This window comes from Rhinoderma darwinii, chromosome 3 (genome assembly GCF_050947455.1).
Source record: "Rhinoderma darwinii isolate aRhiDar2 chromosome 3, aRhiDar2.hap1, whole genome shotgun sequence".
NCBI lineage: Eukaryota > Metazoa > Chordata > Amphibia > Anura > Rhinodermatidae > Rhinoderma > Rhinoderma darwinii.
In genome coordinates, this window is record NC_134689.1 from 131168182 (window position 1) to 131286414 (window position 118233).

A 118233-nucleotide genomic window follows, 5' to 3' on the forward strand; every position below is an offset into this window, starting at 1 on the left:
TGTAAAATGATGTGCGGTTCGGGCTGCCATGGGCCCCCTGGGAGCCTCGGGCCCCGGGCGGCCGCCCGAATCGCCCATATGATAATCCGCCACTGCCTCTCTTAGACCATTTTTGGTAGATTCTAACCACCCCACAAGACCTGCCGTTTTGGAGATGCTCTGACCCAGTCATCTAACCATTACAATTTGTCCCTTTCAATGTCGCTCAGATACTTATTCCTGCTTCCAACACATCAACTTCAAGTACTGGCTTATAATTTACTGCCTAATATATTCCACCTCTTGACAGGCGCCATTGTAACAAGATAATCAATGTTATTCTCTTTACCTGTCAGTGGTTTTAATGTTATGGCTGATCGGTGTCCATTCATATACAGTACCAAGGAAAAGTCATAGAAATCTAGGAGCTTTCCAGCATTTAACTTTTAGCAGGTGGGCAGGACCCATTTTACGTTTGATGTTGCCGTGTGCTATCTCCTGTTTGCGCCCCCATCCCCATGGTGTTTTGTCATATAGTGATCATTCCAAACAGTGCATAATTCTAACTACCATGCAGTGGCATATGTTGGGTATTAACACTTCCATATAGTTGCCTGAATAACAATACTATATCGGGCAGCTACCACCAATAAACAATGCAAAAATATACTGTTTAGGCAGCAGTGCCACACAATGTCTAAGTAAATTCTAGCAGTGGACCAACAAGAAAAATGACAGGTTGGCACATGGGTGGAGAGTACAGAGCCCGGCAACATGCCATCCGCAGTTAGGCTACTAGAGGCCCCTGGGTTCTGCTGTAATTGCTGTATAAATCGGGGGTCGCTGTAAGAGAAATGTAGGATCACACAGCACTAATTGTAGTCAATGGGATCCCATATTTCCTGCAGGTCTCCCATCTGGCTAATAGAGTATCCAAGTGAAGAGGCATTCTGTCTTCTAGCAGGAATATGGATGAAGTTGTCATGATGGGACAGGTCATTGACCGGCAACCCACCCATGTATATACAGGGTCAGGAAACTATATCCATAGATAACAATATCACAGTGGAAACAGAAATAAAAGTAGAATAAGAAAGGAATGGGAAATATAAAGAGAGAGTCAAGTAAAGTAAAAAAGAGGAAAGGATGGAGGGAAAGGCAGAAGGAAAGTTGAAGAAAAGAACAATTATCATTGGAATTTGCACTTTAATATCAGTCTAAACAAAGCAATGAAAAGATGAGAGATTTATCAGAGCTAGAGGAAGGGAAAAGTGGAGACGTTGTCCATAGTAACCAATCAGGTTACAGCTTTTTTTTTTCTTTTTACAAAATAGGAGTTCGAGTCCTTCTGTTTTCAATAGTCCTGTACATTAACTCCTACACTTCTCCTTGCTCTTGCTTTCATAAATCATCCGCAAAATGATTTATTGGTCGTCCTTCGCTCAAACTGGTATTTGCCAGCAGATAAGATGGTAGCAAGGGCGCTACCGCATGTATCTGCGCATCCTCCACCTTCGCTGGTAGGGGGTGTGCCCTAGCAGGAAGTCACGTGCCACCGAGTGTCACGGGGAAGCAGGCGGGCGGGGTCAGTGGTCATCCCTCGGTTGTAGAACGGTGATGGCGGCTACTACTGAAACGATGTCCCCGGACTGGGAGTTTGATCGCTTTGATGACGGTTCTCAGAGTAAGCATGTGATCAGGGGGCGGGCAGCCGGGTGTATGACAGGAGAGGGGTCACTGTCACCTCATATTTCTGTGATGTACACATAGCCATGCAGGGATGAATGTTACTGTTATTACTGACCACGCTTGTAGTGTCTGCTACCTGGCATGTCACTGGCTGTTTTACATGGAGTTCCTGAGCTCTCACCTCTTCTTGAGTCCTTGGCTTGTATTAGTTCCTGCTGCACGTGACTACACATAGGTAGCTGGTGTCCCCCTGTGGTGGTCCTCCATGCGAGCTGGTGTCCCCCTGTGGTGGTCCTTCATGCGAGCTGGTGTCCCCCTGTGGTGGTCCTTCATGCGAGCTGGTGTCCCCCTGTGGTGGTCCTTCATGCGAGCTGGTGTCCCCCTGTGGTGGTCCTTCATGCGAGCTGGTGTCCCCCTGTGGTGGTCCTTCATGCGAGCTGGTGTCCCCCTGTGGTGGTCCTTCATGCGAGCTGGTGTCCCCCTGTGGTGGTCCTTCATGCGAGCTGGTGTCCCCCTGTGGTGGTCCTTCATGCGAGCTGGTGTCCCCCTGTGGTGGTCCTTCATGCGTGCTGGTGTCCCCCTGTGGTGGTCCTTCATGCGAGCTGGTGTCCCCCTGTGGTGGTCCTTCATGCGAGCTGGTGTCCCCCTGTGGTGGTCCTTCATGTGAGCTGGGGGTCCCCCTGTGGTGGTCCTTCATGTGAGCTGGGGTCCCCCTGTGGTGGTCCTTCATGTGAGCTGTTGTCCTGTGTTCCACCTTGTGGAGTGTAATATCATTGAACTGTGAAATATTATAAGGCTAGAAGATGGCTCCTCTTGTGTAGCGTTGTGGTGTTCAATGTGAATGCATTGAGAGTCGGTGTGTGTGATCGTGATCAGCCTAAAAGGGAGATTTCCCATCTCGGACATTTATAACATCCACAGGATATCCCAGAAACGTCCAATAGATGTGGGTCGCACCTCTGTTCCCGGGCCACTGTCTGGCATTTGGCCGGGCTCTCTGGAAACAGCCAAACATGTTTTTCGACGCTGTTTTTAGAACTCCCGTAGAAGTGATAGTGAGTTACGGAAACGTGGTGGCGCGGCGAGCTACGCTTTCTGAAATTTATGGAGCTACAGAAACCGTGTGGTCAGACAGTGGGTGGGGACCAGCGGCAGAAGATAGAATTGGCGTCAGGGGGCCCCGTTCTAGAGATAGGTGCGGGTCAAAGAGCTGGGACCCGCATTCATCGGACACCCTGTGGGTATGCATCAATGTCGATGATGGAAGTAGCGCATTAAGGGTATGTTCACACAGGGTTCTGTCGGCAGGTCTTTTGAGGCAGATTTTTCCGCCTGCAAAAAACTGCGTGTGAAGTAGGCTTAAAAGCTGCAGTTTATGGCAGTTATTCCATCCTCCAGCATTATCGCTCTCTATAAGAGGGAATGGACATAGTGTGTGTGTGTGTGTATATATATATACATATACACTACCGTTCAAAAGTTTGTGGTCACCCAGACAATTTTGTGTTTTCCATGAAAACTCACACTTATATTTATCAAATGAGTTGCAAAATGACTAGAAAATATAGTCAAGACATTGACAAGGTTAGAAATAATGATTTTTATTTCAAATAATAATTTTCTCCTTTAAACTTTGCTTTCGTCAAAGAATGCTCCATTTGCAGCAATTACAGCATTGCAGACCTTTGGCATTCTAGCTGTGAATTTGCTGAGGTAATCGGGAGAAATTTCACCCCATGCTTCCAGAAGCCCCTCCCACAAGTTGGATTGGCTTGATGGGCACTTCTTGCGTACCATACGGTCAAGCTGCTCCCACAACAGCTCTATGGGGTTGAGATCTGGTGACTGCGCTGGCCACTCCATTACAGATAGAATACCAGCTGCCTGCTTCTTCCCTAAATAGTTCTTGCATAATTTGGAGGTGTGCTTTGGGTCATTGTCCTGTTGTAGGATGAAATTGGCTCCAATCAAGCGCTGTCCACAGGGTATGGCATGGCGTTGCAAAATGGAGTGATAGCCTTCCTTATTCAAAATCCCTTTTACCTTGTAAAAATCTCCCACTTTACCAGCACCAAAGCAACCCCAGACCATCACATTACCTCCACCATGCTTGACAGATGGCGTCAGGCACTCTTCCAGCATCTTTTCAGTTGTTCTGCGTCTCACAAATGTTCTTCTGTGTGATCCAAACATCTCAAACTTCGATTCGTCTGTCCATAACACTTTTCCAATCTTCCTCTGTCCAATGTCTGTGTGCTTTTGCCCATATTAATCTTTTCCTTTTATTAGCCAGTCTCAGATATGGCTTTTTCTTTGCCACTCTGCCCTGAAGGCCAGCGTCCCGGAGTCGCCTCTTCACTGTAGACGTTGACATTGGCGTTTTGCGGGTACTATTTAATGAAGCTGCAGAGGACCTGTGAGGCATCTATTTCTCAAACTAGAGACTCAAATGTACTTGTCTTGTTGCTCAGTTGTGCAGCGGGGCCTCCCACTTCTCTTTCTACTCTGGTTAGAGCCTGTTTGTGCTGTCCTCTGAAGGGAGTAGTACACACCGTTGTAGGAAATCTTCAGTTTCTTGGCAATTTCTCGCATGGAATAGCCTTCATTTCTAAGAACAAGAATAGACTGTCGAGTTTCACATGAAAGCTCTCTTTTTCTAGCCATTTTGAGAGTTTAATCGAACCCACAAATGTAATGCTCCAGATTCTCAACTAGCTCAAAGGAAGGTCAGTTTTATAGCTCCTCTAAACTGCAAAACTGTTTACAGCGGTGCTAACATAATTGCACAAGGGTTTTCAAGTGTTTTCTAATCATCCATTAGCCTTCTAACACCGTTAGCAAACACAATGTACCATTAGAACACGAGTGATGGTTGCTGGAAATGGGCCTCTATACACCTATGTAGATATTGCATTAAAAACGAGACGTTTGCAGCTAGAATAGTCATTTAGCACATTAACAATGTATAGAGTGTATTTCTGATAAATGTAATGTTATCTTTATTGGAAAAAACTGATTTTCTTTCAAAAATAAGGAAATTTCTAAGTGACCCTAAACTTTTGAACGGTAGTGTGTGTGTGTGTGTGTGTGTGTGTGTATATATATATATATATAAGCACAACCTTTCCATTAAATTCTAGACAGAAAACAAGAAAGTTGTGTGTCTGAGGTTTGACTAAGTTCACATGACCCGCTCGCTAGTGGCAGTCTGATACGTCTAGTCCTATCCTTGGGGCATGAATGTGAGCTTTCCCATACTCTGTGCTTCCTGTATGGCTGCTGCTCTTTCCTATGAATAGGAGTCACACTGAATGGATTTAGATTGTAGAATTGAATTAATGAATGAATGGATGTGCATGGCAGCAATCAGTGAGCCCTTCTAAGGAACGTCTTTATACAGAGCGTGTCCGTGCAACCATTTATGTCTGACAATAAACTGAATAATGCGCCTTGCCTTTCTTGGTTTTTACTATCCGTGGTGAAGCACAGAGCTGTGTTTCTTCATATAATGCAAATTATCAGGAGGTAGGTACCCAGAAACATTGTAAATACGTAAATCCGCATTTAAAGAGGATCTGTCACCTCTCGACATGTCTGTTATAGTCAAGGTTTGTATTCCCCATAATATAACAATTCTGGAGCATCTGTTTTTTACAAGTCTGTGCTGTCAATTCCTCTGTTGTTCATCCTGGAAACATGAATAAAATGACACTTGTTGGGTGCTACCATTCACTTTGTCAGTGTGGTCCTACACCTTCTCACACCAAGGGTAACACCAAGTTGTCAATTTATTCATACGTTTTCAGGAGGATAACAGGAACTACACCATGCAGATTTCAAAGAAAAGATGCTTTGTAATATTAAATGCATGGTAAATGCGATATTTACGATACCAGATGTGTCAGGAGAGCTGACAGGTCCTCTTTAACCCCTTAAGGAAGCAGCCTAGTTTGGGCCTTAAGGCTCAGAGCCCATTTTTGAAATCTGACATATTTCACTTTATGTGGTAATAACTTCGGAATGCTTAAACCTATCCAAGCAATTCTGAGATTGTTTTCTCGTGACACATTGGGCTTCATGTTCGTGGTAAAATTTGTTCTATATATTCAGGTGTTTATTTGTGAAAAATTGCAAAATTTAGAAAAAAAATAGCATTGGTTTTTAATTTAAATGCATCTGCTTGTAAAACAGACGGTTATACCACCCAAAATAGTTACTAGTTCACATTTCCCATATGTCTACTTAGATTGGCATCATTTTTTGAACATTCCTTTATTTTTCTTGGACGTTACAAGGCTTAGAACATAAACAGCAATTTCTCATATTTTTAAGAAAATTTCACAAGCCTTTTTTTAAGGTACCTGTTCAGTTCCGAAGTGGCTTTGAGGGGCCTATGTATTAGAAACCCTGATTAAAACACCCCATTTTAAAAACTAGACCCCTCAAAGTATTCAAAACAGCATTTAGAATGTTTTTTTTAACCCTTTAGGCAATTCACAGGAATTAAAGCAAAGTGGAGGTGAAATTTGCAAATTTCATTTTTCTTGCTGAATTTCAATTTTATTAAACTTTTTTTTTCCTGTAACACAGAAGGTTTTACCAGAGAAACACCACTAAATATGTATTGTCCAGATTCTGCAGTTTTTAGAAATGTCCCACATGTGGCTCTAGTGCGCTCGTGGACTAAAACACAAGCCCTAGAAGCAAAGAAGCACCTAGTGCATTTTGAGGCCTCTTTTTTTTTTTTTTTTTTTTTTTTATTAGAATATATTTTAGGCAGCATGTCAGATTTGAAGAGCTGTTGAGGTGCCAAAACAGTAGCAATCCCCCAAAAGTGACCCCATTTTGGTTTCAACTGTGTTTTTATTGAAAATTTTCAAAATATACATATGGCTTAGAGATGTATGGGAGGCCATGCAGTTCACATGACAAAACAGTAAATTTCAATAGACAAACAGGACATCAGGGAAAAGACACAGGGGATAAAGGGGGGGAGGGATAGTCAGAGCTCAACCAACAACCTAATCTTGGGATACCCGCAGCCAATACTTGTCCCACGGGTCCCACACCACTTTGAACCTATCCAGTTCATTGTCAATAGAGGCCGTCATATGTTCCAATGTGCGTATGTCCCTGATTCTAGTTACTAAGTCGATATGAGTGGGAGGGGTTGTCTGTCTCCATTTCCAGGCTATCAACGTCTTAGCGGCAGTGAGAAAGTGTCGAAAGAGTCGGGGATAGCAGTATTGCATAAATGGCGGAAATAAGCCCCCTAGTGGTGGTAGCATACCGACATAACCTTTCGAAGCTTGTAGGTGTAGTGACCCGTGTGGATCTGAAAGTTTGCTCCATGTAATGTCTGATCTGAAGATAGTGGAAAAAATGCAGAGGAGGGGACATTATGATGTCTTTGAAAGTATGAGAACGGGTGAAGCTCTAGCGTGTGGGGATCAACCATGTCAGCCAAGTGAAATACCTAAATTCCCGCCCACGTTCGGACCATTCGGGGGGTAGTGCCGCCTGGAAATAGTGGGAGTGTAGAGTACTGAAGTCAAGGGCGGGCAGCCCGACGCCAAATTAAAGCGTTTTTTACAAGTTTCCCACACCTCTTTTTGAAATCTCATGGGACCCAATAGAGATGCAGACGGCATTACCAGTGGGTCGCCCCATAACAAGGAGTTTGGGTGAACCGGGGCCATCCATAGAGTCTCTATTTCGGTCCACTTGTTGTAAGCCCTTAAAGACACCCAACTGGGTATGCGACGGAGGTGTGCCGCCCAGTAGTATTTCACCACATCAGGAACTGATAGCCCACCCGCAGATCGACCAGATAATAAGACTGATTTCGGAATTCGATGTCTGCCGGAGTGCCATATGAACCTGAGGATGGAAGACTGCATGGCCCGCAATTCCCTCATAGGTACTGCTACTGGCAGAGTCTCAAAGTAGTACAGTAATTTAGGGAGCAAGGTCATTTTGACCGCTGCTATGCGCCTAAAAAAAGACATGGGAAGAGGATCCCACCTGGCCATTAGCTGATGTAATTCCCCAAACAGAGAGGGGAAATTAGCCTTGTAGGCCGACGTATAGGAGGGAGTGAGTTGAACTCCTAACTAGGTCAGGGAGGTTTCCTTCCAGTTGTAGGTGTAATTATGTTTGAGGAGCAGGAGCTCCCGGTGTGGGACATTAAGAGGGAGCGCTTCTGTTTTAGATGTATTAGTTTTATACCCTGATAGCCTCCCATACCTACGGAGAACAGTAGTAAGGTTAGGAAGGGAGGTATGAGGTTTAGTGATAGTCAAGAGGACGTCATCTGCAAACAGGGAGACCTTGAACTCTTTATCTTGTATCTGGACCCCCGCTATATCGATGGATTTCCGAATTTGAGCTGCTAAGGGTTCAATGCAGAGCACAAAGAAAAGAGGGGACACCCCTGACATGTACCATTCCAGATTTGAAACGGAGGGGAGGTGGAGTGTGGGAGTTTAATTGCCGCTGTCGGGTTGGAGTAGAGACCACGCAGCGCCGTCAAGAAAGGGCCCGAAATCCCAAATGAATTTAGAGTTTCAAACATAAATGGCCATCCCAAGCGATCAAACGCCTTCTCTGCATCTAGGCTAAGAAGGATCGAGTGACCCCATTTTGGAAACTACACCCCTCAAGGAATTCATGTATGGTGGTTGTTACCATTTTGACCGCACAGTTTTTTCACAGCACGTATTTGAATTTGGCTGTGAAATTTAAAAAATTGCATTTTTTCCCAATAAGATGTCATTTTTGATCAAAATTTCTTATTTTCACAAGAAATAAAATACCTCATTTTGTTGCCCAATTTGTCCTTAGTGCGGCAATACCCCATTTGTGGCGATAAACTGCCATTTGGGCCCATAGGAGGGCTCAGAAGGAAAGGAGCGCTATTTGTTCTTTGGAGTCCAAATTTTGCTGGATTGGTTTTCGGGTGCCATGTCGCATTTTCAGAGCCCCAGAGGTATCAAAGCAATGGAAACCCACAAGAAGCGACCCCATTTTAAAATCTACACCCCTTAAAGAGACTCTGTCACCACATTATAAGTGCCCTGTCTCCTACATAAGGAGATCGGCGCTGTAATGTAGGTGACAGTAATGCTTTTTATTTAACCCCTTAAGGACGCAGCCTAGTTTGGGCCTTAAGGCTCAGAGCCCATTTTTCAAATCTGACATATTTCACTTTATGTGGTAATAACGTCGGAATGCTTAAACCTATCCAAGCGATTCTGAGATTGTTTTCTCGTGACACTTTGGGCTTCAAGTTCGTGGTAAAATTTGGTCGATATATTCAGTCTTTATTTGTGAAAAATTGCAAAATTTAGAGAAAATTTACAAAAAATAGCATTTTTCAGAATTTAAATGCATCTGCTTGAAAAACAGACGGTTATACCACCCAAAATAGTTACTAGTTCACATTTCCCATATGTCTACTTAAGATTGGCATCGTTTTTTGAACATTATTTTATTATTCTTGGACGTTGCAAGGCTTAGAACATAAACAGCAATTTCTCATATTCTTAAGAAAATTTCAAAAGCCTTTTTTTTGAAGGTACCGGTTCAGTTCTGAAGTGGATTTGAGGGGCCTATGTATTAGAAACCCCCATAAAACTCCCCATTTTAAAAACTAGACCCCTCAAAGTATTCAAAACAGCATATAGAAAGTTTTTTAACCCTTCAGGCATTTCACAGGAATTAAAGCAAAGTGGAAATGAAATTTGCAAATTTCATTTTTTCTGCTGAATTTCAAATTTATTAATTTTTTTTCTGTAACACAGAAGGTTTTACCAGAGAAATACTACTAAATATGTATTGTCCAAATTCTGCAGTTTTTATAAATGTCCCACATGTGGCCCTAGTGCGCTCGTGGACTAAAACACAAGCCCTAGAAGCAAAGAAGCACCTAGTGCATTTTAAGGCCTCTTTTTTATTAGAATATATTTTAGGCAGCATGCCAGGTTTGAAGAGGCGTTGAGGTATCAAAACAATGGAAACCCACCAGAAGTGACCCCATTTTGGAAATTACACCCCTCAAGGAATTCATTTATGGTTTTTGTTATCATTTTGACCGCACAGTTTTTTCACAGCACCTATTTGAATTGGGCTGTGAAATGAAAAAAAAGATATTTTTTCCAATAAGATGTAATTTTTGATCAAAATTTCTTATTTTCACAGGGAACAACATACCCCATTTTGTTGCCCAATTTGTCCTTAGTGCGGCAATACCCCATTTGTGGTGATAAACTGCCGTTTGGGCCCATGGGAGGGCTCAGAAGGAAAGGACCACCATTTGGCCTACTGGAGCTTTTCTGGTGCTAAGTCATGTATGCAGAAGCCCCTGAGGTATCAGTAGAGTTGAAACCCCCGAGAAGTGACCCCATTTTAAAAACTACACCTCTTAAGACATTCATCTAGAGGTGTAGTGAGCATTTTGACCCCACAGGTACTGTGTAAAAGATAATGCGCAGCAGATGGTGCAGTGTGAGATTTGCAATTTTATATATATATATGGCATGTCAGTGTCCGATATAGTGTGCCCAGCATGCGCCACCGGAGATATACACCCCTTAAATTGTAATGTGGGTTCTCCTGGGTACGGCAATACCCTACATGTGGCTGTTATCAGCTGCCTGGGCACACAGCAGGGCTCAGAAGGGAAAGATGAGGGGGGTAAGCTGTGCGGAGTGCATCAGGGTAAATTAAAAATCAAGGGATGTATGATACATTTTAAAACAATCTTTTATACAGAGCCCTGGTTTTTCGGGACACGTGTCACATTGGTATATTGTGTTCTCCCTTATCCCCCTCTTATAGCAGACTCTGCACCTCTTTTGACTCTTTCCCTTTCCACCGGTTTGGGGAACTTCTCTTGGAAAGTGTTGCCCTGGTACGATGCGTGTGGCCTCGCTTCCAGAAGTACTGGGTGCCCCCCCTTCCTGGTCCCTAAAGATTAGATCTTGAAATTCCAGGAAAGTTCCCCTCTGGCCTGCACATCGACGTAGCACGTACGCATTGTACAAAGCCATCTGTATGATGTGCCCGGCCAGCTTCTTATACCACACCGCATGGCGCTGTAGGCCTTCAGGACTTGATTTGACAAGTCCTTCCCTCCCATGTACCTATTGTAGTCCAGGATGCAGTCTGGTTTGGGGGTGGCCTTTCCTTCATATATCCTAAACCTGTAGGTATACCCTGATGCACTCTCACAGCTTATACATCTTCACGCCATACCTTGCCCTCTTACCCGGCAGGTACTGGTGGAATTGAACCCTCACTTTAAAATGTACCAGGGACTCATCAATAGAAATACACTTCTCGGGGGTGTATGCTTGGGAAAACCGGACACTGGAACGGTCTAATAGGGGTCTCCGTTTATACAAACGGTCAAAATGGGGTCATCTCGGGGTGGGCACGACTCATTATCAGTATAATGTGAGAAGCGAAGTATTGCCTCATTTATTTATTTTTTTAGGTTCCAGTTCAGTTCTGAAGTTGCTTTGAGGGGCCCATATATTAGAAACCCCTATCAAACACCCCATTTTAGAAACTAGACCCCTCAAAGTATTCACAACAGCATGTAGAAAGTTTATGAACCCTTTAGGTGTTTCACAGAAATTTAGAGCAAAGTAGAGGTGACATTTACTTTTTTTTTTTTTGTCAGAAAATCCTCTTTATACCATTTTTTTTATAACACAAAAGGATTTATCAGAGAAACGCAACTTAATACGTATTGCCCAGATTCTGCAGTTTAGAGAAATATCCCACACGTGGCCCTCGGGCCGGTAATGGACTGAAGCACCGGCCTCCGAAGCAAAAGAACACCTAGTGGATTTTGAGCCCTCTTTTTTATTAGGCACCATGTCCGGTTTGAAGAGGTCTTGTGGTGCCAAAACAGTGGAAAACCCCCAAAAGTGACCCCAATTTGGAAACTAGAGACCTTGAGGAATCCATTGCAGTTTTCATGTCATGCATGCGACTTTTTGATCAGTCTTTATTCTATTTTTATGTGGCGCGGTGACTAAAAAACCGCAATTCTACTATTGTTTTTTTGTTCTATTTTTTTCACAGCGTTCACCGTGCGCTATAAATAACACATTCACTTCATTCTGCGGGGCGATACGATTACGGCGATACCAGATGTTTATAGTTTTTTTATGTCTTATGGCGTTTGCACAATAAAATACGTTTTGTAAACAATCATTCACTTTTTGTGTTACCTTATTCTAAGAGCCAGAACGTTTTTATTTTTCCTTCAAAAAAGCCGTGCGAGGACTTATTTTTTGCGTAACGAACTGTAGTTTCGATCAGTACCATTTTTCGGTACATGCGACTTTTTGATCTCTTTTTATTCCATTTTTTGGGAGGTGAAGTGACCAAACAATTGTGATTGTGGTGCGGTTTATTATTTATTTTTTTTACGGCGTTCACCGCGCGGGATAAATAACGAAATAATTTTGTAGTTCAGGCCGTTACGGACGCGGCGATACCAATTATGTATAGTTTATTTGTTTGTTTATTTATTTTAATAATAAAGACTGACAAGGGAAAAAGGGGGATTTTTACTTTTATTACTTTGTCCCACTAGGGGACTTGAGGGCAGGAGGTCCTGATCGCTATTCTAATACACTGCACTACATGCGTAGTGCAGTGTATTAGAACTGTCAGCTACTCACTGACAGCAAGCATAGTGGGTCCCGACTCTGTCAGGACCCACTAGGCTTCCGTCTATGACATAGCCGGACGCCATTTTTTGGTGTCCGGTTGCCATAGTCACCATCGCCGGCCGCTATCGTGTAGCAGGCCGGCGATGGCGGATTAACCCCTAAGAAGCCGCGATTGCTATTGAACGCGGCTTCTGAGGGGTTAAATCTGCGGGGACCACCGCGATCGGTCCCGGCACATTGAGCAGTGATAGTCTGCTGTCGGAAACAGCAGCTATCACAGCTCATGCACGCGCCCCGCGCGAACGGCGCCGTGTTTACTCCATGACATACTATTATGTCATGGAGCGCGAACGATGCACTTACCATGACATAATAGTATGTCCTGGAGCGTTAAGGGGTTAAAAAACCCGATCTATTTTCACAACGTTAGGAGCGATTTTGGTTTATGCTAATTACTTTCTTAATGCCCAAGTGGGCGTTATTTTACTTTCGACCAAGTGGGCGTTGTACAGAGGAGTGCATGACGCTGACCAATCGGCATCATGCACTCCTCTCCATTCATTTACACTGCACTAGCGATATAGTTATATCGCTATGTGCAGCTACATACACAAACCCTAACATTACTACAGTGTCCTGATAATGAATACACATGACCATCCAGCCTGGACGTCATGTGTACTCAGAATCCTGACACTTCTGACTTTTTTGGTGAGATTCCCTGCAAGTGAAACGAAATCTCGTTTAGCTCCGTGATCTCGCGAGATTTGGTTTCACTTGCCGGAATCTCACAAAAAGAGTCAGAAGTGTCAGGATTCTGAATACACATGACGTCCAGGCTGGATGGTCATGTGTATTCATTATCAGGACACTAGTAATGTTAGGGCTTGTGTATGAGGCTGCACATAGCGATATAACTATATCGCTAGTGCAGTGTAAATTAATGGAGAGGAGTGCATGATGCCGATTGGTCAGCGTCATGCACTCCTCTGTACAACGCCCACTTGGTCGAAAGTAAAATTACGCCCACTTGGGCATTAAGAAAGCTCATTAGCATAAACCAAAATCCCTAATAAAGTGGTGAAAATAGATAGTTTTTTAAATAAAAAGCATTACTGTCACCTACATTACAGCGCCCATCTCCTTATGTAGGAGACAGGGCACTTAAAATGTGGTGACAGAGTCTCTTTAAGGCATTCATCTACAGGTGTAGTGAGCATTTTGACCCCACAGGTATTGTCTAAAAGGTAATGCGCAACAGATGGTGCAGTGTGAGATTTGCAATTTTCTATATATGTATGCCATTTCAGTGTCCAATATATTGTGCCCAGCATGCGCCACCGGAGATATACACCCCATAAACTGTAATGTGGGTTCTCCTGTGTACGGCAATACCCTACATGTGGCTGTTATCAGCTGCCTGGGCACACAGCAGATCTTAGGCTATGTTCACACAGAGTTTTTTGACAAGTTTTTTGACGCGGAAACCGCGCCGCAATAACTCCTCAGAAACTGCCCTAAAATGCCTCTCATTGATTTCAATGGGAGGTGGGGACGGTTTTCTCCCGCGAGGCGCCCTATCTTCGGGCGTTTACGCCTCTGACCTCCCATTGACTTCAATGGGAGGCAGAGAAAGCATATTTCGCGGCGCTCAATGGCCGCGGGCAAAAAACGCAGCGACTATTTCTGTGCAGGGAGAGGAAAATCTGCCTCAAACTTCCAAACGGAATTTTGAGGCAGAAATTCCGCCTGCAAAAAACTCTGTGTGAACATAGCCTTAGGCTATGTTCACACGGAGTATTTTGGGGGAGGAATATCTGCCTCAAAGCTCCAAACGGAATTTTGAGGCAGATATTCCTCCCCCAAAATACTCCGTGTGAATAGCAATGATCGCGCCGTTTTTCGCCCGCGGCCATTGAGCGCCGCGGGCAGAAAACACGCTTTCTCCTGCCTCCCATTGAAGTCAATGGGAGGTCGGAGGCGGAAGCGCCCGAAGATAGGGCATGTCGCTTCTTTTCCCCGCGAGGCAGTTTTACTGCTCGCGGGAAAAAGACGCAGACGCCTCCCATTGAAATCAATGGGAGGCGTTCTCGGGCCGTTTATGCCGAGTTTTGCGACGCGGTTTCCGCGTCAAAAAACTCGGCAAAAGACCCCGTGTGAACATAGCCTTAGAAGGGAAAGATGAGGATAATCTGTGCGGAGTGCATCAGTGTAGATTAAAAATCTAAGGGATGTATGATAAATTCTAAAACTCTCTTTCATACAGAGCTCTGGTTTTTCGGGACACGTGTCACATGGATATATTGTGTCCTCCCTTATCGCCCTCTTATAGCAGACTTTGCACCTCTTTTGACTTTTTTCTTTCTTGCCAGTTTGGGGAACTTCTTCTGGAAAGTGTTGCCCTGGTACGATGCGTGTGGCCTCGCTTCCAGAAGGACTGGGTACCCCCTTCTTGGTCCCTGAAGATTAGGTTCTTGATAATCACCTCTTGAAATTCCAGGAAAGTTCCCGTCTGGCCTGCACATCGAGGTAGCACGTACGCATTGTACAATGTCATCGGTATGATGTGCACGGCCAGCTTCTTATACCACACAGCATGGCGCTGTAGGGCTTCAGGACTTGATCTGACAAGTCCACCCCTCCCATGTACCGATTGTAGTCCAGGATGCAGTCTGGTTTGGGGGTCTCTGTACTGGTACCTCGCACAGGTACATGGGTACTGGTGTGACATCTCTCTTGTCCTTGTACTTGACACACAATATGTTGCTGCTGGATTGTGCCCTGCTCTCACCCAGTCTGAGTGTTTGTCCAAGCAGTGTCTTAGGGAGGCCTCTCAGATTTCTTCTAGCAGTGCCGCATGCTGCAGGACTTCTGGAAGCGAGGCACTTGAAGAGTGGGACGCTGGTATAAAAATTATCCAGGTAGAGGTGGTAACCCTGGTCCAGCAGTGGGTCCACCAAATCCCACACAATTTTTGCATTAACTCCCAGTAAGGGGGGGGGGGCGGCATTCTGGGGGCTGAGTACTGGTGTCCTTTCCTTCATATATCCTAAATCTGTAGGTATACCCTGATGCACTCTCGCACTGCTTATACATCTTCACGCCATACCTTGCCCTCTTACTCGGCAGGTACTGGCGGAATTGAACCCTCCCTTTAAAATGTACCAGGGACTCATCAATAGAAATACAATTCTTGGTGGTGAATGCTTGGGAAAACCGGACACTGGAACGGTCTAATAGGGGTCTCCGTTTATACAAACAGTCAAAACTGGGGTCATCTCGGGGTGGGCACGGCTCATTATCAGTATAATGTAAGAAGCAAAGTATTGCCTCATTTATTTATTTTTTTAGGTTACAGTTCTGAAGTTGCTTTGAGGGGCCCATATATTAGAAACCCCAATCAAACACCCCATTTCAGAAACTAGACCCCTCAAAGTATTCACAACAGCATTTAGAAAGTTTATGAACCCTTTAGGTGTTTCCCAGGAATTTAGAGCAAAGTAGAGGTGAAATTTACATATTTCTGTTTTTTTGTCAGAAAATCCTTTTTATTCCATTTTTTTCTGTATAACAGAAGGTTTTACCAGAGAAACTCAACTTAATATTTATTGCCCAGATTGTGCAGTTTAGAGAAATATCCCACATGTGGCCCTAGTGCGGTAATGGACCGAAGCACCGGCCTCCGAAGCAAAGGAGCACCTAGTGGATTATGAGGCCTCCTTTTTATTAGGCACCGTGTCCGGGTTGAAGAGGTCTTGTGGTGCCAAAACAGTGGAAACCCCCCCCAAAAGTGACCCCATTTTGGAAACTAGACCCCTTGAGGAATTCATTGTAGTTTTCTTGGGGTGCATGCGGGTTTTTGATCAGTTTTTATTCTATTTTTAAGTGGCGTGGTGATTAAAAAACAGCAATTCTACTATTGTTTTTTATTCAATTTTTTTTTTTTTACAGCGTTCACCGTGCGCTATAAATGACATATTCACTTTATTCTGCGGGGCGATACGATTACGGCGATACCAGATGTTTATAGTTTTTTTTTTATGTCTTATGGCGTTTGCACAATAAAATACTTTTCGTAAAAAATCGTTTTCTTTTTGTGTTACCATTTTTTAGGAGCCAGAACTTTTTTATTTTTCCATCAAGAAAGCCGTGTGAGGAATTGTTTTTTGCGTAACGAACTGTAGTTTCGATCAGGACCATAATTGTGTACATGCGACTTTTTGATCTCTTTTTATTCAATTTTTTTGGGAGGGGAAGTTACCAAAAAATTGTGATTCTGGTATGGTTTATTATTTTCTTTTATGGCGTTCACCTTGCGGGATAAATAACTAGATAGATTTGTAGTTCAGGCTGTTACGGACGCGGCGATACCAATTATGTATAGTTTATTTGTTCATTTTTTTTTTTTTTTTTAATAATAAAGACTGATAAGGGAAAAAGGGGGATTTTTACTTTTATTACTTTTAAAACTTTTACTTTCTTATTTTTACACAACTTTTGTTCTACTTTTTTTTTTACTTTTTTACTTTGTCCCACTAGGGAACTTGAGGGCAGGAGGCCCTGATCGCTATTCTAATACACTGCACTACATGATCTGTCAGCTACTTACTGACAGCAAGCATAGTAGGTCCTGACTCTGTCAGGACCCACTAGGCTTCCGTAGATGGCGCAGCTGGAGTCCATTGTTAGGGCTGCGATGGCTATTGAACGCGGCTTCTAAGTGGTTAATCGGCGGGGACCACCGTGATCGGTCCCTGCACACTGAGATGTGATAGACTGCTGTCAGAAACGGCAGCTATCACAACTCATGCACGCACCCCGCGCTTCATCCATGATATACTATTCTGTCATGGAGCGCGAACGATGCAGTTACCATGACATAATAGTATGTCCTGGAGTGTTAAGGGGGTTTTTCAGCCAAATATAACTTTTCAAAATCATATTTGCCGCATTAATTGTGCCTTTCAAAACCATTTCCGTCTCCTTCTTGCAGCCATTTGTTTATACGCCGCTCTTCTGGTCCATGTATATTTCCGGTCTGCTACTAGCGTGCTACATACTCGGCTCACCGGCAGCAGACGAACCACCCCATACTAAACATCTGGTCTGTCATTCATTATGATAAAAGATCACATCCCATTCTTACATTTTTTCATCTGATGGTTGGGCAGCGGCGTTACATCTGATTTTAAATTTATTTTTTTACGGCCGGCCCACTGACGTTGGAGCTGACCTACCCATACACAGAGCCACACAGAATTATGGGTGATGTGCCTGACGTCCGCGAAAGAAAAGGTATTTTGACAAGCGGGAAAATGTACCCGGCGGACGAAACAGAGTAATGGTAGGTTTCTGGAATTGGAAGCTATTTACGATATTTTCTGTGATTTCTGTCATCGGACACCCTCTTTAACCCCTTCCCGACATCCGCCGTATATATACGCGCTGTCGGGAGGTGCTTCCTGCAAAGCGCCTTATAGGTACGCCGCAGTGATGGTGCGGGCTCAGAAGCAGAGCCGGCACCATCACCGCGGGGTGACAGCTGTATTATACAGCTGGCACCCTCCTGTAACTGCCAGGACCGGAGCTATTCTCCGATTCGGCTGATTAACCCCTCAGATGCTGCGCTCAATAGAGCGCAGCATCTGATAGGTTTTAACCCGACCAGCAACCCAGTGACTCAATCGCTGGGTTGCTGTGGCAATCGGACGCCAGAAAATGGCGTCCGAGTCTGTCTTGTACGGGAGCCGATGAGGACCCGCCTGCGGCGTGTCCTCATAGGCTTGCTGTCAGTGAATAACTGACAGCGCTACTGCACTACGTATGTAGTGCAGTGCATTAGAGTAGCGATCGGGGCATCAGGCCCTCAAGTCCCCTAGTGGGACAAGTAAAAAAAGTAAAAAAAACGTAATAAAAATGTGGTAAAACAATAAAAACACACAAGTTTCAAATAAAAATAAAGCTAAACTGACTTTTTTCCCATAGTAAGTCTTTTATTATGGGAAAAACCGTAAAAAATACAAAAAAACTATACATAATTGGTATCGCCGTGTCCGTAACGACCCAAACTACAAAACTATTATGTAATTTATCCCGCACGGTGAACGCCATAAAAAAAAAAAACATGAAAAAACGCCAGAATCTTTGTTTTTAGGTCACATCTCCTTCCAAAAAATGCTATAAAAAGTGATCAAAAAGTCACATTTACTCCAAAATAGTACAAATAAAAACGGCAATCCGTCCCGCAAACAATAATCCCTGACACCGCTTTGTGCACGCAAAAATAAAAGTTATGGGTCTTAGAATATGGCGACACAGAAAACAAATGATTTTATAAAAAAAGTGATTTTTATTGTGCAAAAGCTGCAATACATAAAAAAAACGATATAAATTTGGTATCGCCGTAATCGTATCGACCCGCAGAATAAAGCTAACATGTAATTTAGGGCGCACTGTGGATGCCGGAAAAAAAACCAATAAAAAACTTGCAGAATTGCTTGTTTTTGGTAATTTCCTTTACCAAAAAATGAAATAAAAAGTGATCAAAAAGTCGTATGTGTTCTAAAATGGTACCAATAAAATCTACATCCCGTCTTGCAAAAGATAAGCCCGCACACCGCTCAATCAACTGAAAAATAAAAAAGTTACGGCACTAGTAATGCGGTGATGAAAAAACCTCTCAATGCGCAGGCCGGAGGGGAACATTCCTTCAGTTTCAGGGCCATAGTATTTAGGAACTAGGAAAGGGAAGGGACATAGCACATCCGCTGGAAGCGAGGGCGCCCGTATTATACCAGCGCAAAACTTTCCCAGTAATATTTCCCAAACTACGAAGGAGAAAAAGTCCCCAAAAGGTGCAGAGCGTTACAAAAGGGGGATAAGGCTGGGTTCACACGACCTATTTTCAGGCGTAAACGAGGCGTATTATGCCTCGTTTTATGCCTGAAAATAGGGCTACAATACGTCGGCAAACATCTGCCCATTCATTTGAATGGGTTTGCCGACGTACTGTGCAGACGACCTGTAATTTACGCGTCGTCGTTTGACAGCTGTCAGACGACGCGTAAATTGACTGCCTCGGCAAAGAAGTGCAGGACACTTCTTTGCAACGTAATTTGAGCCGTTCTTCATGGAACTCAATGAAGAGCAGCTCAAGATTACAGGCGTCACAGACGCCTCGCATAATACGAGGAGGAGCATTTACGGCTGAAACGACGCAGCTGTTTTCTCCTGAAAACAGTCTGTCATTTCAGCCGTAAAAGCCACTGCTCGTGTGCACATACCCTAAGAAAGAAAACCGTTTATCAGTGTGACGCCGGCCTGCGCATAACGGATCCCTTCACAGCGTAACACACATCTATGGATAATTGTATTATTTACCCCATTATTATACCCTCTTATTATGCCCTGATGTACTCCGCACAGATTACATATGCCCCCACATTATAAACTGAAATACCAGCAAAACCCCAAACAGAACTATTACCAAAGCAAAATCCATGCTCAAAATGGCGGTCTTTCCCTTCTTAGCCCTACAGTGTGCCCAAACAGCAATTTATCTCCACAATTAAGGCATTACCATACCCGGGAGAACCCGCTTAACAATTTATGGGGTAAGATTCTCTAGGGGCACAACATCTTGAGCGGTGAATGGGCAGATCAGTGGAGAAATTGCAATTTTCACTTTGCACCATCCACGGCGTATTCATTTCTGAAAAACACCTGTGGAGTCTAAATTCTCACTACACCCCTTGATAAATGCCTTTAGGGGTGTAGTTTCTAAAACTTTGTTTGGTACATCAGTGGTTTTGCAAATGCAACATGGCGTCCGCAAACCATTCCAGCAAAATCTACGATAAAGATAAATACCGCTCCTTTTCTTCTGAATGCTCCCATATACGTAAACAGCTGATTATAACCACATATGTAGTGTTACCGTACTCGGGAGAAATTTCTTTACAAATGTTGGGGTGCTTTTTCTTCTCTAATCCTTGTAAAAATGAAAAATGTTGATCTAAAACTACATTTTGTTGGGAAAAAAAATTATTTTTCATATTCATGGCTTAATTCTAATTCAGCAAAAAACCTTTGTGATCAAAATTTTCACTATACCCCTAGATGATTCCTCAGGGGGTGTAGTTTTCCAAATGGAGTCACTTTTGGGGTGTTTCCACTGTACTAGTACTACAGGGGCTCAGCAAATGTGACATGGCGCCCAGAAACCATTCCAAAATCCAAATGGTGCTAGTTCCATTCTGAGCCCGACCGTGTGTCCAAACAGATGTTTGTGACCACATGTGGGGTATTGTTTTACTCGGGAGAAATTGCTTTACAAATGTTACGGTGCTTTTTCTCCTTCAGTCCTTGTGGAAATGAAAAGAAAATACCTAAACCTACATTTTCTTTGAAAAAATTTAGATTTTCATTTTTACGGCCTACTTCCAATAAGTTCTGTAAAACACCTGTGGGGTCAAACTGCTCACTACCCCTAGATAATTTCCTCATGGGGTGTAGTTTCCAAAATGGGGTCACTTGTTGGGGGTTTCCACTGTTTTGTCCCCTCAGGGGCTTTGCAAATGTGACATGGCCACCGCAAACCATTCCTGCTAAATTTGAGTTCCAAAAGCCAAATGGCGCTCTTTCCCTTCTCAGCCTCGCCGTGTGTCCAAACAGCTGATTATTACCACATCTAGGGTATTGTTTTACTCGGGAGAAATTGCTTTACAAATGTTGTGGTGCTTTTTCTACTTTAGTTCTTTTGTAAATGAAAAAAAAATAGCTAAACCTACATTTTATTTGAAAAAATGTAGATTTTCATTTTCATGGCCTAGTTCCAAAACTTTTTGCCAAAAAACTGGCGGATCAAAATGCTTGCTACACCCCTAAATAAATTCCTCGAGGGGTGTAGTTTCCCAAATGGGGTCACTATTGGGGGGTTTCCACTGTTTTAGTTCCACAAGACCTCTTCAAAGCTGACATGGTGCCTAAAATATATTCTAATAAAAAGGAGGTCCAAAATCCACTAGGTGCTCCTTTGCTTCAGAGGCCGGTGCTTCAGTCCAGTAGCGCACTAGGAACACATGTGGGATATTTCCTAAAACTGCAGATCCTGGGCAATAAATATTGAGTTGCATTTCTTGGGTAAAACCTTCTGTGGTACAAAAAAAATGGATTAAAAATGAATTTCTGGAAAAAAATAATGAACTTTGTAAATTTCACCTCTACTTTGCCTTACTTTAAATAAGAAACTTTCTAAATGCTGTTTTGAATACTTTGAGGGGTTCAGTTTTTAAAATGTGGTGACTTATTGGCGGTTTCTAATATCTAAGGACCTCAAAGCCACTTCACAACTGAACTGGCCCCTGTAAAAATAGCATTTTGAAATTTTCTCGAAAATTTGAGAAATTGCTGCTAAAGTTCTAAGCCTTGTAACATCCTAGAAAAATAAAATGATGTTCAAAAAACGATGCCAATCTAAAGTAGACATGTGGGAAATGTTAGTTAGCAACATTTTTGTGTGTTATAACTGCCTGTCTTACAAGCAGATACATTTAAATTGAGAAAAATGCTAATTTTTGCAATTTTTCGCAAAATTTTGTTTTTCACAATTAAATACTGAATGTATCGGGCAAATTTTGCCAGTAACATAAAGTCCAATGTGTCACGAGAAAATAGTCTCAGAATCGCTTGGATAGGTAAAAGCATTGAGGAGTTATTACCACATAAAGTGAAACATGTCAGATTTGAAAAATGAGGCTCTGTCAGGAAGATCAAAAGTGCCCAAAGAGGGAAGGGGTTAAAAGGCGTTTTCCCACAATTATATATGACCACCTATCCGTAGGATAGGTAGTAACTTTTCTGATCGCTGGGTGGGCCCCACCGGTCGTGAGAACAGTGGTCCCAAACCCAGTGAGAACATTAAATGTAGTGCCGATCGAGCAATAGACTATGAAGATAAAAAAAAAATCTTTTATATATTAAAAAAACAACTTTATTTTTAGATTCTTTTTGAACAAGCGATTTGCTTGATTGCTGGTTGGTACAATATGCTGCAATATCTATGTATTGCAGTGTATTGTAATTTTTACTGCTAACTTTTTCCTATTAATTACTGGTACTAGCACAAAGATGGCAGAACTTAGGCCTCCAGGCTGCCATGACAAGCATCGGCACACACCCTACTATCAGGTCGCGGTAAGGGGGGGGGGGGTTGCGTAGATGCCGCGGTCGCTATTGACCATGGCAACTAAGTGTTTAAATGTTAGGATCGGCGTTATCTCAGTTCCTGGCCATTACAACGAAGTGTTGGCTGTAACATACAGCTGACACCAGCTGAGTATGGAGCGGGCTTAGCGCATAAGCCCACTTCATACTCGCCCTTCGCGGCTGTGACAAACAGTTACGTCACATGTCGCCAAGGGGTAATGCAAAATTCTGACAAATTAAATACGGCTGTGGGAAAGTGGCCTTAGTGTATGTCCCATCTTCTCTTCTGAAGGGGCACGGTGCTTTGTTTACAGATAGAGACTGAAAACATATGGGCTGATTTTGGCTCAAGTCCGCTGCGAAAATCTGTGGCTATTCCGCCAGATAATAGGCATGCTGTGGGTTTGAAAATATGTAGCATGCCCTGTAATCTGCACAGGTTTTTTTCTGCTGCATCTGAATGAGGTTTTGAAAATCTGACAGAAAACAGAAATCTTGAAAATGTTGAGGATTTGGAACCCATTGTAATGGAAAGTTGAAAAACTGAATTAAACAATTATTAAAATTGATCTATATAAAAACCGGCAAGTCTTTTTGAAGGGTGCATATGGACTTTTTGTCACGCTGCAGTTCATAGGAACACGGATGTGACTCTTGTGTGCCAAAACATCAAGAAGAAAGAAGGGGGAATTTATCGACTAGTGTAAAAAAAAAAAAAACCCTCTTAATTGGGCAGGCTTAGCCAGAGGGTTTGGTGCCGCTAACAGACCGGCACATTACGTGGTTCTGTTCTGTTCTAGGAGCAGAAAAATTTAATTCAAATGACTTACATGGGGTCTGTCAGGTTTCTGTCATTATGTCCGTCATTTTAAAGTAAAAATAGCACAGCATGCAGCATTTTTGACGGAATCTACAACTATATATATCGTTTTTAGTTTTTAACACAGCCTTACCTATCATGTTTGTTTTTGTTTTTCCAGGTTTGCTATGAGTTTCACGAATTTCCATGCTATGGGTAAAATCCACAGCAAAATCCGTTTAGAAATTAGTGACCATATCCCCATGTAGCACATGCAGTTTTTGCTGTGGATTTCAGGCCACTCCATAGCATATAAGATCATCAGGAACAGTGAGCGAGATCTTGATCAGATCTTAGTCATAGCAAAGTGCTTCATGCAGAACTTCACAACAGGAAATATTTCTAAATCCAGTTTAACTGTCCATCCTCTGCCGACACAATGAAATGTTTTCCCTGCTCATATCCTCATTTACTATTGAGATCAGCATTTTTAGTGCAATAGAATTGTTCAGCGTTTTTGGTGGGTTCCCAAGATTATGAAATCACGTGATCTTGTGACTTTTGCAAACATTAGTCATGAATATGACACTTTTAAGGTATGAGAACTGTACTTTCCGTCCTTCAAGTAGTATATTTTGTTTCTTTTATAAGAGGAATCGGTTAAAGTCCTTCTGGCCTAGTAAATACGGTAAATTCATCACAGCCCTGGCTAAATTCATCCTTAAAGGGGTTGTTTCAAGATGGATATTTATCATCTAAACACAGGATAGGGGATAAATGTTGATCTTGGGACAACCCCTGCTGGGTGGCTGTGTCTGGTACTGCAGCTTGTGCTATTCAGTCCTATTCAAGTGACTAGAACAAGCTGTAGTGTCAGGCACAGCCACCTGTATGGATAAGACAATGGAAATAACGAAGTAGTCCAGCACTCTGGCCCCATTATTGTGTCGGCATCCTGGAGGTCCATCAGTGTTCCCGGAGAATCCCTTTAACTTCTGTGAAGTGACCTATATGGAGACAGGAAGTTGATCCTTTTATTCTCAATATTGACTTTAACGAAAACTAGATATGATCGAAATGTTGAAACTTCGCTTTAAAGGGGTTGTCAAGGCAGGGGACGGTTTTTCATACTGGTGACCTATCCCGCGGATAGGTCATCAGTATATTATAGTTTGGGTCTGACAGCCGGACCGGTCATCTGTTGCTGCTGCCTCCGCGCGCCAAAAGCTTTGCAGTGGTCGATACCGGAAGCAGATGGCTCCGGTCACAGTATAGCGGCCATGCTGCACTACTGTAGCTCTGCTCCTATTCAAGTGAATAGGAGCAGAGCTACAGTAACCCAGCACAGCCGCTATACTGTGACCAGAGCCATCTGTTTCCGGCAGCCGGAACATCTGATCGGTGCGGGGACTGGGTGTCTGAACCCCACCGATCATATATTGTTGAACTTTCCTTTTGGATAGGTCAATCGTACGAAAAACCGCACCCTTTAACAGTGGAGGAGACAATCCCTTTAACAGCGTTTTGGAGATAGGTGAGTTTCCTATTACAGAACGATTTATGCCGCATAAGCATACAACAGAGGCTGTAATAGGAAATACGCCTGTTGGCAAATCAATTTGCAGTTTCGTGCATCTCTAATGGTTACTGTAGTATAATTTCACAATTTACCAGCCTTGTGTACCTAGTGAGTCGAAAAACTATCAATGCTTGCGTAGAAGTCTATTCAAAGTTTTATGTATGAACAATCGGATTTGACTGAGGCACAATGTTTTTATTACTGGTTTTGCATTTTTGAATGGAAGAAGCTCATGCACCCTCTACGTAAACAACCCCATTAAGATGAATGTAACTGGTTTTCTGTCCAAAAAATTTCTACAACAAAATCTGCCACATGTGACTGCCCTTAAGGCCTCATGCACACGAACGTATTTTTTTCCTGCCGTAAATACGGGTCCTTGGTCACATGTATTGCACCAGTATTTACGGGGCACGTTTTCGCTGCAAAATTTCACTGCACTAATCGGCAGCCCCTTCTCTCGATCAGTGCAGGATAGACAGAAGGGGCAGCCCTTTCCACAGTAAAAGAAATTCATACTTACCCGGCCGTTGTCTTGGTGACGCGTCCCTTTTTCGACATCCAGCCTGACCTCCCTGGATGACGCGGCAGTCCATGAGACCGCTGTAGCCTGTGATTGGCTACAGCGGCCACATGTGCTGAAACGTCATCACAGGAGGCCGGACTGGAGGAAGAAGCAGGGAGTTCTGGGTAAGTATGAACGTCTTTTTTAATTTTATTTTTTAATTTTTTTTTTACAGGTTGATCTATATTGTGTTTCGGTAGTTTCTGTCCAGGGTGCTGAAAGAGTTACTGCTGATCGTTTAATTCTTTCAGCACCCTGTACAGTGACTATCCCCTGACGTCGCCTAGCAGCGCTCCCGTAATTACGGGTGCGCACACGTAGTCACCTGTAATTGCGGGAGCCCCATAGACTTCTATGGTCCTGCCCGTTCCATAATTACGGCTTGAAATAGGACATGTTCTATATTTTTCAACAGCATGGGCACCTTCCCGTAAGCAAACGTTTTTACGTTCGTGTGCATGGGGCCATAGGATAAGTTCACACGTAGCTTAGATACTGCAGATTTTCCACAACAGATTTCTTTGCGGAAAATCCGCAGCATAATACAGTAGCAGCAAAGTGTATGAGATTTGAAAAAATCTCATCCAGACGCTGTACAAACGATAAGCGGAAAGAATTCTCAGAAATTGGCCTGTGTTTTTTTGTTTTTTTTAAATCCGCAACATGTCAATTGTATTTGCGGAATCACTGCTTTTTTGTTGCAAAAAAATAATCTTATACTTACCCAGAATTATGTGCTGCTTCGTCCAGGCCCGCCTCCTGGGATGACATTTCATCCCATGTGACCACTACAGCCAATCACAGGCTGCAGCGGTCACATGGGATGAAATGTCCTCTCAAGAGGCCAGGCTGAGGGATGGAAGAGGGACGTGTCACCATAGCTATGTAAGTATGAAACTTTTATGTGCAGTTTTCCGCAGCAAATATTCCAGCCAAAAAAACACCACAACCTGGTGCGTTTTTTTTGGGCCGGAATTCCCTGCGGTGCCCAGGGCGGATACGCTGTGTGCTTTTACGCAGTGTATCCTCCCTGTGTGAAAATAGCCTAAGGCTAAATTCAGACGAGCGTGTCCAATTTGCACGGCATGTGTTCTTCACGTCCGTACATGCAGCTAATTTAAAAAATGTATTTCTCTGCTTTTTAATGTATTTGATGCGTGAAACACGGACCGCACACTGATGTCGCCCCTGTGCGGTTTTCACGCACCCATAGACTTCAGTTGGCGACTAGGTGCGTGACAAAACACCAATATAGGACATGCAGTAAGTTTCTCGCAATGGACACGCTGCGTGAAAAACAACGCATGTGTGACTGGCCCTGTTGAATTACATGGGTCCGTGTGCTGTGAGTGATTTCAACGCACAGCACGCGGACGAGTATTACGCTTGTCTGAATGAGCCTTTAGAATAACTGTCAGGACCCGAAGCATTTTCAACTTTCAGTTTTAGAATTTCTGCTGTATGTCATTCAGAAGATGAGATTGTGTCTACGTTGTTGAGACCTCTTTTTCTTCTTCTGTAATATTTTAATTTATTGCATATCAAAATTGCAATACAAAACTTCAAACAGAATATGTTATCAAATTTTTTTTACATTACTTGACACCTCTTGCATTCAAGTCCTCCCCTCCCCTATGCCACCCATAACTGCCTACTCGGACCTGCAGGTGAAAAGGACAAAAAAAACCCATATTCTTCCCATCATTAGTTGGGGCTTTTTCTTGCTTGCTTTGTTACCCAGAATTAACTAGATTACAGTCTTCCATGGGTTTCTCCATATTGTGACACTTTTAGGCCTTATTCACACGAACGTGTTATACGGACCTATGTTAGTGAATGGGGCCGTTCAGACTGTCAGTGATTTTCACGCAGCGTATGTGTGCTGCATAAAACTCATGAAATGTCCTATACTTGCCCCTGTTTCGCGCAGCACGCCCCCGTTGAAGTCAATGGGTGCGTGCAAATCGCGCACGGCACACGGAAGCACTTCTGGGTGACGCGCGTGATTCGCACTACAGCTGGTAAAGAGGAGAAGGGAAACATAAAATCCCCTCCCTTTTTATGTGACGACACCGTAAAGAAGGCGTGTCATAATGATGCCGGCTGCGTGACAATCGCGCAGCCACGTACCATATACACGTCACACTGAACTTTTGCGCGTGCAAAACTGACACGTTCGTATGAATAAGGCCTTAGGCTGGGTTCCCACACAGCGTACACACTGCAGAATGTCTGCACTGGCAGTGATACTCCCCCTTGCCAGTTCGGGTGAAAAGACTGATCTTCAAAGCTGAAGAGAGAGAGCGTGCACTTTCTCTGCTGGCTCTTGCTGTGGCATTGTCCATATCTGATTGGACAGTGTCACAGCCATAGTAACACGCCCCTTGCCAGTACACGCCCCGTTGACTGTTCAGGGTGTTATTTACATATCGGGCACCAAATATAACGGCACCGATATCTAAATAACGGAGGGAGGTACAAAAAAAAAATGTAACGTCCCCCAGGGTTTGTGCAGCCCTTCCCATTACATGCTGCACTCAGCTCCACATGCATGGGGAGGTGACAGGTTCTCTTTAAAACATAAAAAACCTATACATATGTGGTATCGTCGTAATCGTACCGACCTATAGAATAAAGTTAATGTGTTATTTACGCCGCACAGTGAACAGCGTCCATTTAAAACGCATAGAACAATGGCGGAATTTCAGGTTTTGTTTTTTTTTCTATTCCCCACCAAAAAAAAGTTAATAAAAAAATAATATGTACTCCAAAATGGTGCCATTAAAAAGTACAACTAATCCCACAAAAAATAAGTCCTCGTACAGCTAAAAAGTTCTAGCTCTTTGAATGCGACTATAGGAAAACTAAAACAATAGCTTGGTCGTTAGGGCCTAAAATAATCTGGTCACTAAGAGGTTAATCATCTAGAGTTCTCGGGACTCAGATGACTTGTAACTGGGGCAGATGAAACCTTTTATTTTTTTTTTTGTTTTTTTAAAACAAAGTTTTTATTAAGAAAAACAGAGGCATTGCATACATTGAAATGTACATATGAATAGCGGGACATCCCCCACTGACCGCTATAAAGACATACATTACAAAATTCAAGTTAGTCGTAGAGTACAAAATAGTCGTTTCCAAGCATACAAAATAATGTACAGTAGGCAGTCATGGAGTCACAAGAAACTCAGAATATATGCAATCCCTGAGTAGGAAGATTATATATCAAAATTTGAGATAAAATCCAGTTAAGGAAACAGAACAAAAATTAAACAAAACTAAGCAGAACAAAGCTAAGTCTAGCTCACAGGGTCATAGACTGGCAAGGATAAATGACTTATGTGTAAAGAGAATCCACATAGTAGCGGGAAGCAGTCCATTTGTCCCAAGGAAGACATTGTAATGCATGGGTTCTTTGCAGAAAAATTGTACGTTCCATAATACAATTTAAATTGACATATTGAATCACCTCAGCCAGCGTAGGCGTGGAGGTTTTCTTCCAATACTTAACGATAAGAATTCTTGCCGAGCACAACACATGGAAAATAACCGTCTTCTCATGAGAATGAAAATCGCCTAATCCCACGTTAAGCAAGGCCAGCTCTGGGGTACATTCTAGTGGGAATTGTAGGACATTTGATAATAATTTATCTATTTTCTCCCAAAAGGGTCTAATAGTTGAACAATACCAAAAAATATGTTTGAGTACCCACCTCCGAGCAACATCGCCAACATATATTGGAAGAATTAGGATATATATAATAGAGAGGCGATGAGGCGTCAGGTACCACCTATATAATACTTTTCTAGAAGCTTCCAAGTGATGAGTGGAGTTAGACAAAATGAAAAAAAAATTAACATTAAATCTAGTACATTTCAGAGATTGATCATCGGATTTCCTATTGAATGTAACTCATGTAAGACCATTTTTATTTTTGTTTACAGAAATTCATGCAGAGGTGCAACTTAAAAACTATGGGAAATTTCTGGAGGAGTACACATCTCAGCTTCGGAGAATAGAAAATGCTCTGGATGATTCTATCGGGGATGTCTGGGACTTCAGTCTGGATCCAGTAGCACTGAAGGTTTGATTACTATGCTGTTTACACATATATATATATATATATATATATATATATATATAGTTCTGTTTACGTAAAGTTTTTTTCCCCCCTTTGTCTGATGTATGGGTTTGTATACCTACGAAAGTATATAAATGTGTGTTACTAGCACTGCAGCTCCATCTCTACCCCAGCAATGTATTATAACGTACTGTAGTGGGATATCCCCGTTAAACTGTAAACATGAACTTTTGTGATGGGGAAAGTATCTGCATTTCTGTAAAGCAGGAGCTGTCACCTCTCCTGACATTCCCCATAAAACAACAATTCTGGGACATCTTTTCTTAGGATTATGTTGTGCCATTTCTCTGTTATTACTTCTCGAAATATACACACACTGACCATGTCCAATCGGCGCTCGGAGTGAGACAAGGGGACTGGTAACACCCAGTTGTCCATATATTCATAAAATTCAAGGAGGAATAACAGAATAATGTAGAATGTACCCAATGTAGAGTTCTAAAAAAAATTCTGATAACTCTAATTACAAGTATTTACTAAAATAGACATGTCAGGAGAGGTGACCGGAGATTGGAGATTTATTTTTTCATTTTATCTAAGGAAGATTTATTTCTACAGAAAGACAAAACTTTTTAGCAGATCTTTTAGGATTTTTTTTTTATTTGTTTGCCCTTACTTTCTATTTTGTTTTATTTGTATATATTTTTTTTTAGTTTTTTCCTATTTAATTTGTGTTTAATAATCTACTAGAAACTGATATAATTTATTCCTTACTTTAGCTTGTGCCCTATGAACAGTCTTCACTTCTAGAACTCATCAGAACAGAAAATAAGGTAAAAAAATATACTGCACAAGGTGAATTTCCGTAGATACCATGGATATAAAAAGTCTACACACCCCTTTTAAAATGCCAGATTTTTGTCATGTCAAAAAATCAGTATAAGATGAGTCATTTCGGAACTTTTTCCACCTTTATTGGAACCCATAATCTGTACGATGCCATTGAAAATCAAACGGAAATCATTTAGAGGGGGAAATATAACAAAACTACAATAATATATATTGCATAAGTGTGAACACCCTCTTATAATTGGGGATGTGGTTGTGTTCAGAATAAGCCAATCACATTTAAACTCGTGTTAGATAGTAGTCAGTACACAGCTGCCATTATTTAAAGTGATTCTGAGTAACCCCGTATAAAGTTGAGCTGTTCTATTATGATTTTCCTGACATTTTCTTTGCATGTGACAGCAAAAGCCATGGTCTGTAAAGAGCTTACAACACATCAAAGGGATCTGATTGTTGAAAGGCATCAGTCAGGAGAAGGGTACCAAAGAATTTCCAAGGCATTAGATATTCCATGGAACACCGTGAAGACGGTCATTAAGAAGTGGATTACATTTGGCAGAACAGTGACATTACCAAGAACTGGACGTCCCTCAAAACTTGATGAAAAGAGAAGACAAAAATTGGTCCGGGAGGCTACCAAGAGGCCTACAGCAACATTAAAGAAGAGGCCTACAGCAACATTAAAGAAGAGGCCTACAGCAACATTAAAGAAGAGGCCTACAGCAACATTAAAGAAGAGGCCTACAGCAACATTAAAGAAGAGGCCTACAGCAACATTAAAGGAGCTGAAGGACTTTCTGGCAGGTACTGGTTGTGTATGCATGTGACAACAATCTCCATATGTCTGGACTGTTTGGTAAGGTGGCAAGACTGAAGCCTTTTCTATCAAAGAAAAACATCCAAGCCCGGCTATGTTTTGCAAAGACCTACATCAAGTCTGCCAAAAGCATGTGGGAAAACGTGTTATGGTCTGATAAGACCAAGGTTGAACTTTGTGGCCATAATCCCAAAAGGTATGTTTGGCGCAAAGCCAACACTGAACATTACCAAAAGTACACAATACCCACAATGAAGCATGGTGGAGGCAGCATTATTCTTTGGTGCTGTTTTTCTGCAGCTGGAGCTGGGGCTTTAGTCAAGGTAAGGGAATTATCAACGGTTCCAAATATCAGTGAATATTGGCACAAAACCTGCGGGCCTCTGCTAAAAAGCTGAAGATGAAGAGGAATTTCACCTTTCAGCACGACAACGACCCAAAGCAAACCTCCAAATCAACAAAAGATTGGCTTCACCAGAAGAAGATCAAAGTTTTAGAATGGCCCAGCCAAAGCCCAGACCTGGATCCCATTGAAAATTTGTGGGGTTACCTGAAGAGGGCTGTACACAGGAGATGCCCTCGTAATCTGACAGATTTGGAGCGCTTTTGCAAGGAAAAGTGGGCAACAATTGCCAAGTCAAGATGTGCCATGCTGATAGACTTCTACCCAAAAAGACTGAATGCTGTCAAAGGGTAATTCAGCAAAGTATTGGTTTAAGGGTGTGCTTATTTTTGTGAGATTCCAGCAAGTGAAACGAAATCTCGTTTACCTCGTAATCTCACGAGATTTCGTATCCGTTGCTGGAATCTCACAGAAAAGATTCAGAAGTGTCAGGATTCTGAGTACACATGACGTCCAGGCTGGAGGTCATGTGTATTCATTATCAGGACACTGTAGTAATGTTAGGGTTTGTGTATGAGGCTGCACATAGTGATATAACTATATCGCTAGTGCAGTGTAAATGAATGGAGAGGAGTGCATGATGCTGATTGGTCAGCATCATGCACTCCTCTGTACAACGCCCACTTGGTCGAAAGTAAAAGTACGCCCACTTGGGCATTAAGAAAGCTCATTAGCATAAACCAAAATCGCTCCTAACGTGAAAAAAGATCGTTTTTTTTAATAAAAAGCATTACTGTCACCTACATTACAGCGCCGATCTCCTTATGTAGGAGACAGGGCACTTATAATGTGGTGACAGAGTCTCTTTAAAGGTGGAAAAAGTTCTGAAATTATTCATCTTGGACTGAGTTTGTAACTTGACAAAAACCTGGCATTTTAACGGGTGTGTAGACCTTTTTATACCCACTTTATATGGTTAATATTCTGCTGGATGAAGAAAAATTATCTGTTCATATTAATTGCATTTTATTTTAGTCCTATTACATAATTTTATAAATTTTTCATTTGTAAAAAACATTATCGGTATTGCTGATAAATCATCTAAAACGGTCTTGGGGGGGCTATTTTTTTTGTGCCGTAGTGCACAAAGCAAGGTCCGTAAGGGCATGGTTGAGTGAGTTCGGTGTGAAAGAACTTGACTGGCCTGCACAGAGCCCTGACCTCAACCCCATCAAATACCTTTAGGAGGAACTAGAATGAAGATTGCCAGTCGGACTCTCTCGTCCAACATCAAAAATTCCCACAGACACACTCCAAAATCTTGTAGAAAGCCTTCCCAGAAGAGTGGAAGCTGTTTAAGCTGCAAAGAGGGGACCAATTCCATATTAATGCCTATAGAATCCCTAGAATGAGATGTCATAAAAGCTCCTGTAGGTGTCCCAATACTTTTGTTTATATAGTGTGTATGTATGTCTTCTGCTTTTGGATATTTTTTTCCTTATTTGTTTGTGTTTTTTGTCGTTAAGGTTTTAAATAAAGTTATAACTGTGTACGCCGCCTTGTGCTGTGAGATTAAGAAACTAAAGTATGAGGTAAGTAATTTTCCTACTATGACATATTCTAGTTTTCACTGGTCAGACGTAGTTTTTTTTTTTTCTGCCAAAAAACGTTCTGCGTACTTACATTCAGGCTAGAGTAACTTGATCTTCCGGAGATTGTAACTAAAAGCAGCAGAATCTTATAATCTCCAAGTTTTTTTTCAAGGCGAAGCATCCAAAAAGTAATAAATTGATACTGGCCATACAGACCACTCCATCTGGACTGTCAACACCAAAGCTGCAAATATTAGGTTATTGCTGTACATTGATAGATCATAACAGTGGACTATGAAATGCATTTGTTTCTGGTTTGTGTCATTTGGGGAGGGGGGGGGGGGCGGCTGCAACGCAAAACAGGTGTATTTCAGGTAATTATGGCCAAAGTTTGTATAGGAGTATCAACTTACGTGCTAATATAGAAGAAATTGGCCAATGACCGGCTATTGTTAATGTTATTTTAGTGGGATAATTCAGGAGATTATGATCATCATGTTGTAGTTTATGGCATATATCTGTGTAATTCTACTTTTTAATTCCTTGTGTAACAGGCAGAATCAATATTCTATAATGGACTTTTATTCTATGGGGAAGGAGGTAAGTCATCCTTATATAGTCTGTAATGTTAATTAGAAAAATCTGTAGGTGTACTTAAAGGGTAACTAAACTTTTAGAACACTTTGACATGTCAGAAGTTTTGATCAGTGGGAGTTCGAGCACTGAGACCCCCACCGATCGCTAAAACAAAGCGGCAGAAGTGCTTGAGTGAGTGCTGTACTCCTCTATTTCTGATTGGCTTTCCTCGGAAAGCCGAGCGATGTACGGACTCGTAGACATTCTAGAAATAAAGTGCACAGCGCTCACCCAAGCGCTTCTGCCGCTTTGTTTTAGCCATTGGTGGGGGGGTCTCAGTGCTTGGATCCCCACCGATCAAAACTTCGGACATGTCACGATGACGTGTCAAAAGTTTAGTTACACTTTAAGAATCATTAATGTTGTTGTACAACCTTTAACATCATTGGGCTATCACTGGGATATGCATCCATGTGTGTTCGCTGGGGAGTCTGAAATCTTGGACCCTCAACCAATCATGAGAATGAAGGGGCTATTCCGCAATACAGTTTCTTCGAAGAATCCTGAAGATGCTGCTGCCGTTGGTTTTCAAAATCCTAGGTATGTGCCATAAGGAATTAAAGGGGATGTCCGGTCATGGGGAGGTTTTTGTTACTGATCACCTATCCACTGGATAGATAATCAGAATATGTTTAGTGGGGGTCCGACACCTGGACCCTGCACCGATCAGCTGTTCTGGCAAACCCGCCCCATACCTGGACAATCCCTTTAACCCCTCTGTATTTTCACTTTCGTTTTTCCTCCCCAACTTCCAAATCCAAATATATATTTTTTCCTGTCCATATAGCCATATGAGGTCTTGTTTTTTTGCGGGCCGAATTTTAGATTTTCACGGCACCGTTTATTGTACCATATGTGTGGAGTGGAATAGGAAAAAAACAGCGATTCCTCAATCTTTTGGGGGGTTTTGTTTTTACGGAGTTCACTGTGCAGTAAAAACGTCACGTAAACTTTATTCTGCGGGTCAAGTCTATTGCAGCGATACCAAATTCGTACTGTTTTTTTTTTTTTTTTTGTCTTAGTCATCCACAATGAGTGGGAAACCTAAGATCTTAGCAAAGCATTTATGCCCAGGTCCCTCATAAATAGAATATGCTTAGCCATCATTGTTCTTTATGCATCAGAGTAATGATCTTTTATCCTTAAAATAGGTTTGACCTTAACCCCTTCCCGACATCCGTCGTGTGTGTATATACAGCGCAGGTCGGGTGGGGGAGTGTTTATATGTATGTATGTGTATATAATATATATTATATATATATATATATATATATACACACACACACACTTAAATGAAAGGGGGTGCAAGCCTTCGGGAACTGACCACTGTCCTTCTAGACAAAAAGCAGTAAATAGGCAGCACTCACAAAGGCTTATAGTGAAAATAGAGGGTGCTTTATTGACCCCAAAAGTGCAACGTTTCGGCTCATACTTTTTGACTAGTTCCCCTAGGGGACTTGAACCAGAGATTGTTGGATCGCTTGCGTAATATGCTCCAATACTAATGTATCACAACATATCGTTATATTTACAGTCTCCTATAAAGCCCAGGTGGGCCGTTGCAACATTACAGGGTGTTACCCCCCCCCCCTGTTTCTAGCCACTTAGATGCCGTGGTTGCTATTGACTGTGGCATCTAAGGGGTTAAACAAACGGGATCCCGCTCGTCACACTGAAGTGTCGGCTGTAAAATACAGCCGACACGCTCGTTCTATGGAGCAAGCTCAGCCCGTGAGCCCACTCCATACTCCCCCCACTCGACCTGCGCTGTATAGATACGCCAGATGTCGGGAAGGTGTTAAGGACATAAACCTATTTTAAGGCTAAGAGATCATTACTCTGTGATGAATAAAGAACAATGATGGCTAAGCATATTCTATTTATGAGTGACCTGGGCATAAATGCTTTGCTAAGATCTTAGGTTTCCCACTTATTGTGTATGACTTTAAGACAACTTCCCAGCAGGGCAAACTTTTTAAATTTAACTTATTTTTGTATTCGGAACGTTTGTTGGAAAGGGGCATAACCAAAAGAGATTTCCCCTACCATGAGTGCAATTTTCAAATTTTTTTTTTTTTATCAGAATGGGTGGCAAAAGAGAACATTGAACAATTCCCTCAGCACTATTAATTGGTATGTCATATTTCTGATTCCTTTCATAGCTCCAGAATCAAGTATTGTGGAGGGAGATTCTCAAGTACAAATGGGAAGATTTGTCTCATTCCTGCAGGTAACCTTTCCTCCAGAGAGATAGGTCTGCATTTTTTCTATCAATGGTTGGATAATATTTCCGCACACTGGCATTTTATGGATTGTATACACACTTATAATATATTTCTTCATGTGAGCATTTGGCTACATGGCTATGGGTCATCACAACTCACTGCAGTGTTCAACAAAGGGAGAGTCCCCTGTAACATGACTGAGAAAACTGGTGATCTAATAATTGAGTCAGCATATGCAACCACCCCTCCACTGTTCATGGCAATTAGGACCTCCTGGTTTTTAGGATTGCTGTGGTCTCAGCGGTTGGATCCCCACAATTATTCCTAATGACTTGTCAAAAAGTGCTGCCCATAGAAGTCTATGGAGAGGGGAGGGGGAGCAGAAGAGTGAGTGTTAGTATTTAACTTAAAGCGTACCTAACTTTTAAAGGGAATGTGTCGCTAGAATTATAATTTTTTTTTTTAGTTAAACAGTTAGTGTATAAGTGATTAACCCCTTAGTGACCACCAATACGCCTTTTTACGTCGGTCACTAATGGGCTTTAGGCTAGGCTGACGCCTTTTCACGTCAGCCTAGTCTAAGTCCTGCACGGGTCTCCCGTGCAGGCAGGAGCCGGGGCTCTGCTGTCTGATGACAGCTGAGCTCCTGCTCCAACGCCCGCGATCGAAGTTTACTTCGATCGCAGCCGTTTAACCCGTTAAATGCCGCCGTCAATAGCGACCGCGGCATTTAACTTTGTTTACAGAGGGAGTGAGGTCTCCGATGGGGTGTCATGGCAGCCGGGGGCTTGATAAAAGCCCCCAGGTCTGCCCTGGACATATTCCTGTTAGGACGTGCCGGAGGCACGTCCTAACAGATTGCCTGTCAGATTTACACTGACAGGCAATAATGCTCTGGTATACGAAGTATACTAGAGCATTATAGCAGCGATCTGAATATCGCATAGTAAAGTCCCCTAGTGGGACTAATGAAATAAGTCATCAAAGTGAAATAAAGATTATTAATAAAAAGTACAGTAAAAAAATAAATAAAATCATTTTTTTCCATAAAAAGTGGTTTTATTTAGTAAAAGTGTAAAAAAAAAAAAAAAGTACACATATGTGGTATCGCCGCGACCGTAATGACTCCATTAATAAAGTTAATATGTAATTTAAACCGCAAAGTGAACACCGTAAAAAAAAAAAACGCAAAAAACCATGGCGAAATTGCAATTTTTTTCCATTGCCCCCCAAAAAAGTCATAATAAAAATTAATCAATAAGTCCCATGTACCCCAAAACAGTACCATTCAAAACTACGTCTCGTCCCGCAGAAAACAAGCCCAAAAAATCACTACATTGATGGAAAAATAAAAAAATTACGGCTCTTGGAAAGCGACGATGCAAAAACAATTAATTTTAGTTCAAAAGTGTTTTTATTGTGCAAAAGTCGTAAAACATAAAAAAACCTCCACATATGTGGTATCGCCGTAATCGTACCGACCCATAGAATAAAGGTAACATGTTAATTACATCGCATAGTGAACGGCGTCAATTTAAAAACGCATAGAACAATGGCGGAATTTCAGGTTTTTTTTATAATCCCCCCCCCAAAAAGGTTAATAAAAGTTAATATAAAAATTATATGTACCCAAAAATGGTGCTATTAAAAGGCACAACTAATCCCGCAAAAAACAAGTCCTCATACAGCTATGTAGACGAAAAAATAAAAACGTTATAGCTCTTTGAATGCGACTATAGAAAAACGAATAAAATAGCTTGGTCATTAGGGCCTAAAATGGGCTGGTTACTAAGGGGTTAAACATTGTTCTCATTTTTTTAATTTTTTCACGAGTCAGGAAACATTATAAATTAGATTCTAATTTATAACCTTTCCCAGTGCTGGTCACTAGATGGAGCAATTCCCAAAATTGCAGCATTGGCATGTGGTAAAGCAACCACATTGCTTTATGCTGCAAAATTTGAGAATACACACTCGCTCTAGTGAGCTCACAGAATCCCCCCTCCTTTATCCTGGCTAGTGCCGGGAGAAACGAGGGGATTGAACGGTCAAACCTCCTACACTGTGTCGCCATTTTTTGAGCTAACACACAGTGTAGTAGGTTTACATACAGTAGTAATCACACACTAAAACATGTACATACACAGACCTAACTTACCTGCTCCAAGTGCACAAGTCCGGAAGCCGCGACCGGAAGTAGTAATCTTACTGTCCGGCCGCGGCTTCCGGTCCACAAGAAAATGGCACCGGACGTCGCTCGGCCGAATACCTTCAATTTGGACTGTGTGGGAGCGGCGCATGCGCCGTTCACACACAGACGGCGTACAGCATAGTGGATGGAACGGGCCCGTTCGCATTCACTATGGGGCTGTATGTGCCATATTCCATGTCTGTATGTGACGTTAATTGACACATACAGAGATGGAAAAAAAAAATGGCAGCCCCCATAGACAAGAAAAAGTGAAAAAATAAAAAAAAGTAAAACACAAACACACAAATAAATAAATTTTTTTAAAAATAAAACACTAAAAGCAAATTGATATAAAAAAAATTTTTTCGCGACACTCGTCCTTTAAGGTGACTTCAGAAAAAGCTGTAGTGTGTACATGAGGAACAACACTATTTCTGGCCATTATATGACTTTTATCCCTCAGGTTTTAGCAGTATTTAATTCTGCAAGTGCTATCTCTATTTCTCAGTTTCTGTGAACTAGTGGGCAGAGCCTAAAGGCTATCATGTTGTCTTTACACTGCACACATAAAAGAGAAAATCCTGCTCCCCTATCTCTATCACATGTATAAAAGCTGCAACAGCATGAAGACCATACAGCAGTGTAATGAGTGTAGCTGAGAACCCAGCACTGTGGTGAGACCGTAAGGATTACCATAAAGCAGCAGAACATTTGTCTGTCTTTCTCACTCTGCTCCTGCACCCCTCTCCATAGACTTGTATTAGGCAGTGAAGAGACACACCTCCACCTTCTGCAGTCTGTAACTAGGGACAGATTTTGCTTGACAACAGGGGGTGGACAGCAGTTTACAGAAAGGGATAACAACAAAATTATAGCAGTAAGTAAATTACAAAGTTGATCTATATCCGATATATTATTAGATTAGCATAAATTGTTTGGAAAGTTAGCATTCATTTAAAAAAAAAAAAAAATCTATTTGGGAGTCTTCAGTTTTGTTCACGGTATTGGATTGGCACGGTTTACTTCATTATATTCAAAATGTTGGCAAAATGGCTTTCTCCTTGTGACATAAATTCCTGTGTGTGCAAGTACACTCTGTTGATCTATTTGCACAGGTCTTGTGGTTCTGTGGGCATAGATCATGGAATGTGATAAACCACATATTGAATGTGATCTGTCAGGAAAAACAACCATCTAAAATGGACGTATTGTCTTTAAGCTGGTAAACAAGAATGATATACTCTTTGACTAGTTTGCTATTTTAATGTTCTCCCGGTGGCAGATACATCTGGAAATGACAATATTATGAATGAGAATGCTAGGGACATTCCGTTATACATTGCATATACATTGAAATACTATAAGCTTATGGCCTTGTGCACACAGTTCAGAATTACTGCAGATTTTTTAATGTATTTTTTATTTTTTTAAATCTAAAGCCGGAACTGAAACAGAAGAAATATATAAAGGAAGGCTTAAGGCTTTGTTCCCGCATAGCGTAAACGCTGTGGAATTTTCGCAGCCGAATTCTGTGTGGAAATTCCATAGCACTTAACCCTTTGAGTACCCAGCTCATTTTGGCCTTGAGGACCAGACCCATTTTTTAAAATCTGACATGTATCACTTTATGTGGTAATAACTCTGGAATGCTTTTACCTATCCAATTGATTCTGAGATTGTTTTCTCGTGACATATTGTACTTTGGGTTAGTGCAAAAATTTGGTCGATAAATTCATTGCTTATTTGTGAAAAACACCAAAATTTTGAGAAAATATGAAGAAATTATGATTTTTCCAAATTTAAATGTATCTGCTTGTAAAACAGATGGTAATACCACACAAAATAGTTACTAATTAACATCTCCCATATGTCTACTTTATGTTTGCATCGTTTTTTGAACATCCTTTTATTTTTCTAGGACGTTAAAAAGGCTTAGAACTTTAGCAGCAATTTCTCATATTTTTTAGAATTTCAAAAAGCTATTTTTTCAGGGACGAGTTCAGTTCTGAAGTGGTTTTGAGTGCCCTATATATTAGAAACCCCCATAAAACACCCCATTTTGAAAACTGCACCCCTCAAAGTATCCAAAACAGCATTCAGAAAGTGTTTCAACCCTTTAGGCGTTTTACAGGAATTGAAGGAAAGTAGAGCTGAAATGTTCAAATTTCATTTTTTTTTACAAAATTCATTTGTAATACATTTTTTTCTATACCACAGACGGTTTTACCTGAGAAACGCAACTCAATATTTATTGCCCCGATTCTGCAGTTTTTAGAAATATCCCACATGTGGCCCTAGTGCGCTAATGGACTGAAACACAGGCCTCAGAAGCAAAGGAGCACCTCTTGGATTTTGGGGCCTCCTTTTTTTCAGAATATATTTTAGGCACCATGTCAGGTTTGAAGAGGCCTTGTGGTGCCAAAACAGCGGAAACCCCCAAAAGTGACCCCCATTTTTTTAAACTACACCCCTCAGGGAATTTATCTAGGGGTATAGTTAGCATTTTGACCCCACAGGTATTTTGCTATATTTTCTGGAGTTAGTCTGTGAAAATGAAAATCTACTTTTTTTCTGGAAAAACGTAAAAATTTCTAATTTTTGCAAGAAATAAAGGAGAGAAAGCACCCCAACATTTGTAAAGCAATTTCTCGCGATTACGGAAATACCCCATATGTGGTAATAAACTGCTGTTTGGACCCACGGCAGGGCTCAGAAGGGACGGAGCACCATTTGGATTTTGCAGCTCAGATTTTGCTGAATTGGTTTCTGGGGGCCATGTCGCATTTGCAGAGTCCCTGAAGTACCAGTACAGTAGAAATTCCCCAGATGTGATCCCAATTTGGAGACTATACCCCTCAAATAATTAAATTAGAGGTGTAGTGAGCATTTTGAGCCCTCAGGTGTTTTATAGATTTTATTAGAATTGGTCCGTGAAAATGAAAATTATTTTTTTTTCCAATGACCTGTAGATTTAGCTCAGAATTTTTCATTTCCACAAGGAATACAGGAGAAAAGACACCCCAAAATGTGTTACACAATTTCTCCTGATTACGGAAATACCCCATATGTGGTTGTAAACGGCTATTTGGACATACGGCAAGGGTCTAAACGGAAAAAGTGCAATTTCGTTTTTGGAGTGGAGATTTTACAAAATTTGTTTTTGACACCATGTTGCATTGCGCTGAGGTACCAGTACAGTGAAAACTCCCGAGAAGTGACCCCATTTAGGAAACTACACCCCTCAAGGAATTCATCTAGAAGTGTAGTGAGCATTTTGACCCCCAAAGGTTTTGCAGAAATTAGTGCACAGTGGATGTTGCAGATTGAAAATTGACATTTTCCACATATATGCTATTTCAGTGCCCAATGTGTTGGGCCCAGCTTGTACCACTGGAGACATACGCCCCATAAATTGTTAAGCAGTTCTCCAGAGTACGGTAATACCCCATATGTGGTCATAAACTGCTGTTTGGGCACACTGCTAGGCCCAGAAGGAGCGCCATTTGGCTTTTGGAGCGCAGATTTTGCTTGGTAGTAGTTTTGTTTAGTGTTTTACTGGTGTTTCAGTTTATAATGTGGGGGCATATGTAAGCTGGGCGTAGTGTATCAGGGTATATGTAAGCTGTGCGGAGTACATCAGGGCATATGTAAGCTGTGCGGAGTACATCAGGGCATATGTAAGCTGGGCGGAGTACATCAGGGCATATGTAAGCTGTGCGGAGTACATCAGGGTATATGTAAGCTGGGCGGAGTACATCAGGGTATATGTAAGCTGGGCGGAGTACATCAGGGTATATGTAAGCTGGGCGGAGTTCATCAGGGTATATGTTAGCTGGGCGGAGTACATCAGGGTATATGTAAACTGTGCGGAGTACATCAGGGTATATGTAAGCTGTGCGGAGTACATCGGTACATGTAAGCTGGGCGGAGTACATCAGGGCATATGTAAGCTGGGCGGAGTACATCAGGGTATATGTAAGCTGGGCGGAGTACATCAGGGTATATGTAAGCTGGGCGGAGTTCATCAGGGTATATGTAAGCTGGGCGGAGTACATCAGGGTATATGTAAGCTGGGCGGAGTTCATCAGGGTATATGTTTGCTAGGCGGAGTGTATCAGGGTATATGTAAACTGCGGAGTACATCAGGGTATATGTAAGCTGGGCGGAGTTCATCAGGGTATATGTTTGCTGGGCAGGGTGTATCAGGGTATATGTAAACTGCGGAGTACATCAGGGTATATGTAAGCTATGTGGAGTACATCAGGGTATATATAAGCTGGGCGGAGTGCAACAGGTCATAATAGGATAATGTAATAATGGGGAGAATGAATAATAAAATTAATGATCCATGGATAGTGACGTACGCTTTGAACCAATCCTTCATGCACAGGCTGGATTTTTGGGTGCAGGAGTCGCACTTCTAAAGGGTGTCCGTGGTATTGTACAAAATATCCGCACTCCAGCATTGCCTAATCTTTGACTTCTTCACTAGCCCCATATGTAGCATAGACCCCAAAATGTAATCGTTTTCGCTGCATTTACAGGGTCTACCAGTGGGGGCTGCAAATGATGACGTGGGGTTTTAGGTGAAGAACTGCTGCACACATAAATTAGTCTGGGCCGTCGTTTTGCATTATTGCGTTCCAAGAGTCAGAACTTTTTATTTTTCCGTGGACGAGCTGTGTGAGTGCTTGATTTTCATGGGACGAGCTGTCGTTTTTATTCGCATAATTTTGGGGTACATGCGATAATTTGATCAGTTTTTATTCCATTTTTTGTGAGGTGAGACCAAAAAACAGAAATTCTTTCACTATTTTTTTTATAATTTTTTACCGCCATTCTCTGTGCAGTATAAACAACATGTTTACTTTATTCTGCGGTTTGATACGATTATGGCAATACCAAATTTATATAGTTTTTATATGTTGTACTACTTTTACAAAATAAAAACACTTTTTTCTAAATAAAATGTTTGTGTCACCATGTCCTGAGAGCCATAACTTATTTATTTTTTTGTCGACGGAGCTGTGTTAGGGCTTGTTTTTTGCGTGACACACTGTCGTTTTTATTAGTATCATTTTGGGGTACATGCGACTTTTTGATCACTTTTTATTCCATTTTTTTGGAAACGTGACCAAAAAAGGAAATTCTGCCATTGTTTTTTATGGTATTTTTTTTACGGTGTTCACCGTGCGGGATAAATAATATGATATTTTTTTAGGTCAGGCCAATACGAACGCGGCGATACCTATTATGTCTAGTTTTTGTCTTTTTTTTTCATTTTTTTCTAATTATAATGGGCTTGATCAGGGAAACAAGGCGATTATTGTTTTTATTACGTAAAACTTTTATTTATTTATTTATCTAAAACTTTTTACTTTTTTTCACTTTTTATTTTACACATACTAGGGGACTGGAAGATCTGATCTTCTGATCCCCTGTACAATACACTGCACTACTTCTGTATGTAATGATGTAGTGCAGTGCATTGTAACTGTCACTTTACAACTGACAGTTGAGCCTATTACGTCCTGCCTTGGGCAGGACCTAATAGGCTCCCGTACCTGGCAACCAGGAAGCCGTTGCTAGGCTTCCTGGTTGCCACTGCAACCATCAGAACCCTCGGGGGGGGCAATGGGGTGCACCCTCCCTCTGTATCAATCACTTAAATGTCGCTATTTAAGGGGTTAAACTACAGCGATCGGAGAGGACAGTGATCGCTGTAGTTGCAGTGAGATGTCGGCTGTATATTACAGCCGACATCCGATGAAGATGGAGCGAGCACAGCTTCTGTGCCCGCTTCATCCTCAGGGCGTTACTATACGCCCATTTTCGGGAAGGGGTTAATAAAAATAGTGTTTTTTTTTTTTTTTACACCGCTTTCTCTGATCTCCTCACGTATCTCACAGAAGTGAGGAGATCAGAGAAAGTGACAGGAGCTTTCTCCTGCAGACGACGTCACAGACGGCTGTGATTGGTCAGTCTTCAGAGACTGACCAATCACAGCAATCGCCGGCATTGGGGACTGCTAATTGGTCCCCAGGCCGGTAGCAGAGACGGTTAGCTGTCAATGACAGCTGCCGCCGCTGTTATGTCACTATGTGATTTCACATAGTGACAGTTTATTCCTGCTCCGTAATAGTACGGCGAAGGTACGCTGCAATGAGCGGCCAGCGACGTACTATTACGGCGAAGGTACGCAAGGGGTTAAAGTAGCAGCAAAGTGATTGAGATTTACATAATCTCATTCCCACGCTGCGGAAAAAAAACCACCGCAAAAACATTCATAAATTGACCTGTGGTGCAGACTTTTTAATTCGCAGCATGTCCATTTTCTCTGCGTTTTCGTTGCTTTTCTGTTGTGGGTTTTCCATATTGAATTTAATGGGAATGTAAAACCCGCAACAAATAGGCAAGTAATGGTACTTTTGCGTTGATAACGGTGCGATTCCGCCGCAAAAATCACATCTTTTGGTTCCTCCTCTGGGACCTGCATCTATCTCCAGAACGGGCCACCTAAACCCCATTCAGCCGCTGTGCTCAGCGAGTTACGCTGTTTACGTAACTCATAACCATATAAAGTTTTTCATGGTCGGAAAACACCTCATTCAGCCGCAACACACAGCGGCTGAATGGGGTTTAGGGGGCCCGTTCTGGAGTTAGATGCAGGTACCAGAGGTGGGACCCGCATCTATCTAATATTTGACATATCCTGTGGGTGTGTCATAAATGTCTCTCGTGAGAAAACCCCTTTAAATCCACCCAATTCTAGTATATGTTACTTATCTAAGTAACTACTACTACTCCTGCTGCTAGGAAAAACTCCTGTGTAAAACCCACATCCTGTCAGTTGCCCAGTTTCAGTAAATAATTTTTATATAATTATTAGTAATACATTTTTCAATACTTTCTATATTAATTCCTCATGGTTTTCAAGATCTCTGCTTGTTATTCGTTAGGAACATTCATTGTTTACATCCAGTGGATACAATTCTGTCCATGGTCATGTGATGGACACACAGGTGCTGGGATCGTTAGAAGACACAGCTCAAATACACAAACTGTGTGTAACGAGCCGTGCACCTGTGTGTCCATCACATGACCATGGACCGAATTTTATCCACTGGATGTAAACAATGAATGTTCCTACTGAATAACAACAAGCAGAGATCTTGAAAACCATGAGGAATTAATATAGAAAGTATATTGAATAATTGTGTCGATTTTAATTATACAAAAATATTAATTTGCTGTAACCACACAACCCCTTTAAACTAACAAAAAAGTAACAAAATAATCTCTTCAAAGCAATACTGGTGGCTGAAAACAGTGAGCGTTAGCTTATTTTTGTGTTTGCCATAAGCAGTTTGCCGTTTCTGCTACATACATAATAAGGCTATGTTCACACGGAGTATTTTGGGGGAGGAATATCTGCCTCAAAATTCCGTTTGGAACTTTGAGGCAGATATTCCTCTCCCTGCACGCCGATTTTTGCGGCGATTATCGCGACGTTTTTCGCCTGCGGCCATTGAGAGCCGCTGGCATAAAACAGCGAGAAATACGCTTTCTCTGCCTCCCATTGAAGTCAATGGGAGGTCGGAGGCGGAAGCGCCCGAAGATAGGGCATGTCGCTTCTTTTTCCCGCGAGGCAGTTTTACTGCTCGCGGGAAAAAGACACCGACGCCTCCCATTGAAATCAATGGGAGGCGTTCTCGGGCCGTTTTTGCCGAGTTTTGCGACGCGGTTTCCGCGTAAAAAAACTCGGCAAAATACCCCATGTGAACATAGCCTAATAGCGTACAAAATGGAAGTAACACCTTTAATAGACTCCACTATACTATACACAGCTATATGGATAAAAAAATAAGTTTGCCTGCCAAAATTCAGAGGGGTGATCTATTTTAATGTGACTGTTAACGGGAGGGGGGAGGGGGTTTGGCGAGGGTTAAATAAAATTTGCATAAGTGTGAACAATTGTCCATATGGCTAATCCAACATATCAAATCTCTTACGCTGTATTCTGCCCCTTTACTGATAAGTGTCCACAATTGGGGCAAATAGTTTCACGAATTCTGCAGCAATATATAATCAAATATAAGAGAACTGCACTTCCATCACTACATACCTGACTGAATATTATAAAGTCATTGGGTCATTTACTTCCATATACAGTAAAATTTATTTAATCTGGGGGCGTGGCTTGGCACGCAACAAGTACAGCCGCATGAGACAGTAGCTCCGTACTGATCCCATTTTGTATTAATCCTGCCGACATCCTACCTATTTCAAAGTACCTCCGGATGGTTTGGAGACATCCTAGAGCACGAGGAGAGGGTAATGGGTCCCACTCGTGGTCAGTCGGCGGCTGAGAACCTGCAGGAGCTTGTTTGCGGTGATGGACAAGATGGCGGGCGCTCGCCAATGCCTCAGCGCGCACGTGGGATGGAAAGAACGGCTGCCGCTGGGACTTCTTCCTCAGTAGAGCCTGAACTTACCCTGAAAGACGTCACAGATAAACTGCAACTGGCGATCTCATCTTGTAAAACCTCACTTACAGGTAAGCTGGACGAGGTTAAAATAGACATAGGCCTGATTAGACAGTATATGGAGGCTATGGGAGAACGCATATCCCATGCTGAAGAACGTATTTCTGGTCTGGAGGATCGGATCGACCCTGTGCCCAGGGCCCTGTCAGCCTTAGAAGAGGCTGCTGAGTTATGGAAGCAAAAGTCTGATGACCTAGAGAATCGGCTGCGCCTAAAAAAAACATGAGGATTATGGGGTTGCCTGAAAAGGCTGAAGGTCAGGATTCTATAGACTTTATGGTCAAATGGCTGCATGAGCTGTTTCTGGATGCAGTTTTCTCTGCTACCTTTGTGGTAGAGAGGGGTCAGAGTACCATCTCGACCCTTACCACCGGGGGCACCTCCCAGGCCAATGCTGGCACGCTTACTGAATAGCAATGACTGGGATTTGATCTTACGCTTGGCCCGCAAACAACAGGATATCCGATTCAATGCAGCAGCGGTATCCATATTCCCTGATTTCAGCGCTGAGCTGCAGAAAAGGCGAGCTACTTTCATGTCGGTGAAAAGTCAGCTTAGAGATCTACATATCCCGTATTCTATGGCATATCATGTAAGGCTTCGTGTTGTGGATGGAGACTGCTCATTATTTTTTGTGACCCCGAAAGATGCTGATGACTGGGTGAGCCGCCAACGACCGACGCCGAGACGGAGCTGAGACTTTGTAGGACATCCTGTATTACTACTACGTTGGCCGATACGTTCCTGAACGAGAGATGGCTACAAGACTCCATTTGCTTTTTTTTCTTTTCTACTAGTATCCTTGAACTTGTACATATTCGCAAAGTGGAAGCTATGCTGCATCCCTGTCATATTTTTTTTTTCTTATATATACTTTAATTGTCGGCCTTGGTATATTGATGTCTAGATAACTGTCATACATTTCTTTTACTGTCTCATTTTGCTAGATAATAGGTATTCATTTCATATACTGACACATGGGCTCTTCCCCCGTATATGTTTGGCCACCATGACAAAGGGACTCTGTTGTCATTGTTAATGTTTTCTTTCTTTACCGGACAATGTACTGTTACGTTATATGGTATATGTGTTCTACTTTTGCCTCAGAGACCTTTGAGGTTTGATGCCTTGCACAACTGTGCTGGTTTTGTTTACAGTACAGATGTATGCATACTTGGTACTACTCCTTCTATGGAGCGTATATGTTATATGTCAAATGGCTATGATCACGGTTCTGTCATGGAACGTTAGGGGTTTGGGTTCCGCTAGGAAAAGAGCTATGGTTTTCGCACAGGTTTGAAAGTATTCCCCACACATCCTGTGTATACAGGAAACACATTTGACTTCTGCTAAACCACGTGTGTTGAATAGACCCTGGGTTCAATGGTCTAGCCACTCCTGTTATTCATCCTATTCCTGCGGGTTTTCTATGCTTATACACAAATCCCTTAGGTGGGAGGTAAGGCCTCATTCACACGACAGGGTTTCCCAGCCGGGTGCCGGCCGTTCATAAATCGGCCGGCACCTGGCTGCATTAGGAATAATAGACCCCTAATGGGGCTATTCACACGACCGATTTTTTTGACGCCCGGGAAAACTGGCCGTCAAAAAATAGGACATGCTCTATTTTCGGCCGGGTACCCGGCGGCCGCCCGGCTCCCATAGAAGTCTATGGGGCCGGGTAATACACGCACCGGAATGTGTCCCGAGTGATGGCCGGGTTTTCCGTCGCTTGCGCTCTATCTCCTCCTCCTCACAGCGCAGAGTGCATGTGAGGAGGAGGAGTTGATGCCATTCGGACGAATGGCTGTACACTGTACACTGTGTGGCAGGGCCGGGGTCTACAGCAGGTGGAAGGGAGCACTGCGCTGGCTCCCTTCCCCTGCTTGTTTTAAAAGCGCCCTGGCCCGGCGACACCTTCCATGGCACCGCTAGCAGCTGCTGCGGCTGCTACTACTGTAGCGACGCCACTATAGCAGAGCAGGGAGGTATCTCCCCGCTCTGCTATGTGCTAGCCCCACTTTAGCTCCTTGAAGGAGCGGAATCCCCGTGTTTTTGTGGATTTCGCTCCTGGACAGAGCGCTTGATGTCTCTGTCCATATCTGGGCAGTGACATCAGGGGAAACTCCTGAAGCGGAATCCCCGAACACATGGGGATTCCCCTTCAGGAGTTGCCGCTGATGTCACTGTCCAGATCTGCCCGGAACGGATGCAAAACGTTATGCAAACCGGCCGGGCAAAATGGCCGATTTTACCAGCCGACACTCGGGCTCGGGCGGGACCCTGTCGTGTGAATCCCGCCTAAACGCTGTGCAGATAGATGCTGACGGGCGATTTATATTCATTCATGCATTCATAAATAACGTCCCATATGTTCTTCTGGGGGTTTATATTCCTCCACCGGCATCATTCTCGTTAATACGTCAGGCAGTTAATTTCTCGGCGGCGTATCCTGGTGCTAGATTGCTATGTATGGGCGATTTTTAATATGTCTATGGATAATGCCGTGGATAGGCTTAGGCATACCCAGTGATGGTCTCTCCGCATACACCAGACACACCTCTAAATCTTTTGATGGCGGAGTTAGCGTGGACAGACATATATCGGTTTACCTTTCCCACTGCTAGAACGTATTTGTGTTCCTCAATGGGACATAATTCGCTTTCCCGTATAGATTACATGTTTGGTAATGATCAATTAATGGCTATGTCGCCTCAAATTTCGTATAAACCTAGAGGAGTGTCTGATCATTCCCCTGTTTTGGCTAGTTTCCGTCATCCGGATCCTCCTAGACCGAGGGGATGGAAAATCCATCCATTTTGATTGACAGTAATTGGTGCGAATTATAGGATCCCTGATCAGTTGCAAGTATTTTTGCAAGTTCATCAGGATTTTGATAATGTGGGTGTTATTTGGGACACTACTAAAGCATATCTACGGGGTTGCCTTAAATCCTCTAAAAAATACAATGGAGCGGACCTCAATAGTTGGTGGGCGTGCAACAGTTAAATTAAAAAAAGGCTGCCTGCCGGCAGAAATAAGCCCTGTTTTCCAACCATTATTAAAGAGTAAAAATAAAAAAGTCTTTATTCAATTTGCAACAAGGACAGACTACATGAAATTTAAAAGTTAATGTCCATTTCTGACAGCAATTAGCACAGTGCCAGACGTAAGAGCTCTGTCTAGAAAGGGTTAAGTACCACAACCACAGAGCGCTACATGCAGTTAGTTATTAGTTAGATTCAAAGGTGTCAATAGGACAATTATTAAAATAAAGGTAGAAGCCCCCCCCCCCCGACATGTTTCGCTACGATGTAGCGTCCTCAGGGGTATCGGGGCCAATGACAGCAAGCGGCGGTGTCAGTCTCATTAAGTATTCACTGCAACTAGCTGAACATGTGTCCACAATCAGTCGATAGCCTATCCAAGGAGGAATAGAGGACCGAGCCTCCTCCTCCGTTGATTGACCGATTCTGCCACCAATCACTTACTAGTTAGATGCCACCAATGAACAGCACTCAAGTGCACAAGCACACCAGGCTGCTTGATGGTAATCGCTGTACATATAATTATAACATTACTATAATACAAGAAATAGGTCACCGATGAGTGTATAGATAAGTGCACAGAGGCACAAAGTGAGAAAAGTGATGGGATAGTAAAGAATGTGATTAGTAATAGTACCATTCTAGGTACAAACGCTGTGCCCTGATTAAAGACGATATTATAGTTGCTGTGAGCGGCACAACAATATTACTATGATCTAAATAAGTTATTAGTGGGCTTATAGATCAATACGTTTATAGGGTAGAAAGACATAATAGGCATAGTTATCATGGACACTGTAGATAAGTGTACGAGTCTACACACGGAGACAGACACACTGGTGTACTGGCATGACTGAATCAGAATGCCGTATATGCCGGACAGCAAGGTAATCGCTATACACAGTATCGGGACACTGCTATTATGCAAAAAATAAATTTAAAAAAAAAAAAAAAAGGTTTACTGGAGAGTTTGTAAAACGGTGCACAAACGCACAATGTGAACAGAGTGATACAATAATAATACAATTTTACACGCTGGCGCTGTGAGGTGATTAAAGGTGATGTTACAATTACTGTAAGCAGCACAAAAGATGTTACTGTGATCTGGGAAGGTTATCACTGGACTAATAGATCAATGCGCTAATAAACTAGGGTAAATCAAAATGAGCAGATTCATGATAGGCATTGCAAATTAGTATACAAGTATACACGCTGAAATACCAGAGATATACGCGCAAAGGTGTACCAGAACGGCATAGTAAGAATGCCATTTATGTCAGACAGCGATATAAGTAGTATACAGAATAATACAAAAATATCTATGGATAGATAAAAGGTATGAGATATTACACTCATCGGGCTTAGTAGAGACCAAGCATTCAGAGTCAGTTGCTATCAAAGTGACTCATAAAGAAACGCAGTGAGTTATAATTGATCAAAATATTCAAACCGCCGCTATGTCGCTTACCAAGCTGTAGCCTGGGGGGTACCTGAAGCAAATACTAAGTATGATTGATAGTAGTATATTCATATAAGAAATGTGGATAGTAAGGCAGATTATAAAGAGTTTAATGACTACATTGTCAGTACAGTACCAGAATAATCACACAAACTGAAGTATAGTTCCAGTGTTTGGGTAACGTGTAGGATTCACAGAAAAGCAGCAAACGTAAATCCCTCATTGAGGCCTCCTGGGCTGAGAGATCCAAGGCGATGGATCCAACGTGCCTCCTCCTGTAACAACTTGCGGTCAAGGTTACCTGCTCTAGGGCCAAGTTTGACTTGCGTAATGCCCCAGAATTTCAAGGAGCGAATGTCCCCATCATGTACAAGACGGATGTGCCTAGACAGTGGTGTATCCTCTTTTTGGTTTATAGTGCTTAGATGTTTAGAAATTCTCCTCCGTAATTCTTGTATTGTCTTCCCTACATATAACTTAGGACAAGAGCAGCTGGCTATGTAAATAACTCCCTTGCTACGGCAATTAATAAATTGTTTAATCCGATAGGATCTGTTATCAAGTGGATTGGTAAATTCTTTTGTAGTAGCCATTAAGTGGCAAAAAGAACATCGGCCACATGGATGAGAACCAGTGACCGATCACTCCAGAATGATGACTATGCACCAGATAGTCACGTAGATTTCTACCTCTTCGATATGTGATGTTTGGTGTGGAAGGAACAACACCCTGTAAGTCAGGGTCTGCCAGGAGAACCGGCCAGTGACGTTCAAGAATATCACGAACCTGTTGGGAGCCAGTATCAAAGGTCCCAATGCATCTTACACTGGTCATTACAGCAGATTTGCCAGTGACTGTTAATTGTTGATCAGTAACGGATTTACGTTCAGATAATAGATCTCTTCTATCAGTGGCTCTCGCTCTGGCATACGCTTTGTGTAGCCATTTTTTGGGATATCCACGTGCCAAAAACTTTGTGAAAAGCCCACTACACTCCAATTCAAAAGACTGCTCGTCCGAGCAGTTACGTTTGGCACGGAGATATTGCCCTATTGGGATTCCCTTCTTTAAGGCAGGGGGGTGATAACTGTCCCAGTGCAGCAGGCTATTAGTGGACGTTGGTTTACGTGAGATATCCGTGTGGATACCACCAGCAGGATCCAGAGAGATTTTTAGGTCCAAAAAGATGATCTCCTTTTTATGAATGACGTGGGTAAATTTCATGCCTATATGATTAGAATTGAGTGTGTGCATGAAGTCGTGAAATGTGTTTAGGTCCCCATCCCATAGGAGGAGAATATCATCAATATATCTCACCCAGAACAGGATGTGACAAGTGTATGAAGCTAAAGTGTCAGTGAAGACCAAGGTATCCTCCCACCACCCCAAAAATAGGTTTGCATAGGTAGGTGCACAAACAGTGCCCATAGCTGTTCCTTTGGTCTGCAAATAAAATTTGTGATCAAATAAAAAATAATTGTGAGTGAGAAGAAACCGGAGTAGTGATAGTAGGAATTTGTTATGAGCATGAAATTGAACTCCCTTGGTACCCAAAAAATGTGCAACTGCTGTGAGGCCAAATTGGTGTTGGATATTAGTATAAAGTGATTCTACATCTATACTGGCAATAAATGTAGAAGAGGTCACATGAATCTCCTGGATCCTGTTGATGGTATCCTTCGTGTCCCTTAGAAATGAAGGCAGGGAGGTGACAAATGGCAAAAGGATTTCATCCAAGTACATACTAATGCCTTGGGTAAGACTATCATTGCCAGACACGATTGGTCGACCCGGTATTGGGCGAGACATCTTGTGGATTTTCGGCAGTGCGTAGAATGTCGCTAGTGTAGGAGTAGGGTTATAGATGCGTTTGAATTCTTCATTACTAATCATATTCTGTGTCTTGGCTACATCAAGTAACGTGTATAATGCACTGAGGAACAGATCAGTCGGATTTTTCTCAAGGATCATATATGTAGTGGTGTCATCTAACAGTCTATGGACCATGGCAACATAGTCATCCTGGTCCATGACCACAATGTTGCCCCCTTTATCGGAGGGTTTTATGGTTATTCTATCATTGTGACACAATTCATCCAATGCTATTCTTTCCATTTCACTGAGATTAGCTAATGCTCTTTTTTTTATCTGGTCTGATTTTCTTCAAGTCAGCACATACTAGCTTGACAAAAACGTCTATATGGGCATATTGTGAAAATGGTGGGGTAAGCCTGGACTTAGGACGTAATGAGGAGAAGGGACCAACTGCTGTAATGGGTCCAAATTCATTTTCATATAGGAGAGTTTCGAGATCTCTCAGTGTATTCTGTTCTGTACTGTCAGTTCCTCCCATATTCAGGGTATTATTTTTAAAGTATTTATATAAGGCCACTTTTCTGGCAAATAGGTTCACGTCCTTGGTCCAGGTAAACTCATCATACAATGGAGTGGGGGTAAAGGATAGACCCCTGCGTAGAAGTGTCAATTGAGAATTATTTAACTGAACAGAGGAAATATTAAACACTTGCATTTGATCACTCTCAATATGGGTTAGAGACATAGATGGTACTGCTGTTAGGTCAGATTCCACCGTGGATTCGTGATTCCTAAAAAAGGAAAGGTGTTGAGTGGGCCACTTGTGTGGGTCGTATTGCCCGTAGGGCATTTGCTTACTAGAGATGTTTGACTTGAACCAGTGCCAGTTGCACGGGGGGTTAGAGGTACACTTGAAGTAGCTGATACAACAGGTACCGAGAAAGATGATAGTGAGGCAGAGTGTGAGGAAGTAGTGGCATTCTGATGAGAATGGCATTTTGTGTTGGATCTGGTTTGCACCGTACTTCGTTTAGAGGAGTTAAATCTATTATTAGTATTCTTACGTTTAGTACCCGGTTTAGAATTAGGAGATTGTGCCGTCTCGTCAATCCCAGATGCCTCTGAATCAGAAAAATCAGTAAAGATTTGTACACGTCTGGGGTTGTATTGTGAGTGTGTCTTATATGTATACGCTTGACCAGTGTCAAAATCCCTGCGGTCTCTGACGTATTTGCGATGCTTTCGCTCTTTTATCTCTGTCTGCAATTTCTCAATATTTTTTTGTAATCGGGTTTCACAATTGTTAAATTCAATCAGGGTATTAAATCCCTGAATATCACCAATTTCTTTCTCAAGTTGCAGAGCGGTTTTGTTATAATCACGCTTCTCAAAGTCCAAAATGTATTGTAGTAATTTCAATGAACTCTCAGTTAGGAGTTCCTCCCACCCCTTAATGAATTCTGGATCACTGCGGTAGGAATTTGGGGTAATATTAATGCGAAGACCCCTGTATACGATTTTTTGTTGTATATATGTCTCTAGACTGACAATCTCCCAGCAAGATCTAATATATTTCTGGTAGTTTCTCTGCAAATCCCTGAAGGCAGTATGTATGTCAAATTGATGCAGTGGTACGTTATCTCTAGAGAACACGTATGCTGCTTCTGCGGAGAGTGTTTCTGAATTGATTTTCTTATTCAAAAAACCTGCCATAATCAGAGTATAGTGTGTATATATATATATATATATATATATATATATATATATATAATTAAATATATAGAGTGGGTCCTGGAGATTGGGTGATTAACCCTGCAATTTAGCAACAAATACAATGGAGCGGACCTCAATAGTTGGTGGGCGTGCAACAGTTAAATTAAAAAAAGGCTGCCTGCCGGCAGAAATAAGCCCTGTTTTCCAACCATTATTAAAGAGTAAAAATAAAAAAGTCTTTATTCAATTTGCAACAAGGACAGACTACATGAAATTTAAAAGTTAATGTCCATTTCTGACAGCAATTAGCACAGTGCCAGACGTAAGAGCTCTGTCTAGAAAGGGTTAAGTACCACAACCACAGAGTTTGTACCTAGAATGGTACTATTACTAATCACATTCTTTACTATCCCATCACTTTTCTCACTTTGTGCCTCTGTGCACTTATCTATACACTCATCGGTGACCTATTTCTTGTATTATAGTAATGTTATAATTATATGTACAGCGATTACCATCAAGCAGCCTGGTGTGCTTGTGCACTTGAGTGCTGTTCATTGGTGGCATCTAACTAGTAAGTGATTGGTGGCAGAATCGGTCAATCAACGGAGGAGGAGGCTCGGTCCTCTATTCCTCCTTGGATAGGCTATCGACTGATTGTGGACACATGTTCAGCTAGTTGCAGTGAATACTTAATGAGACTGACACCGCCGCTTGCTGTCATTGGCCCCGATACCCCTGAGGACGCTACATCGTAGCGAAACATGTCGGGGGGGGGGGGCTTCTACCTTTATTTTAATAATTGTCCTATTGACACCTTTGAATCTAACTAATAACTAACTGCATGTAGCGCTCTGTGGTTGTGGTACTTAACCCTTTCTAGACAGAGCTCTTACGTCTGGCACTGTGCTAATTGCTGTCAGAAATGGACATTAACTTTTAAATTTCATGTAGTCTGTCCTTGTTGCAAATTGAATAAAGACTTTTTTATTTTTACTCTTTAATAATGGTTGGAAAACAGGGCTTATTTCTGCCGGCAGGCAGCCTTGCCTTAAATCCTCTATCTCGTATTTAAAACGTTCTGCTTCTAAAGTGGAGGATGAATTGGCTGGAAAATGCTCTGATTTGGAAGCGGTTTATGTTGCAGATCCCTCAGATGTTAATAGGCAAAACTTGCTGGATTCTGGGAGACTATATCTGCTGCTCTTACAGGAACGGGGCTAATCGCAAACAATTTTTTGTTAAACATACTCAGTTCGAATTTGGCAGCCAGTCCAGTAAACTTTTGGCTTATGTACAGTGAAGGAAATAAGTATTTGATCCCTTGCTGATTTTGTAAGTTTGCCCACTGTCAAAGACATGAACAGTCTAGAATTTTTAGGCTAGGTTAATTTTACCAGTGAGAGATAGATTATATTAAAAAAAAATATCACATTGTCAAAATTATATATATTTATTTGCATCGTGCACAGAGAAATAAGTATTTGATCCCTTTGGCAAACAAGACTTAATACTTGGTGGCAAAACCCTTGTTGGCAAGCACAGCAGTCAGACTTTTTTTTGTAGTTGATGATGAGGTTTGCACACATGTTAGATGGAATTTTGTCCCACTCCTCTTTGCAGATCATCTGTAAATCATTAAGATTTCGAGGCTGTCGCTTGGCAACTCGGATCTTCAGCTCCCTCCATAAGTTTTCGATGGGATTAAGGTCTGGAGACTGGCTAGGCCACTCCATGACCTTAATGTGCTTCTTTTTGAGCCACTCCTTTGTTGCCTTGGCTGTATGTTTCGGGTCATTGTCGTGCTGGAAGACCCAGCCACGAGCCATTTTTAATGTCCTGGTGGAGGGAAGGAGGTTGTCACTCAGGATTTGACGGTACATGGCTCCATCCATTCTCCCATTGATGCGGTGAAGTAGTCCTGTGCCCTTAGCAGAGAAACACCCCCAAAACATAATGTTTCCACCTCCATGCTTGACAGTGGGGACAGTGTTCTTTGGGTCATAGGCAGCATTTCTCTTCCTCCAAACACGGCGAGTTGAGTTAATGCCAAAGAGCTCAATTTTAGTCTCATCTGACCACAGCACCTTCTCCCAATCACTCTCAGAATCATCCAGATGTTCATTTGCAAACTTCAGATGGGCCTGTACATGTGCCTTGAGCAGGGGGACCTTGCGGGCACTGCAGGATTTTAATCCATTACGGCGTAATGTTACCAATGGTTTTCTTGGTGACTGTGTTCCCAGCTGCCTTGAGATCATTAACCAGTTCTCCCCGTGTAGTTTTCGGCTGAGCTCTCACCTTCCTCAGGATCAAGGATACCCCACGAGGTGAGATTTTGCATGGAGCCCAAGATCGATGTCGATTGACAGTCATTTTGTATGTCTTCCATTTTCTTACTATTGCACCAACAGTTGTCTCCTTCTCACCCAGCGTCTTACTCATGGTTTTGTAGCCCATTCCAGCCTTGTGCAGGTCTATGATCTTGTCCCTGACATCCTTAGAAATCTCTTTGGTCTTGCCCATGTTGTAGAGGTTAGAGTCAGACTGATTAATTGAGTCTGTGGACAGGAGTCTTTTATACAGGTGACCATGTAAGACAGCTGTCTTTAATGCAGGCACCAAGTTGATTTGGAGCGTGTAACTGGTCTGGAGGAGGCTGAACTCTTAATGGTTGGCAGGGGATCAAATACTTATTTCTCTGTGCACAATGCAAATAAATATATATAATTTTGACTGTGATTTTCTTTTTTTTTTTTTTTATATATAATCTATCTCTCACTGGTAAAATTAACCTAGCCTAAAAATTCTAGACTGTTCATGACTTTGACAGTGGGCAAACTTACAAAATCAGCAAGGGATCAAATACTTATTTCCTCCACTGTAGTTCGTCAAAACTCCCAGTCTCCTTCCATCCTGAAAATGAAGGGGCACGATGGGGGTATTCTTAGGGATAATGTGGGAATTGCAGAACGGTTTGCGCAATATTATAGAGACCTATACACCTCTAGGGTGCAATTTGATATGACGGAACTTTCTAACTACTTGGATGGTGTCACCTTTCCTACTCTGTCAGAGTCTGATAGACCGGTCACTTGAGACCGATATTGCACCATGGGAGGTTGCGCGTGCACTTCAGGACTTGGCAAAGGGCAAATTGCTAGGCTCGGATGGGATACCTGCCGAGGTTTATTGTAAATACTCTGAAATATTGACACCTGTTTTACTTTCCATGTTTTTATATTCACACACAGGGATCACTACCTGAATCACTAAATGATGCCACTATTGTGATTTTGCTAAAACCAGATAAGGATCCTTTAGATTGCGGATCATATAGGCCAATCTCACTCTTAAAGGGAATGTGTTGCCAGCAAAACATGTTTTGTTTTTTTAAATTAAACATTTAGTGTGTAGGTGATTAAACATTGTTCACATTTTTTTTATTTTTTTCACGAGTCAGGAAATATTATAAATTAGATTCTAATTTATTATAATTCCCATTGCTGGTCACTAGATGGAGCTATTCCCAAAATTGCAGCATTGCATGTGGTAAAGCAACCACATTGCTTTTTGCTGCAAAATTGGGAAAAAAGCACTCGCTCTAGTGAGCTCTGAGAATCCCCCCTCCTTTATCCTGGCTAGTGCCGGGATAAACGAGGGGTTTGAACGGTCTAACCTCCTACACTGTGTGTCGCCATTTTTTGAGCTAACACACAGTGTAGAAGGTTTACATACAGTAGTAAACACACACAAACCCGAACATACATAGAAATCTCTTACCTGCTCCTGCCGCCGCGGCTCCCTCCGGCCCGCCCGCTCCGTCTGCTGCCGCTGGTCCAAGTGCACAAGTCCGGAAGCCGCGACCGGAAGTAGTAATCTTACTGTCCGGCCGCGACTTCCGGTCCACAGGAAAATGGCGCCGGACGGCGCGCATTTCAAATTGGACTGTGTGGGAGCGGCGCATGCGCAGTTCCCATACAGACGGCGTACACAGAAGTGGATGGGACGGGACCCGTTCGCAGTCCCTATGGGACTGTGGCTGCCGTATTCCATGTCTGTATGTGTCGTTAATCGACACATACAGAAATGGACAAAAAAATCGCAGCCCCCATAGGGAAGAAAAAGTGTAAAAATAAGAAAAAGTAAAACACAAACACACAAATAAATATAAACGTTTTTAATAAAGCACTAACATCTTTAACATATTAAAAAAAAAATTGTGATGACACTGTTCCTTTAAACAGGGACTATGAAGTCCTCACTAAGGTATTGGCAAATAGATTAAATACTGTAATATTGAACATTATCCACCCTGATCAGTCAGGATTTACGCCTGGGAAATCAACATCCGATAATATCCGCAGGGCTCACATAGTAATGTAAATTGGCTTAGCCCTACGGATAGTCTGGGCCATGGCCTCATTAGACGCAGCTAAAGCGTTTGACTCTGTCGAATGGCCTTACTTATTATCAATATTGCACCGATTTGGTTTTGGTCCCATGTTCATATGCTGGATATCTACGATATATTAATCCCCCAGGGCCCAAATTTTGGTAAATGGACTATTATCCCCATATTTTCAATTGGCACGGGGTACAAGACAGGGTTGCCCTTTGTCACCCCTATTGTTTGCGATGGCCATTGAACCGTTTGCTCTGTTTATACGTCAACATCAATCATATCATGGGATACAATTTGGTGGTAGTGAAGACAGAATTTGCTTGTATGACGATGACCTGATTCTTTTCATGTAGACCTAAGGATACCTTGCCAGCTGCAATAGACCTTATAGATAGGCTTGGGTGATTTTCTGGATTATACATAAACTGTAATAAAAATTATTATTTTTTTTTTACCGTTGCAAGACTTGAGTTAGGCTCCAGTAGAAAGTGGACTTAAAGTAGTGTCGAGTTTTAAATATTTGGGTATTGTGAGGAGTAGGGTCCCTGGCTCAGAAATGCGTAATAATAATTATCCTTTCTTGTACTATGTGAAAAATAAGTTAAAAATTTGGAGTACGCAACCTTTGGTGGTTACCGGACGCATTAACTTGATAAAAATGATGATCTTCCCCAAATGTCTTTATATGCTGGAACACATAGTAGTGCCTATACCGTTGTGGCTCTTTAAAAACGTACATGCTCTCTTGCTTTCTTTTGTTTGGGGCTCAAATAGGTCGAAACTTAAATTGACTTCACTGCAGAGGCCTAAATTATTAGGTGGTACATCACTCCCAGATTTCTACCTATACTATTTGTCGGGCCAATTACTCTCTGAACACGTGGGTTAGTTTAGATATTCTACCTAATAGAGAACATTCTCTTGCTTTTTATTTGGATATGCTCACCTTGTGGCCTGTTCTGGAAGGTATGCCTCGTTCTCGGAGGACGTTGCTACCATTACATAGAATTGTTGCGCAGGTATGACATGCTACAAAGTTTTTGATCTCACTCCATGGTATTGTTGCTGAGCAGTCTTTGTGGCATAACCCTTCTCTGGTGCATATGACGGCCTTCTTAGATCCAGTTTTGGATAGGACATGGGGTGAAATGTGTCAGGGATTTATATACAGATGGTGTTGTGTAGACATTTGAGCAGGTCCTGGCGGATTTTGATATCCCCAGGGATGCCTTCTATAAATTTTTACAGATTCGACACGCCCTACAGTCTCAATTTCCTCAAACAGGAAGGGTTATGTCTAATTTTCCCCTCATTGGGGTTTTCAAATCGCAGGGCCCTAGAGGTTTAATTTCGGCTATCTACTCCTTCCTCAACAAACCAAATTGGCGGCTGCTCCGTTGGTAGTAGAGGCTAAGTGGAAAAATCTTATTCCTGACATAGATCCTGAGATATGGAATGATATCTTACACTCTCACATTTATTGGTGTCCCCAGCTGCTAATAACAGAATGACACAACTTTTCATTATACATCAAAGTTACTTGACACCAGTCAAGCTCCATAAAATCGGTAGGTTTCCTACCACTGAGTGTCACAGATGTGGTGCTCCTGGATTGGATTTCTGGCATATGATATGGATGTGTCCATGGATACAATCGTTCTGGAAATATGTTATAGCGTTGCTTAATGGGGTTCTTCAATTTCAGTTTCTCCTCGATTATGTTTATTTGGGACTGTATCTGAGGATCTATTGTCTAGTTATACTAGAATATTTTTGAGGGAGGTATTGTTTATTGCTCGCAAATCCGTAGCCCTCTGATGGATGGGCCCTAGACCACCTACTCTTAGTGGAAATCATTGGTCAATTCCATGCTCTCATATGCTTGATTGTTTTATAGGCATAGGGCATGTGTGGAGAAATTTGCCAAAGTCTGGGGTCAGTGGTGTGATTCGCCGCTTACACAGTTCGCCCCACATAGATATGTTAATCTTAGAGATGCTCTGTTAACATAAGGTACCACCTACTGAGAGATATGGTTAAAGAGGCTCTGTCACCTGGTTATAAGTGCCCTATCGCCTATATAATCTGAACGGCGCTGTAATGTAGATAACAGCAGTGGTTTTTATTTTGAAAAAACGATCGTTTTTGAGCAAGTTATGAGCAATTTTAGATTTATCCCAATTCGTTTCTTAAAGGGAATGTGTCGCGAATTAAACTTTTTTTTTTTTTTAAGTGTAGTTACTTATTTCTATTATATTTTTTCAAGTTTTTTGCTGTACTTTTTTTTTTCTTCCATATGGTGGAAAGTATTAAAAATCAAATAATAATTTGACATGTTTTCCTATGTTGGCCACCAGGGGGAGCACTTCCCAGAATTACAGCAAGGTGAATAAGGCAAAGCAACCTGACTCACAGCTGCTGTAAATGTGGGAGAGAATCTCACCCCCCTTCCCACAAGCCCGGAAAAGGTGTCTTCAAATTGCTAAGCAGTGTCCGGCAGCCATTTTGGGTGTGATTCTGCAGCTGGCAGAAGCTATAGGACACACCAAAAGGCTAAGTGTATGTTCACACACTTCCTAAACAAAGGGAAAACAGCTCCTGATTTTCAGCCGTTTTTGGAGCTGGTTTTCTATAAAGTCAATGAAAAACTGCTCTAAAAACGTCCCAAGAAGTGATCTGCACTTCATTTTGGTGGGCGGCTTTTTACGTGCCGGTTTTGGAAAACGACCACGTAAAAAAACGCCCTGTTGGAACAGAAAGCCGTATTTCCCATTGAAACAATGGGCAGATGTTTATAGGCGTTCTGCTTCTGATTTTTCAGCTGTAAACATTGTGTGTGGCCTACACTTAGGGCTTATTCAGACGAACGGGATATACGTCCGTGCAACGCACGGACCTTAATTAGTCTATGGGGCTGTGCAGACAATTGCGTGATTTTTACGCAGCGTTAGTCCGCTGCGTAAAAGTCACGACATGTCCGTTCTTTGAGCACCACGCACCCATTGAAGTCAATGGGTGCGTGAAAACCACGCATGTCGCACGGAAGCACTTCCGTGGGATGCGCGTGATTCGCACAACAGCAGTGAAAAGGATGAATGAAAACAGAAAAGCTCCACGTGCTTTTCTGTTTACAAACATCCAAACGGAGTGTCATAATGATGGCGGCTGCGCGAAAATCACGCAGCCGCGCATCATACAGGGCTGACACACGGAGCTGTTAAGTGCCTTTTGCGCAGGCAAAACGCAGCGTTTTTTGCATGCGCAAAAAGCACACGCTCGTGTGAATCCAGCCTTAGGCCAGGTTTACACGAACGTGTGCATTTTGTGCACGCAAAAAACGCGGCGTTTTGCGTGCGCAAAAGGCACTTAACAGCTCCGTGTGTCAACAGCATATGATGCACGGATATGTGGTTTTCGCGCAGCCGCCATCATTATGACACTCCGTTTGGATGTTTGTAAACAGAAAAGCACGTGGTGCTTTTCTGTTTTCATTCATCCTTTTCACTGCTGTTGCGCGAATCACGCGCGTCCCACTGAAGTGCTTCCGTGCGACATGCGTGGTTTTCATTCACACATTGTGTGTGTGTGTTTTCTCGCCGCTGATTCTTCAAAACAGCTGATAAGCGGCTATGAAGTATCAGCGGCGCCCGTGCACACTCAGCTCTGTCACACACACGGGAAAAGCCTTAAAGGGGTCGTCCAGGAAAACATGGCGCCGCACCTGTCCTCAGGTCGTGTGGTATTACAGCTCTGTCCTATTCACTTCAATGGAGGTGAACTGCAATACCAGACACAACCTGAGGACAGGTGCGGCGCTGTGTCTCCAATCCGGACACCCCTTCTGTCCTGAGATGACCCGACGGGGGAGGCGGGTGTCAGAGCCACCCACCGCCATCACTGCAGACAGAACCACACAACTACGGCATGAGGGCAGGGCTTGTCCTGAGTGCACTGTCTCACGAGAGCGGCGGTCTGTGAGAGAGAGAGAGAGAGAGAGAGAGAGAGACAGACACACACACACGCCTTACCTGCAGTGCAGCTGGTCTTCATGATGGCGCCTGCTATCTCCCTGCAAACAGCTGCTGTGCTGTGTGACTGACCTGCGTCTGCGCAGGACAGAGCAAGAGAGCAGAAACAATGGAACGGCTCCCGTTCATTGACTCTCATGCACTGTAGCTGCCGTATTCCACCTCTGTATGTGTCGTTAATCGAAACATACAGAGATGAAAAAAAAATGGCAGCCCCCATAGTGAAGTAAAAGTTAGAAAAAAGTAAAACACAAACACACAAATAAAATGTATTTTAATAACATACTAAAAGCAATATTATATTAAAAAAAAATTTCCCCGACACCCGTCCTTTAATGACCAACTGGGCGTGTCTTTTACTCTTTACCAACTGGGCATGGTGCAGTGAAAGAAGCTGGGCTGGAACAATGAGAAGTGTATGACACCATATGGACGCCATTTATTTATTTCAGTTACTTATATAGCGCCAACATATTACGCAGCGCTGTACAGAGGTCCTCTTTTTTACTGTCCATTGGGGCTCACAATCTAAATTCCCTACTGGTATGTTTTTTAGAGTGTGGGAGGAAACCGGAGTACCCGGAGGAAATCCACGCAAACACAGGGAGAATATACAAACTCCATGCAGATGTTTGATTTGAACCCAGGACCCCAGCGCTACAAGGCAACAGTGCTAACCACTGAGCCACCGTGCACCATGACATCAGGCAATTCTGAAAGCGGAATCCCTGACCCTGTTGCCGGTGTTTCCGCTCCAGGAGAAGTCGGTGACTTCACTGTGTCCATATATGGACACAGTGACGTCAGGCACTTCTGAAGCGGAATCCCCAATCCCCGGCCACAGCGTTGCCGAAGGTGTGGCCGGGGATTGGGGATTCCGCTCCTACAGGGAGCAAAAAAAATACCCTCCTCCTCACATGCACTTCGCACTGTGAGGAGGAGAAGGAGAGAGAGCGAGCGACGGAAGACACGGCCGTCACTTGGGACACATTCCAGTGATGGCCGTGTATTACCTGGCCCCATAGACTTTCCCGGGCCGTCAAAAAATCGGTTGTGTAAATAGCCCCATTTGGTGTCTATTGTTCCTACCGTCGGCCGGGAATCCCTGTCATGTGAATAGGGCATTAGTAGATTTTATGCTAGTTTATTTTAAACTGTCCTGAGTTACCCGAGATAATGTGGCACCTATGAGGTCCTGTTGAATATAACATATTAACATAAAATACCAAATCAACATTGTGTTAAACGCATGTCAGACATTTATGCTGCCCTACCTGAGGGCTGCTTAAACAAGTGACATACATGCTGATTTCAGTGTGCAATCGCTTAGTAATGTTATGTAGTTTCGTAGTATTTAAATCTTATACTTACAGCGCACGGCCAGCGATGCAGGGCTCCGATATATTCATGCGACCCCCTCCAGGCGCTGATTCACACTTTTTTCTCTGTATTACTGTGCATAGGGAGAAAAGTGTCAAACAGCGGCAGGAGGGGTGTGAATATAGAAATATACTTGGACTCAAGCCCTACTTCGCTGGCCATGTACTGTAAGTATAAGATCTAAATATTCAGAAACGACAGAACATTACTAAGTGATCGCACGGTAAAATCAGGGTTAATGTCACCTGTTTATGCTGCCCTCAGACAGATATAATGACCAGATATAGACACACACACACACACACACACACACACACTTATTCTCAAAAAAAGTCACCTGAAATGTTATGTACACTTTAAATGTGTGTATTCTGTACTAGTCATTCATGTAAAATGTTTGTTTTGTTTTCTTTCCAGGAGCTGTCCTGTTTTGTTACAAGGTGCTATGAGGTGGTGATGAATGTTGTACATCAGTTGGCTGCCTTGTATACTAGCAACAGGTAACGCTTGTATCTTTGTTTTTAAATGCGGATTTTCTGCAGATTTCACCCTTTGCATTGCAAAGGATAAAATTAGTTTTTTATGGCCATTTTTCAGGTTATAAATACAATGTGTTTTTTATTCCCACCACTTGAGAATGGTTCTGTAAACCCCATTGACATGTATTATTGTTTGTTGAGGCCTTTCAGTGTGAAAATTTACTATGTCTGAATGCCTAATATATGTAGATTAATTTGTACATTGTAAACAGTCTTTGAAATGTCTTCCCTATGCTCATCATTATGTTATTTTACAGGAATGAATCCAAGATCATCGAGACATCTGGAGTTCATTTCCTGGTGAGAGGCTCATCTGTATTTTTTTTTTGTTTTTATTTTGGATTTTTAAGTGTTTATGCCTTTAGCTGTAATTTGAAAGCCCTTTGCCAATTGAATGCATGTATTATTTTTCCCTAGACTATGTTTGAGCACCTGGGTGAGCTGCTCACTGTTCTGTTAACCTTGGATGAAATCATTGAAAACCATTCCACTCTGAAGGATCACTGGACTATGTATAAAAGGTAAGTAAGGATTTATTCATAGAGGAAATTGCTTGATATCTGTTAGCTTTCATTTTCTGACTTAATAGACCTATAACAGACGTTCTGTATCACATCTCTTTGCATGCCTGACTATATGATTTTTGCAGTATGTCGAGCCTGGGCAAATCCCAAAAGCCATGTAGTCCATACTTCTAGAAAGTATTGCCTAACTTTTAGATGTCTAACCAGAATCTTTTTTTTTGCTTAGTTAGGGGCCACAACAAACACGTGTATAGTTCCAGTCACTAGAGGGCTGACACGAAGATTAAAGGGGGTTGTACAAGATAAGAAACAATGGGTCTTTCTGGTTCGTATCATTGGGGGATTTCTGCATGTAGTCTGTCCATTCGGTCATTGCTTCCATGGACCAGGGAAAGTTTCTTTGTGCTGGGGATGTAAGGGATGCGTAGCTACACGTCCCTGTTTGCCAATCCCACAGGCGCTTCGAGGTCCCCCCTTATCGTTATTAATTGGTAATGGTTCGACCTGGAAACAGCCTCCTGTTTCTTCACCAGAATTCTCTCTGTAGAGCTAGCACTTCTTCGAGCTAGGGGAGTTTGTCACCCCCTACATTCTGATAGTCTTTGCTCAGAGAGGACAACGTAGCTGCTATCCGGCTCACCCTGGATAACCTTGACCCAATTCGGTTGGACCAGCAGCCGTTACAAGTCCTGTCTATTCCCTTTGTGGCACATTTAGCTCCCTGGGCTTAACCTTTTAACACTGGACCAGCAAGACTGGGATCGGACCTTGTGAAAGGGCTCCCTCTCCTCATCAATCTCTGCATAAGAGTCCTCTGCATCATGGTGGTCTGGATTGAGGCTATACGCTTTTCGCAGTTCCACTTACCCTTCATACGGCGATTCTCTCCTGGTGGAACCGCACTCCAGACTCCTTGGACCAAAAAATCTTTCTGCACGGGTTGCTCACACTGCCTGCCCTTATTGACTCCTGCTTGGGACCTCATCTTGGTTCTAGATATTTTGCAGTCTGCTCTATTTGAGTCTCAATGAGAGTTTTCCCCGCCTTTTCTGCAAGGTGGTTTTCCTTGTAGCTGTAACCTCCATCCAGTGGGTTTCTGAACTGGTGGCTCTGTCTTGCCGCTCTCCGTTCTTGACTCTTCTTTAGCATATGGCTCTCTGTACTGTAACCTTTTTCTTGTTCAAGGAGGTCTCATTTTACCTGGGAAGCATTCTCTTCACAACTGGGATGTTGTCCGCGCCTAGCGAGTTCACACTTCACTCACTACTTCTGAACATTGGATTCCTTGTTTGTCATCCCAGAGGGTACAGGGAAGGGTCCCGCAGCCTCTAAGGCTATTATCGTCCATTGGAATTGGTAGGCTATTCCTGAGGCCTACCTCGTCAAGGGTAGTGAACCCCCATTCCGGATTACAACTCACCCTACTAGGGCAGTTGAAGCTTGCTGGGCTGTGTGCCGTCAGGCTTCTGCTCTTCAGGTGTCCAAGGTGGCTACCTGATCTTTTTTTGCATAGTTTTGCTTCTGCCTATTCGCTTGGTCGCATGATCTTGCAGCATCTGTGGAGTAGGTGACCATGTGCTTTCTTCTTTTCTCGCCCCTGGGGATTGCTTTAGACCGTCTTACGGTCTGTATCCCCCGATAGTACAAACAAGAACTTTTATTTTTTTGAGTACCCGCTGTAAAATTCTTTTATTGTCAAGTTCCACCCAATTGTTTTTTTTCAAGGTGTCATGGTTGTAAATTGGAGGGATTCTCCTCCCTGGTTCTGATTACGGTTCCTTACCTTGTTTTTTTTTTTGTTTTTTTTTTTTGCTTCTCCTACTGCTTATAGACAAACTGAATTAGCTTATCCTGTAGGAGGGGCTAGCACTTTTTTTTAATTCTTAGTATCTAGCCCATAGTCACAACAGCATATACCCACGGTCTGTATATCCCAATGAACTGAACGAGAAAAGCATTTTACGGTGAGTACTCAAAAATGTGGTTTGCTTTTTTTCCATATACGGGACCCCTTGTCCATGGACTGTCTGCTTTTGCAGCTCAGCCCTATTCATTTGAATGGGACTGGCTGAAATACTAGGCACAGCCAATGGACAATTGTGTTTTTTCTTGATATAAGCAGGCCATATTTTCTAATCTCATAGTACATTTTAAGTGTTGTCTCATTCTACACAAGGTCAAATTGGCTTCTGGAGTGTACAGAGCATATATGTGTCACTAGCCTGCCCTTTTTTTTTTTTTTTTCTTTTTCCTTTTTATTTCTTTTTTTTTTTAACTTTTTTTTCATAGTGAAGTTCCGTTTCTTTTTCATTATCCACTTTACAATGTATCATAATGACTGTTAAGGGTATGTTCACACGCAGTGGTTTTCAGATGTTTTTTGCTAAGCGTGTGAACGTAGCTTTAACTGTTTAAGTAATCTTAGTGTTTCGAGCAATTCTTTAGTATTTTTCTTCTACTTTGCTATTCTGTAAAATGTTGATTTGATTCGGCTTGTTCAACTCTTTTTACCAAAATGCATTAATTTACCTCAAAGGTTATTAAAGTCAGTACATCATAACCCAGGGAAGTTTGGGATCCAAGAAGACAAACTGAAGCCCTTTGAGAAGCTGCTTTTAAAACTAGAAAGCCAGTTACTTGACGGCATGCTGTTCCAGGTACTGTGACCTAACCGGGAAACCTGTAGGTTTTGTAGGGGTTTTCTTTAGTGTCTATATTACAATAAGCACTATCTTATAATGGTATTGTGATTAAATATACTGAACATTTTTTCCCATGAATTATTTTCATAATGTACTGTGGATTGCTTGAGTTTTTTATGGCTGTGCAGTTGCAATATTTCCTTCTCCTGCTTTACAGGGCTGCGTTGAACAGCAGTTTGACTCTACCAATGGTGGTGTATCGGTCTCAAAGAATGGGATTTTTGCAGAAGAGTTTGCACATAATATTCGCACAATATTTTCCAACGTAGAAGTAAAACTTGGTACGTCCGTGTGATAGAGTTAATATCGTTTTTCATCTTCTTGGTCTGAACGTTGACTGATGTGTTTTCTCTGATCTCTAGGGGAAGCCTCTGAAATTGATCAGCGGGAAAGATATGTGGGACTGTGTGGACTGTTTGTTCTTTACTTCCACATCTTTCGTACAGTGGACAAGAAATTTTATAAATCCCTCCTAGATGTGTGTAAGAAGGTATATACTATATTACTGCGTGATAATTTGTTTGGTTGGGCCTTGAGACAGTGGCCCCATCAGCCGGGACTTATTCCACCGCATTAGACCACTATTGTTTCATTCTCAGATGGCATTGGGAAGATATTTGTGTACAAGTGAGCCAGGCTGTACCATTTATTCATTTGAGCTGTGGGCATGCTCAGTTACTGCATAGTAAAAGTGCAGAGAAGTGTAATTTATTCTGTTATTACCTTGCACATAAAGATCCTAATAAATGTAATTGGGTTAAAGAGGCTCTGTCACCACATTATAAGTGGCCTATATTGTACATGATGTGATCGGCGCTGTAATGTAGATGTTTTTTGTTTTTTTTAAGAGAAACGATCATTTCTGATGGAGTTATGACCTATTTTAGCTTTATGCTAATGAGTGTCTTAATGGACAACTGGGCGTGTTTTACTTTTTGACCAAGTGGTTGTTGTACAGAGGAGTGTATGAGGCTGACCAATCAGCATCATACACTTCTCCCCGTTCATTTACACAGCACATAGTGTTCTTATTACATCACTATGTGCAGCCACATAAACACACTATAACGTTACTGAAGTGTCCTGACCGTGAATATACATTACCTCCAGCCAGGACGTGATGTCTATTCAGAATCCTGACACTTCTGTAGCGTTTGTGTGATATTTACAGCAAGGCAAGCGTAATCTCGTGAGATTATGATGTAACCTGTCATTTAAAACGAGATTACGCTTGCCTTGCTGTAAATATCACACAGACGCTACAGATATGTCAGGATTGTGAATAGACCTCTCGCCCTGGCTGGAGGTAATGTATATTCACTGTCCGAACGCTTGAGTAACGTTATAGTGTGTGTATGTGGCTGCACTTAGCGATCTAGCTATATCGCTATCTGCAGTGTAAATGAATGGAGAGAAGTGTATGATGCTGATTGGTCACTGATTGGTCAGCGTCATACACACCTCTGTATAACGCCCACTTGGTCATATAGTAAAACACGCCCAGTTTTCCATTGAGAAACTCATTAGCATAAAGCTAATATAGGTCATAACTCGGTCAAAAATTATCGTTTTTCTAAATAAAAAAACTGCTGTAATCTACATTACAGCGCCGATCACATTATGTAGAAGATAGGGCACTTATAATGTGGTGACAGAGCCTCTTTAAGTAAAAAAGAAAATGAACATATGTCTAATATACTTTCATCAGCTTTTGAACATTGTTTGACCGAGAGAAATGCCTGCAAGGGAGCTAAAACTAATTAAAAAAAAAAAAAAAAAAAAAAATCATCAGGTTCTGCTTACCAGTCTGGTTGTGTGGTGCCTTGGTGTTTCTCCTATTATAATCACCTGCCCAATCTGACATTGGGTGTGTAGAGATACTAATGCGCAGGGTGGTAAAGTTGCTTTGGCAAGCGTATGATGTTGGGGAGTATCCTGCACGTGTCCTATTTTTAATTAATAAGACCCATACACTATATGGGCGTTGTACAGTTGCCTTGTGTACCACGAAGGCAACCGTACACTTGCCTTGATGTACCACCAAGCATTCACTTGTGTGTCTACATGCCCGATGTCAAATTGGGCGGGAGATTGGAACTGGAGGTGCTTTTTAACAGTTGTCAAGGCAGGCCCTGGTCACACACCGCTCAAAAAGTTTATTAGCTGCATATTTTTTGTACCGCATAGTGTCATTTAAAGTGAACCTACGCTTAAAGGAACTAGTGCAGTGATCTAGCAGCTGCGGGATTTTGAAAGTTGATGGTGTATCGGACTACCGACCATGATTTTATGGCAGTCTAGTTAAAGCTGACTGCATACCCCTTTAGTCCGCATTGGATGGGAAGCTGCAGACATTCTGCTAATGCAAATGTTAGGTAATTGTTATAATAGCGATTCTTGGGACTTTTGCAATAATAGCTAATAAATTTATGTTTATATTAGCAATGTATGACAATAATACACATTGCAGGGCTTCAGAGGCTTTCAAATCCCTCACCTTCACTCTATGTATCTGTTTCATTATGGTTTTTCTTTTATCTGTGTTCTAGGTACCAGCAATCACATTAACAGCCAATGTAATTTGGTATGCTGACAATTTTCTAATACAAAAGGTTCCGGCTGCTGCCAAATTAATTGACCGAAAGAGTATACATTCCATTAAGAGTCAGAGAGAAAGCTACCTTCAAACCAAGGCTCAGTCTCTAACCAAGTAGGTCTGCCAAAGAAAGTTAAAGCGGTGGTTGTTTTCGGGTACGTTTAAAGTGTGTGATAAATCAATAAAATAAGTATTAGGCCTCATGCACACGACCGTGTTTTTGCGTCCGCAAATCCACGGGTTAATTGCGGACCCATTCATTTCTATGTGGCCATACCCACTATCAGTGTTTTCACGGCTCTCCGCATGTCCGCACATCCGTGCCGCAGAAACTCCGGACATGTCTTATTACGGGCCGCAAATGCGCTGCGGACATGCCAATAGAAGTCAATGGGCCCGTGGAAATTGTGGATGCACCTCCGTGTGTCATCCGCAGTTTGCGGATTTGCGGAAATGTTGCTAGGCGACGACCGGGAATGAGTTCTGTCGTCATCCTGTTTTACCTAGGCTTTTTTTTTTTCATCCGCATTTTGCGGATTACATACGGATGAACTGCGGATTACATACGGATGAACTGCGGAGGACATTCCACGGAACACGGTCCTGGAATTTGCAGACCAGAAAAACACCACGGTCGTGTGCATGAGGCCTAAGTCAACTGGTTCCCCATCATTCCGGTTCCCCCTGCTGTTTTCTGTTGCTGTTCTGCAGTGATGGCGCTCCAAATACATACATGTGACTGATGCAGCCAATCATTGCGCTTGGCTGTGATGGTAGCACGGTGGGCACGTGACTGCTAAGAACAGTGATTGGCTGCAGCGGTTGTGTGTGGGTAGTTGGAGCTCACTTACTGCTAGACTGCAACAGAGACTGTCAGGAAGCACTGGAGTGGTGGGATTTTTACCATGTGAGTAATATTTTTTTTTGTTTCATCACATGAAGTGCGTATAGCCAGTCTTAAATGTGCCTGACAACCCTTTTAATGTCTCATACATTCAAGAAATAAAACCTTGTTTTATGTTACTAAACTATCAGAGTTTCTATTTATTCAGTTCTTGTATTGTCTTAGCTATATTTTATGTGCCATTAAAGGGTTATTCCCATTTTATACATTTATGGTATATCCAGAGGATATGCCATAAATGCTTGATAGATGTTGGTCCCATCTCTGGGACTCACACCTATTCTGAGAACAGCGGGTCATGCGACCCCCGTTTCTCTTGGTAAGATGACCCCAGATTCCAGGCGGGGTCTGGGGGGAGCCTGCTGCTCATGCGTGCGACTCTCTCGCCATTCTGTTCAGCGGCCGTCATTCCAGGAGAAACTCCTGTGGATATGCCATAAATGTCTAAGATGGGAATAACCCTTCAAGTTAAAATTACTTATAGATAAGTTGTTGTTTTTAAGAGTTTAAAGGGTTTATCCAGAATTAGAAAAAAGGGTCTACTTTTATCACAGCAGCAGTTCCACACTTGTCCATGGGCTGTGTCTGGTATGGCAGCTCAGCATACCAGACACAGCCCAAAAGTGTGGTGCTGTTCCTGGGAAAATAGCCGTCCATTATTTCTAATCCTGGACAAACGCTTTAAGTATCATAAGGTTGTGATGCTGTTCATAAACTTGGTCCTGGTCTTAGTTTGAGTAGACTTGAATCACACATCTTTTACTAGTAGTATGCAACATATAAAGTGACATTTTACACATCTATACAACCTGCATTAAAAATAAATAGCTGTAACCCGTCTACTTTATCAGGGGTCCTAGATGCAAAAGCCACAGGGATGACTTTCTTTGTTTAGGAAGAGAGAATAGATAGACGGCGCACATCCAACATTAAACACTTGCTTTTTGTTTTTTTATTGTATCTTTACAACTTGAACAATTAAGTCAACATTTTTTCCATACAAAGTTTTGGAGACCTCACTTTCGTTACCAATGGCTGCTTCTCGTTGTACAAACATTCACAGAGCCTTCCATGTACAGAGAATTTTGGGTTAAGAGGTGGTATAACTTCAACTTTTTGTGTTTACTTGTTAATACTTATTTGGGAATGTCTGTTTCGCTTTAGAGACGTCCAGTCATACTATGTTTTTGTAAGTTCCTGGATGATGAAAATGGAATCCATATTGTCAAAGGAGCAAAAAGCTGAAAAGTTTGCTGAAGATCTGACCAACAGATGTAACATATTTGTACAGGTATTTAACCTGTTACTTCTAAGGTTTTCCTAATTCTATTTATGGATTGTTGTAGAAGTCTTGATATTAGTCCAGAATCACACACACAATTTGATGTAGTTTTTAGCTTGGTTTTTTTAGTTTTTTTTTTTATAGCAAAACACAGAAGTGGACACAAGAAAGAGATGCATCAGTCATGTTTTTATACATTTCCTTCCATTTTCACCCACTTTTGGTTCAAGAAACAGTGTCAAAAACTGGCGCAACAACTGCATCAAAACCGTGTGTGTGATCCTGGCCTTAATATTGCACAAGCCAAGTCTAAATTTATCATCCACATCTGTAACCTGGAAGGTCTTTAACACTTTAGAGATGAGTTTCATCTTATAGTTGTCTTTTTATGCTACATGAAATGGATGTTAATATTAAATGTTTGGAACCAGCAGTTATGTTTTATAATCTTTCCCTGCAATTGTTATCTAGGAAATTAAATTGGATGTAGCTCTTAAAATCCATCATTCCTTTATGTGCTTGTGGTTTATCTTTTAGGGGTTTCTTTATGCCTGTGGCCTTAGCAACATCATAAAAACAACAATGAACTTGTACATGTCTATGCAGAAACCTATGACGAAAACCTCAGTAAAAGCTTTGTGCAGACTGGTAGAGCTTCTCAAGGTAAGCCTGTTTAAAGCTCAGTATGCAGCTCAGTTTAACTAAGGCAACATTTTGGTAGTGGTTTTGTCCATTGGGATGTTCCTATCACATATATTTTCACCGCAAATAACACCACTGTCTTTCATCTAGGCTATAGAGCACACTTTCCATAGAAGAAGTACGGTGGTTGCCGATTCTGTATCTCACATTGCTCAACACCTTCATTATCAAGCACTCGCTGCTATCGCTGTTGCAAAGGTAAAAAGTGTTGGATTTTCAAGCTCTCCATTATTGAGGCTCATTTGTGTGTTCGCTTTCCTCATTGGGGGTTTAGTTGCTTGTAGTTTTTAGTTCTAGTCTATACTTGCTGTAAAAAAAAAAAAAGTGCTCTCTATTTCATTGCACAGATTTACCAGTGAGTTTCTGGTTGGCTACTGCTTATACACAGCAGCCGATCTGAAGAAGCATCGCTCCAGTGAGTAATATAGGGGGGAGGACCGAAGCCTTGGCCTTTAATAAACCAGATGGTGGGTTTCAGACTAACCCTGGCTCCTTGTAGACCATGGATCTAAGCCGCAGTCATAGGTCATAGTTATACCTTTATCTAGCAGAGCAAAACAAAAAAATGCTAAATCTAAAAAAAAAAAATAGAAGGTAATGACGTGGAATTTTGATGACCAAATTGCACTTTAAATAAAAATATAGAGAGCGATTTGTGAAATGATTACACCTTCCAGCCAATGGCTTTTTCTTTGGTTTCCTTTCCTGAATCTGGGAAGGATTTTTTTTGATATGTCTTCATTATTCTACATTTGATATATTTTTTTTTTCTGTTTTATTCATGAAGAAGAGAGTCGTTTCTGACAAGAAATACAGCGAACAACGTCTGGATGTTCTCTCTGCCCTGGTCTTGGCTGAGAACACCTTGAATGGTCCTAGTACAAGGCAGAGGAGGCTTGTTGTTACCCTAGCGTTGAGTGTGGGCACACAAATGGTAAGAATCCTGTGCGGTACATTCACCCCTGAAAGTGGGTGACCCCATATAATAAACCTGCTATTACTCATTGTGTTCTAGAAAACCTTTAAGGATGAGGAACTTCTACCCCTGCAGCTTGTTATGAAGAAGCTGGACCTGATCAGTGAACTGAGAGAAAAGTATGTCCCATTGCTCCTGTTTATTCTGTAAATGTTTTGTCACCATAAAGGCTTGACATTAGCAGTACTGCATTTCCTATAGGTTGATCTATTAACCGTTTATTCTTGTCTTGTCTGAGTGACCAAGGCAAATCTGTGACTTACAGCAATCTTATGGTGGTAATGTTACCTTCTTTTAGAGTCCGGGCACAATGTGACTGCTGTTTCTTGTATTGGCATCGAGCAGTGTTTCCAATTTATCTAGATGATGTGTATGACAATGCAGTGGATGCGTCCAGGTTACATGTGAGTAACTACTTCTAATACTGTTATAATGACTGTTCTGTCCATGGAGCCGGGAATAGAGATGTATTATCACTTATATTTTGGTTTCTCATGGTCGGTTTTCATCACAATGAGCTCACACGCTATAATGGGTTAATTTACCCATTTTCCTTCACTTTACAATGAATCAGTCAGGGTCATCTCTTAATATCTACATACATGTTACAATAGTGTGAAAAGAAGTGCGGCTTTCTGGCTTCTGTGTAATGTTTATTGGCCGCCCCAATATTGCACAGATTACCATTAATGGAAAAATCTAATTGCAATATGCCTGGTCGTCTTAGGGCTCGTCCACACGTAGCGGAATTGCTGCGTATTTTCCATCCGGAATTACACAGCAGAGTACAGCAGCAGCATAGTGGATGAGATTTAACAAATCTCATCCACACGCTGCGTAAAATTTCCGAGCAGAAATTCACCTGCGGTGCGTATTTTTCAATGGGGCCATTCAGACATTAAGTGTTTTTCACTCATCGTGTGTCGGCTGCGTGAAACTCACTGCATGTCCTATACTTATGCGTTTTTTTGCGCATCACACACACCTATAGAAGTCAATGGGTGCGTGAAAATCATCCGTGTGCTGTCTGTGTTTTTCACGCACCAGTTGATAAAGAAATGAGGAAAATATAAAACACCTCCCAGTTTTTTTTGCTGACGTAAAAAACGCAGACACTCTTTACACGGAACTGCAACGCAGGAAAAATGCTGCGTTTTTTTTTAACTCGGTTTATAAATAATAAATAATAAAGTGATACATAGATATGATAATCAAAGCATACTGGGTGACATACAAGAAACCCATTCTTCAAGTAACAAACAAAAGAACAGCATTGATCTCCTTGTACATATAATCATGAGATAAGGATCAAAGATACATGTCACAACGCAAAATGCGAAAAGCACAGAAATAAGAAAAAATAAAACAAAAGAATAAAGCGATAAAACACATTTCAGGTCCAATCGACGTTCGCATACAGGCAATGCATCCCCACAATATTATGCCACAAACCCATACCATATCAACCATTAGATATCCCATCCGGAGGTCAGGAAACACTAAGGTCGCCCACGCCAAAAGATGTATGAGGTGATATTCACCACCGGCCCCACACACTCAAACTTATGCTGACAACCCCGATGTTGGTACACCAAATTGATAAATGAGACCACAGAGTTAACCATAGTCTTCCATTGAGAGGCTGTAAGGGTAAGGTCACCCATCCATCGGATGACGATAGCCTTCCTGGCCAAGAACAGGGCCTCACGTAAGCATATACCTTCATAATGAGACAACGCTGCCTTTTTTACGCGCGCAAAACTGACACATTCATGTGAATAAGGTCTTAGACTCTGTTTCCACAGGGTGTTTTCTTCAGCGTTTTTACTTAAATTTTGTTGTGTCATTATGTGGTGCTTATTTGCTTTGAAAAAACGTTTTTCAAAAACCACATGAGTTTTGTGATACGGTTTTCAGTTGTGCACCTTTTACAGGTGAAGCACATTGAAACAATAAAAAAAAAAAAATTCAGAGCAATTAGGAAGCACATAAACCCGGGGGAAAAAAACGTTTAAAAACGCCCGGTTAGCCTTACTGTACTGCCTCATCTAGGTCTCTAAGAGTACAATAGAGATGTCAGACTCTGCTCATTTTGTCCCAGTCTATACAGCAAAGTTGACAAGTGAGCTACAGAAAACAAGTGTCATCCTAGTGGCCAGTGTGAAAACTGTAATGCTTTAAGAATTTTTTTCATGTAAATAGTAACAAAAAATGAAGAAAGGCACTAAAACATTTAAAAAAAAATTATAATAAAAACCTGATTTAAATAATGTTTCCTGATTCTGTATTTCCTTAAGCCCCATGGCCACCACAGCCAGTTTTGGTCCTCCTGATGCAGTGATTTTTTTATTTTTTATTTTTTCCTCCATGCCTTCCGAGAGCAATAACCTTTTTATATGTGCGGGTCGAATTAATGTCATCACTTTTAGGTACACATAATGTATTGAAAAACTTTTATTTTACTTTGGGGGATGGAAAAAAAAAAACTGTGTTCATCATGCACAAGTGAATAAATGGTGAACTTTATTCTGAAGTTCAGTACAATTATGGCGATACACTCAAAGGAAGCTGAATATCAGGGCGTGTGCATGTTACCAGTGAAAGGATGAATCAACTCCTTGGTGTAGAACAGATGGCAAGAACAGAGAACAAGTAACAGCACCAGGACTTCAAAGATGGGGAGATATTGATTTATTCACCGTAAAGTGACAGAATAAGCTAATGTTTCGGTTCACATCCAAACCTTTCTCAAGCTTTCAAAAGTGCATGGTGCCATATATATATATATATATGGAATACATAAGGTATACAGTGTATAATGTAATATATAATAAATAACGATAAAAAGACATACTGATATAAGAAGTGAATTAGTCAAACTGATTATACTTAATTACAGTGAAGGAAATAAGTATTTGATCCCTTGATGATTTTGTAAGTTTGCCCACTGTCAAAGTCATGAACAGTCTAGAATTTTTAGGCTAGGTTCATTTTACCAGTGAGAGAGAGAGATTATATAAAAAAAAAAAATCACATTGTCAAAATTATATATATATATATATATATATATATATATATTTTGCATTGTGCACAGAGAAATAAGTATTTGATCCCCTACCAACCATTAAGAGTTCAGCCTCCTCCAGACCAGTTACACGCTCCAAATCAACTTGGTGCCTGCATTAAAGACAGCTGTCTTAGGGCGTGGCTTAGCGGCATATATGAGCGGACGCAGGAACCGGAGCTCCCGCTGCCGATATCCTGGTACATATCCTGTGGCTGAACTCTCCTAACGGAGACATACCTGTGCAGAGAGGGGAGAAGGAGGAGAATCTTGGGACACGACTCTGGAGCTGTTGGAGGCTGTAATGACCCGTTCCAGAAAGTCTAAGGCGGCAGAGGACGGTGAGCTGCGCTTACAAGATGGCGCCGACACGTGCATGATGGCAGAGAGCAGGGATTTGAGAGGGTTGGCGGCATCCCGGCTGGAGCGCTTTGCCAGAAAGATACCCATGAGGGCAGCTGCTGATGGAGAGATGTCAGACGGAGGGAAAGAGCAGACAGGCCGCTCAGGGTCTAGGCATGAACCGCTGAGGGCACAGATGGAGGAGGAGGAGGAGAATGGAGAAGATGCTGTAGGCAGCTCAGGAGGAGGCTCGCGCAGCTTGCATAAGCCTGGACCCACGCTGGCGGATGTTTTTTCGGCGGTAAGCCTGTGTAATGCCACGCTAGCTAAACTTACCTGCCAGGTGGGCGGAATTAAGGAGGATATCTCCATTATACGTCACGATCTACAGAAAGTTTCGGAACGAACAACAGCGGTGGAAGGCAGGGTCAGCGAATTGGAAGACAGAATGCTGCCCATGAGGAGGGATGTAAATGCGGTAGCTGTGGATGTTACTTACCTGTTATCTAAAGCTGATGATCTGGAGAATCGCCTACGTCGGAATAATGTGAGGATGGTGGGAATTCCTGAAAAAGTAGAAGGGTCCAACCCGGATTCCTATTTTGAAAAATGGCTACTGGAGGTGTTTGGTAAGGAGTCGCTGACCCCACTGTTTGCGGTGGAAAGAGCCCATAGAGTACCAACTCGCCCTGGCCCACCTGGACGGCCGCCAAGACCTGTGTTGGTAAAGTTGCTTCATTATAAAGACAGAGATTTAATTCTTCGGCAAGCCCGGGAAAAGCAAGATATACGGGTGAATGGTGTGAAAGTGTCATTTTACCCGGATTTTTCTGCAGAGGTTCAGAAAAGAAGGATGCCATTTCTGGATATTAAAAGACGACTGAGGAATCTGCGTGTTCAATATTCAATGCTGTACCCGGCGAAACTTCGGGTTGCGGCGCTGGGATCCGTACAATTTTTTGAGAACTCAAAAGATGCGCTGAGATGGCTGGATAGTCACGAAGATCGCCTTCGTCAGGATCGAGGGGAAGATGCGGTGTGATCATCAGGTGGATGGCTGAAGGGGAGACTCTGCTTTTTATGAAAAAGGAGAAGGATGAGCTGCGCAGGGGAATAAGGCACTGTTTTCTGCATTTATTTGTTGTTCTAATGTGGGTCTGCAGTTTCTATGTCTATAATGGTGAGAGGGGGAGACAGAGCTGTCAGTTTAATTGAAATATCAGTTATTTGAGTCACAGAAATGCTATATGTCTATTGTGGTAAGGTGGCGGGAGGTTTGTGGTTCTTAGGTTTATATTGCGGGAAGAGATGTATTTCTGCAATGTGAATGGGAAGCTGAATAGTCACATTGGTGGAGGTTTCTTCGCCAGCCCGGGCCCTCTTTGGAGGGTAAGTTTATGTAAAGTTGGGTGGGTTAGGGAGGTGGGTGGAGGGGGGAAAATGTTTTGGAGGGAAAGGGAGTTTGAAATGCAGTACGCTCTGATTGGCACTGGATTCAACGGTAATTGCCACTGTCAGATAAAAGAAATGGCTAGATGGGGGGTAGGGTAAATCTTTTGTCATGGAATGTGAGAGGTATGGGGGAGGTAACAAAACGGCGAGCTATATTTGATTTTCTGAAAGGGCAGTCTGCTGGTGTGATGGGTTTGCAGGAAACGCATCTTACCGCTGATACTGTGCAACAGGCACATAGGGCTTGGATTAGGCACAGTTTCCACTCCTTTCATTCCACATACTCGAGGGGGGTTAGTCTCCTGGTTCATACCTTTTTGCTGTTTGGCTTCCTTTAGAGATGGAGAGGGTAGATATGTAGGGGTACATTGTAAACTGTTTAACTAGGAATGTATAATCGTAGTACTGTATGTACCTCCCCCGTACTCTGTGGTTCCAATAAGAGAAGTGTTGGAGAGGTTGGCAGGTTGGCCTATGGTTCCGACTATACTAATAGGGGATTTCAACAACGTAATGGATAAAAGGTGCGATAAATTTCCAAAAGGGGGGGGGGGTAGGAGAGGCTGCTCTGACGCGGTTTGGGAAGTACATGACGGAGGTTGGGTATACAGATATTTGGCAGGCAAAATGGCCCTCTACTACGCAATATTCTTGTGTGTCATCTACTTATGAGTCATTATCCAGAATAGATTTGATGTTTAGTAACGGGTTAGGGATTGAGTGTGTGGAGGGGGTGGAATATCTGCCAAGGTCATTGTCTGATCACTCCCCGATGATACTGAAGGTCCGAACCAGCCCACAGATGGGGGGGCTAAGACTGCACTGGAGGCTAAATCCGTTCTGGATACACTTAGTGGGGGAGGAGATAATAAATACGAGCCTGCAGGAGTACTTTGAGTTTAATAAAGGTACGGTTCCTATGGATATCCTATGGGACGCTATGAAAGCAAATATAAGGGGGGTGTATATTCGGGAGATCACGATCATAAAGAATAAATCAAGACAGGTGGGAGAACATCTGAGGGGAAGGGTGACGTTAACCGAGGAGAACCATATCGCTAATAATACAGTAGAAACTTTGGCCCAGTGGAAGGTCGCCCAAAAACTACTAAAGGAACATCAGCTGGAACAAGCAGCTAATAAAAGGTTGTTTTTGCAACAAAAATACTATGAGGAGGGAGAAATGACGGGTAGATTGTTGGCAAATATGGCTAGGCCTCAGCGGGAGGGTGCGTTCATCCACCAATTGCAGGATAAAGACGGGACACTGGTGGGAGAAACAGAGGATATACTGGGAGTGTTGAAGTCCTTTTATACTGAGCTGTATCGCACGAGGGTAGATTATCCAGAAGATCTTCTGACAGACTATTTGGCGGAAATGACGTGGGTTACTCTGGGGGAGGAGGAGAGGGAGTGGCTTGAGGAGCCAATTACTTTGGAGGAACTGCAGGAAGCGGTGAGTTCTATGGCAAATGAAAAGGCTCCAGGGATGGACGGCATACCTACTGAGCTGTACAAAACATATGGGGGGGAGCTTCTGCCAGAGTTGTTGGAGGTGTTCCAAGATAGTTTTACCAGGGGGCGACTACCGCAGACTATGTATGAAGCAGCAATAGTGGTCATTCCCAAGGAGGGGAAAGATCGAACACAGCCAGATTCTTATAGACCAATATCCCTGCTGTCCGCTGATGTTAAAATTTTGGCAAAGGCTCTGGCTAACAGGGTGACAAGAGTGGTAACTAAAGTAGTGGGCCCGGATCAGTCGGGATTCATGCCATCAAGATCTACAGCGGTTAATATACGAAGATTATTCTTGAATTTGCAGACAGATGCTGCAGATGCGCAGTGTAGAGCAGTGCTGTCCTTAGACGCTGCCAAGGCATTTGACAGCGTGGAGTGGGGGTATTTGTGGGCTGTTTTGGAGCGGTTTGGTTTTGGGAGAAATTTTATAACATGGGTAAAATTGTTGTATAAGGAACCGGTGGCTAGAATCAGAGCCAATGGAAGGATGTCAGACTCTTTTAGATTGGGGAGGGGGACGCGTCAAGGATGTCCACTTTCCCCGTTACTATTCGCTCTAGCGATCGAACCTCTGGCAAACATAGTAAGGCAACATCCGGGTATAGAAGGGTTTCGATGTGGGGACCTGGAGGAACGCATAGCACTATATGCGGATGATATTTTACTATTCCTGGGAGAGATAGATCGATCACTGCCTGTGATAATGACCGTATTGGAACGGTTTGGTAAATTTTCAGGGTTGCAAATTAATTGGAGCAAGTCGGCATTATTGCCACTCAAGTCATTAGAGGTGCCACTGCAGGTGGGGGGAATTGATATACCTTGTGTTAAGGAATTTAAATATCTGGGGATTACGGTCTCGGCAAGGGTGCAGGATTTTGTCGCACTGAATGTAAAACCATTATTGGACAAACTAAAAGACAAGACTAGAATATGGCTTGGGCTACCACTTTCAGCGCTAGGAAGAGCAAACCTGATTAAAATGATTCTGATGTCTCAGGTTCTTTATGTTGTGCATAATGCCCCAGTGTGGTTGCCTAAGTACTGGTTCAGAAGAATACATAATTTGTTTAGGGACTTGGTGTGGAAAAGGGGGATCCCCAGGATTAAATTGGAAAAATTACAATTACCAACAGACCAGGGAGGATTGGCTATTCCAAATGCGTGGATATATTATCTAGCAGCCCAAGTGCAACACTTTAAAGGTTGGAAGAATAGGGAAGAGTGGGACTCTAGTGGGAAACTGGTGTATTATTTGAGTCAGTGCACGGATATACTAGAGGCCATGGAGTCTCATAAGTTGCGGAGGGAGGCGAAAGGGAAACCAACTTTGCTATTGATACATAGGATCTGGTGGGAATGCAAGAAAATATTGGGCGTTACAGGGTGCTCTAACTATATGCCTCTATGGGACAATCCATACCTATGGGAATTTAGTATCTTAGCCGGCTTTCAGGAATGGGAACAAGCAGGGGTCAGATATGTATACCAGTTATATGAGGGAGGAAGTCTCAAATTGTTCTCACAATTGCAGGAGGAGTTTGGACTCCCACATCGGATGTTCTATCATTACCTCCAGTTGCGTCACGCAGCACAGGCCCAGGGTAGGTCGGTGGACTTGAGCTGCTCCACTATGGGAGCGATGGAACAGGTATTGGGGGCAAAGGACACTAAAGGGATTATCTCTGTGATATATAGTACATTACTTTCCAAATTCCTTGGAGATCCGATGGGGAAGATCAGACGCAAATGGGAAAAAGATGTGGGGACTATAACAGATGAAGAGTGGGAGGAGATACTTGAATCGCCCAAAATGTTTTCCATTAATGTAGCACACAGGCGGTCACAACTTTTTCTCCTGCATAGGGTGTATAGGACACCTAAGGTGTTATGGCAAATGCGGCTCAGACCAACCAAGGAGTGTCCCAGGTGTTCGTTTGATGGGGCAGACATAAAGCATATGTTCTGGGACTGTCCGATGCTGAATTACTACTGGAAGGAGGTTGGAGGCATGGTAGCGAGAGTATATGGGAGAGATTTCCCGTTGGAACCTAAGATCTTTATGTTGGGTTGTATGGGGGAGGAGGGAGGAGATGGGGCTGAATTACTGGCTATTAAAAAAGTTTTGTACCATGCTAGGAAGCTGATAGCAAAATATTGGCTGAACGCGGATCCCCCGGAGGTGTCTGAACTGGTAGGATATGTTAATCACACGGTGTCGTTGGAACATCGGATATATCTGAAACGAGGGGCAACACACAAACATGATAAACAATGGGGAAAGTGGATACATAACTATGGCACGGCAGGGAGGTAGGAGGCAGATTGAGGGGACATGATCAGGAGATCGCTTATGGATATATCAGTATGAAGCGGGAGAGAAAATGTACGAGCCAGGGAAAGAAGGAGATACTGCGGGGGGAGGGGGGGGGAGTTCGGTTGGAGGGAAGGGGGAGTTATGTTAAATGTAACTGAATATTCTGTACAAAACTGAAAATGTATTGATTGTTGGAATTGATTAGATATACATGAGATTTATAATGTATGTTGTACTATCAATACAAACTGGTTTGATTTAAAAAAAAAAAAGACAGCTGTCTTACATGGTCACCTGTATAAAAGACTCCTGTCCACAGACTCAATTAATCAGTCTGACTCTAACCTCTACAACATGGGCAAGACCAAAGAGCTTTCTAAGGATGTCAGGGACAAGATCATGGACCTGCACAAGGCTGGAATGGGCTACAAAACCATAAGTAAGACGCTGGGTGAGAAGGAGACAACTGTTGGTGCAATAGTAAGAAAATGGAAGACATACAAAATGACTGTGAATCGACATTGATCTGGGGCTCCATGCAAAATCTCACCTCGTGGGGTATCCTTGATCCTGAGGAAGGTGAGAGCTCAGCCGAAAACTACACGGGGGGGAACTTGTTAATGATCTCAAGGCAGCTGGGACCACAGTCACCAAAAAAACCATTGGTAACACATTACGCCGTAATGGATTAAAATCCTGCAGTGCTTCAAGGTCCCGCTGCTCAAGAAGGCACATGTACAGGCCCGTCTGAAGTTTGCAAATGAACATCTGGATGATTCTGAGAGTGATTGGGAGAAGGTGCTGTGGTCAGATGAGACTAAAATTGAGCTCTTTGGCATTAACTCTACTCGCCGTGTTTGGAGGAAGAGAAATGCTGCCTATGACCCAAAGAACACCGTCCCCACTGTCAAGCATGGAGGTGGAAACATTATGTTTTGGGGGTGTTTCTCTGCTAAGGGCACAGGACTACTTCACCATATCAATGGGAGAATGGATGGAGCCATGTACCGTCAAATCCTGAGTGACAACCTCCTTCCCTCCACCAGGACATTAAAAATGGCTCGTGGCTGGGTCTTCCAGCACGACAATGACCCGAAACATACAGCCAAGGCAACAAAGGAGTGGCTCAAAAAGAAGCACATTAAGGTCATGGAGTGGCCTAGCCAGTCTCCAGACCTTAATCCCATCGAAAACTTATGGAGGGAGCTGAAGATCCGAGTTGCCAAGCGACAGCCTCGAAATCTTAATGATTTACAGATGATCTGCAAAGAGGAGTGGGCCAAAATTCCATCTAACGTGTGCAAACCTAATCATCAACTACAAAAAACGTCTGACTGCTGTGCTTGCCAACAAGGGTTTTGCCACCAAGTATTAAGTCTTGTTTGCCAAAGGGATCAAATACTTATTTCTCTGAGCACAATGCAAATAAATATATATAATTTTGACAATGTGATTTTCTTTTTTTTTTTTTTTATAGAATCTCTCTCACTGGTAAAATTAACCTAGCCTAAAAATTCTAGACTGTTCATGTCTTTGACAGTGGGCAAACTTACAAAATCAGCAAGGGATCAAATACTTATTTCCTTCACTGTATATCAATGACACCTAATGAAGGGGCCATTCATATATTAAAATTCATAAAGAAACTTAATCCAAAAGAGCTACAGTGCCATATCCCTAAAGTGCATGGAGCAAACATTGGCATCCTGCGGAACAAAGTGCGCGTGCGCAAAATGGCAGAAGTGCGTAATTGGAACGCATCCCTGGACCGCAGGGGAATCACGCATGCGCAGAAAGGAAATGGAGTGTGCGCACGCGTGAATAGCGAATCCACAGTGAAATATAAGGATACATATACGGAACAAGAAATGCCATAATGACACATGCACCAATCAGGCAAAGAACTAGATAAATTACAGATTGAGAGATCATATTTTTTTTACAGTCCTGAAAATTTATTTTTTCCACACTTTATTAGTTCCCCTAGGGGACTTAAACTATACACTGCAATACATGGATGAGTTACGGAAACCGCATAACTCGCTGAGCTACGCTGTTTCCGTAACTCCCACAGTAGTGAATGGCAGTTACAGAAACAGTGTAGCATGCTATGCTGTTTCCGTAACCAGTATTCAGTTCTATGGGAGTTACGGAAACCGCATAGCTCAGCGATGCTGTTTCCGTAACTTGACCATGTACACTGTTTCCGTAGATCCTGAGTTCTAGAAACGGCATAGCTCGCGGTGCTACGCTCTTTCCGTAACTCCCATTCACTTCTATTGGCGTTACGGAAACAGAGTAGCTCAGCGAGCACTCGGATGTTTCCGTAACTCCCGACCACCTAACCAGTAAGTGGCTGGGAGACAGAGGAGCCGAGTAGGATAAACTGGGTTTAGGGGGCCCTGTTCTAGAGATAGGTGGGACCCGCATCTGTCTGATATTTATGACATATCCTGTGGATATGTCATAATTGTCCTTCATGGGAAAACCCCTATAAATGCTGCCGTCGCTATTGACCATCGCTGTTCCTGGCCGTTAGAGCAGCGTGTCAGCTGTAAAACACGGCTGACACATCCCCTCTCTGCTCCATGATGTGCCGGCACATGTGTGGCATCATATACAGGGAGGCTGTAAACATACCTCCCAACTTTTGAATTCGGAAAAGAGGGACATTTTTAAGCCATGCCCCCTATCCACGCCCAATATCCCGCATAAACACCTCAAATCACGGCCAGATCCTTCTGCAAATAACAAGCGCACATTCTCACTGCGGATCTCTAGACTGTCTGGATATCACAGATATTATGGATCCGGTGATGTCGTCTTTATGTTACTTTTCCTAACTTTGGTATAACATTTGCTCATCGCGGCAGCAGCAGCTGCAGGACAAACCAAAAGGCTGAGAACAATGAAAGTCAAGAGCGAGACCCTGTAGGTGGCGCCACACCCAGCCCCCCCTGTAGGTGGCGCCACACCCAGCCCCCCCTGTAGGTGGCGCCACACCCAGCCCCCCCTGTAGGTGGCGCCACACCCAGCCCCCCTGTACATAGCGCCACACACATCCCCCTGTACATAGCGCCACACACATCCCCCTGTACATAGCGCCACACACAGCCCCCTTGTAGATCGCTCCACACACACCCCCCTGTACATAGCGCCACACACACCCCCCTGTACATAGCGCCACACACACCCCCCCGTAGATGGCGCCGCACCCAGCCCCCCCGTAGATGGCGCCGCACCCAGCCCCCCCGTAGATGGCGCCGCACCCAGCCCCCCCGTAGATGGCGCCGCACCCAGCCCCCCCGTAGATGGTGCCGCACCCAGCCCCCCCGTAGCCGGCTCCATGCACAGCCCCCCCGTAGCCGGCTCCACGCACAGCCCCCCCGTAGCCGGCTCCGCGCACAGCCCCCCCGTAGCCGGCTCCGCGCACAGCCCCCCCCCGTAGCCGGCTCCGCGCACAGCCTCCCCGTAGCCGGCTCCCCGCACTGCCCCCCCCGTAGCCGGCTCCACGCACAGCCCCCCCGTAGCCGGCTCCACGCACAGCCCCCCCCGTAGCCGGCTCCACGCACAGCCCCCCCGTAGCCGGCTCCACGCACAGCCCCCCCGTAGCCGGCTCCACGCACAGCCCCCCCGTAGCCGGCTCCACGCACAGCCCCCCCCGTAGCCGGCTCCACGCACAGCCCCCCCCGTAGCCGGCTCCACGCACAGCCCCCCCGTAGCCGGCTCCAATCACAGCCCCCCCGGTAGCTGGCTCCACGCACATGACAGCCCCCACCCCGGTAGCTGGCTCCACGCACATAGCCCCCCCCGTAGCTGGCTCCACGCACATGACCCCCACCCCGTAGCTGGCTCCACGCACATGACCCCCCCACCCCTTAGCTGGCTCCACGCACATGACCCCCCCCCGGTAGCTGGCTCCACGCACAGCCCCCCCTCCCCCGGTAGCTGGCTCCACGCACAGCCCCCCCCCCCCCCGGTAGATGGCTCCACGCACAGCCCCCCCCCCCCCCCCCGGTAGATGGCTCCACGCACAGCCCCCCCCCCCCGGTAGATGGCTCCACGCACAGCCCCCCCCCCCCGTTAGCTGGCTACAGGCACCCCCTTCCCCGGTAGCTGGCTCCACGCACAGCCCCCTCCCCCGGTAGCTGGCGCCACGCACAGCCCCCTCCCCCGGTAGCTGGCTCCACGCACAGCCCCCTCCCCCGGTAGCTGGCTCCACGCACAGCCCCCACCCGGTAGCTGGCTCCACGCACATAGCCCCCACCCCCCGGTAGCTGGCTCCACGCACATGACCCCCCCCCCACCCCTTAGCTGGCTCCACGCACATGTACCCCCACCCCTTAGCTGGCTCCACGCACATGTACCCCCACCCCTTAGCTGGCTCCACGCACATGACCCCCCACCCGGTAGCTGGCTCCACGCACATGACAGCCCCCACCCCGGTAGCTGGCTCCACGCACATAGCCCCCCCCCGTAGCTGGCTCCACGCACATGACAGCCCCCACCCCCCCCCCGGTAGCTGGCTCCACTCACATGACAGCCCCCACCCCGGTAGCTGGCTCCACGCACATAGCCCCCCCCCGTAGCTGGCTCCACGCACATGACCCCCCCACCCCTTAGCTGGCTCCACGCACATGACAGCCCCCTCCCCCCGATAGCTGGCCCCACGCACAGCCCCCCCCCCCGGTAACTGGCTCCGCGCACATGACCCCCCCCCCCCGGTAGCTGGCTCCACGCACATGACCCCCCCACCCGGTAGCTGGCTCCACGCACAGCCAGCCCCCCCCCTGGTAGCTGGCTCCACGCACAGCCCCCCCCCGGTAGCTGGCTCCACGCACAGCCCCCCCCCCGGTAGCTGGCTCCACGCACAGCCCCCCCCCCCGGTAGCTGGCTCCACGCACAGCCCCCCCCCCCGTTAGCTGGCTCCACGCAAGCCCCCCCCCGATAGCTGGCCCCACGCACAGCCCCCCCCGGTAACTGGCTCCGCGCACATGACCCCCCCCCCCTGGTAGCTGGCTCCACGCACATGACCCCCCACCCGGTAGCTGGCTCCACGCACAGCCCCCCCCCCCCGGTAGCTGGCTCCACGCACAGCCCCCCCCCCCTCGGTAGCTGGCTCCACGCACAGCCCCCCCCGGTAGCTGGCTCCACGCACAGCCCCCCCCGGTAGCTGGCGCCCCGCACAGTGCCCCCGGTTGAACACCGCTGCAAGACTCCTGTCGTCGTTTTCTGACGTTGATCGCTGCTGCAGTCGTCTGGCATGCAGGGCGCCTCTCAGCAGCGATCAGCTGTTTTGATACAGCTGCAGCGCCCAGCGGGACATTTTGCAGACCGCCCGGGACGGTGGGACAGCGGTGAGAAGCCGGGACTGATCCACCGGGACGGTTGGGAGCTATGCTGTAAATAGTGTCTAGGTGAACATGTGACCTTCCTCTGGGTGTTTTCAGGGGGCTGGGACAAAAAAAGCCTGACCAATGAAATTCATCAGGTTGGTTTTTTTAACGACCATGAAAAACTGATGCAAAACGGATGTCAAACGTCCATTAAAAACGGACAGACTGACTGGAAATGGATGAAAATTTTGAGACCCACTGATGCAAAATTGGCATGAAAAACTGACAGTTGATCAGTTTTTAATGGACATCTTTTTCACTGTCATGTGGAATATATCCTAATAAGTTGTGTTCTCCCAAAAAAGAGATTGGGAGGTCTCTCCATTTATGTAGTTTGTTTTTTTTGTTTTTTTTCCTCTATTATCCCTCCTATCTTTAGGTCGTATATCTCTTTTTTTTCAACGTGCTATAATTATCCCTAGATATGTACACTTTCCGTCCGCTATTTTGATCTCCAGCTCTCGGACCCAGTGTCTGTCTTCCCACCGATTTTCAAAAAATAAAAAAAAGTCTCACTTATTGATCTATTTATCTTCTATCCTGATCGGATCTCAAAATCGTTGTTTCCAATACATTTGTCAGAGAATAGCTAGGGTCTGACAAAAAGATCAGGAGGTAGTCTGCAAACAAGCTAGTCTTAATTTCTTTATTTTTACGCCCCTAATCGATGCTTGATTTACTATATAGCTGGACAGGGGTTCTATTGACAAATTGAAGAGGAGGGGGGGGGGGACAGAGGACACCCTTGTCTTGTCCCCCTTCCTAATTCAGTAGTTTCTGATATTTCTCCAGCAATTACTATTTGGGCTTTCGGTTGGCTAGAGCTCAATAGCAATCTTCCTACAGCAGGGCTGGGAGAGTTCGCAATGCTTCCAGCTGCTATAGGAGTACACACCGGCTCCCGCGATCTCGCCGTGCGGGAGCCGGTGACCGGCCCCGAAGTGAAAGGGGCAGGAAAAACCCCTCAGATGCCGGTGGTCACATCTGGCTCCGGCATCAGGGGTTAAATGCTTTCGATAAGATATGTTTCTGATCGCAAGCGTTGCTGCTGGGTCCCTGCTCTGCTTCTGAGCGGGCGCCATTTTGAAATACCCTTTTCCAACGTAAATAGACATATTAGCGACGGGAAAGAGTTAAAGGAGTAGGAGGGGGGAGGGAATAAGAGCCATACACAATAGACCTTGTACAGTAGTTAACATCAAGCATATTGGTACAATGTTGATTACATTGGAGTAATTTCCCCCCAAAAAATTGACATACAAACTCATAAAGGCAACTTGTAGGTGAACCTGAGGATCAACCCGTTCATCACATAGTTTGTGCAAACTGAGTGCCTACCTGGGAGATGAAAGTTAACCATCGTGACAAGATTTTGACATTCAATTTTATTTCCAAATTAAAAATACTGTTTTTTTTGTTGTTTTTTTAAATATTTTTTTAAGTTCTTTATAAATAAAATGTTATCAGTTCCATTAGGGGAACTTGATTGTACGATCGGTTGATTGCATATAATACACTGCAATACTTCTGTTTTTCAGTGTATTACCCCTGTCAGCATGACGCTGACAGGTCTCCTATTAGGCCCTGCTTCTGTACTAAGATGGCAAACCTTGGAGCCATTGTTAGGCCACCAGCTGCCATAGTATCCCATCGGGGTGACCGAGAGAGTAATATAAACCTGACACCTGTGCCATACGTCTACAGTGCAATGCGCAAATGCCTTGGCCAGTGGGTTAAAATAAGTATAATTTACCGTGAACTTGAGTGACACATTCAGATATCCATATGGGCGTAAAAATTTGTGTCTACTGCTTGTGGTGATCGCCATTGCTAAGCATGTTTGGTCCGCATGGGCAGAAAATGATTCCCTAGATGCCCGGAACAAAGGTGGACAAACACTTTCACATTAGCAGAAACTATACTGTTAGTCCATTTTAACGTCTTCTGTTATGGTCTTCCTTTTTATGTGATGTTTGTAGTAATAATATACAATAATGACTTTACCCTTTTCTTGTTTCATTTAGTACATGTTCAGTGCATTGTGGAGCTGTGTCCCTGCGATGATGCATGCTCGACACTTGGAGTCTTATGACTTATTACTCAAGTGCTATGACAAGGAGATCATGGCCGTTTTGACAGAGGTGTGTGTATATACAGCCCATATCATTGATTTTGTATTGGTATCCTATAATGGGACCAATACAGTTGGTTCTGCATGTTTTCAACAATATTTACATATGAGCATCCTAATTGTAATATTATGTATTAATGTTTCTAATTGGTTAAACAGTTTCAAAAACATTTCAACAGAGTTAATTGCTATTCCGTTTAGATGAATATCAAATATAATGACGTTTTTATTGCAAAATTAGTAATTGTATTCATAATATGTATACACTGTAATGAACATGTAAAGCAGAGGTAGTATAGGGATCCGATCATGGATTCATGAGTTGCCAGTCCCATGCCCAGCTGCTGCTGATTGACCACTGTCTCCGTACTGCTGTGCATAGGGAGAAAGCTGTCAATCATTGGCGGCTGGGCAAGGCTTCGGCTGCTCATGGAATATTACTATAATGTAAGTTCTCAAAAAGCACTTCTATTTCTCACACAAGTGTATATATATATATATATATATATGTATGCCACTGAATTCAGCGTGTCTTTCACTACTTTACACTACCCTTTCTGAAGGCAGGATAAAGTCACTGTCAGGTTCCCTTTAATGACTGTCTATATGTAAAGTAGTGTTAAAAAAAAAAGAATAGTGAGTTTAAAAAAGCAAAGCGCTAAATCATTATAATAACTTATTTGCCTAAATGCAAATACACTGGAAATCCTACACATTCAATAACAAATTGTATCCAGTTAACTCCTTAATGACCGGGCATGTTTGTACCTTAATGACCAAGCCAGATTTGTCAAATCTGGTATGTCTGACTTTATCAGAGAATAACTCTGTGAAAGTTTTGAATATCCAAGTAATTCTGACATTTGTTTTTTTGTCACATGTTGTACTTTATTTTAGTGGTAAAAGTAGACTGATACAATTTGCGGAAATTAATTAAAAAATAGAGAAATTGAAGAAATTTTGTAAAAATGATCATTTTTCCCTATTTTTAACTGCAATATGTCACATATGTACACACATACTGTACAATTTTTTTAATTAAATATATATTTCCATCGCTTTACTCTATTTTGGCAGCACTTTTGAAAAAAAAAAGTTTTTTTTGAGCAATTTGGAAGACTTACAAATTTAGTAATAATTTTATACATTTTGAAGTACATTTTGTTTTCCTGCACCAAGCCAGGTTTTCAGAGGCTCATAGCTGTCAGAATGGTGGAAACCCCCACAAGTGACCCCATTTTGAAAACTACACCCCTTAAGGTATTTATTAAGGGGTGTTGTAAGTATTTTGACCCCACAGTTTTTTTGTAAGAATTCATGCAAAGCAGGCGTAATAAAATTAAATTTCACTTTTTTCATAAAAGTATCACTTTGAAGACCGATTTCTGTGTAAAGTGACCATGAGAATGAAGAAACACACCCCAAAATCTATCACCCTGTTTATCCTGTTTTCAAAAATGCCCCCATTGTGACCCTAATGCATTGCTTGGACACACGACAGGGCCCGAAAGGGAGGGAGCACCCGGAGGCTTTCAGGACTCCTATTTTGCTTGAAAATGTTTTAGGCCCCACTGTACATTTGGAGAGGTTTTGAGCTACCAGAGCGATAGAAACTCCCCATAAACGACCCCATTTAGAAAACTAGACCGCTTAAGGTATTTATCTAGGGGTGTAGTGCGTACTTTGACCCCACAGTTTTTTGCTAAATTTAATGCATAGCAGGTGAAAAAAAAACAAAAAACACTTTTTTCATAAAGGTATCACTTTGAAGACCGATTTCTGTGTAAAGCGACCATGAGAATGAAGAAACACACCCCAAAATATATCACCCTGTTTCTCCTGTTTTCAAAAATGCCCCCATTGTGACCCTAATGCATTGCTTGGACACACGACAGGGCCCGAAATGGAGGGAGCACCCGGAGGCTTTCAGGACTCCTATTTTGCTTGAAAATGTTTTAGGCCCCAATGTACATTTGGAGAAGCTTTGAGCTGCCAGAATGATAGAAACTCCCCATAAACGACCCCATTTCGAAAACTAGACCCCTTAAGGTATTTATCTAGGGGTATAGTTAGCATTTTGACCACACAGGTTTTTCGCTAAATATATTGGAATTAGTCTGTAAAAATTAAAATGTACTTTTTTTCTGAAACAACATAGAAATTTTTATTATTTACAAGGAATAACGAAGAAAATGCACCCCAACATTTGTAAAGCAATGTCTCCCGATTACGACAATACCCCATATGTGGTAATAAACTGCTGTTTGGACCCACAGCAGGGCTCAGAAGGGAAGGAGCGCCATTTGGATTTATGATTTTGCTGGAATGGTTTTCGTTGCCATGTCGCATTTGCAATGCACTGGAGGGACCAAAACAGGGGAAACCCCCCAAAAGTGATCCCATTTTGGAAAAACCTTCAAGGAATTTTTCTAGGGGTATAGTGAGCATTTACACCCCACGGGTCTTTTGCAGAGTTTATTAGAATTAGGGCGCGAAAATTAATATCAAAATTTTTTCCCACTAAAATGTTGCATTTTCTAATTTTCACAAGGGATAAAGGAGGAAAAAAACAACCATTTTTTATAAAGCAATTTCTCCCGAGTACGGAAATACCCCACATGTGGTCATACGTTTTTTCATTAGAAATGAATTAACCCTTTCAGGACTGATCCAGTTTTTGCTTTCTTATTTTAGATTTTCCCTCCCCGCTTTCCAAGAGCCATAACTTTTTTATTTTTCCATCAATAGGGCGGTGTGCGGGCTTATTTCTTGCGGGAGGAGCTGCAGTTTTTATTGGTACCATTTTTTGGTACATAAAAAGTGATTCAAAAGTTGTATTACATTTTTCTTTTAGAGCGAAGGTGACAAAAAAAAACTGAGATTTTGGCGGTTTCAATTATTAAATTTTTTTAAGGTGTGCACTGTGCAAATTAAATAATGGTATATTGTAATAGTTCGGACTTTTACGGACGTAGCGATACCAATTTTGTTCATTTTTTTACATTACTTTAGAAGAAAAATGCGAAAAGGTGTTTTGTTTTTTTAACTTTCAAAAAAAAAATCTCACTACTAATAACTATAATTCTTCTACACATTTTATTAATCAATCCCCTTAGGGGACTTGATCCAGCGATCATTGGATCGCTGGTACAATACACTGCAATACTAATGTATTGCAGTGTATTGTTATTCTTACAGGCTTCTGTAACAGAGCGATCGCTGTACCTGTCCGTTAGTACCGAGGGGGCCTGCTGTAATACACAGCCGACACCCGTAGCGTATGGAGCGGGCTCAGCATGTGAGCCGGCTCCATACATCAACCACCGCACCATGACAGGCAATTAAGTCATAGTACGCAAAGGGGTTAATGCGCAGCGGATGGTTCAAAGTGAAAATTGCAATTTTCCACTGATATGCCATTTTAGTGCATTATATGTTGTGCCCAGTGTGTGCCACAGAAGACAAATACCTCATAAAACATTAAGCGGGTTCTCTCGGGTATGGCGACGCCGTATGTGTAGGCGCAAACTGCTGCTTGGGCACGCTGCAGGGCTCAGAAGGGAGGGAACGCCATTTTGCTTTTGGAGCGCAGATTTTGCTTGGTAGTTTTTCTGTTTTGGGTTTCGCTGGTATTTCAGTTTATAATGTGGGGACATATGTAATCTGTGCGGGGTACATCAGGGCATAATAAGAGGGTACAATAATGGGGTAAATAAATAATATTTCATAGATATGTGACTGGTGTCGCACTGATAAATGGCGCCCGATCTTATCCACTTTTGGAACATTTTGCATCGCCATATTCTGAAAGCCAGAACTTTTTTATTTTTTCACCACCGGAGCTGCGAGGGCTTATTTGTTGCAGGACAATCTGTAGTTTTCATTGGTACCATTTTGGGGTACGTGTGATTTTTTTTTTTATCACTTTTTGTTCAATTTTTTTGCAATCCTGAGCAAAAAACAGGAATTCTGACACCGTTTTTTAGGTTTTCTTTTTGCGGCGCTCACCGTACGCTATAAATGACATTTTTACTTTATTCTGCGAGTTGGTACGATTACGGCGATACCATATGTATATAGGTTTGGTCCTTTTTTTTAGCGTTTGCACAATAAAATGACTTATTTATAAAAAAAAAAAATTCTGTGTCACCATATTCTGAGAGCCATAATTTTTCTATTTTTTAGTCAAAAAAGCTGTGTAAGGGCTTGTTTTTTGCGGGACGGATAGAAGTTTTTATTGGTACTATTTTTGGGAACATGCGACTTTTTGATCACTTTTTATTCTTTATTTTGGGAGGGGTGGTGACCAAAAAAATTGCGATTCTGTCGTCGTTTTTTATTGATTTTTTTTGGGGTGTTCATTGTGCGGGAAAAATAACATTATAGTTTTATAGTTAGGTTCGTTACGAACGCGGTGATACCAGATATGTGTACTTTTTTAACGTGTTCATTTTTTTTCTATAATAAAAGTCTTATAGGAAAAAAAAGCATTTTCTGTTTATAGAACTTATAACTTTTATTTTTACACTTTTTTTTAAACATTTTTATTACTTTTTTTTACTTTTTTAACTTGTCCCACTAGGGGACACTTAGTCTTGCAGCTTTGATTGCTGCTAGAGTACATTACACTACACACGTAGTGTAATGTACTCTAACTGTCATTGTGACGTGACTGTCACACTGACAGGAAGCAGAGGAGGAACGGCCGGAGGCTGTTCCTCCGAGGCTTCCGTGCATGGCAACCCGGAGGTCATTATCTGACCTCCGATTGCCGTGACAAGCATCGGTAGCCCCCACGATCACTTCGTGGGGGCTGCCGATGTGCTTCAAACCACTTAAATGCGGCGACGGCAATCCGTCGCCGCACTTAAGGGGTTAACTGCCGAAAGCAGCGGCGATGGTCCGCTGTCCGGCAAGACTGATGTCTCAGCTGTCTAGGACAGCTGTCAGCGCGGGTCTGTCACTCTGTGTTTACACAGAGTGACAGTTTGAAATGCGGACGAAAATGCACGTCCTGGAGCGGGAACTAGCAGCCGACCATGACGTACATTTTCGTCCTTGGTCGTGAAAGGGTTAATCCTTTAGAGAAAGTAAAGAAAGAGGAATATAAGGTTGTTCAAAAAATAGCAGTGCCAGCATTTCCCCAGTATTTCAGAAGGAAATGCACTATAACCAGCATGTGTAATATTTGCCATTCTCCTGCCTTAAATAACGGCCAAATTGCCCCCTGTTATTCCACAGAATAAAGGACTTCAGCAATTTAACTCCTCACTGCTATTATTCTGAACAAGCCCCTTACAATTAATGGTTCAATTCCTCAGAATGAGCGGCATGCGGGTCCTAATTGTTGGCTCTGTTTTGTTTTTTTCTACTACACTTAAAAGTCAATTATTCGCTACTTAGAAATATCACTTCTACCAAAAACATTGATTTATCAGCTTAATGATGTTGGACTGCTATTTTTGTTAACACTAATTTATATATTCATGCACAGACTGTGTGCGATCTTTTTTCACTGCATAATTTAAGTTGCAGTCAGAAAGTTGGCAAAAGGATGCATTTTGGTCTAGCTTTCTACACCTTTTTGGGTAGGCTGGTTGGCACAAAAGCTGGCATATTAGTAATATATCTTGAATGAATTGGCTTTATAATGATGCGTTCTTAAAAACACTGATGCGGTTTTTGCTTTCTCTTTATTTCTTGCATTACATCTTTAGCATCTTTTAGACAAGCTATGTAAAGAAATCGAGAAAGACCTACGACTCTCTGTACACACTCACCTTCAGCTTGATGAAAGAAATCCATTTAAAACTGGTATGAAGGACTTGGCCCATTTCTTCTCTCTGACGCCCATCCGCTTCTTTGACCGATTTATTGATATCAAAGGTAATGTCAAGTACGTTCCATGTACGATACACCAGTGTTATCCTGATATATTTTAACTCTACAGAATAAGTTGGTTGTGCAATTTATAAGGTGATAAACCAACCTCTGAAGGAGTATTAGGGACTATATAGACTGTTGTCTTGTATATGTTAAAGCACCTTTGCTAGCTGCAGGTATACGCTGTATACATCTCCATGGATGGTGTGTATAGTACAGACTGCAGCGCTTTTTTTATAGACCCATGTATATATGCTCACAAACACATACCAGTCAACTCTCATTCATGAGTGTCACATTACAATAACTACCCCGTAAATGTAAACTGACTAAGGTATTGTATTGTTGTATGTGTACTGCCAGTTCTATAGTGGTTTGTCATTTGTTTTGCAGCCTATGTGACACATTATCTAGATAAAACCTTCTATAACTTGACAACCGTAGCACTCCACGACTGGGCCACATATAGTGAAATGCGGAATTTGGCCACCCAGCGCTATGGCTTAACGATGACTGAACCCCATTTACCAAGCCAAACATTAGAGCAGGTAAGTGTGTATTTATGCATGTGTAATGTACCCCGGGCGCTTTCACTCCTCTACACATTTTCTAACACACACATTACAACATTGACACATTTTTTTTCCCCATCACTGCATAATGTTGCCTGTTTTTGTATTTTACCCAAGAACATTCCAGGCAGATTTCCTCAAATGCCATCTACAGCTCAAACTAATCCCTTCCTGCTCCGCAAAGATTGTTGGGGCTCAGGGTGCCAGCTAACTTGATCTTGATCCAGGGTCTCAATGCATCTACATAGAAGAGATCGCAGCACTCCAGGAATAGTGAATAGAAGGGTTAATTCGCTCATATCTATTCAATATATAGCTGGGGTCTGATTCCAGCTGTCCTTTCACCATCTGACAACTGACAAAACCTTAACTTGCTACCAACAAATATGGAAACTAAGCTATTGTTACTTTTCTTCAATTGTAGGGTTTGGATGTTCTGGAGATCATGAGGAATATTCACGTGTTTGTATCGCGCTACCTGTACAATCTCAATAACCAGGTATGAGAGTGTTTGTTTGCTTTCCACCTCTTGAGTTATTTACGCCAGTATATCTCCTATTATGACCTTGGTATACACCACAAGAGTGCAGGTAAAATGCCGGATGCTGCTATAGGGAAATCCAAGTCACTTGTGTAATGTCCATTGTAGGTTTATTAAAACACATTTGCTACTCCTTGTAGCAGAATTTGCAAACATTTAGGCCCCATGCACACGACAGCAAAAAACCTCCGTTTTTGCGGACCGCAATTGCGGTCCGCAAAAACGGAGCCATTCACTTTCATTGAACACTGACACCTTTCCGTAGCACTACGGAAGGGTGTCAGTGCCGTGGAAATGTTCCGGGAATTATGGAACATGTCCGTTCTTTCGCATTTTGCGGGCCGTGCTCCCATACTTTGTATGGGAGCACGGCCCGAAAATGCGGCTGTCAGTCAGCGGCCGGCCGTGCCCGGAATCGCGGGCCGGGATTGCGGGCACGGTCGTGTGCATGGGGCCTTAAACAATAATATGTGACCTGAGTATTATGTTGTTAGAATAAGCAAGAGATCGTTCTTGTACTGTTGCTATGGTATTAAGGGTTTGTCCACCTTCAAACACAATTTACAGATACAATTAATCCATTTACAATCGCTACTTTGTGCTGATCCTGGGTTACAACCTGTATTATTGTCTAGAGCTGCGTTAGTAATTCTGTCATCTTCCAGATTCCTTGCTGATTCAGTGTGTGCTAATTTAAGTTCTTGAAAGGTACTATGCAGCATTCCGATATAAGAACATCTAACTCGCTGCATTATAGGAGCTCTACTGAGCTGTAAGACGTTTGTCTGACAATAAACGTCTCAACTGTTTCCAATAGCAACCAGCAGAATTCTGAATGCAGCTCTGGACTATAATCCAGGCTGTATCTTAGGAGCAATACAAGATAAATAATACAAACGGGTTAGGGCCTGTTCATATCACCGTTCATTTCCGTTCCGGGGTTCCGTCGGAGGGTTCCCCGCAACGGAAAGTGAAACTGACAGCACAGCTTCCGTTTCAGTCACCATTGATATCAATGGTGACGGAAACATTGCTAATGGTTTCCGTTCATCACCATACCGGCTGGTTTCCAGTTTTCCGACGGAATCAATAGCGGAATCGACTACGCTATTGATTCCATCGGAAACCAGCCGGAATGGTGGCGAACGGAAACCATTAGCGATGTTTCCGTCACCATTGAGATCAATGGTGACTGAAACGGAAGCTGTGCTGTCCGTTTCACTTTCCGTTGCGGTGTTCTCCTGACGGAACCCTCCGACGGAACCCCGGAACGGAAATGAACGGTGATGTGAACAGGCCCTTACTCGTAGGCTAATTCTATATATTTACTCTAAAATGGTATTGAAATATAAACATACGAGTACAAATATATACAACTTGTCCATTAACCTGGTAATTAATAGTTGTATTCTTCCTTTACCTTTTTCTCTGCAGATCTTTGTAGAGCGGACCAGTAATAATAAACACCTGAACACCATCAATATCCGGCACATTGCGAACTCCATTCGAACACATGGCACTGGGATTATGAGTACAACAGTAGGCTTCTTTTATTTATTTTTTTAAGTTACTGGGAATGTGATTGTGTATTATTGGGATAATTGTCCATTGTGTAGGCACCTAAGACGGTTATCATTATCCATTATTATCAATGTTGACTTTTTTTTATCTCATGTGGAATTCTTTTAGATTGTATACTTTTCAGAGACCTGTGATCTTAAAGCTTTGTTATGCACTATTTTTTATAAAGACCTTTCACATATTTACTCAGCATCATCGATTCAAATCCAGATATGAGGCCATTCTGCTCTTGTTCTCCTGGGACCATGGACGTTGTTTTTGGTCTTCCGCTACTTCTCCTGTCTTAAAGTGGCTCTGTCACCAGATTTTGCAACCCCTATCTGCTATTGCAGCAGATCGGCGCTGCAATGTAGATTACAGTAACGGTTTTATTTTTAAAAAACGAGCATTTTTGGCCAAGTTATGACCATTTTTGTATTTATGTAAATGAGGCTTGCAAAAGTCCAAGTGGGCGTGTTTAAAAGTAAAAGTGCAACTGGGCGTGTATTATGTGCGTACATCGGGGCGTGTTTACTACTTTTACTAGCTGGGCGTTCTGACGAGAAGTATCATCCACTTCTCTTCAGAACGCCCAGCTTCTGGCAGTGCACAGACACAGCGTGTTCTCGAGAGATCACGCTGTGACGTCACTCACAGGTCCTGCATCGTGTCGGACGAGCGAGGACACATCGGCACCAGAGGCTACAGATGATTCTGCAGCAGCATCGGCGTTAGCAGGAAAGTCTCGAGAACACGCTGTGTCTGCACTGCCAGAAGCTGGGCGTTCTGAAGAGAAGTGGATGATGCTGATTCGTCAGCATCATACACTCCTATACACAACGCCCAGCTAGTAAAAGTAGTAAACACGCCCAGATGTACATACACAATACACGCCCAGTTGTACTTTAGAAAGCCTCATTTACATAAATATAAAAATGGTCATAACTTGGCCAAAAATGCTCGTTTTTAAAATAAAAATAAAAACGTTACTCTTATCTACATTGCAGCGCCGATCTGCTGCAATAGGAGATAGGGGTTGCAAAATCTGGTGACAGAGCCTCTTTAAGTGATTTATCCAGTGTCTGTGGGGATGGTACAGTTTGCCAGGGCGGAGCAAGGACTTTTCCTTCCTACTATCAGCCTCTTAGCAGAAAGGGCCTATACCCATGGTGCTGCTTTCCCCCTATGAATCCAACAAGAAAAAGATTTTACGCCAAGTACATAAATCGTATTTTATTGTGCTTTGTGAAAATCATATCGGAGGGAAAACCCCTTTAAAGTTATTTAATAATCTAAGAAAATGTAATACCTACCCACGGGATAGGTGATAAATGTATAATCGCTGGAATCCCCACCGATCACTAGAACGGGAGTCTTGAGTCCCCGAACCACCTCACTGCACGATCGCAGTGAGGAGAATTTTGAATAGAGCGATGGTCGCACGTGTGTCCTGCCGCTCTATTCAATGTCTATAGGGCTAGTGGGTGGGCCCCCAAAAAATCATAAATGTATGACCTATCCTGTGTTCTTAGTAAGGAAAGCCCCTCTAAAGGGGTTGTCCTAGAATTTGAGAAATGAAACCAGCTGCAGTAAATGTTATAAAATTAAAAAACAATCAATACTCGTTAAATCCCCTGCAGCGCCAGCGTTGACGCTCCAGTGGTCCCCTCCGGTATTGTTTTCTGGAGCAATGACTTGCCATACATCCACGTGATCGTTTCAGCCAATCATGGGCCTCAGCGGTCATGTACCGTACATGCTTGCATCACCGCTGAGGCCAGTGATTGCTGAAGGAAAGTAAATAAATACCTGCGGGGACCTCCGGAGCGGCAATGAATTAAACAGGTGAGTAATGTTTTTGTTTGTTAATTTTATGACATTTCTTGCATCTACTTAAATTTGTCCAACTCTGTCTACCCTTTTAAAGACCTAGACTTTTGCAACTATACATTTTGCATAGACTATATAAGATAGCATGTTTTCTAAACCTAATTGTAATACAGGGGGACTCCTATTGCCCAGGTGCTCTATTGAACAGGCAGATCTTTTACACCAGTATGTAATGAACCTGCTCTTTTCCTCACAGATATTGGTTTAGGTTACTTGAAGTTATTAATAATTCCTATCATGTGGAACTTGCTAGGTATTTAATAGTATGCTTTCTGAGCTGTGTAAGAGTTGTCAGTAGATTATAATGGTAAACTTACAGTGGAGCGTTTGTTGTATATTGCGAGGATATTGATAGCAATGCACTAGATTAAAGCGGCTCCGGACCCCTAAATGGAATATATAGCTGAAACATATAGGTTACTTTTACTGGAAAAGGAAGTTTACCTTAAAATGGGAGCTAGAGCAAAATTTTAAAGCACTGTGGGCCCCATTGGCTCAAAAATCCAGGTTTAGCTTCTATTCGACAGACAGAATTTTGGAAGTTACCTTTGTTTGGGAATTAATTGGGATTCCGAGTTTGGTCTGGCTACCCAGGAACCATCCTTTGCACCTTCTTAACTTGCTTTATTGTGGGCTCGGTTGTATCAAATATCTGTATGACAACTATCTGCAGGGACCCTTCTATGTAAAACTGATACATTGCGTTATACCTACTGTATGGCCTATAGGAGGGGCAGTGCATGAGTAATTAAAACAAAACCCAAAAGAGGATCATGTGTCATGCACTGCCCCCTCACACTAGGCATGACTCCGTGCAGTTTAGCATAGAGTGTTCAATTACAGTAAACTTCTTTTTTAATTTTATTTTAACTTTCCTTTCAGGTTAATTTCACTTACCAGTTTCTACGGAAGAAGTTTTATATATTTAGCCAGTTTATGTACGATGAGCACATAAAGTCCAGATTGATCAAGGATATTCGCTATTTCAGAGAAGTTAAGGACCAAAATGATCAGAAGGTAAATTTCAATGTCCCATTTAGGAGGTGCGGTGTTGGGATATATGTGTTTATGTTCCTAACATGCTATGGTGGGGTTGCTCAATTGTTTAGAATATTCTTTACTTATTTGCAGCCAGTTTCTCGAGTAACCTTTATTATAGCATCTTTATCATTGGATCTTCTTTATTACAGTACCCTTTTGAAAGGGCAGAAAAGTTTAACCGTGGAATCCGAAAGCTCGGCCTCACTCCTGAGGGACAGAGCTACCTGGACCAGTTCAGGCAACTCATCAGCCAGATAGGTAAGCTATAATGTCTAATAAAAGCCGATGGAATTGTATCTTCTTTTTTTTGGGTACATTTTAGAATGTTCCTAGAATAAAGTAAATAACGTACATAGAGTTCTTGTTTGTGAATAGTGGCAGCAGATCTTCCCCTTTTCTCACTTTATGCCTGCTTGATGCTGATCGGTATTTTTCTTTGCAGGAAATGCGATGGGCTACGTCCGAATGATCCGGTCTGGTGGCCTTCACTGCTGCAGTAATGCAATAAGGTATGTACATTTTAAAGGGAAACTGTCAACAGCGCAGCTGACAGCGCTGTATATAGGACATGGAGAGCAGCGTAACGATACCTGTATTGTCGGTCATGCAAGATGCATGGCTGAGAAGTCTACCTTTTATTGTCTTCGTTTTTGCGATCTCACGTTCCACGGAGGCGACCTATTCATGTGCTGTGCTTCAGGCTCCCTGCACTGAAGGCTGCAATCCCCTCTCTTCTGCTCTGATTGTTGGCTCTAGCGATCAATCTAGTGCCGGGGACATCAAAACGTAGATTTCTCGGTCGTGCAACTTGCATGACTGGCAACAAAGGTTTTGTTATGCTGATTTTATAATACTGTGTATGTCAGTCAGCAGTTTTTGAGACTTATGTATTGCTGTGTATTGTTTTTTTGTTGTTGTCGTCCGCTGTATAAAACTGTTAGAGACCTGAAATCTCCTTCTACACACATGTAAATGAGACTGTCAGAAGTCTGAGCGGCATACTGCTCAGGTGTTTGACAAAAAAAAGGTCTTCAGGCAACCCTACTTGTCATGTGACCTGTGCGCTGTACCTGACTTGTACTACTACTTGTCAGTTATTTGCTCTTACAGCCGCAAATAGAAAAGGAAGCGGAATTTGAATATATATATATATATATATATATATGTACGTACTGTACATATTTTTTTATTATACTGTTCAATGTATAGATAATGCAGTAAGCCCGTTGGTACATTAGGATAACCCATCCATATGTCTTATAAGGGCATTTGACCTTCATAGAGGGTGGATCCCCTGCTTTAACCCCCTCTTGATTAGCCAGTGTTTTATTGTTCTAAAGAAACTTTTTTTTTTTTCTGTGCATGTTTTTTATTTTTTCCCCCTAGATTCGTACCAGACTTAGAAGACATAGTCAATTTTGAAGAACTGGTTAAAGAGGAGGGGTTGTCAGAAGAAACTCAGAAGGCTGCAAAGTGAGTTTTAAATATTCGCACTTTGGGTTAAATAACTTCAAATTACTTTGATATCCGTGCTGGCCAATCCGATTCGCAACCTGGCTTCATTCTCTCGTCCGACACTTGTAATGCAATCAATTCAGTTGAATGGTCTTATCTAATGTTAGGCTTAATTTCCTCCCTTGAGTACAGCTTGTTTATGCTGCTTCTAGCGTCCGAGTCAGGACCAACATGGACATCTCACCCCTTACAACGTGGCACAATACAAGGCTGCCCCCTATCTTTCCTGTTATTTGAACTTGCAATCGAGCACCTAACAGCAGAAATAAGGCAGTCACCCTCCATTAAGGAAATCCCGAGAGGGTCTTTTACTGAAAAGGGCTCCTTGTATGCAGATGACATTGGTTTATCTGGCAGACTATCTTCTTGGCTTCCCTCCTTGAATTGAAAGTTTTTTGTAGTCTTTTTGGCACTAAAAGAAAGCTGGGCTAAATTATTAAGGCCTGGAAGTCTATGGATACGGCTTATGGTATGGCTTAAGTTGGGAAATTCATATGTCCCATACTATAAAATTCTTTATATGAACCACAAAAGTTCACAGAAATTTGACAGTGTTCTGAACGTATACGAAATCCCGCTTAACGCTCATGATCAGTGTTGTTTCCCCCTATTTTTCTATTTCTGTTTATCTGTAAACCTGTAAAAAAAAAAATCTTTAAAAAATAAAAATGTTTGCTTTCCAGACAACTAGATTTTGTGCTTAGTGACCTAACCAGAAATTCAGCAGAAGGAACAGAATACTTCAAAATGTTGGTGGATGTATTTGCTCCTGAATTTCGCAGTGCAAAGAATATTCACCTCCGGAACTTCTACATCATCGTCCCACCCTTGGTGTGTTGCATCTCTGCTTACTTTACAATTGCCATGTCTGTTTTGCATATAACTGGGAGTTTACAGGACCTAGTTTAGATTAAGCAGCCAGAATATTGCGTTTTTTAGAGTGTGTAGCTTTCATGGCTTTACAGGTTTAGGCCTCATGCACACGACCGTAAAAACACCCGTTATTACGGGTCGTAATTACGACCCGTAATAACGGGCTCATAGACCTCTATTGGCCACGGGTACCTTCCCGTTTTCTTACGGGAAGGTGCCCGTGCCGTTGAAAAAGATAGAACATGTCCTATTTCAGGCCGTACAATCTTACAGCCTGGAGTTTATGTAAATGAGAACAGAGGTGTCATAAAAGAAAATTATGACATTTAAAGTGATACAATGTAAATTGAAATACCTCAATCCCTTTGTGCTGCCATAAATTAACAGACTAATGGCATAGCCACCATGCCAGAAGCCCCTTAATTTACATGCTTATTTGGCTGGCACTGCGTGCTCCTGGGGCACTGAGGGCAGACTAGCAGACCAACCCTGTAATCTGACAGGGAACTGAAATAGTTGGCTCCCTGTCACTAAAACACTTAAACGTAGTGCTCATATTGAGTGCTGTGTTCCCATGTGCAGAATCCGGCACTTCTGCATTTGGGTGGTTGCTGGGGAACTCCATGACATCATTATTGATGCAGGTATGCCCTGTGCAGAGGGGGCTTGGATGTATGCAGAGGAGACGCACTCTGTGTCTTTGCTGCATGTCTCTGTACTATTTCCAGTATATCACTGTTATCAGTGATCTGTATATGGGGACAGCAAGTAACACAAAAATCATGTGTTCCCCGCTAATCTGTGCCCCCATAGTTTAGAATATAGCAAATTGTAAAAAAAAATAAAAAATACAATAAATAAAATTAGAAAAAATGAAACCATGAAAAAAGTAAATTATAAAAAGCCTACTCCCCTAAAAAAGTGCACATCTCCCTGAACCCACATGCACCGATATTCGATATCCTGTGTGACAAAAACACATTTGCACAGACGTTAATAGGTTACTGCCACGCAGAAAGTACATTACCCTAAACATACAGTAATTACCCCCGGCCACCAATTATTGCTTGTTCTGCCCTAGCCCTATCTTTTGCGCCGTCGCTAAAAAATGTATCATCCATGTACAGAGGTTGGGCTTAAAGTTAAGGCAGTAATATGGATTTTAAACAAAAGTCGTTTTTTTGTTCTCTGCGCTATACCGCCATCATACGTTACACAATGAACACATATTTGACTTTGTTATGCATGGGGGAATTAGAGGGTTAATTTGTGGTATTTAATATTCATTAAATAAACTACCTTAACTGGTTGATGATGCAGGACGAGTATGCTCGTCTTGAGCAGCAGGCATTTGCCGCATCAGGACGAGCATACACGTCCTGCTGACCACAGTGGCACAGCCTGTGCAATTAGCAGCGGGGGTAACGGCTGTAATATACACCCGCAGCCCCTCTCGAATGGCGGAGATCAGAGAAAAATCTGATGATCACCATGTAACACTTTAAATGTCATGACCAACGCTCATCGCAGCATACAAAGGGGAAGATTGAGGGGGGGGGGGGACCGCATTGATCAGGTCACAGGAAATCCCTGTGATTCAAGATAGAGTCCCATAGCTAGTATGAGCAAACCGTACAAAGTAACGGAGGCCTAGAGCGTTGTTTTGTAGACTGTTATTCCATCCCACAGTATACATTAAACGTATAAGTATTTTTTAACATAGTAGCATCAGTCAGAGGCATCCGTTAAACATCTACTTCATGAGCTTTTCCATAGTTTTACATGACCAATCCGTAAAACGGATTCCATTATAGTCTATGGGTGACGGATGTGTTAAACGGACGCCTAACCGTCACCCATAGACTATAATGGTATCCGTTTTTCGGATACGTCTTGAACTCTTATGACCCTTTTTAAATCCGTATCTGTTAAATGGATACCATTATAGCAAATAGCAGAATCGCATTTTTTCTGGATATTTGCCGAAGTAAAAAATAATCTATATTAACTGTTTATGTAGTGGCAATTATTTTGTACGTATACATTAAGTACAACTCGTCCTGCAAAAACAGCCTCATGAAGCTTACATCGAACAAAAAAATAATATAGTTATGACTGCTGGGGATGCAAAGAGGAAAAATAAAAAAAAATAATGTTCTGGTCCTCAAAGTGTTAATACAGAACATGAAAAAAAAAAAAGATTTTTCTTTTTCTGACTATTTTTCCCTAAATAAGGCCTATAAAATTAATTGATATTGGCCCCAATTTTAAATAATAAAAAAGCCCTATGTGTTCCTGCTAAAAATGAAATAAAATAAAATCTCACCATTTAGAGTGTAGCATTCCAAAAGGTGAAAATTTGTTCTGGGCACCATCCCCCAAAACACCCCTGGTCGTGAAAGGGTAAAATGTATTTAAACTGTCTCCTATCTATCCGCCCGTCTATCAATCTTTGCTATATAGTTGTGTGGAAGTTGTTGTCTTTATGCATTGATAGTGTTGATATTTGCACTTTCCACCGTCATCAAGTATGGCTTTTTTAAAGCATCGATTTACTTTTGGTTGCGGACGCTCTTCTATACCAGACTAGCAATTCCCTAATATTCTAATCTCAAAATTGGCCCTTATAAAGCTTGAGCAATCCGATAATGGAATAGTATAGCCATTTGGAATTCATATTCCCCCGAGCACTGGCAAAATATTCTGCAGTTTGTTACTGTCAATCATTGGAGCGCACCGACTGTTGAAAGGATTTTTCGCACTGGGCAACCCTTGTCCGTATGGATGTAGTATGAGGGGGGGGGGGTGTCTGTCACTTAAGACCCCCCTCCATTAGCCAAAGTGGAGATCCGTTGGAAAGAGCAACTCGCTGAGTATCTTTCCGGCAGCTTTTCTGATTAGAACTATATTGGAATCCAGAAAGGAAATGTTTCAGCCGTGCAGATTCTGTAAAATGCTGTTGGATGTTTGGACGCTTTCTTACCAGTTTTTCCCTGTCTTTTTAGACACTTAACTTTGTTGAGCATTCCATCAACTGCAAGGAGAAGTTAAACAAGAAGAACAAAGTTGGTGCTGCCTTTACTGATGACGGCTTTGCGATGGGTGAGTTACTCATGTCTATTTTTACTGATGGAACTGCTTGAAATCTTCATATTGTGTGTGCTATGGTTTGTAGGCGGTTGTACACACCGGACTTTTATACATTGCTAAGTGTGCTCTTATGATGGGTCCTCATTTAACTAACCTGGTGGTTCTTTTGGAAAAGGCGTATTTACTATCATTATTAGGTGTATAATTGTTTTTATTGTTGTTGACCTTCAAATGAGATGTCCCATAGAGATGACCCCTTTCCATATACCCTAATAGGGCATATGGAGGGCACACTCTATGGGCTAGAATGAAGGAGCACTTTGTACGCCGCCGCAGGGAAGTTGTATGGCCAGTCACGGCCTCTTCTAGCGACACCTGTTTGTGGGGGTGGTTTTTAGAAGCTGGGCCCGCGCCGATCACCTTGTTCCATCTTCTATTTAAAAAGTACTTGTCTTTAGCATCTCTCTCTCGTTTTAATAGAGCTTTTCAAAAGTTGTTCATTTCTGTTTTGTTGCCTACAGGTGTAGCCTATATTCTTAAGCTATTGGACCAGTACCAAGAATTTGACTCCTTGCACTGGTTCCAATCTGTAAGAGAAAAGTACATGAAGGAGAAAAGAGCAGTCTCTAAACAGCAGAACGTGCAGTCGAATAATCAGGATGAGAAACTGCTTCAGACAATGAACCTAACACAGAAGAGACTGGACATCTATCTGCAGGTGAAGCTGCTCAATTTCTTGGTTTTTATATTTTCGAAACCTACAGGGAAAAAAAATGGATTGTTAAGCATTGGGACTTTCCTGAGATTCTTCAGGGCGTGATAGGGACCCAGTGAACTTTGCCAACAGCCCAGCAATTCATGGCATTGTCGTCTTACTCTAGCAGATGGTGACGGACTTTATTAGGGACATGGATAAACCACCTGTCCAAACCTGGCTGCATCTCATATTGTCTTTATAAAGTTGTTCTTCTATTCATGTTCAAATGTAAGGGAAAATCTACATATGACAAGTGGTGGAATAGGAAAAGTACTGGATATAGTACTTGGATTACATATTTCTTCTGTTGTAATTGCTTGGACAACTAATATTTGTATTTGCATCTTCTCTTGCTGTTTAGGAATTTGAATTTCTTTACTTCTCGCTGAGCAGTGCAAGAATCTTCTTCAGGGCTGACAAAACTGCAGCTGAGGAAAACCTGGAGAAGAAGGAAAAGGAAGGTCCGTATAACATATGAGTATATGTGAGCTTGTATACCCAACTCTTTGTTGCCACACAAAATAGTCTAGCTTACTCTCCTCTCCCAATTGAAATAAACATATACATTAGATATCTATTTCTCCCGACTCACACTTGGTCAGGTGTACATGGCCAGTTTAAAGGGGTTGTCCAGTCCGAAGAAATTGCTGGCCTATCCTTAAGGATAGGCCACCAATAGACAATCTGCTGTTTTAAAGGGGCCGCGGCGCTGAAACAAGCGCTGTTTCCTATTCATTTCATTTACTGCTCACACTGTGAATTGCCGACACTTGTAGCGGCGGTTCACAGCATTACATCCTTCTCCCATTCACTTCAATGGGAGAAGGCTGCAATACTGTGAAACGCTGCTACAAGTGTGTTGGCTATTCACAGTATAAGCAGATAAGGATTAAAGGGGAAGCAGCAATCATACAAACGCTGTGGCCCCTTCAAAACAGTTGATCAGCGGGGCAGGGGGTGCCTGGCGTCGGACCCTAACCGATCAGATATTGATGGCCTAAGGGTAGGCCATCAATTTCTTAGGACTGGACAACCCCTTTAAGGCTTAGGATATGTGGTCGTTCTCTAATTGTCTGGCGTGTGAGTTGCTTGTAGTTTATAATCCTTTTTGTCTATGCAACTCACAAATGCCCGAACATTCAGCTGGGTTTGTAGTGGACTTATTTTTATACACAGCACTCAGTCTAAATATACGCCCAATGGACTATGCTGCGAAGGTGCAGTTACTGATCATAGCTGTTTTCTAATGGGGCAAAAACAAAAATCATATTTTTCTCAGTGGTTGATTTCTCAGATAGCAGTTAAGCATAACCCATTTTGACTTGCATACTCTTTATAACCTATCAACTGAACATCCACTTTTCTCTTCGTTCTGCATGCTGTATTCTGTTGTATGCCATGTGTTTGATAACTTGTAAAATTGTTTCGTTTTGTTTTTTTTTACTTCTGTAAAGAAACTTCGAAAGTAATTAACGACAACCCTGCAGTCAATTCTGGCTCAGACTCCGTTATGAAATGATGCATCAGCAGGTTCCAGAAAAAGTCTCATCTCCCAGCTTGGATAGCTAACTGCACACGAAGTGAAACTGAGGAGACTGGACAGAGACCATGCACATCACAAAAGGACAGTGGTCATGGCTGATCCCAAATACATTTAGAACCATGGCAGCAGATGCATGGAAAAGGTGCACATCTGGATATCTCACACACTGACAGCTACTGAAAAGGAACTGAAAGACATTAGATGTGAATGGACGTAATGCATTTTTGTGCAATGTAACAATGGTTAATAGATCTAACACAGCAGCCTCTCCGGATCCAGTGGTTTTAGCAAGCACCCAGGGCTTCACTACAGCAAGACTTAAACATTACTGTGATGACTTCTTGTATATTATGATGAAGGCGCTTGCAAATTTATGAGTGACATGACAAGGATGCGAGCGTGTATATGTGTAAATGTACTTTTTGTACATCAAATGTGTATTGTAAATGTCATATCTTCAGATGTAAAAATGTATAAAATATATATACAAAACTTCAACCCGTTAGGTGTGTTCTCTCATCGTCATCCTTGTTCGTGATCTAATTGCTATCCGCTTAAAAATTATAAAAAAAAAAAATTGTCTCCATGACTTCCGCCTGTTCCTTCAGGTGATGGGCGTGCTGAGAAGTTTGACCCTTTGGAGAGGCAGCCAATTTTCGGTTTTTCATTCCAGTTTTACCCTTTCACCTATGACAGCACCCTTGGAGAAACATCCCATTCACTGGACAGGAAGCCTGATATAAAAAAAAAGGACACCCCTCTCCACACACCCAGTCAGGTTTCCTGTCCTCTGGGTGGGATTGTCCTGTGGATCAACACACGCTCTCCAGGATTCCCTCGAGCAGGTACTCCCCTGTGTTCCTGGAGGTTTTCTGAATGTGTAAGCCTCTAAGGGAGCAGCCTTAAGTCTGGGGCTGGTATCCTCCTCTCCCAGTCAACGCTCAAGCCTATGGAAGGCGGTAAGCTCCCGCCGCGGGTGGGGTCTCCTCTGGTGGGGAGGGGGTCTTCTCCTGGGGTCAGGCCGTCCTCCAGTTTAGCAGAGAGGCAGCCAGGACTCATGGCCCACCGCTCGGGCGCTTCTGGCTCACTGCAGTGACCACTTCCGGTTGTGGCGCACGTCACTTCCGTTGAAGGTGATGTGCGGACATCCCAGGAAGCTGTGTTCCGGCGGCCCAGTTGGGGTGGAGGGGCTACAACGCATCATAGCCTGGGAGCCTCCCCAGTCAATCCTAGGCCTGAACCAAGATGGTTCCTCCAACCAAGCAACCAGGAGAAGCAGCAGGACGCGCTGAATGACCTGAGCGATCAGATCCAGCAAGATCCTCCAGTCTGACACTTTAAACGGCATGGGATCTTCTAGGCATCATGGTAGGACAAACATACAAGGAAGGACAAAATTAGTAAATGAAAAAAGGTTTATTACACGTTTCTTAGGTCATAGAGGTTCCCAGGAAAAAGTTGGACAAGACTCGCAACAGAGTGTGCTATGTGTTGTAGGAAGCTAGCAGCCTCTTATCAGAAACGTTTATGGCAGTTATATTTAGATAAGATCCTGGCAGAAGAATCCACCAGCCTTGCCACAAGCATCAAAGATATGGTGTGAACAGAGGTTAAGAATTGCCACGGATCCCGTAGAAAAAAAACGGATCGTCCTAGCGCCTTGTCTGGTAAGACAAGACGGGGTCTAGGGGTTTCTAATTCTTCTAGTGAAGAGGAGATATTTGACACAGAGTGGGAGCTATGCTCCTCTGAATATTCCTGTGACGAAGATGGAGGGGGGAAAAAAAACAATTTCCAGCTAAGGATGTGGACCAACTTATTAAAGCAGAATATTGATGACCCCAAGAAACCCTGGTCCATCCAGGACATTATGTTTGAGTGCCTTGGTCCTAGGAAACAGGACTTTTCTTATTTACAAAAATGTGGACAGCCTCATTAGAAGGGAATAGAAGAACCCTGATAGAAAGTTAGGCATTTCCAAAATTCTGAAAAGAAATTGCTCGCGGTAAAAAAAGCCTCCACCTCCCATTGAAATCAATTTCGGTCGTTTTTTTGCGGCAAAAACAGTGGCAAAAACCTCAGTGTGAACAAGGCATAAGGGTCTGGAAAACTTTTCTTACCTTTACAGGAATTGATATAGATACATTAACCTATCCAGATATGCCCCTGATATTAGACTTTCTCCAGGCAGGGCTAGATAAGAACCTCAAGCCTACTACATTAAAGGTACAGATTTCTGCTCTTAGCTCCTCCTTTGATTCCAGGTTAGCAGAACACCCATGGATTAGAAGGTTCCTGATTGCAGCCTCCAGAATAAGACCTCAAATAAGATCTTCGGTCCCACCCTGGGACTTAAACTTAGTCCTTACTGCCATGATGGGTTCATCCTTTGAACCTTTAAATTCCCTGTTCATAAAATTTCTCACTCTAAAGATGACCTTTTTACCAGTTACTACTGCCCGGAGAATAAGTGAAATTCAAGCCCTCTCGACCTTCCCGCCTTACACTTTGGTGTTGGAGGATAGGGTAATTATGGAGACCTTGCCAGGTTTCTTGCCCAAGGTAATTTCATCAAGACCAGGATATTATTCTTCCCTCCTTCTGTGACTCTCCAAAAAAATCTAACGGTGCAGGAGTTTAATTGTTTGGATTTGAGGAGGTGTTTAGTACACTTCCTAGAGGTCACAGAAGTCTGGAAGTCTTCAGAGAATCTTTGTTCAGTTCCAGGGTCCAAATAGAGGTTCAGCAGCTAGCAGTCTGACAATAGCACTGTGGATTAAACAGGCCATACACTTAGCCTACGTGGGTCACAACGTTAAATCCCCCAGAATTCTTTGGAGCTCATTCCACTAGAGCTGTATCTCCTTCTTGGGCCGAAAGAGCCAACGCATCTCTAGACCAGATTTGCATGGCGGCTACATGGCGCTCACCCCACACCTTTATTAGGCCTTATAGGTTACAGTTGCATTCAGCCACTGACCTGGCTTTTGGTAGGAAAGTTCTACAAGCTGTGATCCCACCGTAAAAACTGGGGTTCTACTTTACATCTCCAGGGGTGCTATCATAGGTAAAAGGGTAAAAGATTGATTACCGGTAATCTGTTTTTCATGAACCTATGACCGCACCCCCATAGTCGTCCCCCCCCCCCCCCCTTCAGCAACTTCCTTAGAATCTCTTGTATATAGTATATAGAGGAATAGAGATATATATATATATATATATATATATATATATATATATATATATATATATATATCCAAGAAAAAGAGACTGGAAGCAGCACTCAGCAAAAAAAATGTGAATTTATTCACCCAACACAGCAATGTTTCACTTCCTCCATGGAAGCATTTTCGCTTGAAAATGCTTCCATGGAGGAAGTGAAACGTTGCTGTGTTGGGTGAATAAATTCACATTTTTTTGCTGAGTGCTGCTTCCAGTCTCTTTTTCTTGGATATATGCATGAGGAGCCCGTCACTCCTTGATATTTTGAAGCTAGCACCAACCGTTTCTGGCTATTGACACAGTGCTGCTCCTATGTTTGGATCTTTATATATATATATATATATATATATATATATATATATATATATATATGGTCTGGGTAGCTCTTCACTAAGGTGGCGCAAAAATAAAAATATGTGTGTGGGTATGTGTATATATAAATAAAAGTTAACGAATTCTCATCCTGAGTTTTTTTTCTAAAGACTGGGGTGTGTGGGGAGGGGTGTCCTTTTTTTTAATTTATTTTTTATATGAGGCGGCTTCCTGTACAGCGAATGGGATGTCTCTCCAGGGGTGCTGTCATAGGTTCCTGAAAAACCGATTACCGGTAAGTAATCAATCTTTTTTTTCTTGTTGTAGCTTTTAATGTATCATATAATGTACTGGCAAACTAAAAACCAATTCTTTTTGGGGTGAAAAAAAACAGCGATTCCGCCATTGGCTTTTGGGTTTTGTCTTCACAGCGTTCACCGTGCAGTAAAAAGACAAGTTTTATTCTATGGGTCGATACGATTATGCCATGCCAAATTTATATATTCTGAGAGCTATGGGGAGCTAAGGTGACCAAAAAACAGCAATTCTGACGGTTTTCATTTTTCCTTTTTTTAAGCATTCACTGTGCAGTTTGAAATATTCTTGTATAACGTTATTTAGACTTTTACAGACTCTGCGATATCCGCTGTGTTAAAAAAAAATAACAAATTACGGAAAAAATGGAAAGGTAGTTTGTTTTTTTTAACGTCATTTTTTTTGTATATAAAAAAAAAACTAACTGCGTTTTACTTTATTTTTATTAGGCCCACTAGGAAATTTGGATCGCTGCATTTTTGGTCCGCGGCCATTGAGCGCCGCGGGCAAAAAACGCTGCAAGATACGTTCTCTGCCTCCCATTGATGTCAATGGGAGGTCAGAGATGTAAACGCCCAAAGATAGGGCATGTCCCCTTTTCCCGCGAGCCATTTTTTCCACTCGCGGGGGGAAAAAAACGCCTCCGCCTCCCATTGAAATCAATGGGAGGCATTTTCGGCCATTTTTTGGCTCGTTTTCCGACACGGTTTCCGCGTCAAAAACCTCCATGTGAACTGACCCTAAGTACATGTGATGGACAACCCCTTTATAAATTAAGGTAAAGTGCCATGTCTTGTTAAACAGTGACCTAATGAGCATATAATACAATGATATAAAATTTATTACATTGTTTTATTTGTCCTTGATACAGAATTACAATCAAATGTATTCATATTTTAGTGCAGAAATTACAACGTAATCTCCGATTGTCTCCCCAAGTAAGACACAAAGCGGAGTAATAATGACTAAGCAGTTACTAGCAAAAATGATTAATAAGAGCAACTAGAAGTAGTGTAAATTACCTGTAAACAATAGAGTAAGTAGACATTTGCATAGTATTTGTCCAGTCTTTAGAATAAAAATGGATAGTACATACAAATCACAACATATAATGGAATGTTATGAAAAAAAAAAAAAAAGGTTTCTATAGAATAATTACACAAGATTTTAAAAACTTTATAGGAGTTGTCCACTACTGGACAACGGATGACCTATCCACCGGATAGGTCATCAAGTATATCATCGGTGTGTGTCCGACATCGGATTCCGTGCCGATCAGCTGCTCTGGTTGCCTGCGGGCACCGGTTGTTATTTCACAGTATGCAATGTACGGAGCCGGAAGCAGTTGGCTCCATACATTGCATAGCGGCCGTGCTGCTGCTCTGCTCATCTTCACTTGAATAGTACTGCAGTTCGACCGCTATTCCATGACCAGAGCCGACTGGTTCCGGCATGGTCATCCGTTGCCCGTAGGCAGCCGGAGCGGCTGTTCGGTTCGGGGTCCGGGTGTCGAACCCCCACAGATCATGTACTGGTCGTGGACAACCCAATTAATATTAAAGAGACTCTGGTCATAAGAAAATGGTACCCTGATTTCCCACTCTGTAGGATACCAATGACTATAGGGGCTGAAAACTACAATAAGGAAAATGTATCCACATTTTTTATTTATTTTTAGTTAGGTCACATGATGATTCATTTCTGCCAGTTTACAAATTTCCCTACCCAGTGTAGTCAGTACAATTACGGCAATACCAAATTTGTAGTGTTTTATGTGTTACAACTTTTGAACAATAATACCACATTTCACATGTTACATCATTCCAAGAGCCATACGTTTTTATTTTTCGACCGATGTAGCAGTTTGTGGGCTTTATGATTGCAGCTATACCATATAGGTGTATTTGTTTTTTTATTAACACTTTTGCAGAATAAAATGTTTTTATGCCAAAAGATAATTGTCGAAAATATGTATTAGACCACTGGTGGCCAAACAGTAATTTGCTATCTACGAGGAGACCTAAGAGTAACCAGTAGATCTCAACGTCAGACCACCAATAAAGGCTATTTGCCTGCTGGTTTCCAAACAAAATAAGTGCCTTTTAATGTGCCTGTCACCAATTGCAAACGACTTATTCTTGAATCATACAAATGTGGGGCTCAAATAGTTCTATTGGTTTTCTAGCACAGCTATGCTTAGGCCTCATTCACACGGCAGGGTTTCCCGGCCGGGTGCCGGCCGTTCATAAATCGGCCGGCACCCGGCTACATTAGGAATAATAGACCCCTAATGGGGCTATTCACACGACCGATTTTTTGACGGCCGGAAAAAAATAGGACATGCTCTATCTTCGCCCGGGTACCCGGCCGCCCGGCTCCCATAGAAGTCTATGGGGCCGGGTAATACACGGCCATCACCGGGATGTGTCCCGAGTGATGGCCGGGTTTTCCGGCGCTTGCGCTCTATCTCCTCCTCCTCACAGCGCAGAGTGCATGTGAGGAGGAGGAGTTGATGCCATTCTGACGAATGGCATCGCTGTACACTGTGTGGCAGGGCCGGGGTGTACAGCAGGTGGAAGGGAGCGCTGCGCTGGCTCCCTTCCCCTGCTTGAAAAGCACCCTGGCCCGGCGACACCTTCGATGGCGCCGCTAGCAGCTGCTGCTGCGGCTGCTACTACTGCAGCGACGCCACTATAGCAGAGCGGGGAGGTATCTCCCCGCTCTGCTATGTGCTAGTTGCACTTTAGCTCCTTGAAGGAGCGGAATCCCCGTGTTTTCGGGGATTCCGCTCCTGGACAGAGCGCTTGATGTCTCTGTCCATATCTGGGCAGTGACATCAGGGGAAACTCCTGAAGCGGAATCCCCGAACACATGGGGATTCCCCTTCAGGAGTTGCCGCTGATGTCACTGTCCGGATCTGCCCGGCCCGGCACGGATGCAAAACTGAATGCAAACCGGCCGGGCAAAATGGCCGATTTTACCGGCCGACACTCGGGCTCGGGAACGACCCGGTCGTGTGAATCCCGCCTTAGTGCAGGACAGAGAGGGAGTAGCACAGCTTAGCAAATGGAAAGCATGAATGTGCAACAAGTTACTAACTGTGGCTGCTATCACTTACAGGGGGACTATGAAATCGGAAAGACTTGTAGCTGTGTCCTTTAGGGTACGAACACACACGGCGTAAACACTGCAGATTTTCCGCAACGGAATAATTGCGGAAAATCTGCAGCGTATTACAATAGCAGCAGTGTAAGATTTCAATAAATCTCGTCCCCACACTGTGGAAAATGCAGCCGAAAAAAATGCACATAAATTGACCTGCGGTCTGGTTTCTTCAACGGCAGCATGTCAATTAATGCTGCGGAATCGCAGCTCTTCTGTTGGGGGTTTTCGCATTGAATTCAATGGGGTGCTTAAACCCGCAACAAAGTGGTGTGTGTTGAGATATTTGCAACGGAATCACAGTGATTCCGCCGCAAAAATCGCAAGTTAGAAAAAAATAATAATAAAGTTATACTTACCCTGAGTTCCCTGCTTCTTCTCCAGTCCGGCCTCCCTGGATGGCGTAGCAGACCATATGACCGCTGCAGCCAATCACAGGTTGCAGCGGTCACATGGCCTACAACGTCATCCAAGGAGGCCGGAGCGGACATCAGAGGAGGGAGGGGGTAAGTATGTTCGATAATTTACGCCCGAAAAAATGCACCAGAATGGTGCGGGTTTTCGGACTGCATTCCATGCGGTGTTCAGGGCGGATATGCTGCGCAGCTTGACGCAGTATATCCGCCCTGAATACGCCGCGTGTGTTCGTACCCTTAAGCTCCACATGTGCCTTTTGTAATGCAGTTTGTTTCCGTTTTGGAGGAATTAGCAACTAAATGTTTATACGCTAGATCATGTCTGGGAATATCCTGATTTTCCGGAATTTAATTAGGCTGAATATATTGGTTGGTAGATCACCAAACTCCACAAAAAGTAGATCCCATACCGATAAAGTCTGGCCACTCTTGTCTGACTGTTCTTATTTGTCTGCCATTG

General features: G+C 42.8%; 1 protein-coding gene across 1 annotated transcript; it reads left to right on the forward strand.

The window, feature by feature from the left end:
- The first annotated feature begins 1539 nt into the window (after positions 1-1539).
- On the forward strand, positions 1540-111260 carry WASHC4 (WASH complex subunit 4). Its single transcript, XM_075856759.1, has 33 exons — positions 1540-1663; positions 29451-29590; positions 30367-30420; positions 33123-33188; positions 33743-33788; positions 35987-36054; positions 65051-65133; positions 65430-65472; positions 65590-65693; positions 68233-68353; positions 68556-68679; positions 68761-68888; positions 70948-71108; positions 73063-73189; positions 73718-73843; positions 73973-74080; positions 74670-74816; positions 74898-74977; positions 75157-75262; positions 90975-91091; positions 96799-96967; positions 97358-97512; positions 97961-98035; positions 99512-99616; positions 102410-102544; positions 102718-102826; positions 103011-103077; positions 103955-104041; positions 104767-104914; positions 107962-108058; positions 108568-108764; positions 109165-109264; positions 110258-111260. Exons 1-33 carry the CDS (start codon positions 1597-1599, stop codon positions 110320-110322), a joined length of 3525 nt encoding a protein of 1174 aa, XP_075712874.1. The 5' UTR covers positions 1540-1596; the 3' UTR covers positions 110323-111260.
- Positions 111261-118233: the final 6973 nt, after the last annotated feature.

What these genes read in the sequence shown, in the direction of transcription:
- WASHC4 (XM_075856759.1), top strand. Translation starts at nt 1,597, where the DNA reads ATGGCGGCTACTACTGAAACGATGTCCCCGGACTGGGAGTTTGATCGC. An exon ending in TTTATTCTATGGGGAAGGAG is followed by an intron (nt 33,789 to 35,986) that starts GTAAGTCATCCT and finishes TTCCTTTCATAG; the next exon opens with CTCCAGAATCAAGTATTGTG. An exon ending in CAAGCCAAACATTAGAGCAG is followed by an intron (nt 97,513 to 97,960) that starts GTAAGTGTGTAT and finishes CTTCAATTGTAG; the next exon opens with GGTTTGGATGTTCTGGAGAT.